Genomic DNA, 144,179 nt, shown 5'->3' on the forward strand with positions numbered 1-144,179 from the left:
CTTCTGATCCTTTTTGGCTTATGGTCAGTAAGGGACTTTTGTCATATGCATTTAGTAGAATACTTCCATGCCTTGTTTTGCTATGTTAAGTTTCCTGTAGCATGTGGATTTCGTGCTCTGAACATTGCTACCTGATGCTGTTTTCTGCATGTCCAGTAATTTCACCAAGTCTGGAACCTGTTATCTTTTGCACTTTTGCCATGCTTGTTTGAGCTTGTTATGTTGTGAACTAGCCGTAGCTCAGTGTTCATCTTTTGTCAAGCATCTCCTGTAGATTACTGTCATATGCTTTGTTGCTATGTTGGAGAGCTGTAGCATGGTTGCTTGTTGCTTTTTAAGTGCTATCATGCTGTTAAGAGCAGATTCGTGTCATTCTTGTTTTGCTTGCCATTTGCAAACCGTGCATCCGTTTCCGGTGATCTTTATATCGATTTCGACCGAAATCATCTCATCTTTCCAGTGGCATGCTTGGTTTGCCAAGTTACTGCCATGTTCATCATTTTCCTTCCGGAGCACGCATATGCATCGCATATCATATCTCGCATATCATACATGTTTTGCATCATGTTGCTTGTGCATTTCTCGTGATTGATTGTGGTTCCGTTGCTTGTGTTCTTGTCTTGGGTAGAGCCGGGAGACGAGTTCGTGAACGAGGAACCTGTTGAGTACGCTTACGAGGATCAAGCTTTCGACAACTCTGAGAACCTTGCAGGCAAGATGACCACCCCTCGAAATCACTTCTATCTTTGCTTTGCTAGTTGTTCGCTCTATTGCCATGCTGCGCTACCTATCACTTGCTATATCATGCCTCCCATATTGCCATGTCAGCCTCTAACCATCCTTTCCTAGCAAACCGTTGTTTGGCTAAGTTACCGCTTTTGCTCAGCCCTTCTTATAGCGTTGCTAGTTGCAGGTGAAGTTGAAGTTTGTTCCATGTCGGAACATGGATATGTTGGGATATCACAATATCTCTTATTTAATTAATGCATCTATATATTTTGGTAAAGGGTGGAAGGCTCGGCCTTATGCCTGGTGTTTTGTTCCACTCTTGCCGCCCTAGTTTCTGTTATACCGGGTTTATGTTCCTTGAGTTTGCGTTCCTTACGCGGTTGGGTGATTTATGGGACCCCCTTGACAGTTCGCCTTGAATAAAACTCCTCCAGCAAGGCCCAACCTTGGTTTTACCATTTGCCACCTAAGCCTTTTCCCCCGGGTTTTCGCGAGCCCGAGGGTCATCTTTATTTTAACCCCCCGGACCAGTGCTCCTTCGAGTGCTGGCCCAAACCGAGCGATGTCCGGCGCCCCCTGGGCAACCAGGGTCTATGCCAACCCGACGTCTGGCTCATCCGTTGTGCCCTGAGAACGAGATATGTGCAGCTCCTATCGGGATTTGTCGGCACATTCGGGGGCTTTGCTGGTCTTGTTTTACCATTGTCGAAATGTCTTGTAAACCGGGATTCCGAGACTGATCGGGTCTTTCCGGGAGAAGGTTTATCCTTCGTTGACCGTGAGAGCTTATGATGGGCTAAGTTGGGGACACCCCTGCAGGGTATTATCTTTCGAAAGCCGTGCCCGCGGTTATGAGGCAGATGGGAATTTGTTAATGTCCGGTTGTAGAGAACTTGTCACTTGACCCAATTAAAATACATCAACTGCGTGTGTAGCCGTGATGGTCTCTTCTCGGCGGAGTCCGGGAAGTGAACACGGTTTGAGTTCATGAATGACGTAAGTAGGAGTTCAGGATCACTTCTTGGTCATTGCTAGATGACGACCGTTCCGTTGCTTCTCTTCTCGCTCTCTTTTGCGTATGTTAGCCACCATATATGCTTATTGCCGCTGCAGCTCCACCTCATTTCACCTTCCTTTCCTATAAGCTTAAATAGTCTTGATCTCGCGGGTGTGAGATTGTTGAGTCCCCGCGACTCACAGATTCTACCAAAACAGTTGCAGGTGCCGACGATGCCAGTGCAGATGATGGGATCGATCTCAAGTGGGAGTTCGATGAGGAACGTGGTCGTTACTATGTGTCTTTTCCTGATGATCAGTAGTGGAGCCCAGTTGGGACGATCGGGGATCTAGCATTTGGGGTTGTCTTATTTTCATCTGGATCTTGACCGTAGTCGGTCTATATGTCTGTATTTTGGATGATGTATGGATTATATTTATGTATTGTGTGAAGTGGCGATTGTAAGCCAACTCTTTATCCCATTCTTGTTCATTACATGGGATTGTGTGAAGATGACCCTTCTTGCGACAAAACCACTATGCGGTTATGCCTCTAAGTCGTGCCTCGACACGTGGGAGATATAGCCACATCGTGGGCATTACAGATAGGTCGGCAGCCCGAGGACCCCTTAGTCCGAGACTCCCTCAGTGCTCAATCTCAGTGACAGAAAGAGACATGACACGCATGTATCGTTGCTATTAAGGGTAACAAGATGGGGTTTATTCATACATGATTTTATGTTGTCTACATCATGTCATCTCGCCTAATGCATTACTCTGTTTTCCATGAACTTAATACACTAGATGCATGCTGGATAGTGATCGATGTGTGGAGTAATAGTAGTAAATGTAGAATCGTTTCGGTCTACTAATCTTGGACGTGATGCCTATATATATGATCATTGCCTTGGATATCTTCATAATTATTTGCTTTTCTATCGATTGCTCAACAGTAATTTGTTTACCCACCGTATGCTATTTTCTCGTGAGAAGCCTCTAATGAAAACTACAGCCCCGGGGTCTATTTCCTATCATATTAAAACCAAACATACCTTGCTGCAATTTTCTTTTATTTATTATATTTTGTGTTTTAGTTAGATATATTTATCAAATCTCATACAATTTAATCTATCTGAATACCGTTGAGGAATTGACAGCCCCCTTTACGCGCTGGGTTGCAAGTATTTGTTGTTTATGTGCATGTGTTGTTTACATAGTGTTGCTTGGTTCTCCTGCTAGATTGATAACCTTGGTTTCATAACTGAGGGAAATACTTACCTCTGTTGTGCTGCATCATCCCCTCCTCTTCGGGAAATTACCAACGCAGATTACAAGCAATCAAGGCCTTGCCTTTTCGATACAGTTGTTGTTGTTTGTGCTAGCCTTCTTAAGACGGACTTGTTTACCTTATGTCTGTACTCATATATTGTTGCTTCCACTAACTCGTTGTATTCGAGCTTATGAATTCGAGCCCTCGAGGCCCCTGGCTTGTAATATAAAGTATGTATGACTTTAAATTGTGTCTAGGGTTATGTTGTGATATCTTCCCGTGAGTCTCTGATATTGATCGTGCACATTTACATGTATGATTAGCGCACGATTAAGTCGGTGCATCACACACCGTCCGCCGCCATCCAAAACGCCACCGTCCAAGACGCGTGGCTCGTCTCCGAACCAGCCACCGAGCTCCTCCATCACTGCAAGCCGTCACCGTCCTCACCTACCACACCGACCACCGCCATCCACGCCGACCAAGAGCGCCTCCCATTGAACCACACCCTGCCACGTGTCTGTCGGGGCCCTCTCGCCTTGATTGCCTGCGGCTCACTGACCGCGGAACGGCCACGCCGACCACCCACCAACCTCTCCACCGACCACTATTCGCGATGAATTACCACCGACGCATCGGTTGGATAAGGCCGCGACGAGCCGACCTTCCCCTGCCTATATAAACCCACCCCGAGCTCATACAAGCTCACCCAACTCCTCCTCAACCTCCTAGTATCCCCCTTTCGGGAGAATTCGAGTTGTGATGCTCATCTTCTTCACCTCCGGCCACCATGCTCGCCACTATTTCTCTGCTGATTTCGGCGTCTCCAGAACCTCCCTCCCCCCAATTCCTACGCCATTAGACTCCTAGTGTTTCATCGAACCCTTTTCAACCATCAACTTCTCTAGAGCAAGCTTGTCGGAGAGAAGCCCCAATTCACCTCCGTCGGAGCCCTTCGGCCAACCTCGCCGTCGGCGACTCCGTCCACTCCAGCGATCCTCGTGAGTACCCATGGGGTTGCCTCGACCTGATCTTCCCCATGTGCCAAGCTCATCGAGAGGTGCAGCCGTTCGCTGGCAGATCTACACTAGCGAGGCTCCTCTGTTCTGCCGCGGGAGAGGAGGACGCGGCGACTGGTCAAACCTGACCAGTGGGCCCATGGGCCCCGCTGTCAGTGACCCCCATGTCGCCACACACTGACTTAAGTGGAAGCGTATTCCACAAAGTACGTGTTCACTTCTGGTTAGCGTATTTCCTTCAAACCATTTTATTTTATAAACTTTAATTAAAATCAGATTTTGGCCTAACTTTGACTACCTCCAACTTTTAAACCACAACTCCAAATGAATTGATTCTTTTTCTGTTATTCTTTATTTTCCATCTAGTTTATTTTAGTATTTATTTCAAAATTTCCCAAACAACTTTTTGTACTGTTTTCAAATTATTTGGCAATTGCATTATTTTGAAAATAGGAAAAATGGAGGGAAGATGATTTTTTTTTCAAAGTTATGGAGTATACCCTACCTTGCCTCTTTACCTAATAATAAAGCAGCTAATGCTTTTGGTCGTCCGTCACGGAAATTGCCCTCGAAATTGTCATAAATTACCCACTATGACATCCATAAGTGAAGAAAAAGATTCATTTTTTATTTCGAAATCGTCACTGAGTTCTGTTCTTATATATGCGTACACTTACGTAACATGAGCATGCAGGCAGCCCAATGGCTAAGACATCAGTCTACCTCACGGGAGGCTAGGGTTTGATCCCTGGTTCCAACCCCTTTTTACTCTGTTATTGCAAGCGTGAAGCGTTCATCCTTCTCCCGCACGCGGTGATGTGCCGGCCCATGTGCAGGTCATGGCGCCCCCTGTTTTCTATTTTGCTTTTTTACTTTTTCATTTCTGTTTTTGTTTTTCCTTCTTTAAATAAATTTGGGATTTACAAAAGAACCAAATTTCAAAAGGTTGCAAGTTTTAAAAATATATTAAAAATGATAAACTATTTATGAATTCAAAAAACATTTGGAAAATCATAAAATGTTCATGATTTCAAAAAATTGTCCGCATATTATAAAGCAATTCATGATTTAAAATAAATGTTCATGAAATAAAAATATTCATGATTTTTTTAAAAGTCCAATATTCAAAACATATTTAGGAATTTGAATGTACATGAAATTTTAGAAATTTGAAAATAGATCTGTAAATAATGAACAAAATGAATCGCTAGTTACATAGAGGTTTTATTAGGGGATATGTAGAGGTTGTTTTATGATTTTATTAAGTCCCTGGCGTTGGGTAAAAAAAGGTTTTCGTGTTTCGTACAACGCTGAGACCCCCCCCCCCCCCCCCCCAAAAAAAACACAACTTCGTATGAGTTAGTTGTTGTAAGCTATATGAAAATGACAAAATATCTATTTGTGTTGATACACAGTTATGTTTATTCTGGTACCACAATACTGGTCATGGTAAACACCGCTACTAGGTCAAGGCGAGACACATCATTCATCAGTCTAGCTCAGGCAGGATCCATCAACGCAGTTTGCTCAGCCAGAAAATATTTGTTGTGGCGCCTTAGGAAATCAAATTGTGATGAGACCATCACATTTTTAGTTTTCGAAATCACTTTTAAATAGTCACTTATCTCATCATGGCATCACTCAGACATAGTTTGTGAATATGAAATTTTAGAATCCTTATCTCATCCTGGTATTTGATTCAAACTCTTTTTAATATATGCCACACCTGCATAATCTGATAGTTTTTCTCCCGTTGCAACGCCCGGGCATATTTGCTAGTCATACCCAAGGCAAGCATTTTTGAACACTTCATATGATGATTGCTTGGTTGATTGCTTGCTAGAATATCTGAAACATGTTATGTTACCTCATATGAAATTGCATATAGATGATCATGCATATGTGGTTTTCACCTAAACATGAAACATTTGTGCCACATATTCCTATGCCTGTTTTGACTAACCTACAGGAAAGGATCTGTCACTAGTGAAAGTGACTGTGAGACATGAATCTCATTGTGACGAGAATGATCAATGAGGGCATGTTGGGACGTGTCAGGTGGTGACCCTGTTCGGTACCACCAAGGATATATATTGTGCTAACCCAATGATAGGAAACTTAAACCTCCTGAGTCGACCGTAGATCGAGTCTTATTCCGGTAACCCCCATATTTGAATTGTGTTACCACTTGTCCCTGCCACGGGTAGGGTACGGTTTAGTAAATTGTTAATCCCTTTCTTGCACACACCGTACAAAGGGGCCGCAATGAGGGTTTCCAGGTACTGGTATAATGCCAGTCATCGGGTCAAAGGAATGGGGTGAACGATCTGAAGATGAGGATTTTGATTCATGGGAGGCTAATGGAAGCACATACGTACTTCTGCTACCCAAAAATCCTAGCTAAAGGCCTCTCATATTTGACCTATAAGGCGGAAGGGGTGGCGGAGAGCTTTGTGCCAGCAACTGTGTGTGCCGCTGCGGCATCACATGTAGCGGATCTGCGACATATCCTTGGGCACGAGCTCACTAAACTCATGTGGCAGCACAAGTCGTTGGTGAGTCGAGGTTCTACATCCGTCAGATGCAACATTCGGTAGTGGGGAATGAAGTCTAGTTACAATGATGATGCATGCTCAACGTCACCATGTCTTTTTAAATGTCACCATGTTTTTTCTTAGATATCGTCATAAAGGCAAGCTACAAAAGTAAACAATAAGAAACATGTGACCATCCACAAAAGATCCGACGACAATATCCTCATAAATCCATCACGAACATGACATGTGATGGAACGACGAACAAAGTACTACTTCACTAAGCTTTGGGAAGTGATCACACGTACATCGATATTGACTGATCCAACCAAAGGTTCCAAATGAGATCCTCATCTCCGAAGCCGAGTTTTGAGGCAACATCTTCAACATAGGTACAACACATGCATGTCGACATTGCCTGATAAAGTCGGAGGGGTGAGATCATGGGTTTTTTCTCTGGAGCATGCACATCTTTATAATGAAAGTCATTCCTGAAGGTAACCATTCTAGCGGTTTGACGACTCCCTAGCTAGATTTTGATGATATGAGATCCCAAATCCCACCCTTATTGTGGGGAAAAACAATAAAAGCTTGCAAACACTTTCACACCACCTTCATCTATGTTGATGAGAGAGAGAGAGAAGAAGGGCTGTTTGGTTCGCTTCCACAAAACCAGCTTGAGTCAAGTCCGATTTTGGTGGCCTGAGGCTGAGATCTATGCCTGGCAAAGGAGCTGCTTGATAGGCCTCCATCCAAACAACCCATGGATGTAGGGTTATTCAACCGTCGGTTTCACTGCCCGCGTGCACCAATACCATATTGTCGCAACACCACTATACCTCCAACCACCTTCGCCCATGTCATTATCCTTTGCCACCGCGCCAGTGTTGCTCGTCGCTGCTGCGAGCAGGTCAAGCCTGGCGGTGCCATCTCCACCCAGGGCCGCCACCTCGATTTCCGGCGTCCTCCAAGAGGGAGCAACAAGGGCCTCGCCACCACCTTCAGTGGTGCCATTTCTACCTATATGTAGTGGTAATGGCTCCTTTTTTGTTCATTGTTTTTGATAGCTTACTACTCATGCCAAGTGGTGTGGTAATGCCTCCTCATGACTAGTCGCGTCACGGCTAAATTTGCTAATATGCGCCATCGCTATGTTTTTTTTTTGATAATTTTTTAAACTTTCAAATGCATTTAACATGTTTTTTCATTGTATCTTTGGTATTCACGGGATATTCACTCAGTTGCTGGGTGCTCCTTGGAGTGGGCCCGCAGGTTCGTGAATCGTGGCTTGGTCCTCGTTTTCCCCTTCGCCAGTTTCTACAGTTCTCCTCGGCCGCGCCGTCGTGTCCTCCGGTGACGCCACCGGCGCCGCCGGTTTCCCCCTTCGTTTCCACGGACGCCGCGCGGCCTTCTCCCGTGTCAGAGCTACGAGAGGGCGCATTGCTTCTTCGTGGCTGGCCATCTCCTTAACCAGAGATACCCCACGGGCGGGGAGAAGATGCGACTCACGTTGCCCTTGCTCGCTCGCAGCCGCCGACCTCCTCCACGCTGGTTTCAACTTTCAAACTTCCCGATCCTTTTATCTCGAAAATACATTTGCAATTTGAAATCCCCAAATACGTTTGATCGAGAAAATCCCCAAATATGGCGTGCGTTTGTGCAACTGTAGATTTGCCGTGCTAACGAAATATTGGTCTGAATTGTTTGCGTAACCGGATGATTCAGACACAGCCGCATTCAATCATGGAGATCGACTGGCTGATGCATCTGGACAGCTGGTTGGCTCTGTGTTAGCGGGCAACCACACCCGCATACACAGTCAGTCATCAGTCATCACCTTGCTCACGACCAGTATCTTCAACAGTGAGGGTGTGTGGCCGCAGAACACTACACAATTTATGATTTGATATTTCTCCAACACGATTCCAAGTCTGGAGTCTCTAGTATGCACAGCCAAGGAGATCAACCCGGAAGCAGAGGCACTACTCCGATGGAAGTCCAGTTTGATCCGCGCCAACTCGCTGTCCTCCTGGTCGATATCCTATCCAACATGTTCTTGGTTTGGGGTCACTTGTGATGCTTCAGGGCATGTTACCGAGCTCCGCCTTCCCATCGCGGGCATCCATGGTACGCTACACGCCTTCTACTCTCTAGTGCTTCAAAACCTCACTGTACTTGACCTTGGGACAAATAACCTTGGTGGTGTTGTCCCAGCAAATATCTCTCTGTTTCGCACTCTCACTGTTCTGAACTTGAGCAGCAACAATCTTGTTGGTGCCATCCCCTACCAACTCAGCAAAGTACAAACGATTGTTAAGTTAGATTTGGGAAATAACCACCTGACCATCCCAGAATATGCCAATTTCTCACCTATGTCCGCTTTGAAGCTGTTATCTCTAGCTAATAATGATCTCAATGGTACCTTCCCACAATTCATCCTCAACTGCACGAGTAAATTGCATAAAACCACCACTTTGAAGGCTCGGTTTGCGAAAAACACTAGGATACAGTTTCTCTGCAGAAAACATCACATCTTGCGTAATGGTTTTGCAAAAACCACTGATCGGCGGATCTGACCATGTTAAGTGAGTTTATGACAGGTAGGGCCCGCCAGTCAGGCTGACGTGGCATCAATTTCTCACACCGTTACATCAAAACGTTTTGCTGGACGCGGGACCCGCTTGTCAGCGAAACACTCCTCCCTCTCTCTCTCAAACCACTTGCTCTTTGCGTCATTTTGTCGAGCAGGTGGCGTGCAGGTGTTGTGGGGCGCGGGAGGTTCATGGAGGCGGTCTCCAGTGACGCTGGAGCAGGCCGTGACGACGTCGAAGTACAGGGGCGCGGGTGGCAGGGGTGCGCTGCCGGAGTTCGTCGGCGCGAGCGGGGACGAGGGCATCTTCCGCGTGCCGCTACAGCGGCCATGCACCTTGGCTGCTCGCCGGAGTTCAAGGTGCGGCTCCACCCGGCGCTGGAGACGCAGGTGAGCTCCTTCCAGCGGACGCTCGCTTGCGAGCCGCACCTTCGCCAGCTATGGGCAGGGGCGGAGTCCGGGCTTCGGGTATGCGACGAGCGGGGATGCCTCTATCCGACTGGATCTGGACGAACTTGGCGGCGGCGAGGTGGTTCCAGGCGAGAAGGTGCGCGGCGGCCGGTTGGTGAGTTGCGGCTGGTCCACGTGCGCGCGCGCGGGTGGGGTGGGGGGCAGCGCCAGCTCCGAGAAGATCGAGACCCACCGGCGCATGACGGCAGGCCGCTCCTCGGCCGGGCGCAGGGGCGGGACAGGCGGCGTCCCCTGCCTCGCCCTTGGTGCGGCAACGGCGATGACGGGCCTCTGCCTCAGCCGGGGTCGGGACGGGCGGCGGTCGAGGTCGGGCCGGCCGGTGGCTGTGGTCGGGACGGACGACGGCGCGGCTCTGCCACGGCTCGGGACGGGCGGCGGTGTAGTGAAGATAAGATGAACCCTTTTTCTCTTCCAATGACATGTGGACCCCATAAGGCCACACATGATGATATAATAGTACCAAACGTCGCCGTTACATGTGAGATGTTAAGCGGTGCCACGTCAGCCTGACTGGCGGGCCCTACCTGTCATAAACTCACTTAACATGGTCAGATCCGCCGATCAGTGGTTTTTGCAAAACCATTACGCAAGATGTGATGTTTTCTGCAGAGAAACTGTATCCTAGTGTTTTTCGCAAACCGAGCCTTCAAGGTGGTGGTTTTATGCAATTTACTCTCAACTGCACCAATGCGAGGATGAGATCCCTTGATTTATCAGGTAATGCCTTCTCAGGTCTGTTACCGGATTCACTGCCGGAGATGGTCCCAAGGTTGAGGTATCTAAATCTGTCCGCTAATGCATTCTCTGGCTCCATACCTTGCTCCCTCTCAAAGCTCCAAAAGCTAGAGATACGATGTCTCGAGAGAAATAACCTTGCAGGAGGTATCCCAGAGGTGCTGGGGATGATACCTGGACTGCGAACTCTTTCACTACACAATAACCCACTTGGTGGGTCGATCCCAGCCTCACTTGGGCAGCTTCAGTTGTTAGAGAAGCTCAACATCGCAAATGCTAGCTTGGTTTCTACTCTTCCGCCCGAGCTGGGGAACCTTACTAGCCTGCGGTATATGGTCCTGGCAGGGAATCGGTTATTTGGAAGCTTGCCACCATCTTTTGCCATGATGCACAAGTTGCGGTCTTTTATAATAGAGGAAAACAGTATCAGTGGTACCATTCCGCAAGAGATGTTTACAAACTGTACCAAGGTTAAGTATTTTGATGTAAATGGCAACTTGTTAGGTGGAAGCATACCTTCGCAGGTCAGCAAGTGGAAGGAGCTAACGGGTCTCATCCTCTCTGGCAACAAATTTACTGGCTCGATCCCAGTGGAGGTGGGAAGCATGCCAAATTTGCAAGTATTGTTCTTGTCCTCGAATCACCTCACTGGAATTATGCCACCAAATATCGGTAATGCATCATCTTTGAAACTCCTTCGTGCCAGCTTCAACCATCTTGAGGGTGAGATTCCTGCAACCATCTCCTCGCTGGTAAACCTTGTTGCTCTCTTCTTGTCTGACAACAAGTTTACGGGTATCGGTCCTAATCTTGACAGCAAGCAGTTGCCAGTTGTCAAAGTGGCCAAGAATAGCGGGTTCTTGGGAAAACCATTGTATGCCTTTTGTCAACTAACACTTCTGCGAATCTTGGATCTATCGAACAATCAGTTGTTTGGTGAGCTTCCTGGTTGCTTGTGGAATTTGAGAGATCAACAATTCTTGGATTTGTCGAGCAATGCTTTTGCTGGGGTAGTTCCAACCTCAGCTAACTACAATTCGTCGCTAAGTTTGTTGCACTTGTCCAACAACAAGTTCACAGGTTGCTTTCCAGCAGTGTTGAAGAACTTCAAAAGCCTTGTTATTTTGGATCTTGGGAACAATAAGATGTCTGGTGCACTCCCTCAGTGGATAGGGGAAAGCAATCCTTTGCTGAGGATTCTAAGACTGCGATCAAACATGTTCCATGGAAGTATTCCCAGTTAGCTACTAAAACTCTCTCATCTCCAACTCCTTGATCTCTCTGAAAATACTTTTGTAGGTTTCCATAACAGAAAATTTCATCAACTTCCCATCGATGAGTCAGGCATCCATGGTGCAGGCCGGTTACAACAACTTACATAGTGTTGGGACCCTTTCGATTTCCTGGTGATGGTAGCATAGATATACTTTGGAAGAGAAGGGAGTACACCTTTAAGGAAAAAGGTGCATTTGTGACTGGTATTGATCTCTCCGGAAATTATCTATCTGGTAGCATCCCGGAGAACATTGGCAACTTAAAGTTATTAGAATCGCTTGACCTCTCGTGGAACAAACTATCGGGTCCTATTCCCGTTACCATGTCAGACTTGATGTTCCTGAGCTCTCTTAACCTCTCGAACAACCGTCTATCAGGCGAGATACCTACAGGAAGTCAGCTCCAGACACTCGAGGACCCATCGATCTATAGCAATAACCTCGGACTTTGTGGTCCCCCATTGAGCATTCCATGTACAAACAATTCAGATACTACGACACCAGCGGATGGGGCAAAGGAACATCACCATGAACTTGAAACATTATGGCTTTACTACTCAGTGATTGCTGGGAACTGTCTTCAGTTTTTGGTATGGTGTGCAGCACTGTTTTTCTGCAAGATCTGGAGGTTTGCTTTCTTCAGCTGCATCGATGCGCTGTACCAAAGTTTATACTGAAGATGAAGCGCACCTGACAGTACGGCACTCTGCTTTGTCCTAGCGCTAGAGTGCCTCTTGAAGTTTCCTCAGACTTGCAGTATCTGCAGTGGACATATATTGTATCGTCCATGATCCTTGTCTTAGTTTCTTATAAGTTGTAATGATCTGTTTCCTCTATGAGCAGCAGTGGCTTATATTGTTCTGAGCTTCTCATGAGGCAGTTTTCTAGAGACTTGTAGTAGGTTGTAATTCTCCGAATTTTTGTGAGTTGCAAGTCATGTTTCGTCGTCGTCGCGTGTATATTTTTCGGAGCTTGCTGGTACCTATGAATACAACTTCAATCTTTTAAGTAGTGCATACACATGTCATATCTTCTCTGTTCACAATTAACCTGAAGACTCGGTTGTTCTATAACAAAAATATGATCCGAACAACACTGGTTACAGATGACCAAAGAAAAGAGCAAAATGACAGCATCCACCAACAGTTTTCCAGGGAAAGTCACCCCTCGATGCCCATCTATGTTCGATCTAGCTGTTGACGACGGCGCAGTGCTTCCTGATCTCCATCTCCCCCTGAGAGCCGGTCTTGGACCTGCACGGCCCCGAGCCTCGCCATGGACCCGCGAGAACACCTCGAAGAACACCTCTGACGGGCTTGACATGACGCCGGCGATGTCGGCCCGTGCCACGGCATTGGGTGACCAGCGCAGCGTCGGACCGGAACTGGGCCCTGTGCTGAGCACAGTATGGTAGTAGCCAAGGTCGAACGTCAGGAAGCTGCCGGGGTCCATCTCCACCACGATGGTTGGGAGCAGGTTTTACATGATTCGAAACAAATTAATACTTACCAAATACTCTTTTGCTAAATGTTTGGAACATTTTACTGAAGTCTGGAAAGTGTCTGATTCGGTGGTGGGCAGTGCTCAGAAACTACGGTTTTGGTGAAATACTAGTATCACAGTTTTGTGAATACGGTGTGTCTGATTGGGTGTGGTTTCAAAATTCCCAATCCGTTTGTCACAGTTTTGCATTGTGAAATACTAGTTATCTCCAAGATTATTTGCTTGTAAACTGAAATCCCCAGATATGGCGTGCATTTGTCATCCCTAGACACAGTAAAGACTGCAGTGCTAACGAAATATGGGTCTGAATTGGTTGCGTAATTGGTCTGCATTCGATCGTAGAGAGATCGACTGGCTGATAAGCTGATTTGATTTGGCCGTTGTAGTTGAGTGATGCATCTGGACAGATGGTTGGATTTGTGTTAGCAGGCAACCACACCCAATCACCTTACTCGTGAGTTTCTAAAAACTTCAGTGAGAAGCTGGCTATTTTTCAACGGGCGCGTGGCCGCAGACCATGACACAATTTATGATTTGATAATTCTCCAACAAAACCCCAAGTCCGAAGTCTTTAATCAAGTCTTCATACGCAATGACACTGACATGATTTGATCTGTCTGCACTCTAGCTACATGTGTAAAGCCAATACATAGATCATCCTTAGCCTGCCATTTTCTCATAAACGCTGTAAGCCGCTGAAATGGCTCTGCAGAAACTCTTCTATTATCTCAATTTTCCTGCTAAGTATGCACAGCCACGGAAATCAACCAGAAGCAGAGGCACTACGCCGATGGAAGTCCAGTTTGATCCGAGCCGACTCGCTGTCCTCCTGGGTCGGTTGCCAACTCTACATGTTCTGGTACGGTGTCACCTGTGACACTGCCGGACATGTACTGAGGTCCAACTTCGTAGTGCGGGGATCAATGGTACGCTACACGCCTTCTACTCTCCATGTGCTTCAAAAACCTCAACAGTGCTGACCTGGGGCAAATAACCTTGGGTGGTTTATCCCAGCAAATATATCTTTGTTTCTAACCCTCACCGTTATGAACTGAGCGAGCAACAATCTTGTGGTGTCATCCCCTACCAATCTCAGCAAGCTACCAATAATTATCAAATTAGATTTGGGAAATAACAACTACCAACCCAGAATATGCCAATTTCTCACCTATGTCCACTTTAAAGCTGTTATCTCTAGCTAATAACAACTCAGTGGTACCTTCCCACAATCATCCTCACTGCACCCATGTGAGGATGAGGTTCCTCGATTTATCAAGGTAACGCCTTCACAAGGGCCGTTACCAGATCACTGCCGGAATTGTACCAAGGTTGAGGTATCTAATCTGTCCATTAATTTATTCTCTGGCTCCATACCATTGCTCACTCTCAAGGCTCCCAAAAGCTAGAGATACTAACACTCAAGAGAAATAATCTCACAGGAGGAATCCCAGAGGGTGCTGGGGATGATACCTGGACTCCGATATCTTTCACTATCCGTTAACCCACTTGGTGGGTCAATTCCAGCCTCACTCGGTCAGCTTCAGTTGCTGGAGACGCTCGGCCTCGGATATGCTAGCTTGGTTTCTACTATTCCACCTGAACTGGGAAACCTTACTAGCCTCCGGGATATGGTCCTGGCAGGGAATCGATTATTTGGAAGCTTGCCACCATCTTTTGCCATGATACGAAAGTTGCAGACTTTTATAATAGAGGGAAACAGTATCAGTGGTACTATTCCGCAAGAGATGTTTACAAACTGACCAAGCTCAAGCATTTTGATGTAAGCGACAACTTGTTAGCTGGAAGCATCCCTTCTCAGATCAGCAAGTGGAAGGAGCTACTGTGTCTCCTCCTTTCCCGCAACAACTTTACTGGCTCGATCCCGTGGAGGTTGGCAGCATGCCAAATTTGCAAGCATTGGACTTGTCGAAGAACCACCTCACTGGAATTATGCCATCAAATATCGGTAATGCATCATCTTTGAAACTCCTTCGTGCCAGCTTCAACCATCTTGAGGGTGAGATTCCTGCAACCATCTCCTCGCTGGTAAACCTTGTTGCTCTCTTCTTGTCTGACAACAAGTTTACGGGTATCGGTCCTAATCTTGACAGCAAGCAGTTGCCAGTTGTCAAAGTGGCCAAGAATAGCGGGTTCCTGGGAAAACCATTGTATGTCTTTTGTCAACTAACACTTCTGCGAATCTTGGATCTATCGAACAATCAGTTGTTTGGTGAGCTTCCTGGTTGCTTGTGGAATTTGAGAGATCTACAATTCTTGGATTTGTCGAGCAATGCTTTTGCTGGGGTAGTTCCAACCTCAGCTAACTGCAATTCGTCGCTAAGTTTGTTGCACTTGTCCAACAACAAGTTCACAGGTTGCTTTCCAGCAGTGTTGAAGAACTTCAAAAGCCTTGTTATTTTGGATCTTGGGAACAATAAGATGTCTGGTGCACTCCCTCCGTGGATAGGGGAAAGCAACCCTTTGCTGAGGAATCTAAGACTGCGATCAAACATGTTCCATGGAAGTATTCCCAGTCAGCTACTAAAACTCTCCCATCTCCAACTCCTTGATCTCTCTGAAAATACTTTTGTAGGTTCCATAACAGAAAATTTCATCAACTTCCCATCGATGAGTCAGGCATCCATGGTGCAGCCGGTTACAACAACTTACATAGTGTTGGGACCCTTTCGATTTCCTGGTGATGGTAGCATAGATATACTTTGGAAGAGAAGGGAGTACACCTTTAAGGAAAAGGTGCATTTGTGACTGGTATTGATCTCTCCGGAAATTATCTATCTGGTAGCATCCCGGAGAACATTGGCAACTTAAAGTTATTAGAATCGCTTGACCTCTCGTGGAACCAAACTATCGGGTCCTATTCCGTTACCATGTCAGACTTGATGTTCCTGAGCTCTCTTAACCTCTCGAACAACCGTCTATCAGGCGAGATACCTACAGGAAGTCAGCTCCAGACACTCGAGACCCATCGATCTATAGCAATAACCTCGGACTTTGTGGTCCCCCATTGAGCATTCCATGTACAAACAATTCAGATACTACGACACCAGCGGATGGGGCAAAGGAACATCACCATGAACTTGAAACATTATGGCTTTACTACTCAGTGATTGCTGGAACTGTCTTCAGTTTTTGGGTATGGTGTGCAGCACTGTTTTTCTGCAAGATCTGGAGGTTTGCTTTCTTCAGCTGCATCGATGCGCTGTACCAAAAGTTTATACTGAAGATGAAGCGCACCTGACAGTACGGCACTCTGCTTTGTCCTAGCGCCTAGAGTGCCTCTTGAAGTTTCCTCAGACTTGCAGTATCTGCAGTGGACATATATTGTATCGTCCATGATCCTTGTCTTAGTTTCTTATAAGTTGTAATGATCTGTTCCTCTATGAGCAGCAGTGGCTTATATTTGTTCTGAGCTTCTCATGAGGCAGTTTTCTAGAGACTTGTAGTAGGTGTAATTCTCCGAATTTTGTGAGTTGCAGTCATGTTTCGTCGTCGTCGCGTGTATATTTTTCGGAGCTTGCTGGTACCTATGAATACAACTTCAATCTTTTAAGTAGTGCATACACATGTCATATCTTCTCTGTTCACAATTAACCTGAAGACTCGGTTGTTCTATAACAAAAATATGATCCGAACAACACTGGTTACAGATGACCAAAGAATAAGAGCAAAATGACAGCATCCACCAACAGTTTCCAGGGAAAGTCACCCCTCGATGCCCATCTATGTTCGATCTAGCTGTTGACGACGGCGCAGTGCTTCCTGATCTCCATCTCCCCCTGAGAGCCGGTCTTGACCTGCACGGCCCCGAGCCTCGCCATGGACCGCGAGAACACCTCGAAGAACACCTCTGACGGGCTTGACATGACGCCGGCGATGTCGGCCCGTGCCACGGCATTGGTGACCAGCGCAGCGTCGGACCGGAACTGGGCCCTGTGCTTGAGCACAGTATGGTAGTAGCCAAGGTCGAACGTCAGGAAGCTGCCGGGGTCCATCTCCACCACGATGGTTGGGAGCAGGTTTTACATGATTCGAAACAAATTAATACTACCAAATACTCTTTTGCTAAATGTTTGGAACATTTTACTGAAGTCTGGAAAGTGGTCTGATTCGGTGTGGCAGTGCTCAGAAACTACGGTTTTGGTGAAATACTAGTATCACAGTTTTGTGAATACGGTGTGTCTGATTGGGTGTGGTTTCAAAATTCCCAATCCGTTTGTCACAGTTTTGCATTGTGAAATACTAGTATCTCCAAGATTATTTGCTTGTAAACTGAAATCCCCAGATATGGCGTGCATTTGTCATCCCCTAGACACAGTAGACCTGCAGTGCTAACGAAATATGGGTCTGAATTGGTTGCGTAATTGGTCTGCATTCGATCGTAGAGAGATCGACTGGCTGATAAGCTGATTTGATTTGGCCGTTGTAGTTGAGTGATGCATCTGGACAGATGGTTGGATTTGTGTTAGCAGGCAACCACACCCAATCACCTTACTCGTGAGTTCTAAAAACTTCAGTGAGAAGCTGGCTATTTTTCAACGGCGCGTGGCCGCAGACCATTGACACAATTTATGATTTGATAATTCTCCAACAAAACCCCAAGTCCGAAGTCTTTAATCAAGTCTTCATACGCAATGACACTGACATGATTTGATCTGTCTGCACTCTAGCTACATGTGTAAAGCCAATACATAGATCATCCTTAGCCTGCCATTTTCTCATAAACGCTGTAAGCCGCTGAAATGGCTCTGCAGAAACTCTTCTATATCTCAATTTTCCTGCTAGTATGCACAGCCACGGAAATCAACCCAGAAGCAGAGGCACTACTCCGATGGAAGTCCAGTTTGATCCGCGCCGACTCGCTGTCCTCCTGGTCGGTTGCCAACTCTACATGTTCTTGGTACGGTGTCACCTGTGACACTGCCGGACATGTTACTGAGGTCCAACTTCGTAGTGCGGGGATCAATGGTACGCTACACGCCTTCTACTCTACAGTGCTTCAAAACCTCACAGTGCTTGACCTTGGGGCAAATAACCTTGGTGGTGTTATCCCAGCAAATATATCTTTGTTTCTAACCCTCACCGTTATGAACTTGAGCAGCAACAATCTTGTTGGTGTCATCCCCTACCAACTCAGCAAGCTACCAATAATTATCAAATTAGATTTGGGAAATAACAAGCTTACCAACCCAGAATATGCCAATTTCTCACCTATGTCCACTTTAAAGCTGTTATCTCTAGCTAATAACAATCTCAGTGGTACCTTCCCACAATTCATCCTCAACTGCACCCATGTGAGGATGAGGTTCCTCGATTTATCAGGTAACGCCTTCACAGGGCCGTTACCAGATTCACTGCCGGAGATTGTACCAAGGTTGAGGTATCTAAATCTGTCCATTAATTTATTCTCTGGCTCCATACCTTGCTCACTCTCAAGGCTCCAAAAGCTAGAGATACTAACACTCAAGAGAAATAATCTCACAGGAGGAATCCCAGAGGTGCTGGGGATGATACCTGGACTCCGATATCTTTCACTATCCGTTAACCCACTTGGTGGGTCAATTCCAGCCTCACTCGGTCAGCTTCAGTTGCTGGAGACGCTCGGCCTCGGATATGCTAGCTTGGTTTCTACTATTCCACCTGAACTGGGAAACCTTACTAGCCTCCGGGATATGGTCCTGGCAGGGAATCGATTATTTGGAAGCTTGCCACCATCTTTTGCCATGATACGAAAGTTGCAGACTTTTATAATAGAGGGAAACAGTATCAGTGGTACTATTCCGCAAGAGATGTTTACAAACTGGACCAAGCTCAAGCATTTTGATGTAAGCGACAACTTGTTAGCTGGAAGCATCCCTTCTCAGATCAGCAAGTGGAAGGAGCTACTGTGTCTCCTCCTTTCCCGCAACAACTTTACTGGCTCGATCCCGGTGGAGGTTGGCAGCATGCCAAATTTGCAAGCATTGGACTTGTCGAAGAACCACCTCACTGGAATTATGCCATCAAATATCGGTAATGCATCATCTTTGAAACTCCTTCGTGCCAGCTTCAACCATCTTGAGGGTGAGATTCCTGCAACCATCTCCTCGCTGGTAAACCTTGTTGCTCTCTTCTTGTCTGACAACAAGTTTACGGGTATCGGTCCTAATCTTGACAGCAAGCAGTTGCCAGTTGTCAAAGTGGCCAAGAATAGCGGGTTCCTGGGAAAACCATTGTATGTCTTTTGTCAACTAACACTTCTGCGAATCTTGGATCTATCGAACAATCAGTTGTTTGGTGAGCTTCCTGGTTGCTTGTGGAATTTGAGAGATCTACAATTCTTGGATTTGTCGAGCAATGCTTTTGCTGGGGTAGTTCCAACCTCAGCTAACTGCAATTCGTCGCTAAGTTTGTTGCACTTGTCCAACAACAAGTTCACAGGTTGCTTTCCAGCAGTGTTGAAGAACTTCAAAAGCCTTGTTATTTTGGATCTTGGGAACAATAAGATGTCTGGTGCACTCCCTCAGTGGATAGGGGAAAGCAATCCTTTGCTGAGGATTCTAAGACTGCGATCAAACATGTTCCATGGAAGTATTCCCAGTTAGCTTCTAAAACTCTCTCATCTCCAACTCCTTGATCTCTCTGAAAATACTTTTGTAGGTTCCATAACAGAAAATTTCATCAACTTCCCATCGATGAGTCAGGCATCCATGGTGCAGCCGGTTACAACAACTTACATAGTGTTGGGACCCTTTCGATTTCCTGGTGATGGTAGCATAGATATACTTTGGAAGAGAAGGGAGTACACCTTTAAGGAAAAAGGTGCATTTGTGACTGGTATTGATCTCTCCGGAAATTATCTATCTGGTAGCATCCCGGAGAACATTGGCAACTTAAAGTTATTAGAATCGCTTGACCTCTCGTGGAACAAACTATCGGGTCCTATTCCCGTTACCATGTCAGACTTGATGTTCCTGAGCTCTCTTAACCTCTCGAACAACCGTCTATCAGGCGAGATACCTACAGGAAGTCAGCTCCAGACACTCGAGGACCCATCGATCTATAGCAATAACCTCGGACTTTGTGGTCCCCCATTGAGCATTCCATGTACAAACAATTCAGATACTACGACACCAGCGGATGGGGCAAAGGAACATCACCATGAACTTGAAACATTATGGCTTTACTACTCAGTGATTGCTGGAACTGTCTTCAGTTTTTGGGTATGGTGTGCAGCACTGTTTTTCTGCAAGATCTGGAGGTTTGCTTTCTTCAGCTGCATCGATGCGCTGTACCAAAAGTTTATACTGAAGATGAAGCGCACCTGACAGTACGGCACTCTGCTTTGTCCTAGCGCTAGAGTGCCTCTTGAAGTTTCCTCAGACTTGCAGTATCTGCAGTGGACATATATTGTATCGTCCATGATCCTTGTCTTAGTTTCTTATAAGTTGTAATGATCTGTTCCTCTATGAGCAGCAGTGGCTTATATTTGTTCTGAGCTTCTCATGAGGCAGTTTTCTAGAGACTTGTAGTAGGTGTAATTCTCCGAATTTTGTGAGTTGCAGTCATGTTTCGTCGTCGTCGCGTGTATATTTTTCGGAGCTTGCTGGTACCTATGAATACAACTTCAATCTTTTAAGTAGTGCATACACATGTCATATCTTCTCTGTTCACAATTAACCTGAAGACTCGGTTGTTCTATAACAAAAATATGATCCGAACAACACTGGTTACAGATGACCAAAGAATAAGAGCAAAATGACAGCATCCACCAACAGTTTCCAGGGAAAGTCACCCCTCGATGCCCATCTATGTTCGATCTAGCTGTTGACGACGGCGCAGTGCTTCCTGATCTCCATCTCCCCCTGAGAGCCGGTCTTGACCTGCACGGCCCCGAGCCTCGCCATGGACCGCGAGAACACCTCGAAGAACACCTCTGACGGGCTTGACATGACGCCGGCGATGTCGGCCCGTGCCACGGCATTGGTGACCAGCGCAGCGTCGGACCGGAACTGGGCCCTGTGCTTGAGCACAGTATGGTAGTAGCCAAGGTCGAACGTCAGGAAGCTGCCGGGGTCCATCTCCACCACGATGGTTGGGAGCAGGTTTTACATGATTCGAAACAAATTAATACTACCAAATACTCTTTTGCTAAATGTTTGGAACATTTTACTGAAGTCTGGAAAGTGTCTGATTCGGTGTGGCAGTGCTCAGAAACTACGGTTTGGTGAAATACTAGTATCACAGTTTTGTGAATACGGTGTGTCTGATTGGGTGTGGTTTCAAAATTCCCAATCCGTTTGTCACAGTTTTGCATTGTGAAATACTAGTATCTCCAAGATTATTTGCTTGTAAACTGAAATCCCCAGATATGGCGTGCATTTGTCATCCCCTAGACACAGTAGACCTGCAGTGCTAACGAAATATGGGTCTGAATTGGTTGCGTAATTGGTCTGCATTCGATCGTAGAGAGATCGACTGGCTGATAAGCTGATTTGATTTGGCCGTTGTAGTTGAGTGATGCATCTGGACAGATGGTTGGATTTGTGTTAGCAGGCAACCACACCCAATCACCTTACTCGTGAGTTCTAAAAACTTCAGTGAGAAGCTGGCTATTTTTCAACGGCGCGTGGCCGCAGACCATTGACACAATTTATGATTTGATAATTCTCCAACAAAACCCCAAGTCCGAAGTCTTTAATCAAGTCTTCATACGCAATGACACTGACATGATTTGATCTGTCTGCACTCTAGCTACATGTGTAAAGCCAATACATAGATCATCCTTAGCCTGCCATTTTCTCATAAACGCTGTAAGCCGCTGAAATGGCTCTGCAGAAACTCTTCTATATCTCAATTTTCCTGCTAGTATGCACAGCCACGGAAATCAACCCAGAAGCAGAGGCACTACTCCGATGGAAGTCCAGTTTGATCCGCGCCGACTCGCTGTCCTCCTGGTCGGTTGCCAACTCTACATGTTCTTGGTACGGTGTCACCTGTGACACTGCCGGACATGTTACTGAGGTCCAACTTCGTAGTGCGGGGATCAATGGTACGCTACACGCCTTCTACTCTACAGTGCTTCAAAACCTCACAGTGCTTGACCTTGGGGCAAATAACCTTGGTGGTGTTATCCCAGCAAATATATCTTTGTTTCTAACCCTCACCGTTATGAACTTGAGCAGCAACAATCTTGTTGGTGTCATCCCCTACCAACTCAGCAAGCTACCAATAATTATCAAATTAGATTTGGGAAATAACAAGCTTACCAACCCAGAATATGCCAATTTCTCACCTATGTCCACTTTAAAGCTGTTATCTCTAGCTAATAACAATCTCAGTGGTACCTTCCCACAATTCATCCTCAACTGCACCCATGTGAGGATGAGGTTCCTCGATTTATCAGGTAACGCCTTCACAGGGCCGTTACCAGATTCACTGCCGGAGATTGTACCAAGGTTGAGGTATCTAAATCTGTCCATTAATTTATTCTCTGGCTCCATACCTTGCTCACTCTCAAGGCTCCAAAAGCTAGAGATACTAACACTCAAGAGAAATAATCTCACAGGAGGAATCCCAGAGGTGCTGGGGATGATACCTGGACTCCGATATCTTTCACTATCCGTTAACCCACTTGGTGGGTCAATTCCAGCCTCACTCGGTCAGCTTCAGTTGCTGGAGACGCTCGGCCTCGGATATGCTAGCTTGGTTTCTACTATTCCACCTGAACTGGGAAACCTTACTAGCCTCCGGGATATGGTCCTGGCAGGGAATCGATTATTTGGAAGCTTGCCACCATCTTTTGCCATGATACGAAAGTTGCAGACTTTTATAATAGAGGGAAACAGTATCAGTGGTACTATTCCGCAAGAGATGTTTACAAACTGGACCAAGCTCAAGCATTTTGATGTAAGCGACAACTTGTTAGCTGGAAGCATCCCTTCTCAGATCAGCAAGTGGAAGGAGCTACTGTGTCTCCTCCTTTCCCGCAACAACTTTACTGGCTCGATCCCGGTGGAGGTTGGCAGCATGCCAAATTTGCAAGCATTGGACTTGTCGAAGAACCACCTCACTGGAATTATGCCATCAAATATCGGTAATGCATCATCTTTGAAACTCCTTCGTGCCAGCTTCAACCATCTTGAGGGTGAGATTCCTGCAACCATCTCCTCGCTGGTAAACCTTGTTGCTCTCTTCTTGTCTGACAACAAGTTTACGGGTATCGGTCCTAATCTTGACAGCAAGCAGTTGCCAGTTGTCAAAGTGGCCAAGAATAGCGGGTTCCTGGGAAAACCATTGTATGTCTTTTGTCAACTAACACTTCTGCGAATCTTGGATCTATCGAACAATCAGTTGTTTGGTGAGCTTCCTGGTTGCTTGTGGAATTTGAGAGATCTACAATTCTTGGATTTGTCGAGCAATGCTTTTGCTGGGGTAGTTCCAACCTCAGCTAACTGCAATTCGTCGCTAAGTTTGTTGCACTTGTCCAACAACAAGTTCACAGGTTGCTTTCCAGCAGTGTTGAAGAACTTCAAAAGCCTTGTTATTTTGGATCTTGGGAACAATAAGATGTCTGGTGCACTCCCTCAGTGGATAGGGGAAAGCAATCCTTTGCTGAGGATTCTAAGACTGCGATCAAACATGTTCCATGGAAGTATTCCCAGTTAGCTTCTAAAACTCTCTCATCTCCAACTCCTTGATCTCTCTGAAAATACTTTTGTAGGTTCCATAACAGAAAATTTCATCAACTTCCCATCGATGAGTCAGGCATCCATGGTGCAGCCGGTTACAACAACTTACATAGTGTTGGGACCCTTTCGATTTCCTGGTGATGGTAGCATAGATATACTTTGGAAGAGAAGGGAGTACACCTTTAAGGAAAAAGGTGCATTTGTGACTGGTATTGATCTCTCCGGAAATTATCTATCTGGTAGCATCCCGGAGAACATTGGCAACTTAAAGTTATTAGAATCGCTTGACCTCTCGTGGAACAAACTATCGGGTCCTATTCCCGTTACCATGTCAGACTTGATGTTCCTGAGCTCTCTTAACCTCTCGAACAACCGTCTATCAGGCGAGATACCTACAGGAAGTCAGCTCCAGACACTCGAGGACCCATCGATCTATAGCAATAACCTCGGACTTTGTGGTCCCCCATTGAGCATTCCATGTACAAACAATTCAGATACTACGACACCAGCGGATGGGGCAAAGGAACATCACCATGAACTTGAAACATTATGGCTTTACTACTCAGTGATTGCTGGAACTGTCTTCAGTTTTTGGGTATGGTGTGCAGCACTGTTTTTCTGCAAGATCTGGAGGTTTGCTTTCTTCAGCTGCATCGATGCGCTGTACCAAAAGTTTATACTGAAGATGAAGCGCACCTGACAGTACGGCACTCTGCTTTGTCCTAGCGCTAGAGTGCCTCTTGAAGTTTCCTCAGACTTGCAGTATCTGCAGTGGACATATATTGTATCGTCCATGATCCTTGTCTTAGTTTCTTATAAGTTGTAATGATCTGTTCCTCTATGAGCAGCAGTGGCTTATATTTGTTCTGAGCTTCTCATGAGGCAGTTTTCTAGAGACTTGTAGTAGGTGTAATTCTCCGAATTTTGTGAGTTGCAGTCATGTTTCGTCGTCGTCGCGTGTATATTTTTCGGAGCTTGCTGGTACCTATGAATACAACTTCAATCTTTTAAGTAGTGCATACACATGTCATATCTTCTCTGTTCACAATTAACCTGAAGACTCGGTTGTTCTATAACAAAAATATGATCCGAACAACACTGGTTACAGATGACCAAAGAATAAGAGCAAAATGACAGCATCCACCAACAGTTTCCAGGGAAAGTCACCCCTCGATGCCCATCTATGTTCGATCTAGCTGTTGACGACGGCGCAGTGCTTCCTGATCTCCATCTCCCCCTGAGAGCCGGTCTTGACCTGCACGGCCCCGAGCCTCGCCATGGACCGCGAGAACACCTCGAAGAACACCTCTGACGGGCTTGACATGACGCCGGCGATGTCGGCCCGTGCCACGGCATTGGTGACCAACGCAGCGTCGGACCGGAACTGGGCCCTGTGCTTGAGCACAGTATGGTAGTAGCCAAGGTCGAACGTCAGGAAGCTGCCGGGGTCCATCTCCACCACGATGGTTGGGAGCAGGTTTTACATGATTCGAAACAAATTAATACTACCAAATACTCTTTTGCTAAATGTTTGGAACATTTTACTGAAGTCTGGAAAGTGTCTGATTCGGTGTGGCAGTGCTCAGAAACTACGGTTTTGGTGAAATACTAGTATCACAGTTTTGTGAATACGGTGTGTCTGATTGGGTGTGGTTTCAAAATTCCCAATCCGTTTGTCACAGTTTTGCATTGTGAAATACTAGTATCTCCAAGATTATTTGCTTGTAAACTGAAATCCCCAGATATGGCGTGCATTTGTCATCCCCTAGACACAGTAGACCTGCAGTGCTAACGAAATATGGGTCTGAATTGGTTGCGTAATTGGTCTGCATTCGATCGTAGAGAGATCGACTGGCTGATAAGCTGATTTGATTTGGCCGTTGTAGTTGAGTGATGCATCTGGACAGATGGTTGGATTTGTGTTAGCAGGCAACCACACCCAATCACCTTACTCGTGAGTTCTAAAAACTTCAGTGAGAAGCTGGCTATTTTTCAACGGCGCGTGGCCGCAGACCATTGACACAATTTATGATTTGATAATTCTCCAACAAAACCCCAAGTCCGAAGTCTTTAATCAAGTCTTCATACGCAATGACACTGACATGATTTGATCTGTCTGCACTCTAGCTACATGTGTAAAGCCAATACATAGATCATCCTTAGCCTGCCATTTTCTCATAAACGCTGTAAGCCGCTGAAATGGCTCTGCAGAAACTCTTCTATATCTCAATTTTCCTGCTAGTATGCACAGCCACGGAAATCAACCCAGAAGCAGAGGCACTACTCCGATGGAAGTCCAGTTTGATCCGCGCCGACTCGCTGTCCTCCTGGTCGGTTGCCAACTCTACATGTTCTTGGTACGGTGTCACCTGTGACACTGCCGGACATGTTACTGAGGTCCAACTTCGTAGTGCGGGGATCAATGGTACGCTACACGCCTTCTACTCTACAGTGCTTCAAAACCTCACAGTGCTTGACCTTGGGGCAAATAACCTTGGTGGTGTTATCCCAGCAAATATATCTTTGTTTCTAACCCTCACCGTTATGAACTTGAGCAGCAACAATCTTGTTGGTGTCATCCCCTACCAACTCAGCAAGCTACCAATAATTATCAAATTAGATTTGGGAAATAACAAGCTTACCAACCCAGAATATGCCAATTTCTCACCTATGTCCACTTTAAAGCTGTTATCTCTAGCTAATAACAATCTCAGTGGTACCTTCCCACAATTCATCCTCAACTGCACCCATGTGAGGATGAGGTTCCTCGATTTATCAGGTAACGCCTTCACAGGGCCGTTACCAGATTCACTGCCGGAGATTGTACCAAGGTTGAGGTATCTAAATCTGTCCATTAATTTATTCTCTGGCTCCATACCTTGCTCACTTTCAAGGCTCCAAAAGCTAGAGATACTAACACTCAAGAGAAATAATCTCACAGGAGGAATCCCAGAGGTGCTGGGGATGATACCTGGACTCCGATATCTTTCACTATCCGTTAACCCACTTGGTGGGTCAATTCCAGCCTCACTCGGTCAGCTTCAGTTGCTGGAGACGCTCGGCCTCGGATATGCTAGCTTGGTTTCTACTATTCCACCTGAACTGGGAAACCTTACTAGCCTCCGGGATATGGTCCTGGCAGGGAATCGATTATTTGGAAGCTTGCCACCATCTTTTGCCATGATACGAAAGTTGCAGACTTTTATAATAGAGGGAAACAGTATCAGTGGTACTATTCCGCAAGAGATGTTTACAAACTGGACCAAGCTCAAGCATTTTGATGTAAGCGACAACTTGTTAGCTGGAAGCATCCCTTCTCAGATCAGCAAGTGGAAGGAGCTACTGTGTCTCCTCCTTTCCCGCAACAACTTTACTGGCTCGATCCCGGTGGAGGTTGGCAGCATGCCAAATTTGCAAGCATTGGACTTGTCGAAGAACCACCTCACTGGAATTATGCCATCAAATATCGGTAATGCATCATCTTTGAAACTCCTTCGTGCCAGCTTCAACCATCTTGAGGGTGAGATTCCTGCAACCATCTCCTCGCTGGTAAACCTTGTTGCTCTCTTCTTGTCTGACAACAAGTTTACGGGTATCGGTCCTAATCTTGACAGCAAGCAGTTGCCAGTTGTCAAAGTGGCCAAGAATAGCGGGTTCCTGGGAAAACCATTGTATGTCTTTTGTCAACTAACACTTCTGCGAATCTTGGATCTATCGAACAATCAGTTGTTTGGTGAGCTTCCTGGTTGCTTGTGGAATTTGAGAGATCTACAATTCTTGGATTTGTCGAGCAATGCTTTTGCTGGGGTAGTTCCAACCTCAGCTAACTGCAATTCGTCGCTAAGTTTGTTGCACTTGTCCAACAACAAGTTCACAGGTTGCTTTCCAGCAGTGTTGAAGAACTTCAAAAGCCTTGTTATTTTGGATCTTGGGAACAATAAGATGTCTAGTGCACTCCCTCAGTGGATAGGGGAAAGCAATCCTTTGCTGAGGATTCTAAGACTGCGATCAAACATGTTCCATGGAAGTATTCCCAGTTAGCTTCTAAAACTCTCTCATCTCCAACTCCTTGATCTCTCTGAAAATACTTTTGTAGGTTCCATAACAGAAAATTTCATCAACTTCCCATCGATGAGTCAGGCATCCATGGTGCAGCCGGTTACAACAACTTACATAGTGTTGGGACCCTTTCGATTTCCTGGTGATGGTAGCATAGATATACTTTGGAAGAGAAGGGAGTACACCTTTAAGGAAAAAGGTGCATTTGTGACTGGTATTGATCTCTCCGGAAATTATCTATCTGGTAGCATCCCGGAGAACATTGGCAACTTAAAGTTATTAGAATCGCTTGACCTCTCGTGGAACAAACTATCGGGTCCTATTCCCGTTACCATGTCAGACTTGATGTTCCTGAGCTCTCTTAACCTCTCGAACAACCGTCTATCAGGCGAGATACCTACAGGAAGTCAGCTCCAGACACTCGAGGACCCATCGATCTATAGCAATAACCTCGGACTTTGTGGTCCCCCATTGAGCATTCCATGTACAAACAATTCAGATACTACGACACCAGCGGATGGGGCAAAGGAACATCACCATGAACTTGAAACATTATGGCTTTACTACTCAGTGATTGCTGGAACTGTCTTCAGTTTTTGGGTATGGTGTGCAGCACTGTTTTTCTGCAAGATCTGGAGGTTTGCTTTCTTCAGCTGCATCGATGCGCTGTACCAAAAGTTTATACTGAAGATGAAGCGCACCTGACAGTACGGCACTCTGCTTTGTCCTAGCGCTAGAGTGCCTCTTGAAGTTTCCTCAGACTTGCAGTATCTGCAGTGGACATATATTGTATCGTCCATGATCCTTGTCTTAGTTTCTTATAAGTTGTAATGATCTGTTCCTCTATGAGCAGCAGTGGCTTATATTTGTTCTGAGCTTCTCATGAGGCAGTTTTCTAGAGACTTGTAGTAGGTGTAATTCTCCGAATTTTGTGAGTTGCAGTCATGTTTCGTCGTCGTCGCGTGTATATTTTTCGGAGCTTGCTGGTACCTATGAATACAACTTCAATCTTTTAAGTAGTGCATACACATGTCATATCTTCTCTGTTCACAATTAACCTGAAGACTCGGTTGTTCTATAACAAAAATATGATCCGAACAACACTGGTTACAGATGACCAAAGAATAAGAGCAAAATGACAGCATCCACCAACAGTTTCCAGGGAAAGTCACCCCTCGATGCCCATCTATGTTCGATCTAGCTGTTGACGACGGCGCAGTGCTTCCTGATCTCCATCTCCCCCTGAGAGCCGGTCTTGACCTGCACGGCCCCGAGCCTCGCCATGGACCGCGAGAACACCTCGAAGAACACCTCTGACGGGCTTGACATGACGCCGGCGATGTCGGCCCGTGCCACGGCATTGGTGACCAACGCAGCGTCGGACCGGAACTGGGCCCTGTGCTTGAGCACAGTATGGTAGTAGCCAAGGTCGAACGTCAGGAAGCTGCCGGGGTCCATCTCCACCACGATGGTTGGGAGCAGGTTTTACATGATTCGAAACAAATTAATACTACCAAATACTCTTTTGCTAAATGTTTGGAACATTTTACTGAAGTCTGGAAAGTGTCTGATTCGGTGTGGCAGTGCTCAGAAACTACGGTTTTGGTGAAATACTAGTATCACAGTTTTGTGAATACGGTGTGTCTGATTGGGTGTGGTTTCAAAATTCCCAATCCGTTTGTCACAGTTTTGCATTGTGAAATACTAGTATCTCCAAGATTATTTGCTTGTAAACTGAAATCCCCAGATATGGCGTGCATTTGTCATCCCCTAGACACAGTAGACCTGCAGTGCTAACGAAATATGGGTCTGAATTGGTTGCGTAATTGGTCTGCATTCGATCGTAGAGAGATCGACTGGCTGATAAGCTGATTTGATTTGGCCGTTGTAGTTGAGTGATGCATCTGGACAGATGGTTGGATTTGTGTTAGCAGGCAACCACACCCAATCACCTTACTCGTGAGTTCTAAAAACTTCAGTGAGAAGCTGGCTATTTTTCAACGGCGCGTGGCCGCAGACCATTGACACAATTTATGATTTGATAATTCTCCAACAAAACCCCAAGTCCGAAGTCTTTAATCAAGTCTTCATACGCAATGACACTGACATGATTTGATCTGTCTGCACTCTAGCTACATGTGTAAAGCCAATACATAGATCATCCTTAGCCTGCCATTTTCTCATAAACGCTGTAAGCCGCTGAAATGGCTCTGCAGAAACTCTTCTATATCTCAATTTTCCTGCTAGTATGCACAGCCACGGAAATCAACCCAGAAGCAGAGGCACTACTCCGATGGAAGTCCAGTTTGATCCGAGCCGACTCGCTGTCCTCCTGGTCGGTTGCCAACTCTACATGTTCTTGGTACGGTGTCACCTGTGACACTGCCGGACATGTTACTGAGGTCCAACTTCGTAGTGCGGGGATCAATGGTACGCTACACGCCTTCTACTCTCCAGTGCTTCAAAACCTCACAGTGCTTGACCTTGGGGCAAATAACCTTGGTGGTGTTATCCCAGCAAATATATCTTTGTTTCTAACCCTCACCGTTATGAACTTGAGCAGCAACAATCTTGTTGGTGTCATCCCCTACCAACTCAGCAAGCTACCAATAATTATCAAATTAGATTTGGGAAATAACAAGCTTACCAACCCAGAATATGCCAATTTCTCACCTATGTCCACTTTAAAGCTGTTATCTCTAGCTAATAACAATCTCAGTGGTACCTTCCCACAATTCATCCTCAACTGCACCCATGTGAGGATGAGGTTCCTCGATTTATCAGGTAACGCCTTCACAGGGCCGTTACCAGATTCACTGCCGGAGATTGTACCAAGGTTGAGGTATCTAAATCTGTCCATTAATTTATTCTCTGGCTCCATACCTTGCTCACTCTCAAGGCTCCAAAAGCTAGAGATACTAACACTCAAGAGAAATAATCTCACAGGAGGAATCCCAGAGGTGCTGGGGATGATACCTGGACTCCGATATCTTTCACTATCCGTTAACCCACTTGGTGGGTCAATTCCAGCCTCACTCGGTCAGCTTCAGTTGCTGGAGACGCTCGGCCTCGGATATGCTAGCTTGGTTTCTACTATTCCACCTGAACTGGGAAACCTTACTAGCCTCCGGGATATGGTCCTGGCAGGGAATCGATTATTTGGAAGCTTGCCACCATCTTTTGCCATGATACGAAAGTTGCAGACTTTTATAATAGAGGGAAACAGTATCAGTGGTACTATTCCGCAAGAGATGTTTACAAACTGGACCAAGCTCAAGCATTTTGATGTAAGCGACAACTTGTTAGCTGGAAGCATCCCTTCTCAGATCAGCAAGTGGAAGGAGCTACTGTGTCTCCTCCTTTCCCGCAACAACTTTACTGGCTCGATCCCGGTGGAGGTTGGCAGCATGCCAAATTTGCAAGCATTGGACTTGTCGAAGAACCACCTCACTGGAATTATGCCATCAAATATCGGTAATGCATCATCTTTGAAACTCCTTCGTGCCAGCTTCAACCATCTTGAGGGTGAGATTCCTGCAACCATCTCCTCGCTGGTAAACCTTGTTGCTCTCTTCTTGTCTGACAACAAGTTTACGGGTATCGGTCCTAATCTTGACAGCAAGCAGTTGCCAGTTGTCAAAGTGGCCAAGAATAGCGGGTTCCTGGGAAAACCATTGTATGTCTTTTGTCAACTAACACTTCTGCGAATCTTGGATCTATCGAACAATCAGTTGTTTGGTGAGCTTCCTGGTTGCTTGTGGAATTTGAGAGATCTACAATTCTTGGATTTGTCGAGCAATGCTTTTGCTGGGGTAGTTCCAACCTCAGCTAACTGCAATTCGTCGCTAAGTTTGTTGCACTTGTCCAACAACAAGTTCACAGGTTGCTTTCCAGCAGTGTTGAAGAACTTCAAAAGCCTTGTTATTTTGGATCTTGGGAACAATAAGATGTCTGGTGCACTCCCTCCGTGGATAGGGGAAAGCAACCCTTTGCTGAGGAATCTAAGACTGCGATCAAACATGTTCCATGGAAGTATTCCCAGTCAGCTACTAAAACTCTCCCATCTCCAACTCCTTGATCTCTCTGAAAATACTTTTGTAGGTTCCATAACAGAAAATTTCATCAACTTCCCATCGATGAGTCAGGCATCCATGGTGCAGCCGGTTACAACAACTTACATAGTGTTGGGACCCTTTCGATTTCCTGGTGATGGTAGCATAGATATACTTTGGAAGAGAAGGGAGTACACCTTTAAGGAAAAAGGTGCATTTGTGACTGGTATTGATCTCTCCGGAAATTATCTATCTGGTAGCATCCCGGAGAACATTGGCAACTTAAAGTTATTAGAATCGCTTGACCTCTCGTGGAACAAACTATCGGGTCCTATTCCCGTTACCATGTCAGACTTGATGTTCCTGAGCTCTCTTAACCTCTCGAACAACCGTCTATCAGGCGAGATACCTACAGGAAGTCAGCTCCAGACACTCGAGGACCCATCGATCTATAGCAATAACCTCGGACTTTGTGGTCCCCCATTGAGCATTCCATGTACAAACAATTCAGATACTACGACACCAGCGGATGGGGCAAAGGAACATCACCATGAACTTGAAACATTATGGCTTTACTACTCAGTGATTGCTGGAACTGTCTTCAGTTTTTGGGTATGGTGTGCAGCACTGTTTTTCTGCAAGATCTGGAGGTTTGCTTTCTTCAGCTGCATCGATGCGCTGTACCAAAAGTTTATACTGAAGATGAAGCGCACCTGACAGTACGGCACTCTGCTTTGTCCTAGCGCTAGAGTGCCTCTTGAAGTTTCCTCAGACTTGCAGTATCTGCAGTGGACATATATTGTATCGTCCATGATCCTTGTCTTAGTTTCTTATAAGTTGTAATGATCTGTTCCTCTATGAGCAGCAGTGGCTTATATTTGTTCTGAGCTTCTCATGAGGCAGTTTTCTAGAGACTTGTAGTAGGTGTAATTCTCCGAATTTTGTGAGTTGCAGTCATGTTTCGTCGTCGTCGCGTGTATATTTTTCGGAGCTTGCTGGTACCTATGAATACAACTTCAATCTTTTAAGTAGTGCATACACATGTCATATCTTCTCTGTTCACAATTAACCTGAAGACTCGGTTGTTCTATAACAAAAATATGATCCGAACAACACTGGTTACAGATGACCAAAGAATAAGAGCAAAATGACAGCATCCACCAACAGTTTCCAGGGAAAGTCACCCCTCGATGCCCATCTATGTTCGATCTAGCTGTTGACGACGGCGCAGTGCTTCCTGATCTCCATCTCCCCCTGAGAGCCGGTCTTGACCTGCACGGCCCCGAGCCTCGCCATGGACCGCGAGAACACCTCGAAGAACACCTCTGACGGGCTTGACATGACGCCGGCGATGTCGGCCCGTGCCACGGCATTGGTGACCAACGCAGCGTCGGACCGGAACTGGGCCCTGTGCTTGAGCACAGTATGGTAGTAGCCAAGGTCGAACGTCAGGAAGCTGCCGGGGTCCATCTCCACCACGATGGTTGGGAGCAGGTTTTACATGATTCGAAACAAATTAATACTACCAAATACTCTTTTGCTAAATGTTTGGAACATTTTACTGAAGTCTGGAAAGTGTCTGATTCGGTGTGGCAGTGCTCAGAAACTACGGTTTTGGTGAAATACTAGTATCACAGTTTTGTGAATACGGTGTGTCTGATTGGGTGTGGTTTCAAAATTCCCAATCCGGTTACAACAACTTACATAGAATTGAGACCCTTCCATTTCATTGGTGACGGCAGCATAGGTATACTTTGGAAGAGACGGGAGTACACCTTTGAGGAAACAGATCTATTTGTGACTGGTATTGATCTATCCGGCAATTCTCTCTCCGGTGAAATCCCTTCAGAGTTGACAAATCTTCGAGGGATCCAGTTACTAAATATGTCAAGAAATAATCTGTCTGGTAGTATCCCAAAGGACATTGGCAATCTGAAGTTGTTAGAATCCCTTGACCTCTCGTGGAATAAACTGTCTGGTCCTATTCCTCCTAGCATGTCAAACTTGAAGTTCCTGAGCTCTCTTAACCTCTCAAACAACCGTCTATCAGGTGAGATACCTACAGGAAGTCAGCTCCAAACACTCGATGACCCGTCAATTTATAGCGATAATCTGGGGCTATGTGGTCCCCCATTGAACTTTGCCTGTACAAACAGTTCAGGTACTACAACACCCGCGGATGGGGCAAAGGAACATCACCATGAACTTGATACACTGTGGTTGTACTACTCAGTGATTGCTGGAACTGTCTTCGGTTTCTGGGTATGGTTTGGAGCACTGTTTTTCTGCAAGATCTGGAGGTTTGCTTTCTTCAGTTGCATAGATGCAGTGCACCAAAAGTTCATACTCAAGATGAAGTGCACCTGACAGTACGGCACTCTGTTCTATGCTAGCGCCTGAGTGGTTCTTGAAGTTTAGTCGAACAGTCTGCCATGGTCGTATATGTATTGTCTATGACTCTGCTATCTGTTTCTTAAGCTGTAATGATCTGTTGCTATGTGAGCAGAAGTGGTTGGCTTATATTTGTTCTCTATTTGATGAGACAATTTCAAACACTTGTAATACTCTTTGAATTCAGTGAGTTCGCAGTTACGTATGTTTCATCGTCGCTACTTGTATATTTTTCGGAGCTTTCACATACCTATGAATACAACTTCAATCTTGTAAGTAGTGCATACACATGTCATATCTTCTGTGAACCACAGTTAGCCTGCAGACTCAGTTATTCTACCACCATTCTCAACAAAAATATGATCCAAATAGCACTGGTTACAGATGACCAAAGAATAGGAGCAAAATCATAGTATCTCCGTTCGATCTAGCTGTTGACGACGGCGCAGTGCTTCCTGATCTCTCCCTGAGAGCCGGTCTTGACCTCCACGGCGCCCAACCTCGCCATGGACCGCGCAAACACCTGGAAGAACACCTCCGGCGGGCTTGACACGACGCCGGCAATGTCGGCCCGCGCCGCGGCGTCGGTGACCAGCGCGGCGTCGGACCGGAACAGGGCCCTGTGCTTGAGCACAGTGTGGTAGTAGCCGAGGTCGAACGTCAGGAAGCTGCCGGGGTCCATCTCCACCGCGGCGTCGCGGCCGCCCATCCTGCACTTGCGCTGCCGCAGGTTGGCGGCGTAGGCGGCGTCGAGGGGCGGGACGGTCCCGGTGCCGTTGCCGGCGCTGGGGTAGCTGTAGAGGCGGTCGGCGAAGGAGGAGCAGTGGGCGATGCCGATGGTGTGCGCACCTGCAACTCGTCAGGTTGGATTCAGAAACACGTTCCAACGTGGAAGAAATAGTTCAGTAGTAGTATTTGTTTCCACGCAGATATAAATTCCCTTTTTCATGCTCGTCGTAGATTCAAGTAATTTAATCGCTGAACTCCTCTCGATGAACTTTTTTTTTGGTGAAGTCGGTAGAGAAAAAGATATGGTTTTTGTTGGATCTCAGCGTAGCATTGGTAGAGTCTATTTCGAAAGTTGGCCCTACTTAAATGTTAAAGTGTGGAATAGGAGACAGGATATAAAGCAAAGGACTATCGGTTTGGACTTGATTGATAATACAGGTGAAGTAGACATGTAAGCATGAGCTTGCCATCGTCAGAAATGGATGCCGTTCACAGGCAAGCATCAGTGACTCCAATGGCTTCCAAAACTAGAGGAAGCAAAACGATGGGTTTACATTTTACTGAAGTCTGGAAAGTGACTGATTCGGTGTGGCAGCTGGTGTTCAGAAACTACGGTTGTTGGTGAGGGAATATCAGCCCATCTGGCTTGAGGCCGACAGATAAAGCAACGATTCTTCTTGCTGCTTTGCAATGCCCGATCGGCACACAAAGAATGGGCGATAACTGACGGCCTTTCATCGTGTCGGTGGCTGCCACTTCTCAGATAATTTGGGGTCATTTGTCTCTGTTCAATCTTTTTAGCAGATGTTTAGTTTAGTAATCCATATGATCAGACTACGTACTACATGCATGCAGAGCTGGTTGATTGTTAAGCTAGTGTAGTGTGTGTACGTTGGGCACGCACCTGACAGCCAGACGAGGTCGCGCACGTCGAGGCCCTTGCCGGCGAACAGGGCGACGAGCTGCGGGAAGGTCATCGACGGCGACGGCAGCTCGCGGACCGCCTCCTGCATGGTCGACACCGTGCCGTCCCTCCTCCCCGTCGGCACGCGCCACGACGGACCGCCCTGCACCGCAGTACGTGTGCACGTCAGTGCCGGCTATGGACAGACGACCAGATGGCGTACGTGAGCTGCGCTGAGCAGAGCGCGGCGTACAATGGCGGCGACGGCGTCCCGGGCGGCGAGCGCGAGGACGTCGGCGCAGGAGACGACGCCGGGGCAGGCCTCCTCGACGAGGCCCTTGACGCGGTCGATGAGGTCGAACCCCCGCAGCGTCAGGTTCGGCGGCGCGTCCTTCTCCGCCGCGCCGGCGGCCGTGGAGTTGAGCAGGATGGAGCCATCGCAGCCCTGCATGCACGCACACCACACCACACCACACCAGCGCGCGACGGTAAATTAATTCATAAGCACAGAACTGATGCAGCATTTGCATGGAGTCACGCGCACGTATGGAATGGAATGCTCGTGTGCACGTGCGTGCGTGCGTGCGTACCCTGACGAAGCAGTCGTGGTAGTGCGTCCGGAGCAGCGCGGGCGCGACGGTGGGCACGCGCCGGACGTGCAGCCGGACGTAGTCGCCCACGATCCGCTCCGCCGCCGGGCAGCTCTTGTCGTAGAACCCCATCCTCAGCTGCTGCTGCCGCTGCCGCCCGCCGCGCACCCCGGCCGCGCCTGCGCCGGCACCGACGAGCATAACGGCCACCGCGACAAGGAGCATCACCGGCAATGGCAACGGCACGGCGGCGGCCATGGCGCGTGTGCCTGGTGATCACAACTCACTCTGTTCGCTGGTACTCTGGTCGACTCTCTGAAGTGGTATGTAGCAACAGAGGCGCAGTACAGTAGAGCAAGGTCAGTACGCCGATCGACGCTCGACTTGGGCTGCGTTATATACGCATGGCAGTGGAGGCAGCAGTACATCTGCGGGTATCGTTGTGTAGGCCCCTGGCTTACTTGCGAGTGAAACCAGTGGCGTGAGGCCAGGCGTGGCGGTACTGTGCATTGCTACACATGCACTCGAGCCAATGAGATGCCAACCTCTTTTTATCTCGTAATTTCTTCTCGAGAAAAGCACACCTCGCACATTGGCTCACACGACGCATGTTGCACAACTTGCACAGTTTAATAATTTGGATGCGCCCCGTTATCATTATTAGGGAACGTAGTAATTTCAAAAAAAATCCTACGCACACGCAAGATCATGGTGATGCATAGCAACGAGAGGGGAGAGTGTTGTCCACGTACCCTCGTAGACCGAAAGCGGAAGCGTTAGCACAACGCGGTTGATGTAGTCGTACATCCTCGTAGACCGAAAGCGAAAGCGTTAGCACAACGCGGTTGATGTAGTCGTACGTCTTCACAATCCGACCGATCAAGTACCGAACGCACGGCACCTCCGAGTTCAGCACACGTTCAGCCCGATAACGTCCCTCGAACTCTGATCCAGCCGAGTGTTGAGGGAGAGTTTCGTCAGCACGACGGCGTGGTGACGATGATGATGTTCTACCGACGCAGGGCTTCGCCTAAGCACCGCTACAGTATTATTGAGGTGGACTATGATGGAGGGGGGCACCGCACACGGCTAAAAGATCAAACGATCAATTGTTGTGTCTCTGGGGTGCCCCCCTGCCCCCGTATATAAAGGAGCAAGGGGAGGAGGCGGCCGGACAGGGAGAGGCGCGCCAAGGGGGAGTCCTACTGGGAGTAGGACTCCTCCTATTCCTAGTAGGAGTAGGAGAGGGGGAAGGAAAGGGAGAGGAGGAGAAGGAAAGAGGGGGCCGGCCCCCTTGCCCTAAACCAATTCGGTTTGGGCCTTGGGGGGGCGCGCCCCACACTCCCCTTGCTGCCCTCTATTTCCACTAAGGCCCATGTAGGCCCATTAAGCCCCCCGGGGGGGTCCGGTAACCCCCGGTACTCCGGTAAAATCCCGATTTCACCCGGAACACTTCCGATATCCAAATATAGGCTTCCAATATATCAATCTTTATGTCTCGACCATTTCGAGACTCCTCGTCATGTTCGTGATCACATCCGGGACTCCGAACAACCTTCGGTACATCAAAACATATAAACTCATAATATAACTGTCATCGAAACGTTAAGCGTGCGGACCCTACGGGTTCGAGAACTATGTAGACATGACCGAGGCACGTCTCCGGTCAATAACCAATAGCGGAACCTGGATGCTCATATTGGCTCCCACATATTCTACGAAGATCTTTATGGGTCAGACCGCATAACAACATACGTTTATCCCTTTGTCATCGGTATGTTACTTGCCCGAGATTCGATCATCGGTATCTCAATACCTAGTTCAATCTCGTTACCGGCAAGTCTCTTTACTCGTTCCGTAATACATCATCCCGCAACTAGCTCATTAGTTGCAATGCTTGCAAGGCTTAAGTGATGTGCATTACCGAGTGGGCCCAGAGATACCTCTCCGACAATCGGAGTGACGAATCCTAATCTCGAAATACGCCAACCCAACAAGTACCTTCGGAGACACCTGTAGAGCACCTTTATAATCACCTAGTTACGTTGTGAAGTTTGGTAGCACACAAAGTGTTCCTCCGGTAAACCGGAGTTGCATAATCTCATAGTCATAGAAACATGTATAAGTCATGAAGAAAGCAATAACAACATACTAAACGATCGAGTGCTAAGCTAACGGAATGGGTCAAGTCAATCACATCATTCTCCTAATGATGTGATCTCGTTAATCAAATGACAACTCATGTCTATGGTTAGGAAACATAACCATCTTTGATTAACAAGCTAGTCAAGTAGAGGCATACTAGTGACACTCTGTTTGTCTATGTATTCACACATGTATTAAGTTTTCGGTTAATACAATTCTAGCATGAATAATAAACATTTATCACGATATAAGGAAATAAATAATAACTTTATTATTGCCTCTAGGGCATATTTCCTTCAGTCTCCCACTTGCACTAGAGTCAATAATCTAATTCACATCACCATGTGATTTAATACCAATAGTTCACATCACCATGTGATTAACACCCATAGTTCACATCATCATGTGACCAACACCCAAAGGGTTTACTAGAGTCAATAATCTAGTTCATATCGCTATGTGATTAACACCCAAAGAGTATTAAGGTGTGATCATGTTTTGCTTGTGAGAGAAGTTTAGTCAACGGGTCTGCCATATTCAGATCCGTATGTATTTTGCAAATTTCTATGGCAACAATGCTCTGCACGGAGCTACTTTAGCTAATTTCTCCCACTATCAATATGTATCTAGATCGAGACTTAGAGTCATCCAGATCGGTGTCAAAGCTTGCATCGACGTAACTCTTACGATGAACCTTTTGTCACCTCTATAATCGAGAAACATATCCTTATTCCACTAAGGATAATTTTGACCAATGTCCAGTGATCTACTCCTAGATCACTATTGTGCTCCCTTGGCAAACTCAGGGCAGGGTATACAATAGGTCTGGTACACAGCATGGCATACTTTATAGAACCTATGGCTGAGGCATAGGGAATGACTTTTCATTCTCTCTCTATCTTCTGTCGTGGACGGTTTTTGAGTCTTACTCAACTTCACACCTTGCAACACAGGCAAGAACTCTTTCTTTAACTGTTCCATTTTGAACTACTTCAAAATCTTGTCAAGGTACATACTCATTGAAAATCTTATCAAGCGTCTTGATCTATCTCTATAGATCTTGATGCTCAATATGTAAGCAGCTTCACCGAGGTCTTTCTTTGAAGAACTCCTTTCAAATACTCCTTTATGCTTTCCAGAAAATTCTACATCATTTCTGATCAACAATATGTCATTTACATATACTTTATCAGGAAGGTTGTAGTGCTCCCACTCACTTTCTTGTAAATACAGGCTTCGCCACAAGTCTGTATAAAACTATATGCTTTGATCAACTTATCAAAGCGTATATTCCAACTCCGAGATGCTTGCACCAGTCCATAGATGGATCGCTGGAGCTTGCACACTTTGTTAGCATCATTTGAATCGATAAAACCTTCAGGTTGCATCATATACAACTCTTCTTCCAGAAATCCATTCAGGAATGCAGTCTTTACATCCATTTGCCAGATTTCATAAAATGTGGCAATTTGCTAACATGATTCGGACAGACTTAAGCATCGCTATGAGTGAGAAGATCTCATCGTAGCCAACTCCTTGAACTTTGTCAAAACCTTTTTCGACAAGTCTAGCTTTGTAGATAGTAACACTACTATCAGCGTCCGTCTTCCTCTTGAAGATCCATTTATTTTCTATGGCTTGCCGATCATCGGGCAAGTCAACCAAAGTCCACACTTTGTTCTCATACATGGATCCCATCTCAGATTTCATGGCTTCAAGCCATTTTGCAGAATCTGGGCTCATCATCGCTTCCTCATAGTTCGTAGGTTCGTCATGGTCAAGTAACATGAGCTCTAGAACAGGATTGCCGTACCACTCTGGTGCAGATCTCACTCTGGTTTACCTACGAGATTCGGTAGTAACTTGATCTGAAGTTACATGATCATCATCATTAGCTTCCTCACTAATTGGTGTAGTAGTCACAGGAACAGATTTCTGTGATGAACCACTTTCCAATAAGGGGGCAGGTACAGTTACCTCATCAAGTTTTACTTTCCTCCCACTCACTTCTTTTGAGAGAAACTCCTTCTCTAGAAAGGATCCATTCTTAGCAACAAAGATCTTGCCTTCGGATCTGTGATAGAAGGTGTACCCAATATTTTGGGTATCCTATGGAGAAGCACTTCTCCGACACTACAGGAAACAGCTAGTTTGCCGTCAGTGAGCATCTTTGCCGTCAGCTTTTCATCGGGGTAGACGGCAAAGAGCTCTTTTGCCGTCAGCTGCTGTCGGCAAAGAATGACTGACGCCAAAGAAAACTTTGTCGTCTGCTATTTTTATTACAAACAGCAAAGAAAAGTTTGCCGTCTATGATTTCTATTACAAACGGCAAAGAAAACTTTGCCGTATGCCGTTTTTATTACAGACGGCAAAGAGTGCTCTTTGCCGTCTGTAGTAAAAACCGCATATGGCAAATAACTTTGCCGTCTGTAATATAAACAGCAGACGGCAAAAAAGAAACACACCTCGCGGATCGACCTCCCGGATCGATGAGGTGGCACGATCCACACCCCACGCTGTATCTCTCTCCCACGCCCCCAACACGTTCTCTCTCTCTCCCCCACGTTCTCTCACCCTCAGCCGACCCCACCACGTTCTCTCTCCCTTATCCCCATGTTCTCTGTCTCGTACGCATCTCTCTCTCTCTCCCGTAACTCCCCAGCAGCCCCGCCCCGGTCGCCGCCGGCCACCCTGGCACCCAGCCACGCTCCCCTCCAACTGCCCCGTCCTCTCTCCTCCCTCGAGCCGGCCCGTCCCCCATCCCCGTCGAGCCGGCCCCGTCCCTCGTCGCCATGGAAACCGCCGCCGTCCTCCTGCCTCGCGGCGCCGCCCGTTCCCCAGCGCCCCACGCCGGAGGCCTCGCGCCGCCGCCCACTCCCCAGCACAGGCAGGCGAGGAGCGCGGCCCCTTCCCTTCAGCGCTTCCTCACTCCACGCAGCGCAACCTCCTCCCTCTGGCGCCTCCTCTCTCCGGCGAGCAGCACGGCGCAGACGGCGTGAACAGCGCGGGCGGCACGGTGACTTCCTCACTCCGGCGAGCAGCGTGGCTTTGTCACTCCCGCGAGTAGCGCGAGTGGCGTGGGTTCCTCCCTCCATCGCCTCCTCACACCGACGAGCAGCGCGGGCGGCGCGGCGTGGGCCGGTGAGCGGCGCGGCCTCCTCACTCCGGCGAGCAGCACGGGCCCGCGCGGCGCGGGCTCCTCTCTCCGGTGCCTCCTCACTCCGGAAAGCAGCGCGACCTCCTCCTTCCGGCGCCTCCTCGCTCTGGTGTGGCCTCCATCCAGCGTGGCCTCCCTCCGGAAGCGGTGCTTTTCTCCGGTGAGGCCGGGCGCGGCCAACATCTCTTCTCCGGTGAGGTCGGCATGGTGAGCAGCTTGGCTGTTGGGCGCGTGCGGGCGGCAAGAATCTCTGCTCCGGTGAGCTTTGGACGAGATGATGTGGACGTGCGGTGACGAGACTGTTGATCCAAATTTTTTTAATAAAAAAGAACGCTTTGCCGTCTGTGATGTTTCTGCCTAACGGCAAAGAAGTAGTATGGCTCACGGCAAAACACTAACGCCGTCCGTCAGGGTCGATAGTCTGTTAGGTTGCTTTTCTTTGCCGTCTGGACGATCTAGTTGACAGCAAACAGTATAGAATGACGGCAAAATCTTTGCCGTCATCCAAAAAAATAGCAGACGGTAAAGTATTCTTTGCCGATTTATCTTTGCCGTCTGACTTTGCCGTCTACTTCCTGACGGCAAACTCTTTGCTGTCTGGATTTACGTCTTTGCCGTCTGTAATCCACAGACGGCAAATTACCTGTTTCCTGTAGTGGATTTGGGTTCAAGCTTATCAAGTTGAAACTTTTTCACATAAGCATCGTAGCCCCAAACTTTAAGAAACGACAGCTTAGGTTTCTCGCCAAACCACAGTTCATACGGTGTCATCTCCACGGATTTAGATGGTGCCCTATTTAACGTGAATGTAGTTGTCTCTAATGCATAAACCCCAAAAACGATAGTGGTAGATCGGTAAGAGACATCATAGATCGCACCATATCTAATAAAGTACGATTACGACGTTCGGACACACCATTACACTGTGGTGTTCCAGGTGGCGTGAGTAGTGAAACTATTTCACATTGTTTTAACTGAAGGCCAAACTCGTAACTCAAATATTCGTCTCCGCGATCAAATCGTAGAAACTTCATTTTCTTGTCACGATGATTTTCCACTTCACTCTGAAATTCTTTGAACTTTTCAAATGTTTCAGACTTATGTTTCATCAAGTAGATATACCCATATCTGCTCAAATCATCTGTGAAGGTCAGAAAATAATGATACCCGCCGCGAGCCTCAACACTCATCGGATCTTATACATCAGTATGTATTATTTCCAATAAGTCAGTCGCTCACTCCATTGTTCCGGAGAATGGAGTCTTAGTCATCTTGCCCATGAGGCATGGTTCGCAAGCATCAAGTGATTCATAATCAAGTGATTTCAAAAGTCCATCAGCATGGAGTTTCTTCATGCGCTTTACACCAATATGACCTAAACGGCAGTGCCACAAATAAGTTGCACTATCATTATTAACTTTGCATCTTTTGGCTTCAATATTATGAAAATGTGTATCACCATGTTCGAGATCCAACAAACCATTTTCATTGGATGTATGACCATAGAAGGTTTTATTCATGTAAACAAATCAAGTGAGTCCAAACGATCCATCTGCATGGAGTTTCTTCATGCATATATACCAATAGACATGGTTCGCATGTCTCAATCTTTTCAAAAACGAGTGAGTCCAAAGATCCATCTACATGGAGCTTCTTCATGTGTTCTATACCAATATGACTCAAATGTCAGTGCCACAAGTATCATTACTATTTTATATCTTTTGGCACGAACATGTGTATCACTGCGATCGAGATTCATTTTAGGTGCAAGACCATTGAAGGTATTATTCAAATAAATAGAGTAACCATTATTCTCCTTAAATGAATAACCGTATTGCGATAAACATAATCCAATCATGTTTATGCTCAACGCAAACACCAATCTCGATAGTAGAGGGAGCATGCGATGCTTTGATCACATCAACCTTGGAAACACTTCCAACACATATCGTCATCTCACCTTTAGCTAGTCTCCGTTTATTCCGCAGCTTTTATTTCGAGTTACTAACACTTAGCAACCGAACCGGTATCTAATACCCTGGTGCTGCTAGGAGTACTTGTAAAGTACACATTCATATAATGTATATCCAATATACTTCTGTCGACCTTGCCCGCCTTCTCATCTACCAAGTATCTAGGGTAGTTCGGTTTTAGTGATCGTTCCCCTCATTACAGAAGCACTTAGTCTCGGGTTTGGGTTCAACCTTGGGATTCTTCACTAGAGCAGCAAACGATTTGTTGTTTCATGAAGTATCCCTTTTGCCCTTGCCCTTCTAGAAACTAGTGGTTTTACTAACCATCAACAATTGATGCTCCTTCTTGATTTCTACTTTCGCGGTGTCAAACATCGCGAGTTGCTCAAGGATCATCATCTATCCTTGATATTTATAGTTCATCACGAAGCTCTAATAACTTGGTGGCAGTGATTATGGAGAACCATCACTATCTCATCTGGAAGATTAACTCCCACTCGATTCAAGCGATTGTAGTACTCAGACAATCTGAGCACATGCTCAACGATTGAGCTTTTCTCCCTTAGTTTGCAGGCTTAAGAAACTTGTCAGAGGTCTCATACCTCTTGACGTGGGCACTAGTCTGAAATCCCAATTTCAGTCTTCGGAACATCTCATATGTTCTGCGACGTTTCAAAAAACGTCTCTTGTGCCACAATTCTAAACCGTTAGCATTACGCACTGAACTATCACGTAGTCATCAAAACATGTATGTCAGATGTTTCGTAACATCTACAGACGACACTGAGGTTCAGCACACCGAGCGGTGCATTAAGGACATAAGCCTTCTGTGCAGCAATGAGGACAATCCTCAGTTTACGGACCCAGTCCGCATAATTGCTACTACCAACTTTCAACTAAATTTTCTCTAGGAACATATCTTAAACAGTAGAACTAAAGCGTATGACATAATTTGCAAAGACCTTTTGACTATGTTCATGATAATGAAGTTCATCTGATTATTGAACTCCCACTCAGATAGACATCCCTCTAGTCATCTAAGTGATACATGATCCGAGTCAAACTAGGCCGTGTCCGATCATCACGTGAGACGGACTAGTCATCATCGGTGAACATCTCCATGTTGATCGTATCTACTATTCGACTCATGTTCGACCTTTCGGTCTCTTGTGTTCCGAGGCCATGTCTGTACATGCTAGGCTCGTCAAGTCAACCTAAGTGTTTTGCATGTGTTCCGAGGCCATGTCTGTACATGCTAGGCTCGTCAACACCCGTTGTATTCGAACGTTAGAATCTATCACACCCGATCATCACGTGGTGCTTCGAAACAACGAACCTTCGCAACGGTGCACAGTTAGGGGGAACACGTCTCTTGAAATTTTAGTGAGGGATCATCTTACTTACTACCGTCGTTCTAAGCAAATAAGATGCAAAACATGATAAACATCACATGCAATCAAATAGTGACATGATATGGCCAATATCATTTTGCTCCTTTGATCTCCATCTTCGGGGCACCATGATCATCTTTGTCACCGGCATGACACCATGATCTCCATCATTGTGTCTTCATGAAGTCGTCACGCCAACGATTACTTCTACTTCTATGGCTAACGCGCTTAGCAATAAAGTAAAGTAATTTACATGGCGTTATTCAATGACACGCAGGTCATACAAAAAATAAAGACAACTCCTATGGCTCCTGCCGGTTGTCATACTCATCGACATGCAAGTCGTGATTCCTATTACAAGAATATGATCAATCTCATACATCACATATATCATTCATCACATCTTCTGGCCATATCACATCACATAGCACATGCTGCAAAAACAAGTTAGACGTCCTCTAATTGTTGTTGCAAGTTTTTATGTGGCTTGTATAGGTTTCTAGCAAGAACGTTTCTTACCTACGTAAAACCACAACGTGATATGCCAATTTCTATTTACCCTTCATAAGGACCCTTTTCATCGAATCCGTTCCGACTAAAGTGGGAGAGACAGACACCCGCTAGCCACCTTATGCAACTAGTGCATGTCAGTCGGTGGAACCTGTCTCACGTAAGCGTACGTGTAAGGTCGGTCCGGGCCGCTTCATCCCACAATGCCGCCGAAACAAGATAAGACTAGTAGCAGCAAGAAGAATTGACAACATCGACGCCCACAACTACTTTGTGTTCTACTCGTGCATAGAAACTACGCATAGACCTAGCTCATGATGCCACTATTGGGGAACGTAGCAGAAATTCAAAATTTTCTACGCATCACCAAGATCAATCTATGGAGTAATCTAGCAACGAGGGGAAGGGGAGTGCATCTACATACCCTTGTAGATCGCGATGCGGAAGCGTTGCAAGAACGCGGATGAGGGAGTCGTACTCGTAGCGATTCAGATCGCGGTTGATTCCGATCTAAGCGCCGAACCACGGCGCCTCCGCGTTCAATACACGTGCAGCCCGGTGACGTCTCCCACGCCTTGATCCAGCAAGGAGAGAGGGAGAGGTTGGGGAAGACTCCATCCAGCAGTAGCACGACGGCGTGGTGGTGGTGGAGGAGCGTGGCAATCCCGCAGGGCTTCGCCAAGCACCGCGGGAGAGGAGGAGGAGGGAGAGGGGAAGCGCTGCGCCGAAAGAGAGACGTTCTCATGTCTCTTGGGCAGCCCAAACCTCAACTATATATAGGGGGGGAGGGGGCTGCGCCCCCCTCTAGGGTTCCCACCCCAAGAGGAGGCGGCCAGCCCTAGATCCCATCCAAGGGGGGCGGCCAAGGGGAGGAGGGGGGGGCGCCACTAGGGTGGGCCTTAAGGCCCATCTGGACTAGGGTTTGCCCCCTCCCACTCTCCCATGCGCCTTGGGCCTTGGTGGGGGGGCGCACCTGCCCACCTGGGGCTGGTCCCCTCCCACACTTGGCCCACGCAGCCTTCTGGGGCTGGTGGCCCCACTTGGTGGACCCCCGGGACCCTTCCGGTGGTCCCGGTACATTACCGATATCACCCGAAACTTTTCCGGTGACCAAAACAGGACTTCCCATATATAAATCTTTACCTCCGGACCATTCCGGAACTCCTCGTGATGTCCGGGATCTCATCCGGGACTCCGAACAACATTCGGTAACCACGTACATGCTTTCCCTATAACCCTAGCGTCATCGAACCTTAAGCGTGTAGACCCTACGGGTTCGGGAACCATGCAGACATGACCGAGACGTTCTCCGGTCAATAACCAACAGCGGGATCTGGATACCCATGTTGGCTCCCACATGTTCCACGATGATCTCATCGGATGAACCACGATGTCGGGGATTCAATCAATCCCGTATGCAATTCCCTTTGTCTAACGGTATGTTACTTGCCCGAGATTCGATCGTCGGTATCCCTATACCTTGTTCAATCTCGTTACCGGCAAGTCTCTTTACTCGTTCCGTAACTCACATCATCCCGTGATCAACTCCTTGGTCACACTGTGCACATTATGATGATGTCCTACCGAGTGGGCCCAGAGATACCTCTCCGTTTACACGGAGTGACAAATCCCAGTCTCGATTCGTGCCAACCCAACAGACACTTTCGGAGATACCTGTAGTGCACCTTTATAGTCACCCAGTTACGTTGTGACGTTTGGTACACCCAAAGCATTCCTACGGTATCCGGGAGTTGCACAATCTCATGGTCTAAGGAACTGATACTTGACATTAGAAAAGCTCTGAGCAAACGAACTACACGATCTTGTGCTAGGCTTAGGATTGGGTCTTGTCCATCACATCATTCTCCCAATGATGTGATCCCGTTATCAACGACATCCAATGTCCATGGTCAGGAAACCGTAACCATCTATTGATCAACGAGCTAGTCTCCTAGAGGCTTACTAGGGACATGGTGTTGTCTATGTATCCACACATGCATCTGAGTTTCCTATCAATACAATTCTAGCATGGATAATAAACGATTATCATGAACAAGGAAATATAATAATAACTTATTTATTATTGCCTCTAGGGCATATTTCCAACATTTGAACGTAGAGCCTATCACACCCGATCATCACGTGGTGTCTCAGCACGAAGAACTTTCGCAACGGTGCATACTCAGGGAGAACACTTATACCTTAATAATTTAGTGAGAGATCATCTTATAATGCTACCGTCAATCAAAGCAAGATAAGATGCATAAAAGATAAACATCACATGCAATTAATATAAGTGATATGATATGGCCATCATCATCTTGTGCTTGTGATCTCCATCTCCGAAGCACCGTCATGATCACCATCGTCACCGGCGCGACACCTTGATCTCCATCGTAGCATCGTTGTCGTCTCGTCAATCTTATGCTTCTACGACTATCGCTACCGCTTAGTGATAAAGTAAAGCATTACAGGGCGATTGCATTGCATACAATAAAGAGACAACCATATGGCTCCTGCCAGTTGCCGATAACTCGGTTACAAAACATGATCATCTCATACAATAAAATTTAGCATCATGCCTTGACCATATCACATCACAACATGCCCTGCAAAAACAAGTTAGACATCCTCTACTTTGTTGTTGCAAGTTTTACGTGGCTGCTACGGGCTGAGCAAGAATCGTTCTTACCTACGCATCAAAACCACAACGATAGTTTGTCAAGTTGGTGCTGTTTTAACCTTCGCAAGGACCGGGCGTAGCCACACTCAGTTCAACTAAAGTTGGAGAAACTGACACCCGCCAGCCACCTGTGTGCAAAGCACGTCGGTAGAACTAGTCTCGCGTAAGCGTACGCGTAATGTCGGTCCGGGCCGCTTCATCCAACAATACCGCCGAACCAAAGTATGACATGCTGGTAAGCAGTATGACTTATATCGCCCACAACTCACTTGTGTTCTACTCGTGCATATGACATCTATGCATAAAACCTGGCTCGGATGCCACTGTTGGGGAACGTAGTAATTTCAAAAAAAAATTCCTACGCACACGCAAGATCATGGTGATGCATAGCAACGAGAGGGGAGAGTGTTGTCCACGTACCCTCGTAGACCGAAAGCGGAAGCGTTAGCACAACGCGGTTGATGTAGTCGTACGTCCTCGTAGACCGAAAGCGGAAGCGTTAGCACAACGCGGTTGATGTAGTCGTACGTCTTCACGATCCGACCGATCAAGTACCGAACGCACGACACCTTCGAGTTCAGCACACGTTCAGCCCGATAACGTCCCTCGAACTCCGATCCAGCCGAGTGTTGAGGGAGAGTTTCGTCAGCACGACGGCGTGGTGACGATGATGATGTTCTACCGACGCAGGGCTTCGCCTAAGCACCGCTACAGTATTATCAAGGTGGACTATGGTGGAGGGGGGCACCACACACGGCTAAAAGATCAAACGATCAATTGTTGTGTCTCTGGGGTGCCCCCCTGCCCCCGTATATAAAGGAGCAAGGGGAGGAGGCGGCCGGCCAGGGAGAGGCGCGCCAAGGGGGAGTCCTACTCTCACTAGGAGTAGGACTCCTCCTATTCCTAGTAGGAGTAGGAGAGGGGGAAGGAAAGGGAGAGGAGGAGAAGGAAAGAGGGGGCCGGCCCCCTTGCCCTAAACCAATTCGGTTTGGGCCTTGGGAGGGCACGCCCCACACTCCCCTTGCTGCCCTCTATTTCCACTAAGGCCCATGTAGGCCCATTAAGCCCCCGGGGGGGTTCCGGTAACCCCCGGTACTCCGGTAAAATTCCGATTTCACCCGGAACACTTCCGATATCCAAATATAGGCTTCCAATATATCAATCTTTATGTCTCGACCATTTCGAGACTCCTCGTCATGTCCGTGATCACATCCGGGACTCCGAACAATCTTCGGTACATCAAAACATATAAACTCATAATATAACTGTCGACCCTACGGGTTCGAGAACTATGTAGACATGACCGAGACACGTCTCCGGTCAATAACCAATAGCGGAACCTGGATGCTCATATTGGCTCCCACATATTCTACGAAGATATTTATCGATCAGACCGCATAACAACATACGTTGTTCCCTTTGTCATCGGTATGTTACTTGCCCGAGATTCGATCGTCGGTATCTCAATACCTAGTTCAATCTCGTTACGGCAAGTCTGTTTACTCGTTCCGTAATACATCATCCCGCAACGAACTCATTAGTTGCAATGCTTGCAAGGCTTAAGTGATGTGCATTACCGAGTGGGCCCAGAGATACCTCTCCGACAATCGGAGTGACGAATCATAATCTCGAAATACGCCAACCTAACAAGTACCTTCGGAGACACCTGTAGAGCACCTTTATAATCACCCAGTTATGTTGTGACGTTTGGTAGCACACAAAGTGTTCCTCCGGTAAACGGGAGTTGCATAATCTCATAGTCATAGGAACATGTATAAGTCATGAAGAAAGCAATAGCAACATACTAAACGATCGAGTGCTAAGCTAACGGAATGGGTCAAGTCGATCACATCATTAGGAAACATAACCATCTTTGATTAACAAGCTAGTCAAGTAGAGGCATACTAGTGACACTCTGTTTGTCTATGTATTCACACATGTATTAAGTTTCCGGTTAATGCAATTCTAGTATGAACAATAAACATTTATCATGATATAAAGAAATAAATAATAACTTTATTATTGCCTTTAGGGCATATTTCCTTCAGTCGCCACAGGCGCCTCGTAGTCGACGGGGATGCCTCCTCCCATTGAATGAATATCGCCGGAAAGCCTGAAACAAATCTAGGAAAATGTGAGCACCATGTCAAGTCTAGGACTTGAACCCTGATGAGCTAGTGATACTACTGTCCTTCTAACCTTCCAACCACAGGTTGGTTCTCGTCTCATTATCATTACTGTGTGGCTTGTCCTAACCTTGGAATACAAGTATTCGAACTTGCCTCCAGGGGGTTGGAACAAACCAGGGAGCATGTCTACTAACCATCCAAATCACGATTCTTGTACAATGTGTTTAGATTAGAAAATTTAATTTAATATTCTTGAATCATTCAAAATCATACACGCTTAAGCTAAGCATCTGCTCCTGCCATCGCCGCGGCGCACCTAGAGCGACCAGCCATCCTAAACACAATGAAAGCTACTCCCTCCATACCAAAATGTTACATGTATTTTTGTTTCGTTAAGACAAATTATTTCATTAACAACATTTTTTACTAGAATGTGGTTCATGTTTATCGAAGTTTGATGCAACATTACCGTCATGTTTGAACATGGACAAATATTACATGTGATTGTGAATTTCTATCTATCACATTATAATCGAGTGACTGTTGATCAAAAACTTTGGCTTAATTCAGTAAAAACTATGATTGATCAATTGTGATCGTGTAAATTAAAGATCCCTTTTAATACCAAGATATTCTTGTGGCTGATGCTTAAAAAATGGGGTTGACCTTCCTTGGTCATAAGGAACAGTTGATGACCTATCATATGATTGTACTCTAGGCGAACTGATTTGGGCGATGGTGATGTGTGCTTTGGTCTTTGTAGACCTTGAAATAGGCTTTCGCCCCGCTTTATAAATAAAGCACCGGTCCATACAAGCATCCAAGTCTCAAGCGTGAAATGACGGCTGGGGTCACAGCACAGTCCAGCCCAAGAAAGCATAAAAGAAATCAGAAAAAAACACCTATTGGCAGCCGCCATGCGGCACTACGATGATGAAAGCCGACGAGCCGTAGCCAGTAGCGCATCCAGCATGAGGCTGAGACGGTCGCGGTCACGCTGCCTCGACAGCGGGTGCTAGTGCTGCAGAAAAGCAAGGAATTTAAAGTATGAGTCATATGCCTTCCGCGGGAGAACCTTCTCAATCACCATTTTATTACGAGTCGTCCATAATGTCCACGACATCGCCGCAAAGATGAGCCAAAAAAAGCGGCGGTGTCGTGACGGCTGCGTAGCCCGATATTGGAGGAAGTCTATAAGGTTCAAGGCCTCCCAGTCGGGCCCCAACGCCTCGTGAACGAACGTCCACAACACCCACGCCGCCGTACAGGAGAATAGGATGCGGGTCTCCGTCTCCGGTCTTTCTAGATCTCCTGATAGCACAAAGAAATTGCTTGGGGCTTGGACTGATTCATCCCAGCTTCCCGGTGAGAGCCCATGATGCTCGGTAGCCGAACTGATTTGAATGTTCTAGGAAACTAGAAACGCGGCTTCTTTGAAATATATGAGTTTTAGTCTTGGTAGTAATCTTAATGTCTAGAGCATTTGCAGAAAAAACAAGGGACACCTCTATTTAATAGGTGCCTCAAAAAAATGTTTCATCTGTCACTTTGTTTTCTGTCCGTCCGATCCGGCTCACAGATCGTCTTCTTCTCCATTCCCGATCTGGTCCATCATTCTGCCGCCGGCCTACCCCGCCATATCCGCCTGCCTCAACCCCTGCGGCCGGCAGGCGCTACCGTGTGCAGCCTCGTCTCCCCGCCCTCCCCTCAACGCAGCGGCCATCCCTCTAAGCCCCACATCGGTAAAAATCTCTGACGTTCCGCTGCATACCCCACCCTAAGATAGATAAGGGGGATCAGTGACAGAGGCAATGGGGAGCAAGTTGGGGCCATGGCCCGGGCCAACATTGATAAACTTACGTTGTTAGAGCTACTAATATGACGTTTTGGGAGCAAATAACTGTATTTTAGTGGTTCTGGCCCTCGCCAACCGTGAAGCAGCAGCAATAGGTCCCCCTCATACAATTTTTCTGGCTCCGTCCCCGATGGGGATGCGGCTTCCCCCTAAGATATGCAGGTGAGTTGTTCTTCTCCGGTGAGGTTGGGAAGAAGGAAGAAGTGACTGACAAAAGTTCAAAATTTAGGCATATGGGAAATAGCAAAATCGAAAAAACAATGTTGAAGAAATCATGGGCCGAGAAAGGTATGATCTGTGTCTTGCTCGGTTTTGATTCCCTGCCCGTGATCAAGGGGAAGCATGCATGCGGCGCACAGTGGTGGCACACCGAAAGCGCCGCGTGCGATCCGAGACAGTTTCTAGACCCCAGGCCCCAGCCATGCAGCCAGCATGCGTCCGTCACGTACGCCGGTACGAGATTCCCGCGGGACACGGCACGGGCGACCAATCATGTGTGAGGAAAAGGGGAGGAAGCCAGACGTGATGCGCGGCGCGGGCGCGCACCATGGGCACCCACCGTACCACAGAAGATCGCCCGCCGTGCGCCCGCCTGCAAGAAGCGTGTGCGCGAGAGATCTCCATGTCCTCCGGATGCGCGTGTCCTCCCCATTCTTTCACTCTCTTCCGCTTCCTTTCCATGTCTCCGCTGATGGATCGGCTCTACTTTCCATGACGATGATTGACGCATCATGCCAATCCCGGCGCCCACGTCGAGGCGATGCCGGATGCGAGCGTGGATGGGGCCAACGGCGGATGGAAGAAAATGCAAGGAAAGAACAGATGCTTTCCTGCCCTCGCCCCAAAGCTCACGCCCGGGCTGAAGCTTCCTCCCTCGCAAAGGCTTCGTTCAGACTTTTACTGGAGTAGAAGAATTGATTCTTCTTCTTTTATGGTCCTTGGGCTCTACAGGCGCTTTCACCGACCATCTACCTACCTCGTGGTTGAAGCACATCAACGAGGCCGTGTTACTGTTTGGCATGTTACGTTAAGGCGGGCGCGATGCGTCGGCCAGGTGATGCCTGGATCAGATCGGCCATCTCGGTGGTCGTTGGATGACGCGTGCGACGGTCGTCTGATCTTCGCCCGCGTCAGCTCCGGCCATTTCCAACAAGGATCATGTTGCGCACGGGGCTTTGCAACACGAGCTTGTTACGGTTCGTTAGCCAGCCAGTTCGATCGCCCATAGCAAATATTGCACACATAGACCATGTTACGGTGATTCATTGCTGCATGGACCATGTTGCGCTCACCTTCAGAGCTTGCGTGCCGTGGTCACTTATTGCAACATGGACCATGTTACGGTCACCCTCGGAAACATGGACCATGTCATTGTCAATAGGGACACGGTCTTGCATGGCCAGCAACGGCACCCACGGTGTAGACGACCTTGTAGAGCACCACCATCAGGCCTCGCACCAGTGTCGATGGCGACCTTTGTTGCAACGCCGCCTGCAGGGGCGAATCTACGTACAAGGTTGTGGGGGCGAATGCCCCCATCAATTTTTCGGCCCATTTATACCAGCCCTAGGATATATAATGTTGCCCCCGCTCAGCCCAGGGTATTTGCCCCCACTTCTTAATTTTTCTGTTATATAAAGCCCATCTGCCCATGTGTGAGTTGCAGCCCATGTAGAGGGAATACGAGCAGGCAGACGCATACCGGCAGACGCTTGCCAAATCGCTAGAAACCTATGCGCCGCGGCCTGGCTCCTGACTAATCTGCTGCTCATGTGACCGCCGTGACGAGCCGAAGCTGCCGACGCCGGCAACATTAAGCTACGCCTACACGCCGCCCCTCCGACGATCAGCCTTGATCTGCGCCTTGCACCCCGGCTGGCCGGCCGGGTCGCCGTCCCCGAGGAGAAAAAATACTTACGCTAATCATCAATCTTTTAGTCAAGGTAAGCCCTAAGTTCAGTTCTCATTTTTATCTTCTAATTTCCATATTATCAGTCTATTCCGATTCCATGTTTAAAAGGTACAGATTGGTAACTAGGTTGATTGAATCTTGCTTTATGTAATAATTTCATATGAATAATTTTGAGCACATGGGAGTAGAATAAAATCTCTGGACTATAGTAATATTCTGCCTTCATATCCTCAATTTATTTAGAAAGCTAATGGACAGATTATTTGCAAAATCCGCAACTGGTAGTGTGCCTGAAATAGTCGATCTGAACAAGCCTACTCAGGATCCATCTAGAAGGACGATACTTACAGATTTTAATATCAATCATCTAAATGGAATGTAATGTGCTCAAGCTTATATTTTTAGCGATCAATGTTTACATTCTCAATCTACATTAAACATTTTTCTTTTTCCTGCAGCTTGATTGCTATAATTCACGAACGTACCAGGAAAAAGGAACGGCATATTCATATTTCTCAAGTTATTGTGCCTAAAGTGGTTAGTTTACTTTTATTTTGGCCATGATTATATTTTGCATAATTACGTGTGTGTTCACATTATCTTATAAGGAAATATATGATTTTTGCTTCTTACACACTATATGTATGCTTTGTGTGGTTAGTTTCTTAAATGATCTAGCCATTAGTTCTTATAGGTGTTTCTGGAAGAAAAAAAATCCTATGCCCCTTTGCCCCCTCTTGTTTTTCATCCTGGCTCCGCCCCTGGCCGCCTGCCTTTGCAGCAAAGTTCTTAGACAGGGAGCGTCAGGGAGTGTGGGGATGTGAGCATCCCCTTGTCGAATGAGAGCGCGATGACGGGAGCAATGACGTGTCGTATGCCAGAGCGGGGGGAGAAAAGAGAAGGGGGAAAAGTACGCCATAAGATAGAGACGAGCGATGGGATAAGATTTCATAAAGGTTCCATTGTATGTCCACCCACTTTCACGTTGCCCACTCGATCGGTCGGTTGAAACGAAGTGTTTCCCTAATATCAATTACTGTCACCTACATTTTGAGTTGGATTGCTGAACAAGCTTCACTTGGGTGGGGAAAAAGGGGATGAAGAGTGAGCTCATCAAAAGCAAAGATGTCCCTCCTCTTGCAAGTTCTGTTTTAAGTTATAAGCCTCTCTAGCAGCAAAACGAACATCTTGGATGACTTGAGAAATGGATGAAGAATTTCGTATTTATATTGTCCATCCGAAGGATATTGGTTACTAGCCCCACACTCATGGGAAATACCGTTTCGTTCCTAGATGTATATATATCTGACGTGAGAAAAGAATCTGATTTTTTTTCTAAAAAAAATTTGACCATCTATTGTACTCGTATCGAATTTTCGCAAAGAAAAAAAATCCTGTCGACTTCAGGCAAAAAAAAACCTAAGGATAAAAAATGTGAATAGAAACTTCTATATAGTGTTGTTTTTGTTTTCTTCCACGAACAATATCATGGAATATTTTTCTTGGCCAAACTATTCATGCGAAGGTCAAGTTTATTTCAGAAAAGTTTCAGATTTTTTTAATTACTAGTTTTTTTCATATATGGTGTATACCCAGGAACCCCACACTCATCAGTTATATCTTATACAAGTACATTGTCAAAGCATAGCTCAGATGGTTAGGCTCAGCTCACCCGGATTCATCGATGTTTTCATTTTTCTGAGTTTATTGTTCGTTGAATGTGAGGAGGTGTTCCGCTATTACAAGGCGTTAGCAGTGACTTCGTCAATCTTAAGATATTTTGTCGGCTCGAAGGTGCTCATATGTTAGGGTGTGCGTACGTGCATTTATAGGTGTGAGTGCGTCTGCGAGTGTACTGTAAAAAACACTTTTGCTTCAAAACAGAGTACTTTCATTGCAAGATACACAAATCCAGATCTTCAGTTCATGACAGTCCTCCCATTTCAAGAATATATTCTCTCAAGCATCCAAGACAGGAACTGCAGCTCTTCTCTCCAAAGAAGAAGATGAACTTACCACAAAAAGAGATCACAAGCTGCCATAATTTCAAGTGAAGAATACTTAAAAACGTACTGTAACAAGTAACGAAATTTGAATAGAGCCGCAGCAGCATCCAAATCTAGCATTTCACCTAACGAGTTCGCATCAACATTCATTCAGAATCCAAAAACTACGAACTACAGCCCAGAAAGGCAATCATAAATCCACATATAGCCAGACAAGAACTGCAAAGGCAAATGAGCACAGGCACATTACGTTCAAAGTTGACTTATTCATACTCCACTTAACGGTACAGATGTACCTGCAACTGTTTGCACCAAACCACAGGACTCGATGGTCCATTAAACCAGACACAGTACACAAACGAGACAACACTTGAACAAAGGCGCACCCACAGGACGACACAGGGTACAGCAGCAGCAGCAGGTCGAAAGATAGGGCAATTACTGACCACCACGGAGGCGGAGCACCAGGTGAAGGGTGGACTCCTTCTGGATGTTGTAGTCGGCGAGGGTGCGACCATCCTCCAGCTGCTTGCCAGCAAAGATCAGGCGCTGCTGGTCCGGGGGAATGCCCTCCTTGTCCTGGATCTTGGCCTTGACATTGTCGATAGTGTCGGAACTCTCAACCTCCAGAGTGATGGTCTTGCCGGTGAGGGTCTTCACGAAGATCTGCATGCCACCACGCAGACGCAGCACAAGGTGGAGGGTGGACTCCTTCTGGATGTTGTAGTCAGCAAGGGTACGGCCATCCTCCAGCTGCTTGCCAGCGAAGATGAGACGCTGCTGGTCTGGGGGAATACCCTCCTTATCCTGGATCTTGGCCTTGACATTGTCGATGGTGTCGGAGCTCTCAACCTCAAGGGTGATGGTCTTGCCGGTGAGGGTCTTCACAAATATCTGCATGCCACCACGCAGACGCAGGACAAGGTGGAGGGTGGACTCCTTCTGGATGTTGTAGTCAGCGAGGGTACGGCCATCCTCCAGCTGCTTGCCAGCGAAGATGAGACGCTGCTGGTCCGGAGGAATGCCCTCCTTGTCCTGGATCTTGGCCTTGACATTGTCGATGGTGTCAGACGACTCCACCTCAAGGGTGATGGTCTTGCCCGTCAGTGTTTTCACAAAGATCTGCATCTGCGAAGAAGAATCACAGATAGGATGGACAAGCTCACAATGATGGAAGAACAAACACAAATGCATGGACAAGCTTCTATTAGCACAACATATTTTTTTCATTAAAAAGATAAACACCATATGTCCAAGCGTATGTAACACAAATGTTTTACAGATTTCATTGATCTAATGATTCAACACAGCTGCGAGACATGCTTATTATCTAAGAGAAACCTAGCTTCAGGGTAATAAATCAAGCACATCTGACACTAATCTAGATGTATTCGCTATCTCAATGATTCCACAAGCTTCAGGAGAAAAACAATCTACAATCCTAGGCCTATTAGGACGATCTTGGTACAACAGCAATCAGATAAAGAGCAATAGATCAGGCGGCTACTATTTAGGATCATAAAGATTTACCAAGCCAGAGCGGAAATGTAATAATAGATAAAACATGCATAGATTAACATATGAGACCATACGGCATCACGAATTCATGCGGAAGACGGATACTAACCCTTCAGTAAGAAATAGGAAATAAACACAAAATCCCTACTAATTCACTAAAGCTTATAACCAATCTAACAATGCAAATAGATAAGCTTATACATCAATCCAGAGACTCAACAGACATATTTTCTTCATCAAAGAGATACCAGCGAGCAAATAGGTTCATGCACATCTAGACTATAAATTTTCTCACGGATTTCCATATAGTTGTTGTGCATGCTATCAGAACGAAACCTATCTTCGGGTCAAACCAATCTACAATCTTAGGCCTACAGATCAGGCAGTACACGCGTCTAGAGAGAATTTTATATGGTATAAAAGCTACTTGGGCGAATCTATCAAGCAGGAAGACGAACTAGTACATAAACATGCATAGATTAACAAACGAGACCACATGTCATCAAGGAATTCATCCTGATCAACCCATTCAATACGCGAAATCCCTACGAATTCGCTAAATCTTCACCGATCTAACAACAGATCGGAGCCAAATTCCACAGTACCATACGTCCAACGAGAGCACTACGGAAACGTAGATCTAGACGATACGGGGAGAAGGGAAGGAATCGCCGTACCTTGAGGCGGTGGGGATTCGACGAGCCTGGAGTCGATCGGAGACGAGATTGGTTGGGGATTTGTTGGTTCCGTTCCCGGGGGCGGTGGCGAGTTTGGACTTCGGAGGCGAGGAGGGGTGGGTATTTATGCCGGTTGGTGACGGGCCGGGTGGGGGAAGAATTACGTGCCATGAGGGCATCTACAATGTCGGGCGCTAAGAGTAGGCGCTAGGATTAATATCCTTCCCGATCGGCAGTTGAGCCAACAAATCCTGGCGTTTACCTCGGCATCGATGCAAAAGTTGGAGGCGGCCGCTTAGCTATTTTTTTTCTTCCCGCACGAGTAGGAACGATGAGACCAGGCGTCCAGCGATCGATTTCTGGCCGGTTTCACGATTAGTTAGCGCCTATGACTAGCGCCAAGCGTTGGGTCACATAGACGCTTAGCATAATTTTTATTTTAGGAAATTAATTTTTCCTTCTTAAGCGTCTACCGAAGCGTCTTGCAATGGAGATGCCCTGACGGGCTCGTCTCGGCCACGCGATATCCGCGAAGCATGATCTTTCAAAAAAAAATATAGATCTTTTAAAAAAAGATATCCGCGAAGGATCTGACGGCCGCGGAGGGTTCGAGAGAGGACGGACGTCTACCCGGGCGGGGTTGATGGTCGTTAGCCACCCGCTCACGCCGTTAGATGGACTCTTCATCCGTGTCGCTGACAAGTATGACCCGCTGAGCTGGTCTGTGTAGGTGTGATGATCGTAAGTTGAGTATTCCTAAAAAAAATCACTAACTAACGACTGTTCGGCCTGGGGCATCCCAGTTCGAATCTTTTGTTCGGTAAAACAGCCCCCCGTGACGAACCTTTCCGTTCGATCGGAACAGCCCTCCCTCCGAGCGACCTGGTCCCTACCCAACAACGGAACAGCCTAATAGGACAAGCCCAGAAACACAACCGCCTTCAAGAATAAGAAAACAAAAGAATTACATATAGGAAAACAAAAGAATAAGAAATTTACATGATTTGCCATGATGTTCATGCACACTTCAGTACAATTGAGTGTGGAAAAGTTTGCCATGATATTATGGAAAAAAACACAAAAGTGGACATATAGGATAGAACAAAAAAGATTTCTATAAAAATTGCCATTTGTCATGAATAAAAATTTCAGAGGGTAAATTAAACTAAAATTTACCATGTGAATAAAAGTATTTTTGCCATGGCAAAAATGGAGTAAATTTGCCATGGCAAAAATGGAGTCAATTTTGCCATGGAAAAGTAAATTAAAAATTGCCATGAGAACACAAGTATATTTACCATGTTGCATAGTAAAAATTTGCCCTGTTTCGGAAAATGTAAATTTACCATCATATTTAAACTAAAATTGCCATGCTCTTTACAATAAATTTGCCATGGCAAAAATAAAGTAAATTTTGCCATGTCATTAAAAGTATGCCATGGCAAAAAAAATGGAGTAAATTTTGCCATGGCAAAAATGGTGTGATTTTGCCATGGAAATAAATTAAAAATTGACATGGCTACACAAGTACATTTGCCATGGTACATATTAAAATTTGTCGTGTTCTGGAAATGTAAATTTGCCATCATATTTAAATTAAAATTGCCATCCTCTATACAGTAAATTTGCCATGTCAGAAAAATAAAGTAAAATTTGACATGTCATTAAAAGTAAAGTTGGCATGGCAAGAAAAACGTAGAAAAAATCCCACTTATGGCTATGAATAATTTTGCCATGCCCATTAATACATTTGCTGAAAACATCTTAAGTTTGCCGTGGCAAGTTTGCCATGTTTTTGAACATATATAACTTTTCCATGTTTTTTGAACATGTCAAAGTTGCCATGGCAAGTTTGCCATGTTTTAAGATAAAGAAGTACCATGGCAAGTTTGTCATGTTTTTTAACATATATAACTTTGACGTGTTTTTGAACATGGCAGAGTTGCCATGGCAAGTTTGCCATGTTTTCAGATAAAAAAGAGTCATGGCAAATCAAATGAATGTTATAATATAGAGCAATCGCCATTGTTTATTTACAAGGACAGAGATGAAAATTTGACATGGCAAACAAACATTGCATTGCTGTCATGGAAAAATTTGAAAAATCTGCTGTACAGAAAACACATCTATAAATTTACATGGCAAAAACACAACATCATGTAGTTCCGTGGCAAACAGATCTATAAGTTTACATGGCAAAAACACAAACATTCTTTTAGTCCCACAAACTTCTAGTTGCCATGGAAACACATCATAAATATACATGGCAAAAACACAACATTGATTTAGTTCCATGCCAACACATCGTGGCAAAACTACAAAATTTCATTGATATGGGAATCACAAAAAATGTGTTGTTTATTCCTGGGCAATCGCATGGTAGTTGAAGAGATAAACTAAAAAAATGAATAAACAGAGCTTGAGCAAGGTGCTAACTGCAAAGGATTTAGCCAGCACGGGGGGCTTGTGCAGTGCGCCGCCGTGAAGGTCGAACTCGAGCTGGATCCATGTCCTCGACCTCCTCAAGCACCAGCAGCACCAGCAGCTCCTCCGGCGCACAACATCAACGCAAATTAAGAAAAAAAAACGGCCGGGTGGAGGGCACCGGCCCATCGACGGCCACGTAGGTGCCCGCCGCAACCCTCCTGCATCCTCGCCGCCGCACTCGCGCGCCACCCCATCGCCGCTCCAGTCGCCGGAACAGCCTCTGCCGGCCGGCGCCCTCCCGCAAGGCCGCAGCATGGTGCCCGCCGCTCGCCCTCGCACGACAGCAGCCCTCCCCACTATTAGGAAAAGGCCTACTAATGGCGCACCTAATTTGGCCATTAATGGCGCATTAGTGGTGCGCCATTAGTAGCACGCCATTAGTATATTTTACTAATGGCGCATCCCAGATGCGCCATTAGTATATACAACAGTGCGCCATTAGTATGCCTCCCAGGGGGCCATCTATACCCAGGTGCTTTGGCATACTAATGGCGCACAACAACTGGATGCGCCATTAGTAACTTCGGCATACTAATGGCGCACTATGATGTGATGCGCCATTAGTATGAATATTAGGTTTTTTTATTTTTTTATTTTCTGTTTTTTGCACAGGTTACAAAATGTATAATTGGACAAAATATAGACAACACACATCAACAACAGATTCATCGAATACAATACAAGATTAGTCTCTGAATACAATTCATCATTTTAGTCTCCGAATACAATTCATCATATTAGTCTCCGAATTGAAAAGACCGAACAAAATGTATAAGTATGAATCATTATATTACAAGTCTCGAGACCGCGAGTTTGTCTTCACATTACAAGTCGATATCGATTATCTAAACTACCATCACATAGAAGAGAGCTGTGGTCATCACGATGAGCATCATCACGATGAAACTCGTCTTCATCCGGTTCCTCCAACGCTCCCTCCCCTCTCCCGCTAGATAGCGGGCGTATCTAGATTCGGCCTCGGCCCTAGTGGCGTACCCTTTGTAACTGTTACCGCTGAATCGGTGAACCTGTCTCCGACACTCCTCCCAGTCGTCGTAGACTCCGGGAACCTTACCCTTGTACACGACATACCACGGCATCGCTATGCAGTAGCCAAACGAAACGTTAGTACCAATTCACAGACAATACATAAGCAATATATAAGTATGCAACAGAACGATCGGAAGAGAAAAGCAAGACATTAATAGCATCGATTACATCTAAGTTGAAGGACTCTCGAAACCAAAGAGACATACTACAAGTTCATTAAAGTTTAATTACAACATGAGCCAATCGATGTTTCAGAACTAGACACAACATCACTGCCTTCGACTCGACTCAAGGGACCGGAGCGTGGATGAAGCCGCCGTCTATCGTGGGAGTCATGAAACAACGGGCGTTGTCAGCCTGCATTTGTAGGATTGTGTCGATGTCACTGTTGGACGGTTGATTTCTGAGGTAGAACTGCCCCGAGGTACGAAGGACATCTTGATGGATGATTTCCGCAAACTCCGACTGGATGCGAAAGAATTCTTGTCTGATGTCCGCGTCCTGGATTGCCGACACGCTCGCGGCCCAATCTTTGAGTCTACTCGGTAGCAGTAGTTGATGATGGTCCCGTACGATCGCCCGCATGTGATGGATGGCGTAGTAGGCACCCTTCTGACCGCCAGGCGGCTGCTTGACGCAGCAGAACGTCGTGTTGTGGGAGAACACGTGCTTGCCGTACTTACGAATAGGCCTGGTGAAGGTGCCTCCAGATTTGACGTAGCCGGGGAGAACATCATCAAGAACCTTCTTGACATTTGTGTAGTCTACGTTCGACTGACGGTCCGGGTCGAAATACGTGGCCATGGAATATTTGGGGCTTAGGAGGATGAGCGTGCAATGTGTGTCACTGCAGAAAACACGGAATGTTAAAAGAAAAACGATCGAAATCTAAGAATTCATATGTTACGGGGCGGTTGAGGGGAGGACTTACTCGGGAAAGTAAGGCACGAGGAAGTTGTCCTTATCTTGGTTTGCCAGAATGACGCCTTCGAGGTAAGAACTCGCGACTTGCCGGTCCCCAGCGCTGCCCAAGATCTTGGCACGCATGTAGAAGGGGTCGACTATCACGATGTCCGGGGTCTTGTCGCGAATGATCCGCATCTCCATACTCAGCGAAAATAGCCGAACGAAGGTGTAGTGCAGCGGATGAAGGTTCAACATAGCGTGGATGTCATCAAACCACAGGACGATCGTACCCCCGATGGAGTTATCCACAAAGCCCTTGCCCTCTGGCACCTTGGCCGCGAAAACCGGGTATGCCACATCCTTCTCTCGGAGACGCCGCTTCTCCAAAGAAAGAACACTGTCATGCAGACTCCGCATAGCACCGGTTGCAGCATCGAGCATATTTCTCGGTAGCATCGGCCTACCCGCCACATGCACCCTCCTCGAGATATCCGCAGTTGAAGGTGGCCCGTCCTGAGCACGGATCGTACTCGGTGCCGGCTGGCCCGCACCCTTGTTAGTCTTTCTTTTGCGTGCCTTCTTCTTGATCTCCTGTAAGGGGACCGAGTTCTGCTCACAGACCGTTCTTGAGTGTGTTGGGGCTGATCATATTTCGCACCTCGCCTATATGAGGCTCGGTGAAGTCGGCAGCTGGAGGCGTCTCCTGAGAGCTGAACTGCAGACGACGCCTGTTGCAACTTGGCTTCTCCGCGGTACCAGCTAGATCGCACACGTCTTTTGTTGGGTTGGGTTCTTGAGAAGGAGGCCCCATGAAGTCGCCACCGTCCCCATGATCGGCAAAGTACTGATCGACGTTGGCAAATGTATAGTCGTCGTCGTCGTTCTGATCCTGTGCCATATGCATGTTTGGATCCAGTGGCATAGGGATGTCCGGCACCGTTGCGGCGGTCTTCCCATGGGGCCGACTTGGCGCCGGCACGACTGGCGGTGTTGTCTTTGGGGTGGTGTCCCCCGCCCCCAAACGAATCTGGCCCTTCGGCCAAAGCAGGGGCCAGCTCAGGCAGGCGCTGAGGTTCATCACGTCATCATCGTCGGCCCCGATGGGTCGAATCGGAGGTAACACCTCGTCGCAGCCTGGCAGCACCCGAACCAGTTGAACCCTAAACAAGTTGGGTGGCATCTGGGTACCGTGGAACAAGGGGTTGCCCGGTTGAATGACTTTGCCCTTGGCGACATCGACCAACTCGTTGTTCACGAAGTGCAGGAGAGTGCACGGAACGTCGGCGGCGCCCTGCGAAAACATGTAGGGCGTTAGGGATGCCCAGTCAAAGGCAAGGAGATGAAGTCCTCGGCCGAGAGAGGCTTAATTAGTTACCGTGATGATGGCGTCGAGCTCGGCTAATGTCGAGGCACCGCCAACGGCGGGCGTGCAGTTGACGGAGGGGCCGCTTGCTGCAGAGGTGCCGGCCGGCGTACACCCGGGTGCATTAAGCTCCCGTGCCGGCGTCGGGGACACCAATGCCGGCTTCGCCGGAGACACCAATGGCCCCGCCATCGCGTTCTGCGAGTTGCTGACCGTGAAGCTAGGAATCGGGGGCGGCCCCTGTTGGCCGCCCGCAATCCACGCACTAATCCCCTGGATCAAGGTAGGCACAATGGCGGTGATCGTCGCTCCGAGTTGTTGTTGCACTTGCTCTTGGACAATCTCCGGAATCCGCGCCACCTGTGCCCTGAGTTCTTGAACCTCGCGCGCCTGGCTTTCCGAGCTGGTCTTTTTCTCCTTTCGCCCAGCAGTGTCATAGTTGACGACCATTTTGTCGACAAGCCTTTGCCGGCCACACGACCAGCTGACGTCGGCTTACTGAGCTTATCCTTGTTCTTCATTACATTCAACGCCCTATTTAGAGTGGTGTCCCAAGGGTTGCTCTTAGTCGACCCCGCGCTACTGCTTTCAGTCGCCTGCGGAAGGAATGTGAACCATTTAGAAATTTGGCTTCATTAATTAGAATGCAACCATATGGAGCTAATTACGAGGGGGTGTATTCCTTACCAGAACAAGCTCAAGCGCCCTGGTCTTCGGATCCGTGGTAAGCTCCTTTGTTTTCGGGTCCTTCTTGTACCGGGCCCTGACAAAGTTCCTGGTCTGCTTGTCACCGTATTTATCGAAGAGGGGCGGTAGGCCTTGCTCGGCACGGTCCGCCTCCTCCTTGTCCCATATAGGCTCCGCCACTCTGTAACCGCCGGGACCGAGTGTGTGTTCCCCTAAGTTCAGCTCCCGCATTTCTTTCCCCCACTTACTTGATTCGGAGTTTGCGGTGCTCGAGCAAATGATCTTGAAGTCGTTGTAGTCATCTTCGGTGATCGAAGGATTTTTCTCCTTGATCATCTCATAACTCTCACCTTTCTCGATCATTCTCTTCACATTGCTTTTCCAAGTAGACAGGGCCTTGCTCATCTTCGTGAGGGCAGCATTGTTCACTTTATTCCCTTTGAGGCTTGTGTTTTCAAATTCAGCGGGGAACTTGTATCGTTCGTGCAGCTTCGTGAAGAGGAGGTTGCGCAAATTCCCTCGGTCAGGATGCCTCAGGTTCTCGGTGTTGATCGAGACGGTGCTCCGGAGAATGCACCCGAGCTGAAGCGAGTACCCCTTGACTATTCGTTCGGGCGCCGTTGGATTCCCGTCGGAGTCCACTTCAGTAACTTCCTCCTTGAGGGTGCGGAGCACGGTCGGGCGCCGGTCCTTCCGTTGCCTCTTCGGTTGGCTGCCATCTGTGCGTGCGCCGCCATCATCAGTGGTGGCATCCTCGGCGGCACCATCAGTGATGGCATCAGTGGAGTCATCCTCGGCGGTACCACCAGTGGTCTCTGGATCGGTGGGGAAGGCGGCGTCCTCATACAAGTGAGGTTGTTCCTCCATCTCCTGGGACAGCTTCCAGAATGGCTTGTCGACGCCCGAACCCCCGGTCTCATCGTTGTTGGCCATGTTTCTCTCTAAATAGGAACAAAGTTTGGTCAAAAAGTTGGTTATTGTCAAGGAACAAGATCATGGTCTCATCATTTAGGGTTTGTCGACACCGAGGCATCCTAAAAGCTAAGCTTTTATCATTGAGGGTTTTTCGACGCCGAGGCACCCTAAAAGCCTAAGCTTTCATCATTTCGGTTTTTATCGACACCGAGGCACCCTAAAAGCCATGCATTAGTCACAAGTACGTCGGGGCACTTGATCCTACTTAATTAACTACTAAGATACCCCGGCCCATGCATTAGTCACAAGTACCCCATATGTCCTATTTTTAGCAAAGTCATGCTAAAATTCACGGAAAATTTCAGCATGACCTTTGCTGAAAATAGGACATATGGAGTACCCAAATTTGCTGGAACGGAAGTTAATCGACATTCCGGCAAACTCAAGGGCCTCTCGGGTGGACAAGGCAAAAAAGGCCTCCATCACAACATGGAAAATACATTGGCATGTGAAGAGGTGAAACAATATATGCATCTCCAAGCAGTATCATTCAACATTTTGGACAAAACACTACAAGCAACATTTTGGACCTATGGTTTGAGAAACCACAGTCCACATAGTAATCGATAGACCAAAAAAATTTAGTCATAAGTAAATCGATAGACAAACAAGGAAGGCCTACCAACTTTATTCTTAGTTAGAATCTTAGCTGGTTAATTATTGTTAATGATTATCTTAAGCAAACTAAGCACTGACTGGTAAGACTTTTCGGAAGGGGCAAACTACATCCTTCTGAGTATGGAAAGAAACAAGATACTCCAGTGAGGGACTCAGTAAATTCGTACGTAAGTGAATCTTTACATAGGGGAAATAACCAGGCATGCAAATTTGACAACAACAATCACATAAGAGAAAAGAACATGTTTCACAAACTTACCAAGCCTATCATCTCCTAGGCATGAGATATATTAACAGCATAACCATACCAAGAGAACAATAATTAAAGCAGCACAAGACATGAAAACAGAGCTTACTTACTCCGGTAACTGGAAAACTGGCCCAAAGCTGTCAAACCACAGCACGAATCTGCACACAAAAACATGAAGTAAGTCGGCCAACTGCAGTATAAGTGGGAGTACAAAAGTAATATATTCTACAACTAAGTAAACTAACAAAGAGAGAGTTTGACAAGTAACTTGAAATCAACGAAGAAGGGCACAAAAAAGTAATCCTCCATGGAAACAGAGGTGATAAGCAAACAAGTCACACGGTAACAGCAATGCTGGCACTCCATCGTCAAGAAGGGTACCCAAATATATTAACAATCAAAGAGAATGCTTGCTTTGGTTTGGCTGAGAGCCATCCTTGTCGCTTTTACATGTGTTTGTTTTTCTTAGCTGAACCTGACAAACCTGAGGGTGCATCATCATATTTGTAATGACTGAAAATATTTACTTCAGGAAATATTTACTACTGTAGTTTCTGTTACAAACAAAAAAAAAGACTGAAGTTTGTCCTAGCTATATTTCAGGATGATTTTTCAGTTGCTCATGCTTTTTACAAATTGTAGCTACTGTTTTTTATACCTAAACAAAATTGCCCTAGCTATATTTGCTACTGTTTTTATACCTAATTTTTTGCTACTGTTTTTTTAATTTGCTACTGCTTTTTTTATTTGCTACTGTTTTTTTATACATACACCACCAAAGTCCAAAGAGTAACCACTTATTAGCTACCAGGAGTAAGTAACTAACTAAATACACTTCTATAACAAAATAAATCAGAAACTTAGTTTTCAGTGTAATGAAACTAATTTGGCGTTGTAGGTCTTGATATATTTTTCTTATGGACTTGGTCAAATTTGAATAAGGACAAAGCTAGAACTTCAATTAATTTGGAATGGAGAGAGTAATCCACAATAGATAAACTGAAGCATACTAAATGAAGACAAGCTCTTGGATGCTACACCTTAGTTTTAGAATAGACAAACAGACACGTTCTAACTTCTAATGGAAAACATGGTTAGATAGATGATTACAAATTGCACATGAAAGAACAGGGGTAAATATTGTTAACAGAAGACAGCCAAACAAATATATTGCTCTTTATGAGGTTATGAGGTTACAGAGTACAAACTTAACTTGAGAATGACAGTGTTCAAAATAGTCAATGAAAAATTCATCAGTACTGAACATAATTAATAGAAGTTATTTTGATGGTATATAAGAATATTTATGGAACAAACTTAACATGTCTTAGTTTTGAATTCTCTTAGTGAAAACCTACTTCAGAGCATCAACACATGTCTTAGTGACCTGGTGTTTGTAGTGATTCCATCAGGACTCATGCATAAGCTACTCATAGTGTACAAGCTGATTTCTCAGTTAGTAGCTTCAGTGGTTACAAGGAAGGATGCACCGGCTATGAAATTGTCTCAAGCTGCTTTCAAGCAAGCCAATTTCTATTTCCTAATGCATAAATAATTTACTTAGTGCTTACAGGTCATCTTGCCATACTGACAGCAAATTAAATGGGTCGGAGCATATTTTATAATGCACTACAGCAGAAAATTACAACCAAAATCATAACCCCATAGGAAACAGATCACACTCCTTATTGGATGGCTACTAAATCAATGGATATATGAAAGACTAGGGTGATACTTTACATAAGAAGCTCTGGAAATGTTGTATATATACAGGCAACTGCACATAGTGAGCAGCACATGCCACCGCTGAGCCGCTATGGTAGTTACTTTCAGTTAACTTGTATACTAGTCGCCAACATATGAAGCATTTTGCCTATGTTCTCATGGTAGGACTCCTCAACTCTTTTGCCAGTTATATTTTTCTTTCTTATAATTATAAGATCACACTATGGTACATATGGTACTTATAGTTGGACATTTTGTTGGCAGGTTTGTCTTGGCATTTTCATTGGCAGGCCCAGTTCCAGGACTTCTTTTGCCTGAGATTTTCCCAAACAAAATTCGGGCCAAAGCTATGGCTCTGTGTATGTCAGTGCATTGGGTAAGAGTTCTATTTTCAGCATGAAGCAACAATTGGTTCAAGCTAAATGTTTTTCATCAGATCAAACGAAATCTGCCAATATGGAAAAAAATGCATTTTAAATTTGTACGCTAGTTTGCCATGGGCTTCGGTAGAAAACAACGAAAATGCCTTGGTGTTCAGTAGTGCTCAAATTTGGGAAAACAAACAGACAGACTCACGGGGGCGGTGGTGTGGACGGGGCGACGAGGTGGGGCGACGAGGTCCGGGTGGTGGTGGTGCGACGAGATCCGGGAGGCGACGAGGTCCGGGTGGTGGTGGTGCTCCGAGGAGACGAGGAGAGCGGCGCCGAGGAGACGAGGACGACGGGGCGGCGGGGCGGCGGCGTCGGGAGAGGAGAGGGCGGCGTCGCGGCGTTGGGGCGTCGGGGCGGAGACGAGGACGACGGGGCGGCGTCGAGGCGGCGGGGCAGCGGCGTCGGGAGAGGAGAGGGGAAGGGGATCGAGGGCGAGGGCGAGGGAGAGAGAGGGGATAGGTTTGGGCCGGGGATAGGAGAGGGGAAGGGGATCGAGGGCCGGGCGAGGGCACAATACTAATGGCGCACCACCCCTCGGTGCGCCATAAGTACATCCATACTAATGGCGCACCTCACCCTGGTGCGCCATTAGTATTTTTTTTTATTTCTGCTCGAGCCAACAGGTTATCTTCCACCTGACCTGATCCACACCAAGTTCCCTCTACTAGCTCGACTGGTCAGCAGCCAGTTCTCACACCAGGAGGTCCTGGGTTCGATTCCTAGGCTCCACAAAATTTTTTTATGCATTTAAAATGCTGTTTCATATTTATTTGTGTTTAAATATGTTCAAACTTGTTTAAATCATAACAGTAATATTTTTTTATAAGACAGTAATAATTTTTTAAAAAATATCATCAAACAGTAATGCCGGTGGAGCGGGGGAGGGTGCGCGGGGTGCGGGGGGCCGGTGGACCGGGGGGTGCTCGGCGGCGAGGGGGACCGGATCTGGCGAGGTGGGATAGCGATCGAGATGGAGGGGGATCGAGATCGAGTGTCCATGAAATTTAAAAATATTCATGATAGTTCAAAAGGTGCCCATGAAATACAATCGAGAAATGAAGGCTACGATTTAAATACAATCGATCTCTTAGCTAGCTATCTGTTCACAATCTTCTTGCCCTTCTTTTTCGCAAATGGAGTTCTTCTGTGGAACGGACGTCCTTTAGGTAGGGTGGTCCTGCTTCTTCTTGTGGTGTATGCTGCTACTTCATCATCGTCGTCATGTTCGATTCTCGGGTCGCCGTACTTGTCGAAGTCTTGCTCATTGGCTACTCCATCCATTCCGATGATCTTCCTTTTGCCTCTCCTCACGACAACACGACTGGGCTTTGACGGGTCGGTAATGAAGAAGCATTGGTCCACTTGGGAAGCCAGTACCCATGGCTCATTTTTCGCGGTGACGTTTGCGCCTGCGGTCTTGGATTTGGCTTCGGGTATAACCATGGTGGTGAAATACCAGTCTTCTTTTAGGACGCTCTTGGCCCATCTGACACGGAACATCGGGACCTTCTCTCCAGCGTAGCTCAGCTCCCAGATCTCCTCGATCCTTCCGTGGTATCTGTCCTTGTCGTTACCGGTGTAGGATTCCATCGTTACCCCGGAGTTCTGATAACCATCGCTCTTCATGTCCTTGGCCTCGGTGTAGAATGTGTAGCCGTTGATATCGTACGCCTCATAGGTCATCAGGTTGTGCTCGGCGCCCTATGACAAGGCGAATATGAGTTGTTCTTCCGCGGAAGAATCCTCATGTAAAGGGTACGACAGAAGCTTCTGCTTGAACCAACGCGTGAAACATGAGTTGTGCTCTTTGAGTATATCTCCGTCCGTCCTCTGTTGGCCTCGGTCATTGTACGTCTTCTTAATAAAGGTTTTGTGCTCTACCACCCAAGGATCGACCACGTCTATGTGTTGTAGCGCGACTAGGTTTGCTCTTTCAAAGTCGGCGAGTCGACCCTCGAAGTCGACATGCATTTCGCGGCGACCCTCACGGTGACCCCATCCAGCGAGCCTGCCGAGGTGCCTGTTGACGGGCAGACCAACGGGGTTCTCGATGCCTAGATAATTCGTGCAGTAGGAGATGCACTCTTCGGTCAGAAAGCCCCTGGCTATGCTTCCCTCTGGACGTGACATGTTGCGAACGTATCCTTTGATGACACCATTCATCCTTTCGAACGGCATCATGCTGTGCAGGAACGTCGGCCCGAGTTGGATGATATCGTCCACGATATGGACCAGCAGATGCACCATAACGTCGAAGAATGCGGGCGGGAAGTACATCTCAAGCTCGCATAGTATCACCACGATCTCTTCCTGTAGCCTTCTGAGTTGCCTCACGCCAACAGACTTCCGAGAGATGACGTCGAAAAAGTTGCATAGGCCAAATAGCGTTTCACGGACGTGCGCGTCCATGATCCCACGGATTGCAACTGGAAGTATCTGCGTCATCAGCACGTGACAGTCGTGAGACTTCATCCCGCTGAACTTCACCTTCGCTAGGTCTAGGTATCTGCTTATCTTCCCCGCGTAACCGTAAGGAAGTTTTACTCCTACGAGGCAGGTGAAAAACTGCTCGATCTCCTCCTGACTTAGAGTGAAGCACACGGGAGGGTAGTCATTTCCGGTCTTCTTGGCCTTTTTGCCTTTGCGACGACTTTCCGTGTCCTGCTTCGCCTCATCATCATCATATATAGCGTGAAGCTCCTGCCTGATGCCCATTGATTTCAAGTCTGCCCTTGCTTTCGGCCCATCTTTGGTCCTCTCTGGCATGTTGAGCAGGGTACCAAGCAGACTCTCGCACACGTTCTTCGTGATATGCATGACATCAAGGCTGTGAGGCACACGATGGATCTTCCAGTACGGCAAGTCCTAGAAAACAGACCTCGTTTTCCATACCTTCAGCAGCGGCTCTGGCGCCTTTCGCTTCTTTCCCGGCTCTGGCGCCTTTTGCTTCTTTCCCGGCAGTGGGCAGTCTTTCTAATTTTTCAACAGCTCGTCTATTTCCTCGCCGCTCCTCGTACGCGGGCGTCCTCGGGGTTCGGTTTCACCATCGAATAGATCCTTGCGTTTTCTCCACGGGTCATCGTCGCGAAGCCACCTTCGATGTCCCATGAACACGGTTTTCGAAGACCCGGGATCTCTATCTAGCTGGCGATACGTTGTGTCATCCATGCACCTGACGCATCCAGAAAATCCGTGGACCACCTGCCCCGCGAGATATCCGTAACCGAGATAGTCGTGCACCGTCGTGAGCAGCGCGGCTCTCATAGGGAAATATTCTTTCTCTGCGGCGTCCCACGTATTGGCTGGCGTTTTCCACAGCGTGTCAAGCTCCTCTTTCAGCAGCCCCAGATACAGATTGATGTCGTTCCTTGGTTGTTTCGGTCCTTCAATTAGCATACTCATGTGAATGTACTTCCTCTTCATGCACAACCAGGGGGAAGGTTGTACATGTTGGGAATCGTAGCATAATTTTAAAATTTTCCTACGCTCACCAAGATGCATCTATGGAGTCTACTAGCAACGAGGGGAAGGGAGTGCATCTACATACCGTTGTAGATCGCGAGCGGAAGCGTTCCAATGAACGTGGATGACGGAGTCGTACTCGCCGTGATCCAAATCACCGATGACCGAGTGCCGAACGTACGGCACCTCCGCGTTCAACACACGTACGGTGCAGCGACGTCTCCTCCTTTCTTGATCCAGCAAGGGGGGAGGAGAGGTTGATGGAGATCCAACAGCACGACGGCGTGGTGGTGGATGTAGCGGCTCTCCGGCAGGGCTTCGCCGAGCTTCTGCGAGAGAGAGAGAGGTGTTGCAGGGGAGGAGGGAGGCGCCAAAGGCTGTAGTGTGCTGCCCTCCCTCCCCCCTTTTATATAGGCCCCCAAGGGGGGTGCGCAGCCCTTGGAGATGGGATCTCCAAGGGGGGGGCGGCGGCCAAGGGGGGAAGGGGTTGCCTTGCCCCCCAAGGCAAGGGGGAACTCCCCCCCTAGGGTTCCCAACCCTAGGCGCATGGGGGGGAGGCCCAAAGTGGCGCCCCAGCCCATTAGGGGCTGGTTCCCCTCCACTTTCAGCCCACGGGGCCCTCCGGGACAGGTGGCCCCACCCGGTGGACCCCCGGGACCCTTCCGGTGGTCCCGGTACAATACCGATAACCCCCGAAACTTTCCCGGTGGCCAAAACTGGACTTCCTATATATAATTCTTCACCTCCGGACCATTCCGGAACCTCTCGTGACGTCCGGGATCTCATCCGGGACTCCGAACAACTTTCGGGTTTCCGCATACATATATCTCTACAACCCTAGCGTCACCGGACCTTAAGTGTGTAGACCCTACGGGTTCGGGAGACATGCAGACATGACCGAGACGCCTCTCCGGTCAATAACCAACAGCGGGATCTGGATACCCATGTTGGCTCCCACATGTTCCACGATGATATCATCGGGTGAACCACGGTGTCGAGGATTCAATCAATCCGTATGCAATTCCCTTTGTCAATCGGTATGTTACTTGCCCGAGATTCGATCGTCGGTATCCCAATACCTTGTTCAATCTCGTTACCGGCAAGTCTCTTTACTCGTACCGCAATGCATGATCCCGTGACTAACGCCTTAGTCACATTGAGCTCATTATGATGATGCATTACCGAGTGGGCCCAGAGTTACCTCTCCGTTTACACGGAGTGACAAATCCCAGTCTCGATCCGTGCCAACCCAACAGACACTTTCGGAGATACCCGTAATGCACCTTTATAGTCACCCAGTTACGTTGTGACGTTTGGCACACCCAAAGCACTCCTACGGTATCCGGGAGTTGCACGATCTCATGGTCTAAGGAAAAAATACTTGACATTGGAAAAGCTCTAGCAAACGAAACTACACGATCTTTTATGCTATGCTTAAGTTGGGTCTTGTCCATCACATCATTCTCCTAATGATGTGATCCCGTCATCAATGACATCCTATGTCCATAGTCAGGAAACCATGACTATCTGTTGATCAACGAGCTAGTCAACTAGAGGCTTACTAGGGACAGGTTGTGGTCTATGTATTCACACATGTATTACGATTTCCGGACAATACAATTATAGCATGAATAAAAGACTATTATCATGAACACAGAAATATAATAATAACCATTTATTATTGCCTCTAGGGCATATTTCCAACAGTACATCCACACAAACACAGGCCAGGTGCTATGTGTGCTTCTCTGGCTGCCAAACGGATTGACTCCATCGGTGCTCGCGCCCAGCACGATGTTCCTTGGATCGTTCCCAAATTCTAGGTCTTCGAAGTTCAACGCTTGCCACTGGCTCGCATCCTTAGGGTGACTCAGCATCTTGTCTTTTTTATCTATCTCCGGATCATTTGCGTCATCTTCTCGCTTCTTCTCCTCCCTATTCGCGTGCCAACGCAGGAGCTTTGCTACCTTAGGGTCCGTGAAATACCGCTGCAGACGAGGAGTGATCGGAAAGTACCACACCACTTTTCGAGGAGCTTTCTTCCTCTTCTTGTATCGAGTGACGCCGCACACCGGACATATGGTAGACTCCGCGTGCTCGTCCCGATAAATGATGCAATTGTTCATGCACACATGGTATTTCACGTGCGGTAAATCCAGAGGACACACGATTTTCTTCGCCTCCTCCAAACTGGTCGGGCACTTGTTCCCCTTGGGAAGACGTTCGTGCCAGAATGACATGTTCTCGTCGAAGCATGCGTCGGTCATTTTGTGTTTTACCTTCATCTCCAGAGCCATGAGCGTTACTTTCAGGCGGGTATCCTCGGGCCTGCATCCTTCATACAATGGAGTAACCGCGTCTAACTCAAGTTGATCCATCTTGGCTTTCTCTCGGGCGGCAGCTCTTGCGTTATCCGTCTGCTTGAGAAGCAGCTCTTGAATATGAGGGTCCTGCACCCAGCCCATCGATGGTCCAGCGTCGTCTGCTCCGCCGGCATCATCATCTTCATGATCATGCCCGTCGTCTGCTCCGGCATCTTCCTCATCATCATGTCCTGCATCTTCTACATGATGACTGTGTACAGCATCACCGTCGTGATCATCTCCTGGGGATTCTTCGTCTTCTCGCCCGCCCGAGCCGCGGTGGTTGTCTTGCTGCCCTTCCTCATTTCTTGCCCGGCCCCCATGGACGACTTCGTAGTCATCTTCATCACCTTGCCACCGATAGCCATCCATGAAACCACGCAAGAGCAGGTGGTCCCGCACCTGCCAGGATTCCGGGTCCGCAATAAGGCTCTTCAGCTTGCATCTTCGACACGGACATCTTATCTCCGTCTCGTTCTTTTGAAGCATCTCGGCCTTCGCGGACCTCAAAAACCTATTCACGATGCCTTCGGTCATCATGTGGACCATGGTCGCCTGCGGGGTAGAGCAAAACGATATTTTAGAACCAAGAAAAAATTTGGCATGACTTTCCCTAAAAATAGGACAAAAAGAATGCTTAATGCCAAAATTCTCGCCGAAACGGAAATGAATCAACATTCCGGCAAAATATTGGCAACTATCGCATTTCAAATACCGGTACACCTCCAAACACAAACACATATGCAACACCACAAACATATGCAACACCACGAACATACATAGATCTAGCTAGGCCATAAAAAATGCATGTGCACATTGTTGTAGGGAGAACAACATAAATATAGCTTCCCCCCTTACTTACCTATCAAAACAAGGTAATTTAACCACTTAAATTGAATGAATCTATGGTGGAAATGAGGTGAAAAAGAGGAGGCACCCGAGACAAGGAGGAGGTGGAGAGAATGAAGTGGGGAGAAAGTGAGTGTGGGTAGGAGAGGCTGTCCAAAATATCTTGTTGCTGCCCACTTACTAATGGCGCACCAACTCTAGATGCGCCATTAGTAATCCAGAAGGTGCGCCATTAGTATGTTTGGACAGGCGCACTAGTTAAAAAAAAACTTTTGATACTAATGGCGCACCCTGGGCCAGGTGCGCCATTACTAGTTGTAACTAATAATGGCGCACTGTGTCTGGATGCGCCATTAGTATGTTTGGACAGGCGCACTAGTTAAAAAAAAAATTTGATACTAATGGCGCACCCTGGGACAGGTGCGCCATTACTAGTTACAACTAGTAATGACGCACTGTGTCTGGATGCGCCATTAGTATGTTTGGACAGACGCACTAGTTAAAAAAAAATTGATACTAATAGCGCACCCTGGGCCAGGTGCGCCATTACTAGTTACAACTAGTAATGGCGCACTGTGTCGGGATGCGCCATTAGTATGTTTGGACAGGCGCACTAGTTAAAAAAAATTGATACTAATGGCGCACCCTGGGCCAGGTGCGACTAGTAATGGCGCACTGTGTCTGGATGCGCCATTAGTATGTTTGGACAGGCGCACTAGTTAAAAAAAAATTGATACTAATGGCGCACCCTGCGCCTGGTGCGCCATTAGTAGTTTCAACTCTAATGGCGTATCAGAAGGATGCGCCATTAGTGTCAATCCCATCTATAGCCCTTTTTCTAGTAGTGCCCGCATCCTCGCTGCCGGGGGAGGGCGCGTCGCCGAGGGGGTTGCAATGCTGGCCGCTCCTCCAAATCCGGCGGCTGGTGGATAAGAGAGACGGGGGAGTGGGGGAGTGTGGGGAGGCGAAGTGGGGAATGGGTTCGGCCCGTTCGGGTGACTTCGGCCTTATCCCGAACGTGTCGCTGGCGATGACGTGCGCGAGTCCTATGCGCCAAGATCCGTGTTTTGGATCGAACGTTAGTAAGGCAGTTCGGGACGAGATATCCAAACACCGGACGTCCGGGGTTTATAGATTCCGATGTTAATTAATAACTTTATACTATCCCTTAAAAAACTCTATTAAAAAACGCTACGCTAATTAACACGTCATTGTGTTCCGTACATAAATTAAATTCCAGTGACCTAGTTTTGACTTCACGGGTTCATACTTCTGCATTGTTTGTGACGGCAAATGAACACACTTTTTATTGCGAAGGAGCACATTTGGCGTACTCTAGAGCAGGCGAATTCGTACTCATGAATGGACACTCTTCAAATATCGTATACTGATCATTTTCTACATACATTCATGGACGATTAGCTGGGATGAATGAGTTTATACGGGACCACCTATAAGTAACGAACAATGCAAGTTGGCATGCCTGCACAAAATAATACTCCCTCCGTTCACTATTATAAGACATTCTAACTTTTTTTTTCTAAACTGGATTATCTACACACGTTTTAGAGTGTTTGTTCAGTCATTTTAGTATATATGCAGTCTATATTAAAATATCCAAAACATTTTATAGTAATGAACGGAGAGCGTACCGGTGATTTCTTGGGTGTTCTTGTTCGATATTTTTCATATGGTCTTATTTGAGCTATAGGCATAAAGGTAGGGTTGCAAGAGCGGGTCCCCTCAATCCCGCAAAATGCGGGAGGTTAGTATAAGTTTTGTGGCAAATTTTGGATGATCACAATGTTGAACTGTTGTGTGGCTTGGGTCTGGTCCAGATGAACTTCTCGATATTGTCAGTCGTGATTGTAATTCTTGATTTTGAGTAATACAAGTATTATCCCGCAAAAAAAATGTACCGCAAGCATCAAACAACTCAATGGGTAGGACTCAACCGCAACTTGCACATTAAACAAGTTAGTTTGTGGGTTTACCTGCATCCTTACATGGAGGAAATGAGGAATGGTGCATGTCCCCGTTGCCAAAATCTCCTTTGTTTCTCTTGTTGCTTTCTTTTTTATAGGCACGGACAGGAGGCAAGTGTTACTTCCTAAAATTGCACTTTTACATTTTAGAATTTTTGCTCTCCCCAAAACCGCTAGACATCATATTACGATTGTATTACTCCTGTCTCTCCAAAGTTCAGTATATTAATTTTTCTACCTCTCACAAGAAATGCTACAAAATTGGCAGGACCAGTGCATGCGTGAATTGTTTGACTGAGCTTTCTGTTTAAGGAACAGATATGAGTATCTTGTAGATCGAGCAGGACATATATGCACACGGCATCACTTTGATTAGTAATTCTTTGGACTTTGGACCAACTGATGCACTAGTGTTGAACCATTGGTATCCTGGACAGCTCAACTAACTATATTGTGCAAAACTAGCAGCTGGCGGCTAGTGATTGCCATCTGTTGGCAGCATAGACCAATGCAACAATAATATTTTGCTTAATCAATGAAACGCTGGCAGTCGTCGGACTTTTCCAAAAAAACAAAACTTGATATTAAACCGATGTGAATGAGACGTGTTGCTGTTTTATAATTTCAGTTCAGTGCTACCTTGGATTGGGTCAAAAAAAGTTGAAACATTCTATATGCCCACTCATAATTCACACATTAAACAAGTGCAGGCGCATAATGATTATGGTGCCGGGCCAGGAAATTGTGCACTTGTTTTGCCAAGGTGGTGCCTTCAGCCTTCTGGATGATGAGAGGAAATCACGTTAAAACCTAGGGCGTGGCTATATCTTGCTTCAAGCGAGACAAATCATACACTCGCCTGAAGCGATGGGGTAACGGCCCGGCCCAGTAGCTATTAGTTCGTTCGCTTCCTTAGTTTATTCCTTGATTTCGTTCTTTCCAATCTCAAAAAAGAAAATCGCTCTATCCACTTATTTTCAGTTTCCATTTTTTATTTTTATTTTTGTTATATTTTCCAAAAATAAAATACGTATATTTCATAAAAATGTACTTAAGTTTCAGTAAATGTTTTTGCAGTGTCAAAAATATGTGGTGCAACTTTAAAAACATGTTAGATGCAAAAAAAAAACTTTAAAAGCATGTTGGTAGCATTTGAAAAAAAAAATCAAGACATGTTTGAAAAAAAAAGTTTAACACATATTCAAACTCGAACAACATTATTCGAAAACTTGTGTTTGAAAAAAATGTTAATAATGTATAGAAAAATGTTTTAATGTATATGAAAAATGTCAAACATGTATCATAGACATCAAAATATTGATATGAAAAAAAACTTAATCATGTATTTCCAAAAATTTAAACGTGTATAGAATAAATATTCCTATTGTATATAAATGTACAATGTCTATGCAAAAATAGACATCAAAACATATATATGAAAAAAAATGATAATTTCATCTAAAAAATGTGAAACTTGTATAAAAAATGTTCCTGATGTGTACAAAAAATGTAGAATTGTATATGCAAAAAATAGAGTAAAAATGTGTATATAAAAGATATTTATGACGTATAAAAATATACAATCTGTATGTAAAAATGTATAAATAAGAAAATACGATTAAAATTTTTAGTAATATATTTTAAAAAATAATCGTGTGTATAAAAAAATATCCTGATGTATACAGAAACTGTAGGATGTGTAAAAAAAATCAAAACATATCATGTTCGAAAAAATGTTCAACGTGTACGTACAAATTGTTTCAAATGTATACAAAAAATGTTTCATGTATTTGAATAAAATGTTAAATGTGCATAAAACAATCATGTTATAGATGAAAAGAGGAAGAAAAAACCTGATGAGAACCGAAAAAGAAACAAAATAAACGAAGTAAACCAATGAAAAGAAAATCAAAGAAACAATGCACGTGAATAAAAAACAGTGAAAACAGGTAAATAAACAAAGAAAAACTAAAAACAATGAAAACCATGAAAGAAATAAAGAAACCGAAGAAAAAGAAAAAGACCAAGAAAAAAGTGAAAACCTAGAAAGAAACAGAAAAGCCAAAAGAAAAGGGAAAGAAAATAATAAACTAGTAAAAACCAATAAAGGAAGGAAGAAAACCGTTGAAAAAACAAAGAAAAACAAAAACCTAAAAAAGATGAAGAAATAGAAACCACGGAAGCAAAATGATAAAGACCTGGAAAAACCAAAGCGATCGAACGCATGGAGCGGTCCGAGCGAGCGAACGACGAGCAAAAATGGGTCAGCCCAAATACTGTAGCGCAGCGAAGTACCCTTCAGGCGAGCGTGCGGTCGGGCTCACTATAAGTAAGAAGTAGATTTCGCGGGAAGCTGACCCTCAATGAAAATATGGAAACCAAAATGTGGACCATCAGATTGAATCACGCGTTTTTGAGTATAATCTCCCGCAGGGCTAGTTATTATATTAAACGAAGTACCTTTATTTTTTATAAAATGAGAAGAATGAGTGGGTGCATGACCTGTTCTCAGATCTCAGATCCAACGGTTGAAGTTTCCACTGAGGATCGGTTTCCACGTGATACTTTCTCCTAGCACGTAGATATACGTGCACACATACATTCTCGGAGGGATTGGGGGGGGGGGGGGGGGGGGGGTGTGTGTGTTCCATTTTGCATCTCTATACTACTCCCTCCGTCCCATAATGTAAGAGCGTTTTTGACACTAGTGTAGTGTAAAAAACGCTCTTATATTATGGGACAGAGGGAGTCTGATCTAAGTAGGAACACTGCTATACACTCTTCTGCCTGATCTGCACATGTCGGTCGAACCATTCATTAGGTTGCATCATTTAGCTAATCACCGTCGCTCAAAATAGGCATCGGACCATCGTGTGTAGAGCACTTTCGTTTAAGTATCCATATTGTATCTATTTTGAATCCTATTTTATTCCCTATGCAATAAAGTACCCTATCTCTAGAGTGTAAATTAAGTATCTCAAGCTATGTTGTGAATTTTCATTTGAATTTTCGCTCGACGATGCTAAGCGTCGGTCGACCGGCCCAAATTTCGGTCAGTCGGCACCCAGCCGCCCGTTTCGAGTCTCCAGCAATGTTGGATCTTCCTCCTGTTCGCCATATCCTCCCCGCCTTCCCCCACATCGAGCCCTTCTTGTTTCCCTCATAACTCGCTCCGGGCACAAGCGCCGCTGGCTTCCGCCATACCCCCTGCGTGAGGCAACCGAGCTAACCATCGGTTCGCCGCCCTCGCAACAATCTCCCCCGCTCAAAAAAATCGCTCCATCAGCATCACCCGTCATCGCTAGTTCCAACATCCGGCAGCGCCGATCCTAGCAAAAAAACTTGCCAGTTGAAGCAAACCATAGTCGCACGGTTCACCCCAACTCACCTCCGCTCCAGCACCAACATTCGCCGGTTGTAGCATCCCTCGACACTTGTAGCATTCCTTACCACTGATTGCAATATCCATCGCCGCTGATTCCAGCAAAAATCCTGGGTGTGCCATGGCCCTAACTCACCATATTCCGTAGCCAGTTCCGGCAAAAATGATGCCGATCGCAGCAAAACTCGTCGTCGAATGCAGCAAACAACACCGCCATTGAGGATCTCTAGCAAAATTAGTCACTAATTCCAACATCCCATGCCGCCACCCCCGTCAACAATTGCAACATGTGAAGCACGCCTCTCCAGCATCAGTGGCCTTCCCGGGTGGTCGTCCATCGTTCGACACCACGCGTTGCCTGAATCCGCCCTAGGACAGCTAAAATCGTCAGCCATCCCCCTGCAGCCATCGCGGTCGCTGGTTGCAGACTACCCTCATCCAATCGCAATAACCTGAATCAGCACCAGCCTTGGGTGTGGAGTGAGACAGGGAGGACAACGGTGGTGCAGAAGCTAGGGGAAGGAGAGATGGGGCGGCACAACGAACAGGAGGAGAAGAACCATAGTTCATTTGCAAATAGTTGGCAAAGCTAGACTTTATCGAACGAATAGCTCTAGCTTTTGCCTTCCATTCCTATTGGAAGGGGTTAGGAGGAAACCTTTTGTCGGAAAATCGAACTGAGAGAAAAGAAAGATAAAGCAGAGGGATCCTTCTAGTGTAGGTTCACCAGATGAGGTGGCAAGCTAGCAAGGGATGTGGGCGACCTCCCAAGCGCGAGGACGGTCGGGCGGCACCAATCTTTTTCCATTTTTATAACATACTATAGATTGATGTTGTGTTGATATGCTCATTCTTTTCCGCTAGGTCACGGTATGCACCATAAGCAGTGAAGCACTACTGTGCTGCCCCGATAAGTCAAGTCTGTTTGAACCTAAATCTGTAGAAAGTATAAACATCATCGACATTATAGAAGCATTTCTCTTACAGCAGCATTTTGAGATGGATTGCGAAGAAACTTCATAGGAGTGGGAAGAAATCATAAATGCAATGTTAAATTACAGTAAGCAACCAGGAAAATGAATTAGCGCCACTATATCAACGACCATGCATCTAACTCAAGGATTATTATTTTTACGATCGCAAGGCAGTTTCGTTTCCTCTTTCTCTCTCCAGTCGATTCGCAAGGAGAGTTGTTCCGCTTCCTAGGCCACACAGCCGCCCGCTCCCCTTCCCTCCGCTCGTCGCTCCAGCGGCGGCGGCTGGGTTGGGGAGCCCCGATTCCTTGGCTCGTGTTTGTGTAGGCTTCTTCGCCAGGAATAAAAGTTTTCGGACCACCGCCTTGACGGCAATCTACCACAGCGTCAAGGAGTCGCGAATGTGTGTCCAGGCAAGGCCTTCAAGAAGGCGGTGTAGGTCTTGTTGAGGGTCATGTTTCTTTGGCTTCGTCCACGTCACGTCAGCGGTTCCTCTGACGCTGTTGCGAAGCCAAAAGTATTGGTGTTGGAAGTGGCCGGCGTTATGGCGGCGGTCTCATCCAAAGTATGGTGCATCTAGAGTTTCTTTGAAGGTGAAAGATGGTTGCCAGTTCTGGAGCCCCTCAACAACTTTGCCGCATGAAGACTTCAAAATCACGATTCAAGAGGAGTGGAGATTTGTTCCGCCGTTTCTTCTTTTCGAAACTGACGGACACTTCGGCGACATAGGTGGCTGAAAATTGTGGCCGTTTTGTTGGTGGTTGCAAAGGGCCAGGAAGAATTTTTTTCCGTAAATTTTCTTGGCTTCCTGTAATTTCGCTTAGTGTGCTGTCTCTTTGGAATCTACTGATATTAGTAATATAAACGTGGCATTTTTTAAAAAACACTCAATATTTTTTAAATATAAACGTGGCATTTCTAAAAAAAACACTCAAGACTTTTTTTAACATTTGTGATTCCTTGCCGTCATGCAGATTTTATAATCACACTATAATACTGAACTACACACGCGGCAAAAACCAGAACAATAATCTTAAAACAAACCTGTCACACAGAGATCCAAAAAATGACAAATACATTCAGCTCCAAAAGGATTTCAGAATCAATCAGCAGCAGGCTCCACAAGATAGAAGAATAAAATTGCATCATCCAAATCTGAACGATTTCACAGGAACAATCATAAAGATAATTGCCAGATCAAAACAGCAAGCAAGCAAGCAATTCAGGCACAAGATACAAAACCAACAGCAAATTAGGGCAAGCAGATTTATCTGAAGTTCACTTATTCATTACTTAACGATACGCCAGCAACAGTTTCAACCAACAGATAACATGGGGACTCCATAGTTCATAAAACCAACACATAGGACTGACACGAACGAGAAAACAGTTCAAATGAACGACAAGGCACCACCGACCGGACGAAAAAGGATAAACCAGCAGGTCCAACGCCAGGGCAATTACTGACCACCGCGGAGGCGGAGCACCAGGTGGAGGGTGGACTCCTTTTGGATGTTGTAGTCCGCGAGGGTACGACCGTCCTCCAGCTGCTTGCCAGCGAAGATAAGGCGCTGCTGGTCCGGGGGAATGCCCTCCTTGTCCTGGATCTTGGCCTTGACGTTGTCTATGGTGTCGGAGCTCTCAACCTCCAGAGTGATGGTCTTCCCAGTGAGGGTCTTCACGAAGATCTGCATGCCACCACGCAGACGCAGGACAAGGTGGAGGGTGGACTCCTTCTGGATGTTGTAGTCAGCAAGGGTACGGCCATCCTCCAGCTGCTTGCCAGCGAAGATGAGACGCTGCTGGTCCGGGGGAATACCCTCCTTATCCTGGATCTTGGCCTTGACGTTGTCGATGGTGTCGGAGCTCTCCACCTCCAGAGTGATGGTCTTTCCAGTAAGGGTCTTCACGAAGATCTGCATGCCACCACGCAGGCGCAGCACCAGGTGGAGGGTGGACTCCTTCTGGATGTTGTAGTCGGCAAGGGTGCGGCCATCCTCCAGCTGCTTGCCAGCAAAGATAAGGCGCTGCTGGTCCGGGGGAATGCCCTCCTTGTCCTGGATCTTGGCCTTGACGTTGTCGATGGTGTCAGAGCTCTCAACCTCCAAAGTGATGGTCTTGCCGGTGAGGGTCTTCACGAAGATCTGCATGCCACCACGCAAACGCAGGACAAGGTGAAGGGTGGACTCCTTCTGGATGTTGTAGTCAGCAAGGGTCCTCCCGTCCTCAAGCTGCTTGCCAGCGAAGATGAGACGCTGCTGGTCCGGCGGAATGCCCTCCTTGTCCTGGATCTTGGCCTTGACATTGTCGATGGTGTCAGACGACTCCACCTCAAGGGTGATGGTCTTGCCCGTGAGTGTCTTCACAAATATCTGCATCTGCACAGAAGAATCACGGACAGGATGGTAAGCATAAAGAAGCAGACCAAGCAAACTCACAATGACAGAACAACAAATACTAATGCATGGATAAGCTTCTATGGCAGCAGCATATATATTACAGACGATACATAAATTTCTACATACTTCATTTGGATACGACATAGCTGCCTGACATGCTTAGTATCTAAGAGAAACCTAGCTTGGAGAAGCTTCTATGGCAGCAGCATATATTTTCATTGAAGATATTATAGACGATAGGTCCATGAATATGTAACATAAAAGTCTTACAGATTTCATTGATCTAAGGATTCGGATTCCAAGCTGCCTGAAATGCTTATTATCTAGGAGAAACATAGCTTCAGGGTAATAAATCAAGTACATCCGACACTAGGCTACATGTATTTGCTATCTCAATGATTCGGTACAACAGCAATCTGATTAAGAAATACAGACCAGGCAGCATACGCGCGCAGAGGAAAAAACAATCGCAGACAAGCTACTATTGAATTGGATCATAAAGAGCTATCAAACCAGAACAGACTAATTGTAATATATAAAACATGCATATAGATCATACAGCATCAGGAATTGGCCTGGAAGACGGTAGGCATAACCCTTCAGTAAAAATTACGAAATAAAACACAAGATCAGCACACGAAAATCGTAGGAATTCGCTAAAGATTAACCAATCAACAACGCAAATAGATAAGCTTATACATCAAGCCAGAGAATCAACAAACGGCAGCAGCATATTTTCTTCATCAAAGAGATACCAGCGAACAAATAGGTTCTTGCACATCTAGACTATCAATTATCTCAAGGATCCCCATATAACTGCCCGGCCATGCTTATCATCTTCTAAGAAAAGAAACCTATCTTCGGGTGAAAACCAATCTACAGTACTAGGCCTGTTAGGACCATCACGACGAGCGACAGATCAGGCTGTACGCACGTCTAGATACAAATCTTTACATGGCACACAAGCTACTTGGGCGAATCTATGAGCAGGAAGTGACGAACTGGTACATAAACATGCATAGATTAAAATATGATGAGACCATCCATCCTGAATGCGAACACATGTACCCATTCAATACAAATTAGCGGACGCAAAATCCCTACGAATTCGCAAAAGCTTCACCGATCTAACCACAGATCGGAGCCAAATTCCACAGTAGTACACGCCCAACTATCACGGAGCACCACAGAAACGCGTATCTAGACGATACAGGGAGGAGAGGGGAAGGAATCGCCGTACCTTGAGGCGGTGGGGATTCGACGAGCCTCGGGTCGATCGGAGACGAGATTGGGTGGGGATTTGTTGGTTCCGTTGCTGGGAGCGGTGGCGAGTTTGGACTTTGGAGGCGAGGAGGAGGGGGGCGGGTATTTATGCCGGTTGGTGACGGCCCGGGTTGGGGAAGAATCCCGTGCCGTCACGGTTCCGTCTGTTGGACGGGGTACGTCTGGTGCTCGTCTCCGCCACGCGATCTCCGCGAAGGACCCGACGGCCGCGGAGGGTTCGAGAGAGGACGGCCGTTTTGTCCTTGGCTTATTCTTTCTCATGTCTCTATATAGGTATTCTACCCCGGGCGGGGTTGATGGCCGTTAGATGGACGCTTCGTCCGTGTCGCTGACAAGTATGGCCCGCTGGTCTGGTCTGTGCAGGAGTGATGATCGTAAGTTGAGTACTCCCTATTGCTATGTTAATTAATAACTCTACTAAAAAATGCTATGCTAATTAACGCGTCATTGTGTTCCACTCCTAGTATAGAAATAAAATTCCACTGAGCTAATTTTGATTTGTTTTAGAAAGTATGCGTGTATTCAAATCATAAAATAATACAAAGTCCTTGATCCATACAAGCACACCCTAACACACGCATAAATAATCGGAATAACAAAGAGCACCCTAAAACAACTAGTAAAACATGAAGATCTCCGAAGCTCTGTGTCATCATCCCTAAACCTTGCGAGAAGACCCCTGCAATACAAGCATCTGCAACCAGACCTAAGCAGGACAGCATCTTCAACCACGATATAATCGCCGCCACGCTACTCCCCCTTTTCTTCACTCCCGCATCGCAAAGATAAGGACACACATATGCATCCAACACGCCTGCACCAGCCTTCGCCATATGTGGCTTTGAGTACCGATGTATGTGCCGCTTCCAGATGGAAGAGAATTAGGATCCGATTCCGGCGCCCCGGTCGGGCCAACTGCCCGGGCAAAGCAGGATATCCCTCCAGCAACAACACAGAGAAGGAGGAAGAAACGCAACAGGAAATCATACCGACGATGAGGAAGAAGAATCTCTGTCTCCACGCAATCACCACCCATCCGAGGACCAACCAAGCCAGTGCCGGTCGACCTCCAGACACCATAGCCCGCAACCTCGACGAGGTCCGGGGGTCCCTTACCCCGCTGGCTCCTAGACGAAGGCAAGGGCCTGACCGTAAATGGAGTCCGAAGAAACTAATTCGAATGCGACGCCGCCGCAACGGCCTTGGCAGCGACTCCCTCAACCCTAACCCTACTGAGAACCCATCCGACACACAGATCTGAGGTTCCCCTCCCTCTCGCCGCCGGAGCGGCCGGCGGAGGGAAAGGGAACCAGCAGTGGCGCCGGCGGCTCGCAAAGGGAACCCGATGTCGCTTTCTTTCGGCCTCGCTACGATCCTGTTTCTCCGGAGGCAGCTTCGGTGGCACCCCTGTGTGGTGCAACTTAGTGAGCTAATTTTGACTTGACGGGTTTATACTTTTGCATAGTTTGTGACGGCAAATGAACACACTTTTTTTTATTGCGAAGGAACACACTTGGCATACTCTAGAGCAGGCGAATTCATACTTACGAATGGACACTTTTCAAATATATTATATTGATCATTTTTTATATACATTCATGGATGATTAGCCGGGATGAGTGAGTTTATACGGGACCACCTGTAAGTAACGAACAATGCAAGTTGGCATACCTGCACGAAATAATACTCCCTCCGTTAACTATTATAGGACATTCTAACTTTTTTTCTAAATCGGTGTATGTAGACAAGTTTTAGAATGTTTGTTCAGTCATTTCAGTATGTATGTAGTCTATATTAACATATCCAAAATATCTTATAATAGTAAACGGAGAGAGTTCTAGTGATTTCTTAGTTGTTCTTATACAATATTTTGTCATATGGATTTTTTTTTTGAGCTTTAGGCATTGAGGTAGGATGCAAGAGCGGGTCCCCTCAATCCTGCAAAATGCGGGAGGTTAGTTTAAGATGTACCACAAGTATCAAACAACTCAATGGCTAGGACTCACCCGTAACTTGCACATAAAACGGGTTAGTTTGTGGGTTTACTTGCATCCTTACATGGAGGAAATGAGGAATGGTGCATGTTCCCATTGCCAAAATCTCCTTTGTTTCCCTTGTTGCTTTCTTTTTTATAGGCACTGACAAGGGACAAGTGTTATTTCCTAAAATTGCACTTTTACATCTTAGATTTTTGCTCTCCCCAAAACCGCCAGACATCATATTACGATTGGATTACTCCTATCTCTCCAAAGTTCAGTATATTTTTGTATCTCTCACAAGAAATACAAAATTGGCAGGACCAGGGCATGCGTGAATTGTTTGACTGAACTTTCTGTTTATTAAGGAACATATAAGAGTATTTTGTAGAGCAGGACATATATGCACACGGCATCACTTTGATTGCGGCAGGAAGCTGCAAATGTACTCCACTTTGGACCCACCAATGCACTAGTGTTGAACCATTGGTATTCTGGACAGCTCAACTAACTATATTGTGCAAACTTAGCAACTAGCGGCTAGTGATTGCCATCTGTTGGCAGCATAGACCAATGCAACAATAATAAGCTTAATCAATGAAGCGCCGGCAGTCGCCGGACTTTTTAAAAAAAATGTGAGATTAAACCAATGTGAATGAGACGTGTTGCTGTTTTATAATTTCAGCTCGGCGCTACCTTGGATTCGGTCAAAAAAAGCCGAAGCATTCTATATGCCCGCTCATAATTCCCACGTTAAACAAGTATAGACGCATAATGATTATGGTGCCGGGTCAAGAAATTGTGCATTTGTTTTGCCAAGGTGTATCCATATTGCATCCATTTTGAACGATGCAGTGCAATAAAGTGCAGGGCTTTCCATTAAAAAAAGTATCTAAGTATCCCAAGATATGTTATGAATGTTGATTTGATTTTTTGCTCGACAGTGCTAAGCAGCGCGCAGCGACCCGTTTCAAATCTCCAGTAAAGGATCTTCCTCCTATTCGCTTGGTCCTCCTCCCAACATTGAGCCCCTCTTCTTTCCCTCAAAAATTGCTCCGGGCACAAGCACCGCCAACTTCCACCATAACCCCCCACCCCCCCCCCCCCTCCCCGGCTACCCTCACAACAACCTCCCCTGCTAAAAGAAATCGCTCGATGGAGCTTGCATTACCCGTCATCGCCAGTTGCAGCACCCAACGGCGGTCACCCCAACTCGCCTCCGCTCCAGAACCAACACCCACCGGTTGTAACATCCCTCACCATCGGTTGTAGCATTCCTTAACCACCGACTATAACATCCACCGCCTCCGATTCCAGCAAAAATCCTTGTGTGCCACGGCCCCATGGCAACATATTTCGACAGCTAGGCACCCAGCAAAATGAGTTAGCGCCACTAATCAACGACAATGCATCTAACTTAGAAATATGGACGTGGCTAGCGAGCGCCCAAGCGCTTGTTCGCGAGATCCAGTGCTCTTATTATATATGGAAAATGCAACCAGTCCGTCCATATACGCTTCCAAAAAAGGAAACATCCTGGTCCATCCCACTACCTTTCCCATGCCCACGTGACCATGCTACGTTAACAAAGAAATCAAACCAGATTTTGTCTCCGTGTGCATTTATTTGGGGCTCAAAACACGTTAAAAGCCGTAACTTTTGATTCAAGCGTCAAAATCCAGTTCCGTTTTCACCATTGGGTTTCTCACGACGAGTTCTTCAAAATTAGATCCCATTTGAGTAGGTTTCGTCAAACTTTTTTTCAGGGCAACTTTGAGTGCGATTGAGGCAACTATATTGCTATAGGGAAGCAACTTCTTCGTTTTGGCCAAGTAGGACTGCTAATAAGTTGGTTCACGTAACAATGAGAAAAATCACAGAAAACACAAGGCACCTTTAGTGCTACATACAAAGAAACTGCACTGCACTATGTGTATTTGTGAATTTTGCTAACACTATCCCAACTTGTTTAGTATGGTTGCTCAATTGTCTTTTGTTGATGGTCAGTTGTGTATGGTTGATATTCAGTTTCCTATAAGTACTATATATTGCCTACCATCGATGCCAATTGCCTGATATTGGTAATTAGTTGCCTACTATTGCTGCTCAGTTGCTTAACTTTATAAAATAGTTGCCTAGAATATTTTGAAGTTGTTTATCATTGTTTTTTAAGTTGCCTACAAACATTCTGAAGTTGCCTAGATTCACCACCAAGTTGCCTACCATAACTAGCAATAACAGACACAAGAGCATTAACGGCAGACGACTTCATAGTGTTATAGGCAATTTAAAAACAACGACATAGGAGCATGAACAATAGAAACCTTAGAAGTGCCGGTAAAGAAGTTAGAAGAATGTTAGACAAAATTAATTAGAACACAAAATGTAGTGAAGTTGTCTATTTTAGCACTATAAAGATGCTTCTAGTAGAAGGAAAGTTGGTTATGAAGGTGATGTGATGTTATCTGCCTCTGTTTCAAAGTTGTTCTCTATTACTATTTAGTTGCTTACTGTTGCTAATTACTTACTTTTAATGGAGTGAAGTTGCTTATGTTTAGCACCAAAGTTGTCCCATCTAGCATCAAAGTTGCTTTTGAAAAACAATCAAAACATATCTAGGCCGGGTTTAATTTTGAAGAGCTCGTCGCGACCTGGCTAGCCAACACGCGTGCACTCAATAGCGTTGGCGGGAAGACTCCCACAGAAAAGGAAAGCACAAGGATCTCACACCATCCATCCCACATAGTTTAGAAAATTAGAATCACATGATAGACGACTTAGATCTCACAAAAACTTTTCGACATTGTAGTCAACTTAGGTCCCTTGATGGACAACCTCCATAGTATTGTAGGCAATTGAGGATCACTCGTAGGTAACTTCGTAGCGATGTAGGTAAACTTGGTTTGTGAGGTAGACAACTTACAAGCCATGTTATGCAACTTCCGCTCAATGGTAAACAACTTTAACAGTATGGTAGGCAATTGAACTATTTACAACTTACTTTTTGATATGCAACTTAGCAACCATGTTAACTACCTATTACACTACTGCATACAGCTAATTAAGAGGCTACTAGGCGAATTGAGTTATACACAGGGTGCAATTCATCTAGCATCAGAGTGGCTCATGTTTAGCACTAAAGTTGCCTCATCTAGCATCAAAGTTGCTTTTGAAAAAAATCATCAAAACATATTCGTATGAGATCTAGTTTTGAAGAGCTCGTCACGAGGAACCCAACAGTGAAAACAAATAATAATTCCGACACGTGGTTTAAAAGTTATAGCTTTTTGAATTTCTAACACTGGAATTAATGCATGCTACATCATTGGTGGGTTGATCAGATGAGGTGGAGAAAAATCAAAGGAATCTTTCCATATATAGAATGGGTGGGTGAGCAGTTTTCTAAACCTGAAATCGATTTGTCCCATCTTACAATCCATACGCGTGTGCTCGCGACGACGTAATAGCGCAGCTGCACCTTTAAGCATTTGGGCAGAAATATTTGTGTTCACCCGCCGTCATGCAGACTACACACGCAACGCAAAAAAACTGGAACGAGAAGTTTAACACAAACCGGACACACAATAACGCAAGGTAAACGTTTGCATCCGGTCGACCGGCCGAGTTTCGGCCGGTCTTATCGCTCAGTCCGCGTTTTGCTGGTCTGCACGGGGTCCACCGCCAAACGACTGCCTCCTTTTACCTTATCTCTTCAAGGGCAAAACGAGATCCACTCATTCTTCTGCTTGTGCACATGTACATCTCCTCTGCATGGTAGGCTGCGCTCTCTCCCCCTTTTCTCTCTGTAGATGCTCGCCTTCCCTCACCGGCGACAGGCTATGCCGGCCGGCCATGGCCACCGCCCACTTCTGTTTCCTTCTCCATCCCATGGTGGCCATGGCTGTCCCCATCCCCCTTTTCCCCACTGCAAACAAGTGCTGCAAAACCAATGCTCAATGGTGCTGACGGCGGCGGCGACAAGTGCTGCAGACCCGCCGCGGCCGGTGTTGGGTACCCCGGCGACAAGTGATTGAGATCCGCCATTTTATATTTTTGCTGGAAGCAGCCCCAAATTTTGCTGCCATCGTTTTCTTCTTTTGCTGGAACCAACCAATACGTTTTTGCTACCATGTTTGTTTATTTGTTGAAATAAGTGTATCAATTTTTTGCTTCTGCCATCTTCGATTTTTGCTGGAACCATTCCAAATTTTTGCTACCATGCTTCAGTAAGATTCTTTTGCTGGATCGGTGAGATGTTTCGCTGAGACCGTAGGCAGGAACGGCATGTATTCCAATCGATTTGCTGGCACCGTCTTTTTGGTTTGCTACAACCGACAAGTTTTTTTGCTGGATTGGCTAGATGTTTCGTTGTGACCGTCGACGATGATGGTATTTGTTTTGCTGGAACCAGCAATGGTTTTTGCTGGAACTGTGTTTATTTTTGCTACCACATAGTTTCTGATTTTGCTGGAATCAGCGCCAAATCGTTGCATTTTTGCTACCATCAGCGTTTTGATTTGCTGGAACCGGCTTCAATTTTTGCTACTACGGGCGTTTTTGTGTTGCTAGAACATCAACGATTTTTCATTGTTTGCTACTCCCTCCGTCTGCGAATAAGTGTACATCTAGCTTTTGTACTAAGTCAAAGTTTTAAAATTTTGACCAACTTTATAGAAAAGACTAATAGCATATATGACATCAAATTGATATATTATGGAGGTACATTTGAAAACGAATCTAGCGATACTAATTTAGTGCCATAAATGTTGTTACGTTTCTTTATAAAGTTGGTCAAAGTTTTAAAACTTTGACTTAGGACAAAAGCTAGATATACACTTATTCGTGGACGGAGGGAGTACCAATTGTTTTTTGGTTTGCTAGAATCATCTTATTTTTTGCTACCAATTGCGTTTCTATTTGCTGGAACCATCTCTATTTTTTGCTACCACTGCGAGCCATGACGTCCTCGCCACATTGATTCTGCTGGGGGACGAGGTGGTGGGCAGCACTGGCAAGGGGCAGGGCGGGCGACTACTGTCGATGGCGAGGGGACGGACATGTGATGCACGATGCGGAGGGGCGAAAGCCACCATGTCTCCCTGCGTTTTTTCTTCTCTGCTCAAAAAGACAACCGGCTACGGCGGCGAGGCAAGCCGGCGGGGGCGGGCGGCGTGGAACGGCTGTCTGGGAGGTAGGCAGAGCTGCGAGGTGATTAGAGGGAGACGACGGGGAGGAGGGACGCACGTGGGAGGGGATGAAGTGGTTCGTGGATAAGGATCTGACGGTCCAGGTGAAACAAATCGGACAGCTCGGGTGCGACCGGCCCAAATTTGGGCCGGCGCCTATCCTTGCCCATAACGCAGCAGGATCCCACAAAGGATTTCTAGAAACAAGATAGAATTATAAAATTGCATCATCCAAATCTGAACATTACAGCCAACGGTTTCACAGGATCATTCAGAACCTAGGAAATTAGGATCTATGGTCCAGAAAGCCACAGAAAGCCACAACATATCAAGCAAGCAATTCAAGCGCAATCAATAAACAGAAAGACCGCAATGAGATCATTGCCAGATCAAAACTGCAAGCAAGCAATTCAAGAACGATACAGAACCAACAGCAAATTAGCGCAAGCAAATTTATCTAAGTTCACTTATTCATTACTTAAGGATACTGCAGTGCCAGCAACGGTTTCAACCAACATAACAAGGGGACTCGATAGTTTTCAAACCAACACATAGGACTGACACGAACGAGAAAACAGTTCAAATGAACGGCAGGGCACCACCGACCAGACGACCCAGGATAAACCAGCAGGTTGAACGCCAGGGCAATTACTGACCACCGCGGAGGCGGAGCACCAGGTGGAGGGTGGACTCCTTCTGGATGTTATAGTCCGCGAGGGTGCGGCCATCCTCCAGCTGCTTGCCAGCAAAGATAAGGCGCTGCTGGTCCGGGGGAATGCCCTCCTTGTCCTGGATCTTAGCCTTTACGTTATCGATGGTGTCGGAGCTCTCAACCTCCAGAGTGATGGTCTTGCCGGTGAGGGTCTTCACGAAGATCTGCATGCCACCACGCAGGCGGAGCACCAGGTGGAGGGTGGACTCCTTCTGGATGTTGTAGTCGGCAAGGGTGCGACCATCCTCCAGCTGCTTGCCAGCGAAGATAAGGCGCTGCTGGTCCGGGGGGATGCCCTCCTTGTCCTGGATCTTGGCCTTGACGTTGTCGATGGTGTCAGAGCTCTCAACCTCCAGAGTGATGGTCTTGCCTGTGAGGGTCTTCACGAAGATCTGCATGCCGCCACGCAGGCGCAGCACCAGGTGGAGAGTGGACTCCTTCTGGATGTTGTAGTCGGCAAGGGTGCGGCCGTCCTCCAGCTGCTTGCCGGCGAAGATAAGGCGCTGCTGGTCCGGGGGAATGCCCTCCTTGTCCTGGATCTTGGCCTTGACGTTGTCGATGGTGTCAGACGACTCCACCTCAAGGGTGATGGTCTTGCCCGTGAGTGTCTTCACAAAGATCTGCATCTGCAAAGAAGAATCACAGATAGGATGGTAAGCATAAAAGAAGCAGACCAGGCAAACTCGCAATGATAGAACAACAAATACTAATGCATGGACAAGCTTCTATGGCAGCAGCATATTTTTTCATTGAAGATATTACAGACAGTACATAAATTTCTACATATTTCATTTGGATTCTACATAGCTGCCTGACATGCTTAGTATCTAAGAGAAACCTAGCTTCGATAAGCTTCTATGGCAGCAGCATATATTTTCATTGAAGATATTATAGACTATAGGTCCATGCATATGTAACATAAAAGTCTACAGATTTCATTGATCTAAGGATTCGGTTTCCAAGCTGCCTGAAATGCTTATTATCTAGGAGAAACATAGCTCAGGGTAATAAATCAAGTACATCTGACACTAAGCTACATGTATTTGCTATCTCAATGATTCGGTACAACAGCAATCTGATCAAGAAATACAGATCAGGCAGCATACACGCGCAGAGGAAAAAACAATCGCAGACAAGCTGCTATTGAATTGGATCATAAAGAGCTACCAAACCAGAACAGACTACATGTAATAGATAAAACATGCATATAGATCATAGAGCATCAGGAATTCGCCTGGAAAACGGTAGGCATAACCCTTCAGTAAAAATTACGAAATAAAAAACAAGATCAGCACACGAAAATCCTAGGAATTCACTACAGATTCACCAATCTGACAACGCAAATAGCATATTTTCTTCATCAAAGAGATACCAGCATATTTTCTTCATCAAAGAGATACCAGCGAACAAATAGGTACTATCAATTATCTCAAGGATACCCTTATAACTGTCGGCCATGCTAATCATCTTCTAAGAAAAGAAAACTATCTTCGGGTTAAAACCAATCTACAGTACTAGGCCTGTTAGGATCATCACGAGCGGCAGATCAGGCTGTACGCACGTCTAGATAGATTTTTTTTTTACATGGCACGCAAGCTACTTGGGCGAATCCATGAGCAGGGACTAACGAACTGCTACATAAAATAGGAGACCATTCATCCTGAACCCGAAGGCGAAATCCCTACGAATTCGGCTAATCTTCACCGACCTAACAACAGATCGGAGCCAAATTCCACAGTACTACACGCCCAACAATCACGGAGCACCACAGAAAGGAGAAGAGGGGGAGGAATCGCCGGACCTTGAGGCGGTGGGGAAGGAGGATTCGACGAGCCTCGGGTCGATCGGAGACGAGATTAGCTTGGGATTTGTTGGTTCCGTTGCTGGGAGCGGTGGTGAGGATTGGAGGAGGGGAGGGGGTGGGTATTTATGCCGTTTGGTGACGGGCCGGGTGGGAGAAGGATCCCAGGCCGTGACGGTCCGTCTGTTTGATGCGTACGCCTCCGCCACGCGATCTCCGCGAAGGGTCCGACGGGCGCGGAGGGTTCGAGAGAGGGCGGCCGTCTACCTCGCGTTTGCCCCGCTCACGCCGTTAGATATTTTTTTTTAGGATTAAATTCACGCCGTTAGATGGATCGTTTCGTCCGTGTCCATGGCGCGTATGGCCCGTGTAGGCGTGATGATTGTAACTTGTAAGTTGAGTAGTTCTTGGTTGACTTGCTAATTGTTATGTTATCTTTTAAAAACAATAGCTAATTGCCATGCTAATGAACTCTACTAAAAAATACTACCCACTCCGTCTACATCCGTTTCAGCGACAAATGATATGAATCGGAGAGTATATTAATTAACGTGGGCTCTACTCCTTATTATATAGAAATAAAATTCCAGTGAGCTAGTTTTGACTTGATGGATTCATACCTTTGCATAGTTTGTGACCGCAAACGAACACGCTTTTGTTATTGCGAAGTATCACATTGGCATACTATAGAGCAGGCGAGTTCGTACTTACAAATGGACACCCTTCAAATATCTTATATTGATCATTTTTTACACACATTCATGGACAATTAGTTGGGATGAATTAAACTAGAGACTAACTGAAAGTGCGTTAAGTCGACTAGAGGGGGGTGAATAGGCGATTTTTACAAATTCGTCACTGAGGAATTTCTTGGTGAGGAAATTCCTAAGTCACGAACGAGAAGCAGCGGAATAAGTACTCAGATGCAAACATAACAAAACAGAAGCACAGTCATCATGATGAAACGAAAACAAGCACAAGTATAGAAAGCGTAAACACAGGATAAGCAGGCTGAAGACAAACTGACTAAAGAAATTGAACTGAGGAAATTGAGAAAGTCTACAGTCAAAGTCTTCGATCAGTAGCGATCAAGAACACAACACAGTAATGAGGAAATGAGAGGGTTGAGGAAATAGACCAGTTAGCTTGGTGAAGACATTGATTTGGTAGACTAGTTCTAACTGTTGTGACAGTTGTACGTCTGGTTGGAGCGGCTAGGTATTTAAACCTGAGGACACACAGTCCTCACCGTATTCTCCTTGAGCTAAGATCACACATACCTCGCCCAATCACTCGTGGCAAGTCTTCAGGTGACTTCCAAACCTTCACAAACTCGGTTACTCGGCGATCCACAATTTCCTCTTGAATGCTCTAGACCATGACGCCTAACCGTCTGGAGATGCACGTCTTTAAAGATAACAAGCGTCGGATCCACACAAGAACAATCTCTTCAGTGATGCTCAATCACTTTTGGGTTTGTAGGTGTTTGGGTTTGGGTTTTCCTTACTTGATGATTTTCGCTCAAAGTCGTCGGAGGATTGGATGTTCTCAATGACAAGTGTCAGTTTCTCTCGGAGCAGCCAACCAACTAGTGGTTGTAGGGGGCGGCTATTTATAGCCTAGGGAGCAGCTCGACATGATAAGACATAAATGCCCTTCAATGATATGACCGTTAGGTGGGTAGATATTTTGGGACAGCTGGCGCATAGCACAACAACGGTCCGAAATTTGAAGTTCAAATTCCTCAGGGCTATCATGTTCCTCATGTTGGAAATATGCCCTAGAGGCAATAATAAATGGTTATTATTATATTTCTTTGTTCATGGTAATTGTCCATTATTCATGCTATAATTGTATTGTCCGGAAATCGTAATACATGTGTGAATACATAGACAACACCATGTCCCTAGTGAGCCTCTAGTTGACTAGCTCGTTGATCAATAGATGGTTACGGTTTCCTGACCATGGACATTGGATGTCGTTGATAATGGGATCACATCATTAGGAGAATGATGTGATGGACAAGACCCAATCCTAAGCATAGCATAAAAGATCGTGTAGTTTCGTTTGCTAGAGCTTTTCCAATGTCAAGTATCTTTTCCTTAGACCATGAGATCGTGCAACTCCCGGATACCGTAGGAGTGCTTTGGGTGTGCCAAACGTCACAACGTAACTGGGTGACTATAAAGGTGCATTACGGGTATCTCCGAAAGTGTCTGTTGGGTTGGCACGGATCGAGACTGGGATTTGTCACTCCGTGTGACGGAGAGGTATCTCTGGGCCCACTCGGTAATGCATCATCATAATGAGCTCAATGTGACTAAAGCGTTAGTCACGGGATCATGCATTGCGGTACGAGTAAAGAGACTTGCCGGTAACGAGATTGAACAAGGTATTGGGATACCGACGATCGAATCTCGGGCAAGTAACATACCGATTGACAAAGGGAATTGCATACGGATTGATTGAATCCTCGACACCGTGGTTCATCCGATGATATCATCGTGGAACATGTGGGAGCCAACATGGGTATCCAGATCCCGCTGTTGGTTATTGACCGGAGAGGCGTCTCGGTCATGTCTGCATGTCTCCCGAACCCGTAGGGTCTACACACTTAAGGTCCGGTGACGCTAGGGTTGTAGAGATATATGTATGCGGAAACCCGAAAGTTGTTCGGAGTCCCGGATGAGATCCCGGACATCACGAGAGGTTCCGGAATGGTCCGGAGGTAAAGATTTATATATGGGAAGTCTTATTTTGGTCGCCGGAAAAGTTTCGCGCTTTATCGGTATTGTACCGGGAGTGCCGAAAGGGGTCCGGGGGTCCACCAAGGGGGTCCACCAGCCCCGGGGGGCCACATGGGCTGTAAGGGGTGCGCCTTGGCCTATATGGGCCAAGGGCACCAGCCCCAAGAGGCCCATGCGCAAGAGATAAGAGAAAAGGGAGAGTCCTAAAGGGGGAAGGCACCTCCGAGGTGCCTTGGGGGGGAAGGACTCCCCCCTGGCCGCACCCTTCCTTGGAGGAAGGGGCAAGGCTGCGCCCCCCCTCTCCCTTGGCCCTATATATAGTGGGGGGAAGGGAGGGCAGCAAGATCTAAGCCTTGGGCGCCTCCCTCCTCCCCTGCAACACCTCTCTCTCTCTCAGAAGCTTGCGAAAGCCCTGCCGGAGAGCCGCTACATCCACCACCACGCCGCCGTGCTGTTGGATCTCCATCAACCTCTCCTCCCCCTTGCTGGATCAAGAAGGAGGAGACGTCGCTGCACCGTACGTGTGTTGAACGCGGAGGTGCCGTCCGTTCGGCACTCGGTCATCGGTGATTTGGATCACGGCGAGTACGACTCCGTCATCCACGTTCATTGGAACGCTTCCGCTCGCGATCTACAAGGGTATGTAGATGCACTCCCTTCCCCTCGTTGCTAGTAGACTCCATAGATGCATCTTGGTGAGCGTAGGAAAATTTTAAATTATGCTACGATTCCCAACAGTGGCATCATGAGCCAGGTCTATGCGTAGTTACTATGCACGAGTAGAACACAAAGCAGTTGTGGGCGTTGAGTTTGCCAATTCTTCTTGCCGCTACTAGTCGTTTCTTGTTTCGGCGGCATTGTAGGATGAAGCGGCCCGGACCGACCTTACACGTACGCTTACGTGAGACAGGTTCCACCGACTGACATGCACTAGATGCATAAGGTGGCTAGCGGGTGTCTGTCTCTCCTACTTTAGTCGGAACAGATTCGATGAAAAGGGTCCTTATGAAGGGTAAATAGAAATTGGCAAATCACGTTGTGGTCATACGTAGGTAAGAAACGTTCTTGCTAGAAACCTACAAACCACGTAAAAAACTTGCAACAACAATTAGAGGACGTCTAACTTGTTTTTGCAGCAAGTGCTATGTGATGTGATATGGCCAGAAGATGTGATGAATGATATATGTGATGTATGAGATTGATCATATTCTTGTAATAGGAATCACGACTTGCATGTCGATGAGTATGACAACCGGCAGGAGCCATAGGAGTTGTCTTTATTATTTTGTATGACCTGCGTGTCATTGAATAACGCCATGTAAATTACTTTACTTTGTTGCTAAACGAGTTAGCCATAGAAGTAGAAGTAATCGTTGGCGTGACGACTTCATGAAGACACAATGATGGAGATCATGATGATGGAGATCATGGTGTCATGCCGGTGACGAAGATGATCATGGTGCCCCGAAGATGGAGATCAAAGGAGCATGATGATATTGGCCATATCATGTCACTATTTGATTGCATGTGATGTTTATCATGTTTTTGCATCTTATTTGCTTAGAACGACGGTAGTAAGTAAGATGATCCCTTATAATAATTTCAAGAAAGTGTTCACCCTAACTGTGCACCGTTGCGAAGGTTCGTTGTTTCGAAGCACCACGTGATGATCGGGTGTGATAGATTCTAACGTTCGAATACAACGGGTGTTGACGAGCCTAGCATGTACAGACATGGCCTCGGAACACACGCAATACACTTAGGTTGACTTGACGAGCCTAGCATGTACAGACATGGCCTCGGAACACGGAGGACCGAAAGGTCGAGCATGAGTCGTATAGAAGATACGATCAACATGGAGATGTTCACCGATCTTGACTAGTCCGTCTCACGTGATGATCGGACACGGCCTAGTTAAACTCGGATCATGTTTCACTTAGATGACTAGAGGGATGTCTATCTGAGTGGGAGTTCATAATCAGATGAACTTCATTATCATGAACATAGTCAAAAAGGTATTTGCAAATTATGTCATAGCTTGCGCTTTAGTTCTACTGGTTAAGATATGTTCCTAGAGAAAATTTAGTTGAAAATTGGTAGTAGCAATTATGCGGACTGGGTCCGTAAACTGAGGATTGTCCTCATTGCTGCACAGAAGGCTTATGTCCTTAATGCACCGCTCGGTGTGCTGAACCTCAGCGTCGTCTGTAGATGTTACGAAACATCTGACATACACGTTTTGATGACTACGTGATAGTTCAGTGCGGTTTAGAATTGTGGCACCAAAGACGTTTTGAAACGTCGCAGAACATGTGAGATGTTCCGAAGACTGAAATTGGGATTTCAGACTAGTGCCCACGTCAAGAGGTATGAGACCTCTGACAAGTTTCTTAAGCCTGCAAACTAAGGGAGAAAAGCTCAATCGTTGAGCGTGTGCTCAGATAGTCTGAGTGCCACAATCGCTTGAATCGAGTGGGAGTTAATCTCCCAGATGAGATAGTGATAGTTCTCCATAGTCACTGCCACCAAGCTAGTAGAGCTTCGTGATGAACTATAACATATCAAGGATAATCATGATGATCCTTGAGCTATTCGCGATGTTTGACACCGCGAGAGTAGAAATCAAGAAGGAGCATCAATTGTTGATGGTTAGTAAAACCACTAGTTTAAGAAGGGCAAGGGCAAAAGGGATACTTCATGAAACAGCAAGTCGTTTGCTGCTCTAGTGAAGAATCCCAAGGTTGAACCCAAACCCGAGACTAAGTGCTTCTGTAATGAGAGGAACGGTCACTGAAGCAGTACTACCCTAGATACTTGGTAGATGAGAAGGCAGGCAAGGTCGACAGAAGTATATTGGATATACGTTATATGAATGTGTACTTTACTAGTACTCCTAGCAGCACCAGGGTATTAGATACTGGTTCGGTTGCTAAGTGTTAGTAACTCGAAATAAAAGCTGCGGAATAAATGGAGACTAGCTAAAGGTGAGATGACGATATGTGTTGGAAGTGTTTCCAAGGTTGATGTGATCAAGCATCGCATGCTTCCTCTACCATCGAGATTTGGTGTTTGCGTTGAACATGATTGGATTATGTTTACCGCAAAACGGTTATTCATTTAAGGAGAATAATGGTTACTCTGTTTATTTGAATAATACCTTCAATGGTCTTGCACCTAAAATGAATCTCGATCGTAGTGATACACATGTTCATGCCAAAAGATATAAGATAGTAATGATAGTACCACATACTTGTGGCACTGCCACTTGAGTCATATTGGTGTAGAACGCATGAAGAAGCTCCATGTAGGTGGATCTTTGGACTCACTCATTTTTGAAAAGATTGAGACATGCGAACCATGTCTATTGGTATATATGCATGAAGAAACTCCATACAGATGGATCGTTTGGACTCACTTGATTATGAATCACTTGAGACATGCAAATCATACCACATGGGCAAGATGACTGAAAGGCCTCGTTTTCAGTAAGATGGAACAAGAGAGCAATTTATTGGAAGTAATACATTTTGATGTATGCAGTCCAATGAATGCTAAGGCATGCAGTGGATATCGTTATGTTCTTACTTCACAGATGATTTGAGTAGATACTGAGTGTATTTACTTGATGAAACACTAGTCTGAATTATTGAAAGGTTCAAGCAATTTCAGAGTGAAGTTGAAGATCGTCGTGACAAGAGGATAAAATGTCTGTGATATGATCATAGAGATGAGTATCTGAGATACGAGTTTGGCACACAATTGAGACATTGTGGAAAGTGTTTCACAATTAATACCGCCTGGAACACCATAGTGTGATGGTGTGTCCGAACATCATAACTGCACCCTATTGGATATGGTGCATACCATGATGTTTCTTATCAAATTACCACTATCGTTTATGGGTTAGGCATTAGAGACAACCGCATTCACTTTAAAAGGGGCACCACGCAATTCCGTTGAGACGACACCATTTATAGAAACCTAAGTTGTCGTTTCTTAAAAGTTTGGGGCTGCGATGCTTATGTGAAAAAGTTTCAGGTTGATAAGCTCGAACCCAAAGCGGATAAATGCATCTTCATAGAATACCCAAAAACAGTTGGGTATACCTCCTATTTCAGATCTGGAAGCAAAAGTAATTGCTTCTAGAAACGAGTCCTTTCTCGAGGAAAAGTTTCTCTCGAAAGAATTGAGTGGGAGGATGGTGGAGACTTGATAAGGTTATCGAACCGTCGCTTCAACTAGTGTGTAGCAGGGCACAGGAAGTTGTTCCTGTGGCACCTACACCAATTGAAGTGGAAGCTTATGATAGTGATCATGAAACTTCGGATCAAGTCACTACCAAACCTCGTAGGACGACGAGGATGCGCACTACTTCAGAGTAATGCGTGATCCTGTCTTGGAAGTCATGTTGCTAGACAACAATGAACCTACGAGCTATGGAGAAGCGATGGTGGGCCCATATTCCGACGAATGGCTCGAGGCCATGAAATCCGAGATAGAATCCATGTATCAGAACAAAGCATGGACTTTGGTGAACTTGCCCGATGATCGGCAAGCCATTGAGATAAATGGATCTTTAAGAAGAAGACGGACATGGACGGTAATGTTACCGTCTATGAAGCTCGACTTGTGGCAAAGAGTATTTTCACAAGTTCAAGGAGTTGACTACGATGAGTTTTTCTCATCCGTAGCGATGCTTAGGTCCGTCGGAATCATGTTAGCATTAGCTACATTTATGAAATCTGGCAGATGGATGTCAAAACGAGTTTCCTTACCAGTTTTCGTAAGGAAAGGTTGTATGTGATACAATCAGAAAGGTTTTGTCGATCCTAAGGATGCTAAAAGGTATGCTAGCTCCAGCGATCCTTCCATGGATTAGAGCAAGCATCTCGGAGTCAGAATATACGCTTTGATGGAGTGATCAAAGTTTTTGGGTTTATACAAAGTTTGTTGGAAACTTGTATTTACAATAAAGTGAGTGGGAGCGCTACAACATTTCTGATAAGTATATGTGAATGACATATTGTTGATCCGAAATGATGTAAAATTTCTGGAAAGCATAAAGGGTTGTTTGAAAGGAGTTTTTCAAAGGAAGACCTGGATAAAGCTGCTTACATATTGGGCATCAAGATCCATAGAGATAGATCAAGACGCCTGATGATACTTTCAAAAGACAGCACACCTTGACATGATTTTGAAAGAGTTCAAAATAGATCAGCAAAGAAGGAGTTCTTGGCTGTGTTACAAGGTGTGAGTATTGAGTGAGACTCAAGACCTGACCACAGCGGAAGATAGAGAAAGGACGAAGGTCGTCCCCTATGCTTTAGACATAGGCTCTATAGTATGCTATGCTGTGTACCGCACATGTAGTGTGCCTTGCCATGAGTTGGTCAAGAGGGTACAATGGTGATCCGGGAAAGGATCTCATGACAGCGGTCGAACTTATCCTTAGTACCTAGTGGATTAAGGAATTTTCTCGATTATGGAGGTGGAAAGGAGTTCGTCGTAAATGGTTACGTCGATGCGAACTTTGACACTAATCCGGATGACTCTGAGTAGCAAACCGGATTCGTATAGTAGAGCAATTATTTGAAATGGCTCCAAATAGCGCGTGGTAGCATCCACAAGATGACATAGATATTCGTAAAGCACACGGTTCTGAAAGGTTCAGACCCGTTGACTAATAACCTCTCTCACAAGCATAACATGACCAAACCAGAACACATTGAGTGATAATCACATAGTGATGTGAACTAGATTGTTGACTCTAGTAAACTCTTTAGATGTTGGTCACATGGTGATGTGACCAGTGAGTGTTAATCACATGGTGATGTGAACTAGATTATTGACTCTAGTGCAAGTGGGAGACTGTTGGAAATATGCCCTAGAGGCAATAATAAATGGTTATTATTATATTTCTTTGTTCATGGTAATTGTCCATTATTCATGCTATAATTGTATTGTCCGGAAATCGTAATACATGTGTGAATACATAGACAACACCATGTCCCTAGTGAGCCTCTAGTTGACTAGCTCGTTGATCAATAGATGGTTACGGTTTCCTGACCATGGACATTGGATGTCGTTGATAACGGGATCACATCATTAGGAGAATGATGTGATGGACAAGACCCAATCCTAAGCATAGCATAAAAGATCGTGTAGTTTCGTTTGCTAGAGCTTTTCCAATGTCAAGTATCTTTTCCTTAGACCATGAGATCGTGCAACTCCCGGATACCGTAGGAGTGCTTTGGGTGTGCCAAACGTCACAACGTAACTGGGTGACTATAAAGGTGCATTACGGGTATCTCCGAAAGTGTCTGTTGGGTTGGCACGGATCGAGACTGGGATTTGTCACTCCGTGTGACGGAGAGGTATCTCTGGGCCCACTCGGTAATGCATCATCATAATGAGCTCAATGTGACTAAAGCGTTAGTCACGGGATCATGCATTGCGGTACGAGTAAAGAGACTTGCCGGTAACGAGATTGAACAAGGTATTGGGATACCGACGATCGAATCTCGGGCAAGTAACATACCGATTGACAAAGGGAATTGCATACGGATTGATTGAATCCTCGACACCGTGGTTCATCCGATGATATCATCGTGGAACATGTGGGAGCCAACATGGGTATCCAGATCCCGCTGTTGGTTATTGACCGGAGAGGCGTCTCGGTCATGTCTGCATGTCTCCCGAACCCGTAGGGTCTACACACTTAAGGTCCGGTGACGCTAGGGTTGTAGAGATATATGTATGCGGAAACCCGAAAGTTGTTCGGAGTCCCGGATGAGATCCCGGACATCACGAGAGGTTCCGGAATGGTCCGGAGGTAAAGATTTATATATGGGAAGTCTTATTTTGGTCGCCGGAAAAGTTTCGCGCTTTATCGGTATTGTACCGGGAGTGCCGAAAGGGGTCCGGGGGTCCACCAAGGGGGTCCACCAGCCCCGGGGGGCCACATGGGCTGTAAGGGGTGCGCCTTGGCCTATATGGGCCAAGGGAACCAGCCCCAAGAGGCCCATGCGCAAGAGATAAGAGAAAAGGGAGAGTCCTAAAGGGGGAAGGCACCTCCGAGGTGCCTTGGGGGGAAGGACTCCCCCCTGGCCGCACCCTTCCTTGGAGGAAGGGGCAAGGCTGCGCCCCCCCTCTCCCTTGGCCCTATATATAGTGGGGGGAAGGGAGGGCAGCAAGATCTAAGCCTTGGGCGCCTCCCTCCTCCCCTGCAACACCTCTCTCTCTCTCAGAAGCTTGCAAAGCCCTGCCGGAGAGCCGCTACATCCACCACCACGCCGTCGTGCTGTTGGATCTCCATCAACCTCTCCTCCCCCCTTGCTGGATCAAGAAGGAGGAGACGTCGCTGCACCGTACGTGTGTTGAACGCGGAGGTGCCGTCCGTTCGGCACTCGGTCATCGGTGATTTGGATCACGGCGAGTACGACTCCGTCATCCACGTTCATTGGAACGCTTCCGCTCGCGATCTACAAGGGTATGTAGATGCACTCCCTTCCCCTCGTTGCTAGTAGACTCCATAGATGCATCTTGGTGAGCGTAGGAAAATTTTAAATTATGCTACGATTCCCAACACCTCACTAGTAGTCAATCCGCACTGGCGAATATCTAACTCCTTAGTCAGAACAAATTCCTTAGAGACCAGAAGAACTTCGTCTCTGTCACTAAAGAAATTGACTGAACTGTATGAGATTTCCAATGGCTTCACTCGAAGGGATTGGTAAGTGTAGGATTTTGAGTTGAGCATCACATGGAAACTTTTCCTTAGTTTTTCCTCGACCCCCTTTAACAGTACGGTGTTTACTATGACTCAAGAAAGAGAAAATGAAACTACGAAAACAAAAGTCTTCACGCTTCATGTTCCTCGCATGAATACCAAGTCTTCAGGGTCACACCAATTTCTTCACTTTCAAAGTCTTCAGAAGTCCAGAGTCTTCAGTTGAAGACATTCATTTTTAGGGGTCGACTTTCTCTGTAAATATCAAACTCCTCATAGACTTATAGATCTGTGTACACTCACAAACGCATTAGTCCCTTAACCTATAAGTCTTCAATACACTAAAATCACTAAGGGGCACTAGATGCACTTACAATCTCCTTTTTTTTGGTGATTGATGACAATATAGGTTAAGTTTTCAACAGGGATAAACATATGAAGTGTAAATACTGATAATGAGGAATTTGATTGCAAGATATAGAAGAACTCACCCTAAAGATGTGCATGAGTGAGGAATTTGCTTTTGAGAATCAATGCACATTGAAGAGTAGAATCATGGAGATCTCCCCCTATATCTTGTAATTCATACACGCATTTAACATATGATATGGAAAAATTGAAATGCATGATGAAATATGGTGACTGATGTAGTTCAGCATGCGTGCATTAACATATATGAGGAAATAGCATGCAAAAGAACATAGCGAAAGTATCAGACCACCATCGGAGCTAACATTACAACTCGATCCAACAAAGTTTTCAAAAGAACGAGAGTTGTAGCTTAGCAAAAATGCCCATATATAGACCCGCTTGAAGATTAACTCAACTTTCTCCCCTTTGTCATCGAATGACCAAAAGGGACGAAAAGTGAGGACCAACGCTCCTGAAGAATATCATCACTAAGTCGATGGAGGAGCGCCAGCGTTGTTAGGGTCGGTTGTTGAAGTAGGGCCTACCACAGTGTCGTCCAAGTCTTCATTTTCATCAGTCTCACGCGAGGAAGAATAAGAGCTGGCCACCAAGTGAGGAACTTTGACCTTCTTGAATTTCTTCGAAGGTGGCTGAGACTAGTCAAAGTCCTGCTTGAAACCCATCTGCTTAAGATCTTCTTCACCGTACAGATGAGACAGAACAGCCCAGGTGCGATCAAATACTTCATGGAGGTAGTAATGGTTCTTCTTCACTGAATTCTGAGTGATGGTCATGTTCTGAAGAATTGAACCAAACTGACGCTTGACCCACTTGTGGTTGCGATCGACCTTCTGATGAAGATTGAGGAGAAGCTCACGATCAGTCATCACCCTAGGAGCTGGGCCTTGAGGATTTTGCTTTGAGGCATTTGAGGTAGAGTCATGAGTGGTAGAGTCGTCATTGGTGGAGTAAGATGCTGCTTTGTGAAACTGTCCATCCAATGGATGAATGCCTTCATCAATAATTGCAGTCGCCTTGCCCTTCTCATCAGCTGAGGAATAGGTCCATTTGAGGACTTCAATAGGGGGCAGATAGCTGCCATGGTTAAGAGTATCCGCCTTGTAATTGATTGAAGACCTTGATATGAGGAATCTCATAATCCAAGGAGCATAAGGCTTCAACTCAAAAGGTGGAAGAGCAACATTTGCCAGAGTCCTCATGAAGAAATCATGGTGGTTGATTGGAAATCCATGGATGATGTTGAATAGCAGATTCTTCATGATGCCAACGACTTCTTATTCATTAGAATCATGGCCTTTGATAGGACTCAGGGTCTTAGACAGAATCTTGTGGACAGTCCTTGGCACATAGAGCAATTCCTTCATGAGGAATTTGATTCTGGGGGCTTGACCAGGCTTCAGCGGCTTCATCAACACTTGCATATAATGATCAGATAGCTCAGGTTCATGGTAGATGAGTTGTGCACCTTCAAGGGGAGGACTGATAGGAAGGGCATGAAGCAATTCAGAGGTCGGTGCTTTGTAGTGTGTGTTCTCTGTCATCCAGTCCAGCACCCATGAATTCACATCTTCAGCATTGCTTGTGATGTGCAATGTAGTATAGAACTGAAGAATTAGCTCTTCATTCCAGTCAACGATGTCGGTGTAGAAGTTGAGCAGCCCAGCGTCATGAAGAACACTGAGGACTGGGGTGAAGCAAGGTAGTGACTCCATGTCAACATGAGGGATATGCTCATGGTCGAAGATCTCGTCTTTATCGAAGAGAAGAGAAGAATAGAAATTCATCTGACTTGCTGTCTAGAAATGCTTCCTTCGAAGACGAGCAGAGTCATAAGGGTTGAAGTCAGTGAAGAATACATGCTCATGAAACAAGTCATCAGCTTTGAACTTCTGTTTCTTTGAGAAGGGATTCTTCAGCTTGGGCTGAGGAGTATTAGTCAATGTCTTCACAGCCTCAAGAGCCGCAGGCTGAGGAATTTCAGTAGCAATATCTTCAGTAGCAGCCTGGGTCTCCACTTCTTCAGCAGCATGAGCATCAGCACTAGTGGCTGGAATTTCTTCAGGAATGGTGAGCAGTGAAGCTTGAGGTTCCTCAGAGCCCATTTGAACATCTTTAGTGTGGACTGGGGGACTGACGAATCTGTTGCAGTGGGGTGAACATGGGTGAATTGGGGTGATGACTTTCCCAATAGTCATCATTTAGAACTGGAGTGGTGCACCCAATGTCCACGTCTTCTTCTTCATCATCAATTTCCTCAACGCCTGCCTCTTCGGCTGTGAACTGAGGCATGGGCGATGATACCAAAGGAGTGGACGTAATGTTGTCCAACTCAATTTCTTTGTCCAACTGCTCTGTCGAAGCAGTAGAAGGATCTTCTTCATCTGATCCGCTAGGGATCTCATAATCCTCACCAAAGGGAACAACCTCCTTTGATGGGATGCTAGAAACAGGAACAACATCATGGGATTCTCAAAAGAGCTTGTCAAAGTCTTCGTCTTCTTTGGTGCTGAAGACTCTGAGGTGGCGGATGCTTTCCTTTTCTTCACTGCTGCTCGCTCCGCGGCTTTGGTTTTCTTCGCTTATGATGCAGAAGGAAGAACAGGACTTGACATTGGTGCAGGAGGAGCAGAGGAAATTGGTTCATTTTCTTCAGGCGCAACTGATGCAGTTGCCCTGGCTTGTTCAGTTTCTTCAGGCGCAGTAGTAGATGCTTCAGCTGGCCCGGCTTGTTCTTCAGGCGCAACACTAGTGGTTGCCCTCGCAATTTCATCAGCGGCTGGAATAGCTTCATCAGCCTGGTACTTTCATTTTCATCAGCAGCCTGATTGTCATCAGCGGTGCTGGCATGTTCTTCAGTTGGCCGGGCAGATGCTTCAGCCTGAGGAGATTCATGTTGTGATGATGTAGCAACATTTGAAGTGAATTTTTCAGCCATTTTCACAAATATGACTTTGGCTCCAAGCCAATCTGCACGGTAGGCTTGGAATTCATCATTGAGTCCTTTGATCTCAGTTTGTATAGCAAAAAGTTCATCAGTTGTCATTTTGACAACGTTTTTCTTCAGAAAGCGCTCCTTTTTGTATTGAGCTTTCTTCAACTGCCTGGCCTTCTCAAACTTCCATTTTTCTTCGCATATAAAGGCGGTCAACATGTGACTTTGGCCAGGAGTGAGCTTGAAGTCAGGCATAGGAGTGTTGGGGTCCTTGTGCGAGAGATCAATTTACTCAAGGATCAACTTAGGATCTAGCAGAAGAGGCACTTCACTTCCTTTGGCTCTAGCGGCCCTTTGTTGTCTGTCTCTGATGATTTCAGCAAGTTCTTCATCACCAGCTTCGTCATCACTGGACGGCACATGAAAGGCAACCTGCTTCTTATGAGGACTTGGTCTAGAGCCTCGTCCAGCAGTAGCCTTGGTCTTCAGCAAAGTGGGGCCTGTTGAAGACTACGGAGGAGCTGAAGAACTTGCAGAGGCTCCTGAGGCAATTGAGATGCCTGTGGACCTTTGACACGAGGCGAGATGCACAGGTGCTGAGGACTTTGTCGGAGCAACTGAGGACTTTGCAATAGGAGGAACTGGAGCAGCTTGAGGAATTTGCCGTGGGGGCATGGATGAGCTTGGCCGTGAGGGCATTGCAGAGGAACTGGGCTTGTGTGTAGGCTTCTTGGCCATGGCCTTCCTAGGCTTGCTAGCAGAGGCCTCAGCAGTTGCAGTAGTAGAGTCTTCATTGAATTTCCTCACTGCTTCCTTTGCCATTTTGGCTAGCTTGGCTTGCTGTTTAGCCCATTCATCAGGATAGTCCTCACCACGCTTGAGGCTGGTGGGATCAGCTATTTGGCCAGGTGCCAACGGAGGTCTTGGGCAAGGAGGGTGAAGAGTGAATTTCTTCATGTACTTTGGAGTGACATATCTGTACTCCCTCCATTCTCGTGCCCATCTCCTCTCTATCCTCTGTATGCGCACCTTGCGCAGATTTTTGTTCTCCTTGCCATGTTTGGCTTCATCAGGAGTACAATATTCTTCATAAATGTCATCAGGGATCTCAAACGCTATGTTGAATTCCAGTTTCTTGCCTCCCTTCTAAGGTTTCTTGCCATCTGCCATATTCTTCAGCTGAGGATTTTGAACAATTGAGTTCTCTGAAGAGGTATGCAATTTGTCTTCGAGGAATGCTGCAAATGAGTTAAGTTGATGAGAACCTAGTGATTCAGCAGCGGACATGAGTACCTGTGAACAGAGTATAGGTGCGAAGAATTTGGAGAGGTCATATGCGTTCTCAGAAGTTTTTGCAAAAAGAACAAGTTTGAGGAATTTGACCAGAGGTGTCTTAAGGAATTTCACTAAGCGCTTTTTGACTTAGGTTCCAGAGTTGTATAGATTGAAAATCCACACAATTGAGGAATCTTGAAGAAAAAATGTTGCTTTAGAGAAATAGATCAAGAGCAGATGTTTGTGTGAGGTGTTTAAAGTGTGGAAGTTGAAGAATAAACACCTTTTGAAGATTTTGTAGAAATCATCAGAATCAACAAGGGCAGTAAAAGTAACTTTTAATTACCCCTGACGAAGAACACGATGAACTGGGAGTAGTAGATTGGAAGTTCGTTAGTCCAGATCTTCCACGCCCTAACTTGGCAGAGGAAGACAGCTACGGCGGCGGCGAAGAGAAGAAATCCGCGGCCGGCGTGAGTACGACGGGAACGAGGTCGAGGCAGTGAAGCTCTTCCTCACCGGCAACGATGGAAGTAGCAGCGGCGCTAGGTCTAGAAGCTCGAGCGAGGGGAAGTGAGGTCGAGCAGGGTAAATGCAGTCTGAGGAGGGTGAGGGGTATATATAGCCGAGGTGAAAAACCGCTCGCCCGAGGAAAATGGACGAACGTGCCCCTGACTCTTCTCATCCTAGCGACATGTGTCACCCACGTACAGAGCGGTGGCGATCGTGTGAAATCGTGGGTGAATAGATAAATCCTATCGTGGGATGTGGAACGGTTTGAGCGGCAAAAGCCGAAAATTCAGATAAGAATATTTTAACATTTCGTTCATAAATTCTTCAGCTGACAAGGACACAGTGAAGATTTTGAACGGGTTTCAAACATAACGCACATGAAGAATTTGTGAACAGACTGGGTTGAGTTTAGCATAGAGGGGGAAGGGTCCGATCACATTCACTTAGCAGAAATAGCAACTTGAAGAAATAGCAATAAGTGAATGCTGTAGAGGACTGTAAACTCAAATTTCTATATATATAGTCAATGAAGAACAACGATGAAAAGAGTGAAGACAATGCAAAGTTGAAGAAATTGAACGACCGAGGAATTTCAAAAGAATGAGAGTTGTAACTTAGCAAAAACGCCCATATATAGACCCGCTTGAAGATTAACTCAACTTTCTTCGAGGAACGCTTTTGATCGAAATCAATACCATTTTCATCAGTGCATAGATGGCGATTTTTGGGCATAGGGATTTTGACGCCTTTGCAATCTTGCATGCCGAATTTCCTCAATACATCCTTGAGGTATTTCTCCTGAGATATGAAGATGCCGTTTTGTTGTTGGCGTATCTGAAGACCTAAGAAGAATTTCAATTCTCCCATCATAGACATTTCATATTCTTCACTCATCATATAGGCAAATTCATCACTGTAACGTTGGTCAGTACAGCCAAAGATGATATCATCAACATATATTTGGCACATGAATAATCCATTATCGTAGGTTTTGGTGAAAAGAGTTGGGTCAAGTGAACCGGGTTTGAAGCCTTTCTTCATGAGGAATTCCTTCAAAGTATCATACCACGCCCGAGGGGCCTGCTTGAGGCCATAGAGGGCCTTGTTGAGTCTGAAGACTTTGTCAGGATGCTTTGGATCTTCAAAACCTGGGGGTTGAGCAACATATACTTCTTCCTCAATCTTACCATTGAGGAATGCACTTTTCACATCCATTTGATATAAGATGATATTCTGATGGTTAGCATAAGGAAGTAATATGTGAATAGCCTCAAGTTTAGCAACAGGTGCAAAAGTTTCATCGAAATCAATTCCTTCAACCTGTGTGTAGCCTTGAGCTACAAGCCGTGCCTTATTCCTCACCACAAGGCCATTTTCATCTTGCTTGTTGCGGTAGATCCATTTTGTGCCGATGATATTGTGCTTGTGAGGATCTGGTTGCTTGACAAGTTCTCAGACATTGTTGAGCTCAAACTAATGTAATTCATCTTGCATAGCTTGAATCCACTTAGGCTCCAGAAATGCCTCGTCTACCTTCGTGGGCTCTGTGATCGAGGCGAAAGCAAAGTGCCCACAGAAGTTAGACAAATGTGAAGCTTTTGAGCGTGTGAGAGGACCTGGTGCGTTTATGTCGCTGATGCTTTTCTCAATCTGCACTTCATCTGTGACGCGAGGATGAGCTAGTTGACAACGAGGAATTTGCTCAGCATTTTCTTCAGAGCCATTTTCATCAGGTGCACCAGCATGATGTTCTTCACGATCTGGAATGACTTCTTCAGCAGATTCTTCAGTTGGAATGACATCCTCACACTACTGCAGGATGCTGCTAACGCGACACTACGATCAGAGACCCTTTGACGAAACTGTGTGCGATGCAATAATTGCAAACGATGGTGTAAAAAAACCGTTAAAAAGGTGCAAAATGTTCGTGATGACGGATGCATCAAACACGGTTTAGATTTTAGTTGCGTGTGCGATTCAGGGCATACGGTTCAGTTCAATTAACTGTTTTCGATGAGGAGGAACACAAGAAACAGGCAGCCAGATGAAGGTGTGTGCGATGTACAGCATACGGTTCACTCGGATAAACTGTTTGTGATACAAAAGAAACGGTCAGCCAGATCAAGGTGTGTGCGATGTACAGCATACAGTTCACTCGGATGAACTGTTTGTGATTAGGCAACACAAAAGAAATGATCAGCCAGATCAAGGTGTGTGCGATGTACGACATGCGGTTCACCTGGATGAACTGTTTGCGTTGAGACAAGAGAACAGAAATGGTTCAATATAACAAATACCATAAATATTGCAAGGTTCAAATTCAAAGATTACAACGCCCAAATTAAAACATTGCAAGCTGCGTCATTTCTAAAAAGGGATCAGCCGCTGACAAGTCATGTATGGGTTTGACATAATAACTTCCAATTTCTTTGCCATATGCTCTTCCAATACGAAGTTTGGCATTTTTTAAGGCACTTCCATTCCACAGTACCTGCCGGCTCTGATAATCATACCATTGATCTTTCCTAATTAAATGTGTGTTCAACCTCAGTACCCTCAGCACCTTTGTTCTGGCAAGAAAGAACCTGGCGAGTGTAATCTCCGGTGGGGTCCCTCGGTAGGAGTTCAAAGTAATATTTGAGAGATGCAGATCCAGCCATTCGATGTGATCGTCGTTATAAACATCATCCACCGGGCCTAATATGCACTACAAAAGAAGAGAACGTGTTAGTGCCTACATGCAGTTTTGAACACTGCTACACGCCCATTTGGTTTGCAGGATTTGTAAAATGCACCAACGTGCCATCTTGGATCTGGCATGATTAACATGGGCATTTGATTACAATCTAGAAACATGTAGCCTTCTTCACAAGAGGTTGGATTGGATGAAAAAATCCCTAATAAAACTAGTACAGATGAATCCAAAGGAGAAATGCTTATGGACGATTGTAACCATATGAATGAAGCAACCAATATGGGGTGGGGGTGTATGTCCTAAAATCCTCCAAAATTCCTTCAGAAATCGTAGTACATTGTCATTGTAAACTTGGGAAAAGGTGCAAAAAATTGAACCCCCTTATGGTTAACATTTAACAGGAAAGGAACATCACCTCGATATACAGCTTCTTCAGGCACGGAAAGCATCTTAGGCAACTGAAAACTTGGTCCAGGTTGGGGACGACAGATTCTAGTGCCAAGACCTTCACTGTGCCCAGAGTCTGGGTGAAGCTTCGCTGGATGACAGACGAACATACATCTTCAAAACTAGAAATAACGTTGATATCAAGAAGGAGAGGTATATAAGGCGACTGTTGTACCTGAAAGTTGTAGTATTTGACAGACGAGTAGCCCACCACTTTCAATTTCGGCGCAGAAATGACATTGATTCTTGTTGGACCTTGTTGATCAACTACAAGTAATCTCTCAAGTGAAGGTGTGTCCTGGATGACCATATTGTGGTCCACCTTTTGTGATCTCTCGTTGCAGCACCAGCAACACACATAAATAGTCCGAAGGGTCCTGGAGGTGATGTGCAAGGTACTCGACCAATTAATCGCCTGAAGACAAAGGAACTCGAGTGCAGTACAGCCGCGGAGCAGGCGCTCCATGTCATCCTTTGGGATGCGGACGGCGACGAGTTCGAGGTGCTTCAGTCGTGGTAGAAAAAGAGCGGGCGCGTCATTAGGGGGGATGGTAGTTCATGAACTTGGCGAGGCGCAGCGTGGGCGCGAAGCGGAGCGCGGACGTTGGCAACAACTGCATATGCCCATCATTATAACTTAGCTTTTCGAGCTGATCTATCGCGTGGGATCGAAACCACTCGTCAAGCTTGGCTCGTTCCTTGCCATTGGAACAGAACTTGCCCGTGATAAGGCCTTTGATTGGGCCATCGTGACTACCGAGGATCTGGGAGAACGCATCCAAGCTTTGGCGATAGCCATGGCAGAGCTTGTGGGTGTCGAGGAGGTCGACAGGGGTGCGGAGCCATAGGGTGCGCCACCGCCAGGAAAGGGCGGCTGTCCTCGCCCGATATTTGATTGGGAGGAGGGATATGATGACTATCAACATATCATCGTGGAGGTTGTTGATGAATTCTAGGCCTGCTGGAGTCGCTTGCGGTTCTTTCTTGACCCGCCTCCGCTTGTTGGCAGCCTCGTTCTCCACCTCGTCGGCGGGGACGGAAACCTCTGTCTCCATATTCACGCCGTGCTCCGGTGCTTCAGCAGCCCCGGCGTCGCCACTCCCTCCGATGGGGCGCTTCGGCGACATCCTCATACACTGACGGCTTTGAGGACTCAGAGCGGTGTCGAGGATGAGGGCGGAGAGAGAGGAATTGTGTGTGTGGCGAGGATGGGGGGTGCGGCCGCTCGGCGGCGCCATTAATATAGACCAGTGGGAGCGAGGCGGGCGGCGGTCCAAGGCTGTCTCGCTTCCCGGTGAGAACGACTGCTTAATATCTAGTATGAATGAAATCTATGCTTAATTACTGAATTTTAGTTGCAAAAAATAGATAGTGCTATTTTATTTTTAGCTGCATATTTTGACAAATCGCAGTGTCTCTTGGCTTAGCGCCAAAGTCTGGCTTTAATTTGCATACTGTAATCTGAACCGTTTGCATTGAAGAGATGCAGAGATCCTGCGTTGAACAGCTTGTACGCTTCTCGGTGAGCCTGCGCACCGGAGTGCGCTAGCACGTCTCCCGTTCAGTCAAGAAGCTGTCCACACGGCACCGCCTATAGCCATTAATACCAAGACACGTGGCGTCACGTGAATGGTTAACCGAACGCACACGGTTTGAATTATACAAACGTTTGAGATATTAAAGTGGCAGCTATTTTTTTCAAAATGCCTTTGTTGGCTGTCATTATTCGAGTGCGCCTTCTCTTAAAATGGACACGAAAAATACCACAGCATGTCGGGTGCCCTTCCATGATAGCATGCCAAGTTTCATGAATTTCAGATGAGTTTTAGATTTACTAGAATTTAAAAACAAAGTATCTCAACATTTTGTCGGCAATCAACGGTGCCCTGGTGTTTGAAATTCATTCCCATTTCTTGCATGCACCCAAGGACACAGATTTGATTTTTCAACCAATTTATATTCACTGGAGCATGTGCATGTAGTTCAAATTTGAATTGTGCACATAAATGCATTGAAAACTCAGATAATGCATTAAAATGTCCAAACGAACCCCGAAAAATCACAAAAATTCACACAACACTCCTGTTGTTCTATGTTGACATGAGAAAAAATTTTGAAAGCAATAAGAGCCAATGGATATCATTTCGTCCCCAAAGGTGGGGAGTTCCCTACCGAAAACCATCATGCTTGTTGTGAGAAGCTCCGGTTTGTGAGAAGCATATACCCAAACCTGCCCCAAATGGGATAAAAAAAATACCACGGCATGTTGATGCCGCTCCATGATAGCATGCCAAGTTTCATGAATTTCAGACGAGTTTTGGATTTACTAGAATTTAAAAACCAGGCATCCCAATGTTTTGCCGGCAATCAACGGTGACCTGGTGTTTGAAATTCATTCTCATTTCTTGCATGGGACCTAAGCATGCACACAAGGACACATATTTGATTTTTCAACCAATTTATATGCACTGGAGCATGTGCATATAGTTCAAATTTGAATTATGCACATAAATATATTGAAAACTCACTTAATGCATAAAAATGTCCAAACTCACCCCGAAAAATCACAAAAATTCACACAACACTCGTGTTGTTCTATGTTGACACGAGAAAAAAAATTTGAAAGCAATAAGAGGCAATGGATATCGTTTCGTCCCCAAAGGTGGGGCGTTCCCTACCGAAAACCATCATGCTTATTGTGAGAAGCTCCAGTTTGTGAGAAGCATATACCCAAACCTGCCCCAAATGGGACAAAAAATTTACCACGGCATGTTGATGCCGCTCCATGATAGCATGCCAAGTTTCATGAATTTCAGACGAGTTTTGGATTTACTAGAATTTAAAAACCGGGCATCTCAATGTTTTGCCGGCAATCAACGGTGCCCTGGTGTTTGAAATTCATTCACATTTCTTGGATGGGACCTAAGCATGCACCCAAGGACACAGATTTGATTTTTCAACCAATTTATATGCACTGGAGCATGTGCATGTAGTTCAAATTTGAATTATGCACATAAATGCATTGAAAACTCAGTTAATGCATAAAAATGTCCAAACGAACCCCGAAAAATCACAAAAATTCACACAACACTCCTGTTGTTCTATGTTGACACGAGAAAAAAAATTGAAAGCAATAAGAGGCAATGGATATCGTTTCGTCCCCAAAGGTGGGACGTTCCCTACCGAAAACCATCATGCTTGGGTGTTCTATTAAAAGGAGGCCTTAATATCCCTTAGTTTCCAATAGGACCCCGCTGCCACGGGAGGGTAGGACAAAAGATGTCTTGCAAGTTCTTTTCCATTAGCACGTATGACTATATTCGGAATACATGCCTACATTATATTGATGAATTGGAGCTAGTTCTGTGTCACCCTATGTTATGACTGCTTCATGATGAACCGTATCCGGCATAATTCTCCGTCATTGATCCAATGCCTACGAGCTTTTCACATATTGTTCTTCACTTGGTTACTTTTCCGCTGCTACTGTTACAATCACTACAATACTGCTATCGTTACTTTTGCCACTGTTACCGTTACTTCCATACTACTTTGCTACTAAATACTTTGCTGCAGATATTAAGTTATCCAGGTGTGGTTGAATTGACAACTCAACTGCTAATAGTTGAGAACATTCTTTGGCTCCCCTTGTGTCGAATCAATAAATTTGGGTTGAATACTCTACCCTCGAAAACTGTTGCGATCCCCTATACTTGTGGGTTATCAAGACTATTTTCTGGCGCTGTTGCCAGGGAGCATAACTCTATTCTTTGAGTTACTTGGGATTTATATCTGCTGGTCACTATGAAGAACTTGAAAGATGCGAAAACTAAAATTTATCCCTCAACTACGAGCGGAGGTAAGGAACTGCCATCTAGCTCAGCACTTGATTCACCTTCTGTTTTAAGTAAGCTTGCGACACCTAAACCTGCTTCTGCTATTAATTCTGATATGTCGCATGTTATTGATGATGCCACTTCTGCTATGCATGATACTTATGATGAAACTACTTCTATGCTTGATACTACTGTGCCACTTGGTGAATTTCTTGATGAACAACTTGCTAGGGCTAGAGAGAATGAAATTATTGAAACTGATAATATAGATGAAAGTGATGCTGAAGATTCTCCCCCTAAATATGAATTTCCTGTTGTGCTTGAGGGCTATGTTATGGATGAAGAAACTGCTAGAGACTTTCTTGCTTGCAATGATAGAATTGATCTTAAGAAATTATTAGCTAAGCTGAAACAAAAAACTCTGAATGCTAGAATGAAATATGATCCTGCTTATGCTACTTCACCTATCTTTGTTACTGATAAGGATTATGAATTCTCTGTCGACCCTGATATAATTACTTTGGTTGAATTTGATCCTTTCTATGGCTATGAATCTGAAACTGTTGTGGCACATCTTACTAAATTAAATGATATAGCCACCCTGTTCACTAATGATGAGAAATCTTGCTACTTTTATATCCTTAAAATATTTCCGTTCTCATTAAAGGGTGATGCTAAGATATGGTTTAATTCTCTTGATCCTGGTTGTGTGCGTAGTCCCCAGGATATGATTTATTACTTCTCTGCTAAATATTCCCCTGCTCATAAGAAACAAGCTGCTTTAAGGGATATATATAATTTTGTGCAAATTGAAGAAGAGAGTCTCCCACAAGCTTGGGGGAGGCTTCTCCAATTACTTAATGCTTTGCCTGATCATCCTCTTAAGAAAAATGAAATACTTGATATCTTTTATAATGGACTAACCGATGCTTCCAGAGACCACCTGGATAGTTGTGCTGGTTCTGTTTTCAGGGAAAGAACACCAGATGAAGCTGAAATTCTATTGAATAATATGTTGACAAATGAAAATAATTGGACCCTTCCCGAACCAACTCCTAAGCCAACTCCGAAGAAGAGGGGTGTTTTATTTCTCAGTCCTGAAGATATGCAAGAGGCAAAGAAATCTACGAAGGGAAAGGGTATAAAAGCTGAAGATGTTAAGAATTTACCTCCTATTGAAGAAATACATGGTCTTAATTTACCGCCTGTTGAAGAAACACAAGGTCTTATAACCCGACACAGGTAGTAAAGGTAAATTCTCTCTATAGATTTGATGAAGGTGATATTCCTCGTTATAAGTCTGCTAGCCAATGCCTAGATGAGTTTGATAATTTTATTGTCAAACAAGAAAACTTCAATGCTTATGTTGGTAGACAATTGAAACACAATTCCGATATGCTTGAACACTTGAGTGATTATATGTCTAGAGTTAAAGGTGAACTTAAACTCATTAGTAAACATGCTTCTATGGTTACCACTCAAGTAGAACAAGTACTTAAAGCTCAGAATGATCTGCTCAATGAATTGAATAGTAAGAGTAATGACTTTGTTGTTAGAGTTGCAACTAGGGGAGGTAAAGTGACTCAGGAGCCTTTGTATCCTGAGGGCCACCCTAAGAGAATTGAGCAGGATTCTCAGAGAAATAATGTTGATGCACCTAGTCCTCCTAAAAGGAAGAAAAATAAAAATGATAGGACTTTGCATGCTTCTAGTGAACCTGTTGCTGACACACCTGAGAATCCTAATGATATTTCTATTTCTGATGCTGAAACACAATCTGGAAATGAACATGAACCTAGTGATAATATTAATAATGATGTTCATGATGATGCTCAACCTAGCAATGATAATGAAGTAGAAATTGAACCTGCTGTTGATCTTGATAACCCACAATCAAAGAATCAACGTTATGATAAGAGAGACTTTGTTGCTAGGAAGCACGGTAAGAAAAGAGAGCCATGGATTCAGAAACCCATGCCTTTTCCTCCCAAACCATCCAAGAAAAAGGATGATGAGGATTTTGAGCGCTTTGCTGAAATGATTAGACCTATCTTTTTGCGTATACGTTTGACTGGTATGCTCAAAATGAATCCTTATGCCAAGTATATGAAAGAAATTGTTACTAATAAGAGAAAGATACCGGAAGCTGAAATTTCCACCATGCTTGCTAATTATACTTTTAAGGGTGGAATACCAAAGAAACTTGGAGATCCAGGAGTACCCACTATACCATGCTCCATTAAAAGAAACTATGTCAAAACTGCTTTATGTGATCTTGGAGCCGGTGTTAGTGTTATGCCTCTCTCTTTATATCGTAGACTTGATTTGAATAAGTTGACACCTACTGAAATATCTTTGCAAATGGCCGATAAATCAACCGCTATACCTGTCGGTATTTGTGAGGATGTGCCTGTTGTGGTTGCAAATGTTACTATTTTAACAGACTTTGTTATTCTTGATATTCCCGAGGACGATAGTATGTCTATTATTCTTGGAAGACCCTTTTTGAATACTGCAGGGGCTGTTGTTGATTGCAACAAAGGCAATGTCACTTTTCATGTTAATGGTAATGAGCATACGGTACACTTTCCGAGGAAACAACCTCAAGTTCATAGTATAAACTCTATTGGAAAAATTCCATCGATTATATTTGGAGGTTTTGAATTTCCTCTTCCTACTGTCAAGAAGAAATATGATATTCTTATTATTGGGGACGTGCATATCCCCATTGAGGTAACATAGTGTTACTCGAAATTTCTCCGGTTCCATGTTATTCGGAATGAGTTTGTTAACAAGACTTGATCAACCTTGTTAGTGGATTCCTTTTGATGAGCATGAGATGGATGAAGTTAGAAAGCACAACCTTCTGTACCCTCCTTTTACTTTCTGTTATTTAGATTAAATAAAGTAAAAATAATATTTTCTGTCTGTTTTCTGATTTATCGATGCAATATAAAAATACCCCGAAAATAAAAGTTCTCCAAATGCCATGAAATTTAGATATGATTTTTTCTGGAATATTTGAGAATATCTGGCATTGAGAACACATCAGGGGGAGCAAGCACCTGGCCACGAGGGTCCAGGGCGCGCCCACCCCCCTGGGCGTGCCCCCTGCCTCGTGGGCCCATGGTGGCTCCCCTCCACTTATTCCAGCCACCACACACTCCTTCTTCCTCCCAAAAAAATCACCAACCAGCTCAAGCATGAGTTCTTGCTCATTTTGCTGTGATTTTCAATCTCCTTGCTCAAAGCACCTCTCACAAAACTGCTTTGGGGGATTGTTCCTTAGTATGTGACTCCTCCAATGGTCCAATTAGTTTTTGTTCTAGTGCTTTATTCATTGCAAATTTGTGCTGCCTAGGTGACCAGGTTCTTGAGCTTGCATGTCAAATTTGTTTGGTCCCAAGTAGTTCTGATGCATGATATAGTCTCTAGGCACTTGTAGGAGTAGTTGCTATCAATTTTGTTGAGTTTGGTTCACTTTTATTTGAAGTTACTAAAAGTTTCAGAAATTTTCAGAAAATAATGAAGAGATTTTTTGAGGGGCTCTTCGAGCCGAAGCTCGAAGGCTAAGCAAAGTGAAGAAGACAATCGGCCCAAATATAATCTCCCTCGCACCGCAGAAGTTCGGCCGTGTGAATGGCCTTGTGATGATTTCTTGAGAGCAGCTGGGATTTAGGATGATTTTTATGAGTTGGCTGAGAATGCAGGCCTCACCAACTTCCTCCGCGACCAACGCGAACAGTATCTCTTACTCACCAATATCTTTGTGCAAAATTTTCATTTCCATTCTAGGAGGTCACCACCTACGGTGGATTTTTATTTATATGATGAGTATAAGGAGATGACCCTTCGTGAATTTTGTGAGGTTTGCAAGTTGCCCTTTTCGGGCAGCGTAGAGGAACCACATTGTAACAATGTGGAGGGATTTATTGATATGATTGATGTAGGGGAAACGAGGAAGGTTTCCGACGCACGAATCAGTAGCATTCACTTTCCTGTTCTACGTTACTTTGCTATATTTGCTAGTGGATGCTTAATTGGTCGCGGAAACTGTGGAAACCTGAGTGCCCATGATATTGTTATTTTGTTCCATGCCTTGTTTCGGGATGATTCATTTAGTATGGGCGCCATTGTTGCGAAGCGGTTAAATCTTAACCGTACTAAGGGCCCCATCTTGGGAGGCATCTTTGCCTCGCGCCTCGCTGCGTAATATAACATACCTATTAGGCATTATGAGAAAGAAGAAAAATTGCTGCCTTCTGTTTTCCTAGATTATAAGAGTATGGTAGCGCATGATTTTATTGTTAAGAATAGGGAAAAGGCGCTTAAGTACAAATTGTTATTTGATAAAAATCACCCTGAGACTATTACCTTGCCTGCTCCTTCCTTGTTTGATTTATCTGCAGGCAAGTATCTCGTTCCACTGGCGGACATCCACGCCTACCGGAACCCCACATCAGCTACAGAGCCGGAGCCGGAACCACAATTTGATCCTCCACGACAGTCTGATTACCAGTGGGATCCGGAGATGATTGCCAACCAATGGCAATCCGAGGCTTCATCTCAGTACGACCCCAGTTACAACTTTGGATATCCGCCAGGCCAGCCGTGGCAATAGACCAACTTAGGCCAAAAGCCTAAGCTTGGGGGAGTACGTATCTCTCACCGACATTACATTTATGTTCACACACTCATGCTAGCTGTCGGTGCTCATACTTTTCATTGTAATATCCATGCTAGTTTATTTTCCTTTTTATGCTTTCTTCTTGTGTGTTTGAAAAACCTTAAGAAAACCAAAAAAAATTGTTGTAGCTTTTAGCTAGTTTACTTTTCATGCTGTAGTAGTAATAATTAAAAGAAAACCCAAAAAGATTTCTTGTTCTTCTTTTGCTTGTTGGGAGCTTTCCCGTGTAAATAGTTTTCTTTCTTTTCTTTTCATTGGGGGTCGATAGGAGAAGACCATGATGAAATTGTTGAAGTGGCTCTTATATGCATTATTATTGATTTAACCAAGAGCCCATATTGCCTTGTCTTCTCCTGTTTATTGAATGCTTGCAGATTCCAGCTTAGTCCAATGCACATGCACTATTATTATTATACACATCATTCGGTCGTGCAAGTGAAAGGCAATTATGACGATATATGACGAACTGACTGAGATGAGAGAAGCTGGTATGAACTCGACCTCTCTTGTTTTTGTGAATATGATTAGTTCATTGTTCCTGGTTCAGCCTATTATGAATAAACATGTTTGCAATGACAATTAGAGATCATAGTTGCTCGTGCCATGCTTGATTAGCTATGAGTTATAATGGTTTACCTTGCGTGCCAACATGCTATTAAAATGGTTGTGATGTGGTATGATGGGGTGGTATCCTCCTTTGAATGATTCGAGTGACTTGACTTGGTACATGTTCACACATGTAGTTGAAACAAAATCAACATAGCCTTCACGATATTTATGTTCATGGTGGATTATATCCTACTCATGCTTGCACTCAATGTTCATTAATTTTAATGCATGTTCATGACTGTTGTCGCTCTCTAGTTGGTCGCTTCCCAGTCTTTTTCTAGCCTTCACTTGTACTAAGCGGGAATACTGCTTGTGCATCCAATCCCTTAAACCCCAAAGTTATTCCATATGAGTCCACCATACGTTCCTATATATGCAGTATCTACCTGCCGTTCCAAGTAAATTTGTATGTGCCAAACTCTAAACCTTCAAATGAAATTCTGTTTTATATGCTCGAATAGCTCATGTATCAACTAGGGCTGTCCGTATCTTCCATGTTAGGTGGGTTATTCTCAAGAGGAGTGGACTCCGCTCCTCACTCGCGAGAAAATGGCTGGTCATCGGGATGCCCAGTCCCATGCTTTAAGCAAATCAAATCAAAATAATTGCAAACAAGACTCCCCCAGGACTGTTGTTAGTTGGAGGCACTCGTTGTTTCGAGCAAGCCATGGATTGATGCTTGTTGGTGGTGGGGGAGTATAAACTTTACCATTCTGTTTGGGAACCGCCTATAATGTGTGTAGCATGGAAGATATCGCCATCTCTTGGTTGTTATGTTGACAATGAAAGTATACCGCTCAAAATATTATTTATCTCTATTTCAAAACCGAGCTCTGGCACCTCTACAAATCCCTGCTTCCCTCTGTGAAGGGCCTATCTATTTACTTTTATGTTGAGTCGTCACCCTCTTACACTACAAAAAAAAGACGCATCCGTGACATTTTGGGCCGAACGAAATTTTTTTCTGTCATACATATGACACTTCTATGACGATAATTGTGACAAAACCTGGTATCATCATAGATGTGGTGGGCTCCTACTTCTATGACAAAAAATCATGACAGAAAATGGGCTTTTCGTCCTGGGCGGGCCGGAGACGCAGCTGCATGACATTCTTTGGGCCGTCCATGACGGAAAAAACCGTGGTAGAAGCGAGCGCGAGGAAAATTTCGGGGAGTTCCCAGTTATGGTGGGAGGTCGGGGGGCCGAGCGATGCGCGTTTCTCTCGTACGCGCGTGTGTGCGAGGCGTTGGCTCTAACTGAACCCGAGCGAGGCATTGGGCTCTAACTGAACCGAGCGATTGCACTGCAGGCTACGCGTTACTCAACCCGAGCGATCGATCGATGGCTGTTAACTGAACCCGATCGAGCGATTCCTTCGCTACTGCTGCTAACTGAAGCCGATCGATGCTGCCTCTGGGATGAACAGTGAGCGTTGCGGGGGGGGGGGTTGGATGAACAGTGAGCGGTGGCGTTGCCTCTGGATGAACAGGACCCCGTGGTGTGGTGGAGGGCTGGATGAACAGTAGACGGTGGAGGGGTGCCCGTGGAGGGGTGGTTGAACAGGACCCCGTGGTGTGGAGGGCTGGATGAACAGTAGACGGTGGAGGGGTGCCCGTGGAGGGGTGGTTGAACAGGACCCCGTGGTGTGGAGGGCTGGATGAACAGTAGACGGTGGAGGGGTGCCCGTGGAGGGGTGGTTGAACAGTAGCCGGTGGAGTAGCGCGCGGTGGAGGCTGGATGAACAGGAGCCCGTGGAGGCTGGAGGAGGTCGACGGTAGCCCGTGGAGGCTGGAGGAGGTCGACGGTGGAGATGAACAGTATCCCGTGGAGTCCCGTTTTGCGGTACGCCACACCCCTCCCGATGAACAGGACCCCCGTTTCGACCGTAGGAGGTCCGTTTCGTCCGTTTTGCGGTACGCCACACCCCTCCCGATCAACAGGACCCCCGTTTCGACCGTAGGAGGTCCGTTTCGTCCGTTTTGCGGTACGCCACACCCCTCCCGATCAACAGGACCCCCGTTTCGACCGTAGGAGGTCCGTTTCCTCCGTTTTGCGGTACGCCACACCCCTCCCGATCAACAGGACCCCGTTCCGAACGTAGGAGGTCCGTTTCCTCCGTTGTGCGGTACGCCAGGCCTCGTTTCCATCGCCTGTTCCGTCCAAGCCCTCCCGATGAACACGACCACGCATTCCGTTCCGACCCAGCCGGTTGGCTCCCACGCGTTCCGTTGCCTCCCGATGAACACGACGCATTCCGTTGCCTCCCCATGAACACGACGCATTCCGTTGCCTCCCCATGAACACGACGACGACGCTGTTTCTCCGTTCCGACCCAGCCATGTCAACGAGCCCTCGCCGTACGTATGCGCGAGTAGGCGTTCGAGACCCCGCCCGTATGTACACATACGTGGCCGTATTTTCTTTCTTGCACCCTGGCCGCTGTACGTACGTGTACATGCTACGTGCGCGCCTCTACTACGACACGTGCGCGCCTCTACATCCACCAGTATATATGTACGTACACGTTCGCGACCAGAATGACAACGCTACGTACGCTTCGACCAGGTGGGTCCCGACTGTCAGGCACTTCCTTGCGTGCGAAGATGTAGCTGGTGGGTCCCAGCAGTCAGGGGGCGAATCGTTTTGTTTTTTTGCCCGGACGCACTTCCTTGCGTGCGAAGGTGTAGCTGGTGGGTCCCAGCAGTCAGGGGGAAACATTTTTTTCGCGAAATACGGTGGCCCGTCCGGTGGGTCCCCGCTGTCAGGTGGAGGAATAATTATTTTGCGCGTAATAAGGAGGCACTTCCTTGCTGCGGCCGTGGACCCAGCTGTCAGCGTCTCCACGCACAGTACTCTTCCGATGGAAGTCGGTCGTTGACCACATTGACCACGCCGCGCCGAGAGCACCACGGCGGTGGACGACGGCGAGGCCTAGGAAGGGGACGACACGGAGGCAGGGAAGACTCGGCAGTTGTTTCCCACGCGGAGGGGAGTACGACTGTACGAGGGTTTACTGGTTCGTCTGCCGTCGCCGGAGAATAACAGCAGGTGTGGGTGAGTAGAGGGATGGCTAGGCCAGCGATGGGAGTACGGTGGGGCGGTGAGGCCTGCGCGGCAGCACAGCCGGCCGCGGGGAGGAGGGAGCAGGCAGTCCCGCCGGCGCTTGTTTGAGCGGCTGGAGCAGGAAGAGCAGAGATTGAAGAAGCACGACGGCCGTTGGATGGACATCCAACAGTCAGTGCTTGTGCGTCAACCTTTTTTTAGGAAAGCCTCAAATCTGTGGAAAACAGCATACAACCCATCTGCCATTATTTCTAATAATTTACAGCCCATTTGCTAATTCTTAAGGTTTTTTTGGAGCCCATATTCTTTTTGTTAGCATTACAGCCCATATTGTGGCCACGGTTAAAAAATTATACGAAATTTTGCATATTTCGGTGCGGTCCGAACTGTTTTTAATCCCGAAATTTCGACTCACATTCAAACTGATTTTAAAAATAAATGTATATCAATATAAAATCCAACAAATTCTCCACGCATAAAAATTAATGTAATTTAAAATCTTGAAATGAAAAAAAGATATTTGAAACTAATTGCCGGTTTGATGTGTTTTAAAAATGTACAGCCCATTTCTCATTACTGATGGGCCATTTTCTCGGCCAGCCGAATGAAAGCTCTCCTCGTCTTGAAAGATTTGCAGCCCAACAGGCCTGACAAAGCGACTTACTTGGCAAATCACAAAAAAACTGGGCTGTGGCCGTGGACCCAGCTGTCAGCCTCTCCACGTACAGTACTCTTCCGATGGAAGTCGTTCCTTGACCACGTTGACCACGCCGCGCGGAGAGCACCACGGCGGTGGACGACGGCGAGGCCTAGGAAGGGGACGACGCGGAGCCGGGGAAGACGCGGCAGTGGAAGCCCGCGCGGAGAGGAGTACGAGGGTTCACTGGTTCGGCTGCGGTGTGAGGCTGCCGTCGCCGCAGGGCCTGGCCAGCGGTGGGAATAGTAGGGGGCGGTGAGGCCTCTGCGGCAGCACAGCCGGCCACGGGAGGCAGGAGCATGCGGCACGACCGGCGCTGCTTTGGGCGGCTGGAGCAAGAAGACCAGAGGTTGAAGAAGCACTACGGCCGTTGGATGGACATCGTACGGTCACTGGAGCTAGAATCGTTCATATTGACTAAGTTGACAAAGCCCTTCGTCCCCGTCAACTTAGTAGGCCCACAAGTCAGCCTCCCACCAAGGTGGGTCCCAGCTAGCCGGGGGAGTATTCATTTTTTTGTGCGTAATAAGGAGGCACTTCCGGTGGGTCCGAGCTGACAGCGGGGGGAACGTTTTTTTCGCGAAATACGGTGGCCCGTCCGGTGGGTCCCAGCAGTCAGGGGGAAACGATTTTTTTCGCAAAATACTGGTGGCCCGTCCGGTGGGTCCCCGCTGTCAGGTGGAGGAATAATTATTTTGCGCGTAATAAGGAGGCACTTCCTTGCGGCCGCCGTGGACCCAGCTGTCAGCCTCTCCACGTACAGTACTCTTCCGATGGAAGTCGGTCGTTGACCACGTTGACCACGCCGCGCCGAGAGCACCAGGGCGGTGGACGACGGCGAGGCCTAGGAAGGGGACGACGCGGAGCCGGGGAAGACGCAGCAGTGGAAGCCCGCGCGGAGAGGAGTACGAGGGTTCACTGGTTCGGCTGCGGTGTGAGGCTGCCGTCGCCGCAGAATAACAGGGGGTGTGGGTGAGTGGAGGGATGGCCTGGCCAGCGGTGGGAGTAGTATGGGGGCGGTGAGGCCTCCGCGGCAGCACAGCCGGCCACGGGAGGCAGGAGCAGGCGGCACGACCGGCGCTGCTTTGGGCGGCTGGACCAAGAAGACCAGAGGTTGAAGAAGCACTACGGCCGTTGGATGGACATCGTACGGTCACTGAAGCTAGAATCGTTTATATTGACTAAGTTGACAAAGCCCTTGGTACGCTCCAACTTAGTAGGCCCACAGGTCAGCCTCCGAAACGGTGCGCCCCAGATGTCAGGGGGAGGAATCATTTTTTGGGCGGCCGAAGCTAAGAATATCCGAGATTGAAGAAGAAGCACGACATCCGTTGGATAGACATCCAACGGCCACTGCTGCTAGAACCGTGTGTTGACTATAATAAGTTGACAAAGCCTTGCATACGCGTCAACTTATTTTTTTAGGGGACGCGTCACTTAGTAGGCCCACAAGTGTGTGGCAGAGAACTTATAGCCCATTTGCGTTTTGTAAGAATGTACAACCCATTTTTGAATTCTAATGGAATTTACAACAGCCCATTTACAGTTTGTTAAAAGTACAGCCCATTTTCTAGCTAGGACAACGATTAATAATTTCAACCAACCGTTGAAGACAGAATTCAATAAAATTTCCCACATTTTGATGGGATCCGAAATATTTTTATCCCGAAATTTCTAGTCAGATTAAATATAAATTTGTATTACGTAAAAATCCAACGAAACATTGCGCGCGCAACAATGAAAATTTAAGATTTTCAAAATCCATAAATAATATTTTATAAACTAATTTCGTGTTTGGTGCATTTTTTTATAGTTACTGCCCAGTTTTTATAATTACATCCCATTTATTATTTTTTAAAGCCCATTTTCCTGTTAAGCCTAATGCATCCCTCCTAGGAAAGATTTGCAGCCCAGCGGGGCGGAGAATAACAAGTTGACCTTGCCTGGGTATTCCTCAAAAAGACGTATAGCTGGGCTAGCCATTTTCATCTTGAAAAAATTAGTATCTGGGCTGGATATCTGGCCTGGGCTAGACGGGCCACAGCCCGCCCAGTTAATACCCTGCTCTCCTCTGAACAACAACGAAATCATCGCCAAGAAAAACTCTGCAGTGCTCACGCCTCAAAAACACAAATACTGCTCGAGCTGCTTGGTCCCAGCTGTCGGCCGCACCTTGTGCAATTCTCTCGTTTATATTGACTACATAGGTTGACAATGGTGTGGGACCGTGATGTCAGGAAACCAGGAGAAAGCAAAAAAAATATAGTTGTACATAATAAGGAGGCACTTGCGTACGTACGGCTATGGCCCTAGTGGGTCCCTAGTGTCATCCAGTCAAAATAAAGTCATCTCCTGAATCCTCATGTTCGTTGACGATGTTAACAATGCTCGGCGCCACGGCGAGCGCAACAACTCGAAGGACAACGGAGAGGGCCTCGCGGGCCCTACGGATGGTCTGATACAGCGCCCGCTGCTCATTCAGGAAGCCAGGATCATCGGACACCTATGAGCACCTTCGAGAAACTGAGACGGCATGAAACGGTAAGGCCGCGCTTGGGAGCTCTGGTTTATTTCAAACCTGTATTAACATACAAGTGTAATTTACTCGTCATCGGAAACAACGCGTAAAATACAGGCGTAATGAAACCGAGGGCCCGAGGTCTGTAAGTAAAACCGGCGGGTTACGCGTGTAATTTGAGAGACCAGTGTATATTTTACGAGCACTGCTATATGGACGACATTACCAGACGATACATGCACGACGTGCGTATCATGCCATCCATGGGCAAGGCTGAAACAGCAGCTAACGGCTGGATTAGCAATCGTCCGAGTGTCGTTCAGCGTTTTTATCGTGTGTGAAGTACTTCCGATATTTTACTAGTCGAAATCGACCAACCAAGCGCCTTCGCCCGAGACCATCTGCTTTAATTTACAAGCGTCAGTTTTACAAGCGGTTTTGGTTGGAAAACGACGATCCAATCACGGCCTAATATCATGAGTTGGTCGGAAGATCATATGGTTTCACGTCTAACCTACCCGACTTGTCGTATAGGCTATGAATGAAACATCAGACGATGAACTTCTTAAGCACGGAAACAACAGAAGAGGATGATCTTCTTAACAAGCAAATCACTGGCATTAGATCGACATGCAAAACAATACGAAGCATTATTCTCAGGAGGCACGGTGAACAGCTCGTGATGCCGCATGCCACAACATTCCAAGCTCAACTTTGCAATCAAACACAAGGCCTGGCATTACATAGACAATATTCAGAACAAACTCTTAACACAAGAATATCTCAGCAGAGTAACTATTTACTTCTAAACTGAACACAGGAATAGGAAAAAACACTCGACGCTGCTCACAGCAAGGGCGTCCCACTCAAAAATATCAAATGCATGTCTTCTGGCTAACATCAATGAGCAAATTTTGACAAGGTTTTCCAATTCCAATATATTAAACTAACGTCTTCTTGCTAACATCAATGATTAAACTTTGACAAGCTTTTCCCATTCAAAATATGTAATGCCTATGATCGTGGAGTCCTGTCGTAGCTTCTTGTACTTGTTTGGGCACTTTTTGCCCAGGGCACTCCACGTGTTGTTAAATTGCCAATGGTCTCTGCAGACTAGTCATGTCACCGGTGTCTAATAATACTCTGTAAAGCTTCTCGGTCATTCCTTCTGTAATGTAGCGCAAACAGTGACTGCTTCTTTCTGCAAAGTGGAACGACCAACTGGACCCAGTAATGCAGCAGTTTGCCTTGGACACATTGGCTCCTTTTGTGCAGTTCAACTAAAATCGAAGTCGGAATAAAACCGAGCTTTAATTTTGATATCCCTGTAAGCAACAATAGGTATAAGGGAAACAATTACTGAGAAATAACGGTTGATGACTTGTACTCCCAGAAGAAAAGCATCTACTGATCTACTTTATCTTAATGGGAAACAAAGCAGGAGAGTAGCAATTCTCCATCAGTGTGATTCATTCATATTGACTGAGACATTATCTTAACAATGCCTTGTTTCAACATGTATAAAGAACGACAAAGCAGAAAAGTACCATTCCTAAAACAATGCAACTGATTCATTTTAACAGAGACATTATCTTAACAATACCTTGGTTAAACATGTAGAAAGAACTACAAAGCAGGATAGTACCATTCCTAACAAGTGTTGCAGTTTTGAACTAAGATTCAGTAGTTAATTAATTCTGAGAGTGGCATTGCTTAATTTTACCAGCGGCATTAGATTAACGAAAAGCATAAACAGTTCCAGGGGAGAGTGGGCGCAACAACAGTATGTGCTTCCATCTACTTATAAAGGGGGTGATGCAGAGTTTGTTGTAACAAAGCAACAAGCATCATGTCTGGGTTGGTCCCATTTTTGTTCACTACTTAATGGGAAAAGACAGCAATACAATAGCTTCAATTCAACATTTATTTAAAACAGTACCAATACAAGTAGCACAACATCTCAAAGCACACTGCACAATCATGTGGATGAAGGCCTGTACTGACCTTTCATGAGACCGACAAAGGTAAAATACGAATCTCGATCTCCTTTTGTGCAGTTCCACCAAAATTAAGCAAAGTCACCGGTGTGACATTCAAGTTGAACTGCACAAAACACTCTTAAAACATAAGTGTTTCGAGTAGCGAAGCAAAATGTCGCAATAGCAACAAGTTGAATCGATAGCCCTGTTTTAACAGAGGCAAAAAAGGAAACAATTACTTGCCGATAAAGGAGGATGAAACAAACGGTGACAGAAAGAAGCATCTAACTTATCTTGGATGGAAAACAAAGTAGGACAGTAGCATTTCTAAAACGGTTGCATTGATTCATATTAACAGAGACATTCTCTTGAAACAACATTCGTTAAAAAATGTAATTTACTTTTAACAGTGGCATTGCTTCAATTTTCCGGCGGCATTCTTAGATTAACAACAGCAAAATAGCTGTATGGGACATGCCAGCACCATGTGCGTCCACACGTATAAATGGGTGATGCAGAGTATGTAGCCAAGCAGCATATATGCGCTGGTCCCATATTTGTTCTCTTTGAACCTTCTTCCTATGTGAGGGCAGCAAATCTAGTCCTGCACAAACTACCCGACCCCCCAGTTTCTTTCCCTTTTCAACAAAGAGATCGGTTCCTTACAGATGTGTGTACTGGGTTACCCCCTTTTTCCCTTTTCGACCTACAAAGCGGCTGGATAGCCAGTCTATACTACTTTCCGCCCCTCCTTTCCTCATTGAACCACGTCCTAGATTCTTGCTCCAGCCCACCGCACCCTTCTTTCCTCTTTGAACCAAGACCTAGATTCGACTACAGATCGAAAAAGATCCACATGCAGCTAGAGCAACGACGGTTTCAAAGAAACTTATACCTTAGGGTCGTCGGGATGTGGCAAGGCGTGCGGCGGGAGGCCGGATCTGCCCACACTACGTACGGCAGCGAGGAAGAAGGGGTCGGTGGCCCTCCCGCACAGGCGCTGGGTGAAAGAGAACAGCGCAGCCGGCAGTGGATTGCCTCCCTCGCCGAAGGCGATAGAGTGAACGCTGCACCTCCTCCCCTTCCCGGTGCGACGGGATACGGACGCCTCCTTCACCAGCTGTGAGGGGGGAGAGAGAGACAAGAGGCCAACGCAGTCTTGTTTAGATCTGGTGAAGAGAGGGTGAGAGACTGTGAATATAGCAAACCCTAGCAAATGAACGCTGAGCCTCCAGCGTGTAACATATATGTAGTGCGGCGAGCGTGTGGAGAGTGCAAACCCTAGCGAACAAGCGCTGAGGCTCCCGCTTATATATATACTACTGTAGTACGGACTGAGCTCCGGTGCCTTCACTGCACCTGCTTTTGGCTGTATGACAGGTGAGCCAGCCACATTTTGGGCCCACCTGTCATAAATCCAAAGGCAGGTGCACTAAGTCAATGAAGCTGCGTCCATATAGTACTCTCGTGTATACGACTAATATATAGTGGAGTGGTTTTCTTATTCTCTCCATAACAATCGTTTTAAATTGTGTAAGTACGAAACGAAACTCTTTATTTAATGTACAGTGAAGAAAACTAGTACTACTTCCGATGAACTAACGATCCACGCCCACGCGTCCTGGTCGCACTTCCTGTCCTTCACGTGTGGTACACTACCCTCCCTTAAGTGAACAACCACACATGCGCCAAATTATCGGAAACGTGTGAGAGTGTGTACAAATAAAGAATTTTAATTTCAATTATCGGAAAGGTTTGAGAGTATTACAAAGTTTGACTTCAGTCAAATCTAATATGCGGAGTAAATAAAAATGGAGGGCTACTACGTCCATCCGGGTTTTTAGTCCACACCATTTTTTAAATCAAAGTTAATAGCTGGACAAATAAAATTACAGGGGAGCTGGAGACAAAGTTGTGAGAAGGCTTAGAAATCAATACAAAACTTATGCTCTTAGTACCAACGTCGATCCTTCTTCGAGGAAACATTTGGTTCATAGCCAATTGTGTGATAAAATTGCACCAACGTGAAAGACGACTGCGTCTCCAACGCAACCAAGGTGAACTGACGAAGGATATCATCTTTGTGCGTAACAAGCAAAGAGCACTGATGGAAGACAGGTTGTTTTTCATTGAAAATCGATCAGCTTCACCAGCCGACGCAACCATGAGGCGCAACCATGAGCATCGATAGGTCATCGTGGTGATGCATCATCCATTTGGCATCAAGTTTGGGTGAGGCACCTATGAAGTTCGACAAATCCTCACTGTGGTCTGTTTCTTCTCAGTAATCAAGCTCGAGGAAGGAAGAACCACGTGGCAGAGGACAGTGAGGCGGAACAACAATGGCCATCCAATTTTGTGCAGTTCCACTAAAATTGAGGAAGACATGCCCGGGTATGGAGACACGCATCGCTGTTTCCAAAAATATAAAAAAGGGTTAGCAACGACATCTCAATTGTCAATAAGAATTAATGAAAAGTACACCAACAAACAGAAGCATCATAATTATCTTGATGGGAACTAAACCAGGATACCCGAGAAAAAAAGCATTTCTTCATTTAACCAGTGATAGTACTACCACCATATGGACAATGACCGCACAACCACCATGTACTTTTTGTCGAAACAACATGTATACCTCCACCGAGGCATAAATCAGGACAACTTTTCGAGTGGCATTTCCTCTATAATAGTACTAGTAGGTGATGTTGGACCAGCCGACGAACCCTAGCTACTATGCATGGGGAGCTGGGGAGTAGTCGCATAGAAGAAAACCCGCACGCAGCGACCTGGGGAGCTGGACCAGTACAAGAAGTTATACCTCAGGTGGGCGAGATGTCGTTTAGGCGGGCGGGCGGGATCTGCCCACACGACGGCAGCGAACAAGGGCGCGGAGGATCTTCGTCCGCGCCAGCGCCGGCTCCGAGAGGACGGTGCGCATCGGCTTCCTCCGTCGCCGACGGCGACAACGTCAACGCTGCACCTCCTCACCTCCCGCAGCGGACGGGATTCGGCCGGATCTGTGACCACCGGTGAGGAGAGAGATAGAGTGGACACTGTCATCTTGTTTTGATATGGAGAGGGTGAGAGAGCGAGACGCGAGAAACTCTATCAAACAAGAGGCTATAATGGAGTAAAAAAATCTCTCCATAGCAGTGGTTTTAAATAGAATACGCGCGTTCCCGGAAAAAAGAAACGAAAACTGGCGGACAATTTTTCTAACGTACCAAGAAAGAAAACTCGATCAAAAACACGCCCCCGCTTCCAGGTCGCGAGAGTCGTCGCACACACACACATAGACATAGACATGCATATCCGTGTTTACGTAAAATTCCATTTCCATCTCCATCTCCAATCATATTTGTCCAACTGGCACATTATTTACGTTGTTAATTATATACGCAGCAATATTAACGTACATCATCTCTTGTTTGCGCACGTCCGGACCGCTGCCACGGCCGGTCCTGACCAACCCGAACCCTCTTCATCACCCGCGCGTGCTTCCCGCCCGAAACGGTCAGTGCCGCATTCATGCCCGGCCAGAGCGGACGCGACCTCTCACTGGCGCCGGCATTGAAGCGGCGCGCGGCCGAGAGAGCGTCGCCCGCGCCGCTTCCGGGTGCACGCGGCTGCTCCGCGTTCAAAGGTCGCAATAGCCGGCTACAACATGCATGTAAAAAGTTCTTGGGAGTCCGTGCTACAGCTAGCTGTCCTCCCCCAACTCGTCAATCTCTTCCAGTAGTGCTAGTACTCCATGGCGCGATCCATCGACAAGCAGGCGGGAAAGTTATCGTATACTCGGTTTGCGGTGAGTGGCATGCCGAGCGACCGTGTGGGGTCGAGCCGTGGAGGAGGGTGAGACACGAACACGACAGACGTGATTTAAACGTTGGTTTTGCTCGATGGCGCGATCCAACGAAACGAAACGTTGGTTTCTCTCCGTTTCCATTTTTTCTCCGGAAAAACGGAAACTTTCCACTCCATTTTCATTCCTATTCCAAGGTTGCCCCGTTACAACATTCCATCAAATACAAAGGAAAACTAACACGCATGCTGATGCATCTCAATGATTCACAGATCATAGCCAATATTTACTTCACAACTAAAGAAAAAAGTTGTGAGAGCGTGTACGAAAGAAAAACTACTGATGGGGTCACTACGACTTAAACCCTAAACCCTAAACATGATTTAATTTCCTGGCCAGGTAGAACCTGTCGAAGGAAAGACGGCTGGCACCCTCGGATCATACGATGCTTTTGTGCAGTTCCACTAAAATCGACCTGAGCATCCCTGATGGCAAAGATATTGAAGAAGTGTGATTAGAATAATAGTACTGGCACTAGTTCATGAGACATAAACTCATCACAAGTAGAAGCCGGTAGAAGTAGAGAAAGATCGACATGGAGATGGAGCTACGGCAGTGGAGCAAGCCGGCTCCAAAAGGAAGATGGACTACCTGGGACGTCGGGCTGTAGCTAGAAGGGCGGTTGGGACGCGGCATCGGCCCATACCGCGGTGACCCCCGATTGGGACGCACCGACTGTGGGTTTTCTCCCTCGCCGATGTCGACCGCGTCTACGCAGAACATTGTTCCCTTCCCCCAGCTGCGGGATCAGGCCCGTCGTTCTATGCTTGTGAAGAGAGCAACCTAAGCAAGCAGGCTTGTAGCTTAGGCTCCTGCTAGTGTATATATAGTGGTTTTCTTTTTCTCTCCATATCAACCATTTTATATTGCGTACGTGTCATTCAAGAGTGAAATGATGGTTGCTTCTTCCGACTAACTTACTGTGTGATTTGACTGCTCCTTAGTGGCCCCTACACGTACTCCCCCTACGTGTATGCAACAGTCACACGTACACATGGACGCAAAAACGCGCGCGACGCCCTAATGCATGCATGTCCGAGCACACGACGGAACACACACGGTCACGCTCAAGTGCTCAACCTACACGTGCATGCACACACATACTCAGTCAGGGTGAGCTAGTGACCGTATAAACACCGGAAATATATATATTGAGCGCAATGAGCGTATTATGAAGTCCACTGACCGTATTTTTACAAATATACAGTGACAGACAGTGTATTTATCTCGTTTGAAATTAAGACAATATTAACCGGAGAGGAGGCAGTATGGACTAGCATTACTTTGCTGTGTCCCGTCAACTTGCCGAACGAGGAGAAGGTTGCAGGACGGGAGAAGCTTGCGCGCGGTGGCTCGCAGGACAAGGAGAAACTTTTGACTAATGCAAGCTCTCCCTCGCTCAGGCGGTGGACGTGCAACAGTTAATTCGGTGTCAGATTGCCAGAAGCATACACTATACTACTAGTGCTATTATTGTTCGACTTCCCGAATAGGCGAACAGCCAAGCGCAAAGTAAACAGGTCAGCAAACCTTGCGGCGCATCTTCGTGCGAACCGTGCGGGCATCTTCGTGCGAACCGTGCTTGCTGCACTTTGAATGTGGCCGAGAGCTGGCTTGATGAAACACCTCGCTTCCTACTTCTTTTTTTGCGGGGTACCTCGCTTCCTAGTGACCAGTGTCTTGGCTGATCGTCCTAAGAATGCTTATATATGAATAAAGCTCTCTCATTTACCCGCAAAAAAGATTAAGCCATATTAACCGGAAAGGAGGGAGTATGGACTAGCACTACTTTTTGGTGTGTCCCGTCAACTCGCAGAACGAGGAGAAGCTTGCAGGACAAGGTGAAGCTCGCTTACGCCTTTTGACTAATGCAACCTACCCTCGGTGGACATGCATCAGTCCATTCGGTGTCAGATTGTCAGAGGCATACACTGTAGTACCCAACATGCGGAGTACCATCATTGTTCGACTTCACGAAGAGGCGAAGAGCCAAGCGCAGTAGTACGAGTAGTACTACTACTAGAACCGCATGGTGGAGCGTCTGTACTCTTATTTTTTTATCTCTGATAAAGTACACGTTTATTCCGGAGAAGGGCGGAAAACGGCAGCCCAACATGTAATGAATGATATCGATCAACCAACCATGCTCGAATATATCTTGGCCTCCGTGCGAGCCCGTCTGTGTGTTCTCGCTCCTCGTCTCTCTCAAGGAACGGCGGGTTGGCTCTTTGCCGTCAATTGAGATCGGTTTGCTCACACTCCTGTCCCACATGTCAGTGATATGCCAAGAGGAGGTGCGTTGACCGACTGGCCATACGCGTACTTGGTTTTGCACCTTCATACTACTCCTCCCTCCGTCACAGTTTACAGGGCGCGCTTCATTATGATGCATTTCTCTCAATGCATTTCCACCACCAGAGAGACTTTAGACGCGTTTGGTTTAATGCTCAATTAATTAGGGCGTGGTAACCGCAATCAAGTCCACAATTTTCTCTCCATGTACTGTACTACTACGGAGTGGAGTAAGTGCATGCATGTGTGTACCCGGGGTGGAAGCACTGCATGCATGTGTGTACGCATTATTCCCTCTAGTAATAGACGCCGTGCTATAACTACCAATGCTATTTTTCAGGCCGATCGCTAGTCGCCTTGGTCCCACAGATTTTTTTCTTTTTTCTGAAGCGCGCTGTATAAACAGTGACGGATGGAGTAGTATGAGCGGATTCAAAGAAGAGCGTATTGATGGTTGCTTCTTCAGAGCAACTTACAGTGGGAAAGGTGGGGCTTATGATTTGACTGCTCATTACTCACTATTAATGCGGCGCAACGACCGGGCTGAGTCTCCCATGCGGTTGTGCACTACCCCCTCGGTTCTTAAATATACTCCGGAGTATTTGTCTTTCTAGAGATTTCAACGAGTGACTACTCAAATATTTGTCTTTTTAGAGATTTCAAATGGACTGGCACATACGGATGTATATAGACATATTTTAGAGTGTAGATTCACTCATTTTGCTCCGTATGTAGTCACTTGTTGAAATCTCTAGAAAGACGAATAGAATATTTAGGAACGGAGGGAGTACACATACGAAGCAAAATGAGTGAATCTACACTCTAAAATATGCCCGTTTGAAATTTGTAAAAAGACAAATATTTAGGAACGAAGGAGTATAATTTTGTGCATGGCACATGGACCCGGATGATGAAGAGGCTTCTGGCAATGCTATCAAGCTTCCATCATTTGTTTACATAATTGACGTACTATACAAATAATTTTCCAGCGACATGAAATTGTACAATGGTGTGAGCTTTCAGCTTTTGTTTCGCGTGTCTTGCCATCGATGCTCTTTCGGAAACAATAAAAAACTAACTTCCTTGCTAATGCATGTCAATTATTAGCAGATCAGAGCTAATAATTACATCACAACTGAAGACAGAGTTGTGAGAAGGTGTTAAATTAAAATTGATCCATGCTTTCATTGGCAGCAACGTCCCCCCAGCTCTGTCTAAATCAACAAGGCATGTTGGGAAAAAAGTAGCTGTCTGGAGCATGCAACATTCCGATCATTTTGTGCAGTTCCACTAAAATAGAGTTGAGCGTCCCTGTTCCAAAGATATTAAGTGTGATTACGATAATAGAGGACTGCTGATGAAACAATAAACACATAAATAGAAGCCGGTCACCTTTGCAGTCTCTCTTAAGACTAACTAGTTGGAGAAGATTAGGCTCGGAGTTGGATGAGGAGGATAGAGCAAAACCAATCCCCCTTTGTGCAGTCGCACTGAAATGTAGAGACGTTGCCCGTGTGACATTTTAGTACAACTGCACAAAACACTCTTAAGAAAAAAGTGATTTGTGCAGTTCACCAATAGATCGCAATAGCAACGAGTAGAAAGGAAACAATTACTGGCCAATAACAGTTGATGACACATGCGACGACAAAAAAGAAGCATATTCCTTGTCCTAAGGGAAGATAACAACACGGTTGTGTTTGTCTAAAACGGTGTGAGGACGAGAATGCAATATGGAAAGTACGCCGGACGAGCTACGTTTTGGGCAAAGAACTATGGAAGATCCACATGCAGCGACGTGGGAAGACGGGCAGTGGAGCAAGGCCAGAGGGGATACCTGGAGGTCGTCGGGATGTAACTAGGTGAGCGGCGGCGGGCGGAATCTGCGAGCAGGTGGCGTAGGCCCTGCCGCGCCAGAGCTTGGTCAGAGAGAACGACGTGTACCGCAGATCGGGACGTGCTGCCTCGACGCCGTCAAACGGAGAAACGATGCACTTCCTCCCTTTCCCCCGGCGGACGGGATGTGGCCGGATCAGTGACCAACGGTGAGAGAGAGAGAGGCCACCGCACTCCCTTTCCCCCGGCGGACGGGATGCGGCCGGATCAGTGAGCAACGGTGAGAGAGAGAGAGGCCACCGCACTCCCTTTCCCCCGACGGACGGGATGCAGCCGGATCAGTGACCAACGATGAGAGAGAGAGAGGCCACCGCAGCCTTGTGTGAGATACTCTGAAGAGCGACAAACCAGGCAGGCAGGCTCCATTGTATATAGTGAGCGGACTACCCTTTTCTCCATAAAAATCGTTTTATATTCTGTGTACGTGCCATTGAGCGCTATAACTTTATTTAAAAATAACGCGGCAACGCGTCAAGTCGAACTTTGTTTCGTGCACGCGTGGTACACAGCCTCCCTAGGTAAACAACCGCTACAGGCGTTCAAATTAGCACGTGGGCTGCCATTTCGTAAAGAAATGAGCTCCACCGTGTACCCGCGTGGGTGTGGCTGGGCACGAAGCGTGAGTACGTGCACGGTGCACCTATTCTCTTCTTGTATACGTACACCACCTACGTGGGGTTGTGTGAGAGAGATACAAACCTAGAGAGATATAGTGTGTGGGTTCTTGAGAGTTTTTTTTTGGGGGGGGGGGTCAATCAAAAAATGTAACATATGCAATGTGTGTGAAATAGAGTCCTAGATATAACATATATAGAGGGGGCGATCCACGAGAAGAGAGTGGAGGTATCATCGGCTTGAGGTGTCCATAGAATCTAAGAGAGGGATGATGTGTGTGTGTGTGCGCGCGCGATCGATAAAGAGTGCCATCGAATTTGTGTGTGCCCACGTCAAAGATATAGAGTGGCTGGCCTACTGGAACGTGAGATGGGACATGTGCAGTTTGTCTCTGTGGCATGGATACCTACCTGTAGCGCTCGACTATCGGTGTGTGGTGGGGGAAGAGGGAGGCCCAATTAACTATAGAGGTACAATGGCTGGTATATGTGTGGAGGAGGAGAGAGGCCTACTGTGACACACCAAAATTTTGACCTTGTTTTATTTATTAAAAGTTTGCCAGGAATTAAAACTTTTCCATTTGTCTAGATTTGCCCTTTTGATATTGTGGATTTTTACCTCAAGTGGAAAAAACTTTCCAAAGGATTATTGGACTTGTATGTTCTCTCTATGAAACAATTCTTTATCAGTGGATTTAATTGCAAGATTTTGCTTTTCCCTAAGCTTTATTCCTTTAAAATGATTTTTAATAAATTTGGAGCCTGTTTTGCACTGCAACCATTCGGCAAATGCATTTAAAATTTCCACCAAAATTTGGGGATGTCATGTGATGTTTCCACATCACTTTTATGCAAAAATATCTTTTGGTCATTGGATATTTTGAGCTCTACACCAACTTTTCCAATCTGGTCCAGTAGTCATTTTTGCACTACAACCTATTTAAATATTTCTTTAAAAATTCTTCCAAGTGTTTGGAGATGTCAGTAGATGCATATAATTTAACTTCATGCAAAAACCCAGTGTTGTTCTTTGAAAAATTTGAGTGAATCAACCTCTTTTTCATTCTGGTCCAGTTTGGTGATTTGTACTGCAACTCTATTTTGTTTTTCTCTAGAGCCCATGAGCTTTTTCCTGCTTGTAGCCCTCCCTACAAAACCCTTAAGTCCAGGAGATTAGACCCATTGGAGGATTTTAAGTGAATGCAATGAGACCTTTTTCCTTCTGTCCAAAACTGGAGTTTTGCAAAACTTGCACTAACAAGTTTCTGGTTTTGCCCAGATGGTCTTGCCATCATCACCTACAACTAGAGAGACCCTGATCTGGAGATTTTGACCACTCCAAGAGTTGCCTAAGTGCACTTGGCATTCTGTCGAACACTTGGTGTGCACAGTCAGTTTTGGGCATGTTTCCTAGTTTGCATTGTGATCTTGTTCCTCTGACCCAGCAACCTTGTCCACTAAACTTCTAGCTATCTCTATCCTAGTCCTGTTAATTGCCAGCCTCACCCTCGCGCTCTAGGCTGCCCTGGCATTTCGTCGAACACGTCCCGTGCGTGCTCTGGGCGCGCCCAGAGCGCACGTTTTGCACGCGCGCGCACCGAGCCGCCGCGCCGCACTGCCGCCCTCGACGCGTCCCGTCCCTGGCCCCAGCTCGCCTACAGAGCCACGCACTACGCTCGCCCACTCTCCACGCCACCCCTGGCGCCCTACAGCGCCGCTGGCAGAGCTTTTGGCGGCACGCCAGCGTCGGCAGCGAGCCTCTGCCATGGACGGCGCCGCCCAAACCACCCGCGCGCGCCAGCTGCCCCTGTGAACAGCCCGAGCTTATCCTGAAGCTCGTCGGCACGCGCTCGTCGCCGCCACGTCGCCCTGCAGCTACAACACCGAGGTCGCCGGCGTTCTTATCCACAGCCGCCGCGGTCCAGCCTCGAGCGCCTATAGAAGGAGACCCCGAGCCCCTCCGAGCGCTCAGGCGACCTCATGCCTTCCCCCTAGTTCTCCCCTAGCAGTGGATTGGCCGGGAGAGGCCATCTTCCCCAACTCCGGCCGGTTCGGCCGCCGCTGCCGTCCGGTGCCATTCGTCGCAACCAGCCACTCCCCCGCCCATCCAGCGCCACCAACCGCTTCCCCTCGTTCTTGCGGAGCTGCCCAGCGCCTCAGCATCGATCAGAGACCACCAGAGCCCGAAACTCACTTCACTCCCGTAGCCCTCTCCGCCGCGGAGCTCGCCGCCGGCGACTCCTCCCACCACCGTCGACCCGACGACCACCGAGAGGACCGCCCCGGTCTGGCGGGTCCATCCCTGCCCACATATGCCCTCGAGGAGCCACCGTTCGTCGCCGGCGATCGCCGGAGCCCCGCTCCCGTTCGGGCGGAGGAGAGGAGGGAGAGGGAGGAATGGTCAAACCTGACCAGTGGGCCCCCTGGACCCACTGTCAGCGACCCAGCCCCGCCGACGCGTGTTTTAAGTGGAAATGTGCTTCGCAAAATACGTTTTCGCTGAACAGAAAGCGTAAGCGCCCCGAAACGTTTGCTTTTTCTGGATTTTTTTAAAAACAGAGTTGACCAAACTTTGACTGGCTATATCTTTTAAAATAAAACTCCAAATGAGTTGATTCTTTTTCCTACCTCTCTCAAATTTTATCTAGTTTATTTTAAGATTTATTTCAAAAACATTTGAGACAACTTTTTGTACTGTGTTTGAAATATTTGTCATTTGAATTTTTTTTAAAAAAATAGGAAAATGGAGAGAGGAAGAAAGCTTTCAAAAAGTGCACCCTTGCATACTCTTGAAGGCAAGCATTCTGAACTCTGGCATAATATTTTTGTGTGGTGTTTTGATATGGTTACAACACCACTTGGACTTGGAGTATACGTTATCCTTATGTAACGATAAAGTCTCTCGCATAGGTGCATTTTTGGAGATGTTTTGCTGTTAGTAATGGATATGTTGGTGTTAGTGTTCATCCTCGTGAGCTTCTCATGCATACCGGAAGGAAGCCGGGAAAGTCATGGTCTTGGGTAGAGACGGGCTTGTCCCTAGTTCCTCGTCGAGACAAGTATGTCCGGTATGGTATGATGAGGCTTGATGAGTGGTGAGATATCTGTTAATGGTAATTCATTGGTTTGGCTGATCATTCAGAGAATACTTGGACCACCTGAGTCGGTCGTAGGTCGAGGCTTGTTCAGTGACTTCCCCTACTTGTTTTTGTACTACCACTTGTCCCTGCCGCAGGTAGGGTATGGTTCAGTAAGTTGTCAACCCTTACCAAAGCACACACCGTACAGAGAGGCCATGGTGGAAGATACCGGGTGCATCCGGTAGGCATGCCACCTGGTCCGGGGGAATGGGTGTTTTCGGTTGGGACCGAGAGGGGGGCACCCCTTAGAGCGCGCGAATATAAATTTGATCCCATGCTACGTCGAGGTTGTAGCCTCCCCACTTAGAGTTTTGCTTGGCAAGTGTCGTGGGTGATTCCAGACACTGGTAAGTTAAGCTGGTGTGTGCAGGTCAGGCGTGTTTTCAATTAAAAGGCCGTAGGCGGAATTAGTCCCGATGGACTAAATAAATCCGTTACTCGTGGGAAAAGAGTACACCCTCTGCAGAGGTCATATCTATTTGGATAGTCATGTTCATTGGTAAGGACTACGGTCTGAGATGGGTCTAGTGACGGTTTTCGGATGGAGACACGGCTAAACTGGATCATAATAACGGTATTCTGATGGAGAAACGGTTAAACTAGAATCTAGTGACGGTCTTTGGATGGAGAAACGGCTAGACTAGAACTTTTGATTTTGACCTGTGACATATGAGGATTATGTTTATCAATTATTATGGACTAACCATTTACATTATTTGAATTATTGAGTATCCCTGGGACGGTTCTACCTCCTGGATATTCACTGCGATTATTCTTATATACGCCCTTTATGTGGTGTCGCTCAGACGCCCGACTGCGGCATGCTTGTTATTTATTTATCCTTTATAAGCCCTT

The 144,179-nt window shown here is 46.2% G+C and overlaps 9 protein-coding genes and 4 pseudogenes across 10 annotated transcripts; 3 read left to right on the forward strand and 10 right to left on the reverse strand.

Moving 5' to 3' along the window:
* Positions 1-7,405: 7,405 nt before the first annotated feature.
* On the forward strand, positions 7,406-16,380 carry LOC123141271 (uncharacterized; annotated as a pseudogene).
* On the reverse strand, positions 12,808-13,070 carry LOC123141272 (peroxidase 39-like; annotated as a pseudogene).
* Positions 16,381-16,806: 426 nt separating the features above from the next.
* On the reverse strand, positions 16,807-17,134 carry LOC123143317 (peroxidase 39-like). Its single transcript, XM_044562189.1, has one exon. The coding sequence runs from the start codon at positions 17,132-17,134 to the stop codon at positions 16,874-16,876; it is 261 nt and encodes an 86-aa protein (XP_044418124.1). The 3' UTR covers positions 16,807-16,873.
* A 292-nt stretch (positions 17,135-17,426) lies between these two features.
* Positions 17,427-24,509, forward strand: LOC123142513 (LRR receptor-like serine/threonine-protein kinase FLS2; annotated as a pseudogene).
* LOC123141274 (peroxidase 39-like) lies at positions 20,872-21,308 on the reverse strand. The gene has a single exon (XM_044560451.1). The coding sequence runs from the start codon at positions 21,197-21,199 to the stop codon at positions 20,939-20,941; it is 261 nt and encodes an 86-aa protein (XP_044416386.1). The 5' UTR covers positions 21,200-21,308; the 3' UTR covers positions 20,872-20,938.
* Positions 24,510-24,934: 425 nt separating the features above from the next.
* On the reverse strand, positions 24,935-25,262 carry LOC123146273 (peroxidase 39-like). Its single transcript, XM_044565896.1, has one exon. It carries the CDS (start codon positions 25,260-25,262, stop codon positions 25,002-25,004), a length of 261 nt encoding a protein of 86 aa, XP_044421831.1. The 3' UTR covers positions 24,935-25,001.
* A 291-nt stretch (positions 25,263-25,553) lies between these two features.
* Positions 25,554-32,637, forward strand: LOC123142514 (LRR receptor-like serine/threonine-protein kinase FLS2; annotated as a pseudogene).
* Positions 28,999-29,326, reverse strand: LOC123141275 (peroxidase 39-like). Its single transcript, XM_044560452.1, has one exon. It carries the CDS (start codon positions 29,324-29,326, stop codon positions 29,066-29,068), a length of 261 nt encoding a protein of 86 aa, XP_044416387.1. The 3' UTR covers positions 28,999-29,065.
* Positions 32,638-33,062: 425 nt separating the features above from the next.
* Positions 33,063-33,390, reverse strand: LOC123146271 (peroxidase 39-like). Its single transcript, XM_044565894.1, has one exon. It carries the CDS (start codon positions 33,388-33,390, stop codon positions 33,130-33,132), a length of 261 nt encoding a protein of 86 aa, XP_044421829.1. The 3' UTR covers positions 33,063-33,129.
* Positions 33,391-34,568: 1,178 nt separating this feature from the next.
* On the reverse strand, positions 34,569-37,026 carry LOC123141276 (peroxidase 3). The gene is made up of 4 exons (XM_044560453.1): positions 36,535-37,026; positions 36,198-36,389; positions 35,945-36,107; positions 34,569-35,160 (listed from the first exon to the last, which is right to left on the reverse strand). The coding sequence occupies exons 1-4, from the start codon at positions 36,790-36,792 to the stop codon at positions 34,739-34,741; spliced, it is 1,035 nt and encodes a 344-aa protein (XP_044416388.1). The 5' UTR covers positions 36,793-37,026; the 3' UTR covers positions 34,569-34,738.
* Positions 37,027-56,541: 19,515 nt separating this feature from the next.
* Positions 56,542-58,765, reverse strand: LOC123143945 (polyubiquitin 11). Its single transcript, XM_044562936.1, has 2 exons — positions 58,491-58,765; positions 56,542-57,423 (listed from the first exon to the last, which is right to left on the reverse strand). Exons 1-2 carry the CDS (start codon positions 58,659-58,661, stop codon positions 56,734-56,736), a joined length of 861 nt encoding a protein of 286 aa, XP_044418871.1. The 5' UTR covers positions 58,662-58,765; the 3' UTR covers positions 56,542-56,733.
* Positions 58,766-83,263: 24,498 nt separating this feature from the next.
* LOC123143944 (polyubiquitin) lies at positions 83,264-85,884 on the reverse strand. Of its 2 annotated transcripts, XM_044562935.1 has the most exons (3): positions 85,637-85,884; positions 84,328-84,375; positions 83,264-84,099 (listed from the first exon to the last, which is right to left on the reverse strand). In XM_044562935.1, exons 2-3 carry the CDS (start codon positions 84,373-84,375, stop codon positions 83,458-83,460), a joined length of 690 nt encoding a protein of 229 aa, XP_044418870.1. In that variant the 5' UTR covers positions 85,637-85,884; the 3' UTR covers positions 83,264-83,457. The 2 variants fall into 2 exon arrangements, with proteins under 2 accessions (XP_044418870.1, XP_044418869.1); XM_044562934.1 differs by having other exon boundaries at positions 83,264-84,375; positions 85,637-85,875.
* A 7,410-nt stretch (positions 85,885-93,294) lies between these two features.
* LOC123143946 (polyubiquitin 11) lies at positions 93,295-95,555 on the reverse strand. The gene is made up of 2 exons (XM_044562937.1): positions 95,356-95,555; positions 93,295-94,180 (listed from the first exon to the last, which is right to left on the reverse strand). The coding sequence occupies exon 2, from the start codon at positions 94,178-94,180 to the stop codon at positions 93,491-93,493; it is 690 nt and encodes a 229-aa protein (XP_044418872.1). The 5' UTR covers positions 95,356-95,555; the 3' UTR covers positions 93,295-93,490.
* Positions 95,556-144,179: the final 48,624 nt, after the last annotated feature.

This window comes from Triticum aestivum, chromosome 6D, assembly GCF_018294505.1.
Source record: "Triticum aestivum cultivar Chinese Spring chromosome 6D, IWGSC CS RefSeq v2.1, whole genome shotgun sequence".
In the NCBI taxonomy this organism is placed as follows: Eukaryota; Viridiplantae; Streptophyta; class Magnoliopsida; order Poales; family Poaceae; genus Triticum; species Triticum aestivum.

Bases quoted from the DNA above. Each gene is read 5' to 3' on its own strand.
- LOC123143317 (XM_044562189.1), bottom strand. From the start codon at position 17,134: ATGGACCCCGGCAGCTTCCTGACGTTCGACCTTGGCTACTACCATACT.
- LOC123141274 (XM_044560451.1), bottom strand. From the start codon at position 21,199: ATGGACCCCGGCAGCTTCCTGACGTTCGACCTTGGCTACTACCATACT.
- LOC123146273 (XM_044565896.1), bottom strand. From the start codon at position 25,262: ATGGACCCCGGCAGCTTCCTGACGTTCGACCTTGGCTACTACCATACT.
- LOC123141275 (XM_044560452.1), bottom strand. From the start codon at position 29,326: ATGGACCCCGGCAGCTTCCTGACGTTCGACCTTGGCTACTACCATACT.
- LOC123146271 (XM_044565894.1), bottom strand. From the start codon at position 33,390: ATGGACCCCGGCAGCTTCCTGACGTTCGACCTTGGCTACTACCATACT.
- LOC123141276 (XM_044560453.1), bottom strand. From the start codon at position 36,792: ATGGCCGCCGCCGTGCCGTTGCCATTGCCGGTGATGCTCCTTGTCGCG. The intron at 36,390-36,534 runs GTACGCACGCAC...GCGTGCATGCAG, and splicing joins ACCACGACTGCTTCGTCAGG to GGCTGCGATGGCTCCATCCT. The intron at 35,161-35,944 runs GTGCGTGCCCAA...GACGAGTTGCAG, and splicing joins CGACCTCGTCTGGCTGTCAG to GTGCGCACACCATCGGCATC.
- LOC123143945 (XM_044562936.1), bottom strand. From the start codon at position 58,661: ATGGCACGTAATTCTTCCCCCACCCGGCCCGTCACCAACCGGCATAAA. The intron at 57,424-58,490 runs GTACGGCGATTC...TCTTCTTCGCAG, and splicing joins CGAATCCCCACCGCCTCAAG to ATGCAGATCTTTGTGAAAAC.
- LOC123143944 (XM_044562934.1), bottom strand. From the start codon at position 84,375: ATGCAGATATTTGTGAAGACACTCACGGGCAAGACCATCACCCTTGAG.
- LOC123143946 (XM_044562937.1), bottom strand. From the start codon at position 94,180: ATGCAGATCTTTGTGAAGACACTCACGGGCAAGACCATCACCCTTGAG.